This window comes from Myodes glareolus, chromosome 6 (assembly GCF_982192425.1).
Source record: "Myodes glareolus chromosome 6, mMyoGla1.1, whole genome shotgun sequence".
NCBI classification, from domain to species: Eukaryota; Metazoa; Chordata; class Mammalia; order Rodentia; family Cricetidae; genus Myodes; species Myodes glareolus.
In genome coordinates, this window is record NC_142031.1 from 2696437 (window position 1) to 2839093 (window position 142657).

Here is a 142657-nt window from a genome sequence, read left to right on the forward strand (position 1 = left end):
AACCTTCAAGAGACAGTGTGTCTTTTCCCTTAACCCCCTCTGCTATGGGAGAATGCTCTTGTACACGGTAAAGATTTGTCACTTGTATTGGTTTAATAAAATGCTGATTGGGCAATAGCCAGGCAGTATAGGTGGGACAACCAGAGTAGGAGAATTCTGGGAAGAGGAAAGGCAGAGAATCAGACCAGCCATATGCAGAGGAAGCAAGATGAGCATGCCTTACTGGGAAATGGTTCCAAGCCACATGACTAACCATAGATAAGAATTATGGGTTAATTTAAGTTGTAAGAGCTGGTTAATAATGAGCCAGAGCTAATAGGCCAAACAGTCTATAATTATATAAGCCCCTGTGTGTTTCTTTGGGACTGAATGGCTATGGCACTGGGTGGGGACAGAAACTTTGTTTACACCTCTCAGATAAAGAAGTCACAGTAAGTGCTGACTCTGTGGATTCCCTTTGAACCCTGTACTGCTGGGGCTGGTCCCCAAGACAGTGATAATCAATAATTGAGGAAATGCCTTCCTGCTGGAGCCATTTCCTCAACTGAGGCTTCTTTCTTTCTGGTGACTCTAGTGTATGTAAAATTGACATAAAGCCAATCAGTACAATACCCAACTGCTCATCTTTGTCTACAGAGGTGATTTTTCAAGCTTTAATTCTAAAACCATTCATGGTTGGCTGGCTTTATTACTGGGCCTGTGGAGGAGCAGAAATATGGTGTTGGAAGCAGACAGAAGAGGTGGTACACCTCATGGGTGAGCAAATCAGAAAGGAGAAGGAGAGGTCAGGGTAGAGAGATCCTGCCCCAGCCCAAAGGATGCTACTCTCAAGGTCAGGCTGGTTTATTCTCTCTGGAAACTTGCCCCACAGACACCCAGAACATGCCTTACAAATCCAGTGAGCTGGGCACAGCGGTGCTTGCCTTTAATCCCAGCACCTGGGAGCCAGAGCCGCGTGGATCTCTGAGTTCAAGGTCAGCCTGGCCTATACCACGAGCTCTAAACCAGCCAGGGCTGCATAGTGAGATCTTGACTCTAACACAAAAACAGGACTGGAGAGGTAGCTCGGTGGTTAAGAGCTCTTATTGCTCTGTACGAGGCCTTGGCTCAATTCCAAGTACTCACACGGTGGGTGGCTTATTCCTGTTCCAAAGAATTTGGTGCCCTTTCCTGACTTCCATGGGCACCAGGCACACATGTGATGCACAAACATACACATTGGCAAAACACTCACGTCTCAAAGGAGCAAATCTAACAAAAAACAAATGAAATCTGCATACAAAATCCTGAAATAAAAGTGACAAACACTGAATGATCTCTTTACTGTATTAATGAACTCAAGGCAAATTAGCACATAAACCCTAAAACAATAACAATAAAAATATATTATTTTATACTTCTGGCACCTGAAATAAAGACAAATAGAAAAACTATGTTAAAACATTAAAAAGTTGCAAATTTTCATTAAAGGTATTTACAATGTATTTCAGTATCAGATATGACACAATTCTTTTAAATTAGGTTTAATAGAATATCTTTTATGAAAAATAATATAAATAAATATTAAATATCCACAATGTGTCGTATGTGAAGCTTGAGGAGTGTTCCACACTTTGATATTATGAATGGTGGGCTCTTAGCTCCTTCCCTGAATCAAGCACAGTGGTGTGGAGCTTTGAGGCTGCCAAGACCGCCAGTCACCTCTGTGGAAACTCATGATTCTGTAACAGGCAAACACGGGAGCTAAAATGAGGGATTCTTTTTTGTTCTGTTTAATTTTGAGGCAGTGCTTCCCTTGAACTTGTGGTGAGCTTCTGACTCGGGCCTCTCAAGTGCCAGGAGCACAGGCGTGAGCCACCACGCGGGCCAAGAAGGATTTAGTTACAGCAGAGAAGAAGCACCACAGGCGTCTGCCTCCATTGTGGTCTGCACTCTAGACGGCTAGCAGACATGGGCCGGCGTCCGACCTGTGGCACCTGTGCTTGGCTCTAAGTCGTTTCGCGCTCTCTCCACACTAAAGGCCTCTGACAGGATAGGATCCTCCTCTCAACAGATCCTGCTCCACTCTCAGCCAGCACAATAGCTGTTTGCCAAAAGCAGGGGTGAGCTCAAGGGATTAACTACCCAGCATGCTCGCTGCTCAGGCACCTATACATATGGATTTTTACATGGTTGGGAATTTTAAAGAAATATGCCTTAATTTTATAATACTCATTTTCTTAATCCTAGACACTTCAAAGGGAAATGAGGAAAACCTCAGGAAGCAGGCACAGTGTAGCGCCTCAGTGGCCCCCTTCAGCCTGTGGCGGAGACAGGGGCATGAGTTTCAGATGGACTCAGTTCTTCCCACAGATGCTTGTGTGACCGGAGCTCCTGGGAGGAAGGCGGGTGGAGGATGCTGACAGCTGTCCCCTGAGGTCTTGTGAGTGACATCCTGTGAATGATCTGGGAAAGTGGGTTCACTTACATCACAGGGTGTAACACACCTGATGTGGAGGCTCTGGGTAGCAAGGTGTGCGGGCCTTATCTTTGTAGGTTAGCAAAGGTGGAAGGTGCTCTCTTGTGCCGTAAAGAAACTGAGGCTTGCAGGTGGGCTATGGTCAGGTGAGAAGAGGGTAACCAGGGGACATCACCCAAAGTCCATTTAGGACTCTGCAGCAGAGCATCTGAGCCCGCTGAGGGAAGGCATCAAGGTAGGGCTGTCAGTGGGTAATGGGGACAGGTGTGCACAGGAACACTGGGCAAAGTATGTCCTGGAGGGGCTTGTTCTTAGGACAGTTGCCTTCTGCTTGCTTCCCTTTATTGCTTGTTGCTGTATATGGTCTGACAACCTAGCAGGCAGGTCGTGAGAGAGATGACACAGAAGGTTCAGTCTGGCTTGCTGCTGTCTGCTAGGGCCACCAAAGCTGAGCTTAGCCCTGTGCAAAGTCTAACATGTGCAACAGACACTAGTGAGCTCAAAGTTTGGGGTACATCTCAGTAGTAAGGAAAGTGGGTGCTGTACTTGCTGGCTTCCTGAGCAAGAGGTACTTCTGTGCCTGGGCACTGACAAAGGGCCCAGTACCGTGGGGCCTAGCGTGGGACGGGTTCTTTGGTCATATCCATACACTCTGTTCCTGCGACACAAGAGGCCAAGGACAGCAGGCACAGAGTCCTGCATCACTATGTCAACACTCATGGCTTAGAACGGGGAAACTTGCACAGCCCCTGGCAGAGACAGAAGTGGAAACTGTCACCGTCTCATGTACGTCCTGCTGGAGCTCTTACTCAGGCCCCCCTTTGGGGTGGGGATCTTGCTTCCAACCTTGGGTCCTGAGGTGCCCGACTTCGATGCTGCTGGGCCCTTCCCTGTAGTGGAGACAGATGCACAGGACACAGAACCACATGAAAAGAGGAACTCTTTCCTGCAGGTGGACTGCAGACCCACAGTAACTGAGAATGGCCGAGAACACACACTAGGTTAGAAATGCACATGGCAGCGGGACAGGAAGACACAGAATGCATGGCACAGAAGGCCGTCAGTTCAAAGACCCAACTCCAGAAATGTGGCAGCAGCCACAATGAATGTGGTTGAAATGAACCTGACCTGACAAGGAGCCATGGGCCTCTGTCCACTTACTTCTAAGAGGCTGGTTAAAGAGGAGATCTTGCCGTGTGAGCTCTGCCTGAGCCACTATTTCCCACAGAACCAGGAAGGGAACGGGGAGCCTTCCTTGTGCGTAAGTACTGAGCTTATGTGCATAAGGAAGAGCCACACCCCCAGAACCGGCCAAAGGTCTTCTGTTCTCTGGGACGGTGTCTTAATCTGAAATGAATGCCTTAGATGGTGGGCTGAAAGAAGGCAATAGCTTCCTCTGTGAGTGCAGTCTAAATCCTTCAGGGTGCAGCAGCTGTGGGGAGCCTTACCAGCCCCCAGTGAGCTGCCAGGAGGCATCTGCGGGGAGCAGCTGCTCCTTGGAGAATAGGGTTAGCAGGTCAGATGCACATGGGCAGGAAACTCAGGATGCATCTCACCTAAGTTGCTGCAGAACACAGGGCCTCATGTGTGACTTCTGACTCACCTTGCTGCGGGGCTGTGGCCCTGCACAGAACATGTGTCTTGCGCAGGTTCATTGTGCAGCCAGCAGGGCCCATCAGATGAGCCTTCCACGCCTGCAACAAAGAGGAGGCACAGCATATTAGCCTGGTGGCTCCAAGGGACCTGGGGCGCTGCCAGAGTACACAACACACTGTTTAAAATGGGAATGAGGTGCCAACCAGTGAGAGGCCTGGCTCCCTGCCCTTCTTTGGCCTTAGCACCCAAGTCTTACAGGCTGGTTTTGCATTTCACATTCCACCCTGGATGACTGGAACCTGAGTCCTGTGGCTACGAGGACTTATTTTTGCCAGCTGCTAGAAGGCACTAGGCAGCGGCTCTTCCCTTGTTGAGCTGCAGGTGAACATGTAGGTTAGCTAGCAACTCCGTGGCAGCCCAGGAGGTCATGAACGCCAGCCCAGAGTCAGGGGAACCATGAGGTGGTAAATGGGTGTTGTCATACAGAGTTAAGGTGGCACAGACACTCAGAATAGGGAAGGCAAGTGACAGCGAACAGCCACCGACACGGAGAGGGTACTAGTGCATGGCAGATGGTGGGCACAGAGGGCAGAAAGGAGGAAGCTGCTGGCTGGTTCAGTACTGCTCAGGGCAGAGACCAACAGAGCGAGGGCAAGAGAGCGAAGACCGTGGGCAGCTGGAAGGGGGTCAGTAAAGGCAGCGATGATGATGAAAAACGAAGGCTCTCAAATTATAGACGAGCAGGGGAAGACGAGTCTGGACGTGCAGGTGTGAACACGTCTTGTTAGCATGGGGCAGCAGGGCTAAGCACAGCAGTCGCAGCCTGGATGCGGTTCTTAGAACAAGCCCTACTTACAGACTGGGGAGACCTGTGAAATGGAAACAACGCACCCAAGCAGGTCTTCAGTGGGTGTCCAGGCTGCTGGAGCCAAGCCCTGGGCTCCAGAACAGAACCCGATAATAGCAGGGGCTGGACCCACCGACTCCAGCGTTGTCCTAGGGCAGACACATTAATTCTGTGTCCTTGGTCCTTTTTGGTTGGTGAGGCTACAACTTGGGACGGGGGAGGAGGGAGCATGCTGGGATTCCAGGAAGACAAGGTGAGAAAGGTGCACCGGCTGGGTGTGGAAGGGAGACAGCAGACAGCAATGTGTACTGACAGGGTTATGACATGTAATTGGATCAGCTCTGTCCACTGTGGCTTGGCAGCAGTGGTCCTCCCTGTGCTGAGGCCTGCTGAGAGAGAGAGAGGGCCACACATCTTGGCAGGACAGCTAATTCCTGTCTGGGCAGAATGTTCCAGACAGGAGGATACAAGTCAGCTACAAAGCCTCAGGAGACCAGGCAAAAGGACCTTACTGTCCAGAGGTGATCATCCATATGGGCAGGGATGGCCATGGCTCTGTATCTACTCTCATCCATGAGTTTAGCAAAACACTAAAAGCAGACAAGCTGCCACCTAGTCACTAGTGAGCTGGCCTGCCATTCTGAAAGCCGCTTAGAGTTGTGTAACAGGTTCCTTCAAGATTGGAAAAAACCTCATTCTGTGGGAAAGCTACTTAAGCAGGAAGGTAAACAGCTTCAGGAAGCCCCCAAACTGACCAGGCTCACTACACCCCTCCGCCAGTGACTACGTAAGCAGGAAGGTAAACAGCTTCAGGAAGCCCCCAAACTGACCAGGCTCACTACACCCTCCGCCAGTGACTGCAAGTCAAGCTGCAAAGACCCTGAGACCAGCCCAGCTGCCTGGGAGAGGTTTAGACCAGAGTCACCAGGAAAGGACACCCCATCCAGCTCTGCCTGCAGGCTGTGCAGTGTGCTCCAGGTTCCCAGATTCAGGGACCTGTCGCTCACGCTGGGGCGAGCTTTGGTGATACAACAGTCTCTTCCTATAAGCAACCCCTCACTTACTCTCCTCCTAACACCCCAGTACTACTCAGGCTTCACCAAGTTGGACTTTGGTAGTTTCTGTGCTGTTGTGGGCTCCTTCTCTGGGGTGGATAGACGTGTGTTGTGTCTCCCCAGTGAAAGTCTTGTCACACAACACTGGGGATGAAGAAAGGTGACAGGAAAGAACACTGGACTCCATAGCATCTCCTGGGGCAGAAGCACAGCCAGGAGAAGGTCTCCAGAGCTGTCTGGCATGTAGGGCACCACCACCGTACTGTGGCAGATGAGGGTAGACCCGTGGATACCTTGGCCCCTGGACGCATCCCCAAACACCAGAGGCGAAGCACAGGTGTCACCATGCCACCTGCTCAGGGCAGGAGGCGAGCATGGCACTGAGTAGGAAGAGAACCATCAACCTTCATGGGGCATATTATTTTACTCCAAATGGTTACGGGCTACAGACCTGACCATGATGCCAGGGAGGCCTGGATCCACACATGAAAGCCACACCATGAAGTGTAAAACCACGGGTGCTGACTGCCCAGTGACTGAGACTCTGCTGTTAGGACGTCAGGAGGGCACTGTGCCTCCTAACTGTCATCCTGAGAGTGCATTCAGTGTTCCCCTGCTGTCCCACCTTGGTTCAGGCCCCCTTACCTCTTCTCCAGGGGCAAAGTTCTCATGACACAGAGGACAGCGGTTTGCCACCTTCTCTGATTTGGCAGCTGAAATGATTTCGATAAAGACTTGGTTACTTGGATGACCCCTCGGTGAGAGGAAGGGTCCATCCATTCCCACAATGTCTAGATGACACTCACGGTTGCACTCCTTGGTTTGGATGTGCCTGGGAAGCTCCTCTGTGGGGACAGCCTCGCTGCAGCGGTGGCACTTCCCAAACCCATGCCTTTTGTCACACTCTGTCAGCAGGTGCTCCGTCAGGCTGGAGATCTCAACCACCTGCACAAGACAGAGCCAAGTGACTTTGTGGGCCAGAGCAGCTGTTCTGGATCCTCTGGCATTTATTTAACCAACAGTGTCCTTAGTCACACAGTTTGTAGAGACCCTGGGTCCTCCTCATGTCACCTGAGTGCTATGTAAAGGCCATGGTATGGGCTGGGGCTACAGTTGATCTGAGTGTCCGCTGTGGCTCTGGGTTCAAGTTCTGGCTCCCCAGTATTTCTAAGAATGTACATATGAAGAAGGTTCTCCCACTCATCTGACACTTGATCAGAATACCTTCTGCACAGCCATGGAACCACATACTGCTGAAGAGGTCAGCTGCACACCTGGGGCTGTCAGAATTTGTATTGCCGGATAGAGGAATGAGTGTCCAAAGGGTGGGACCTGCCCTCTTACATTCTTCCCTGTGCACCAGAGGAAACGAAACACTTCCCTCTGTCTTCCTTGTTTGAAGAGGCCCAGAGCAGGAGGGAAGCAGACCAGGGCATGAGCCCTAGAAGGACTGGCAGGGGGACAGCCTGAATTAAAGACCTCTGTTGTGGGATATTTGTACACTGTGTGAAGATGGGCTGTGGTTGGTGTAATAAAAAGCTGAATGGCCAATAGCTAGGCAGGAGGCATAGGCAGGACTTCTGGGGAAAGAGTGGAAGGGGAGATAATGGAGGCATGCAGGAGACACCACCGAGACACAGAACGACTCGGACACACAGAATGGGGGAGAGGTTGTGCTTTTGTTTCCACAGGAAATGAAAAGCTACGGATTCCTTCAAAGTTAACAAAGATCAGATCTGACCAGGGGAGACCTCTGAGAATCTTGGCTGCAGATGTGAGGGAGGACGACAGGAAAGACCACAGGACAGATGACATGTATGCTGATCCCTTGACATGGGAACAGCTCTGAGTGGGCGAGACATGATAAGTCCTTCCATGGCATGGATAGAGGTTTGGTTATACAGTGCAGACAGACTGTTTATAAGGTTGGCAGATGCCTGTTACCTGCTCGAACATAGAGCAGAGAATCATCTTTAGCTGACTGTGCTCACTGCACATCCTGTACTTGTGTTAATGCTGATATGTTCGCTACCTTTAAAAGTCTATGTGTTTTCAGAAGAAAAAAAAAAGGATCAGACACCAATGAAGTCAAGTAGCCCAGCTGATCCAGCCTCTCAGAAAGCCTCAGGTACAGTTTCCTCAAAATTCTGCATCCAGAACAATTTCAAAGTTGCTAGCTAAGATGGTCCAGTCTCATAGACTCTTCTAGTCAGGACTTCAGATAAGCCCTGCACTTTCCCATCACACAGAAACTAAACAAAAAATAATATAAATAGCTCTCCTAGGACTTGACCATTATCCCAATTTTATCAGGATCCCCTATAGGTACCATCACCCCCAGACAACAGGAAGCAGTATAGAAAACCTAATACCTGCATTCCCAAGAGGTGGGGTGAATGGTTTTTGGTCTTTTGGAAGGTTAAGAATGTTTATCATCATTTAGGGGAATTGGTTACAAGTTGTTATTGATCATGGTAAGGAAAAAAAATTGAGCAAAAGAGATTATATTCAGGGATCTCATTTTGAAAAGAAAAAGGGGGATATAGGAATGATAGGATAAAAGGGTAAATTATTGAATCTACTTTTAAAGTAAAAAAAAAGCAACTACTAGTCTTAAGCAGTTTACATTGGTAAGGACTTTTGTATACTGATACAAATTTACGGTTATTTTTGTTAGAACATATTATGTATGTTTCTACTCTTGCTTAAGGTATTGTACCTATGCAACTCATTTTAAAATGCAATGTAAAGCTCTAGTCCTTAAAGGCTATTATTATAAATTGTTTAGGATAATTAAGATGTAGGTTAGTCATCTATAACAATCAAATTTGTGGCCATGTTAGGTATGTTTTGAAGGTCAAACAGATATATTTTAGATAGATGGTCTTCAAATACTTCAGAGACCTACAGGATATGGCATTTAAGATGTTTTTAATAGCATAAAACTTTTCGTGATAGTGAGACACATCTGCTCCTGGCAGCACCATTTTATTTCAAAAAATGATGACAAACATTGAAGAACCTCCATATGGAGTTTGCTTTCATTGTGGTAAGCTGGCCATTTGGGCAAGAAACTGACTGCCCTTGCCTTGACTGCTGACAGTACGCTGTGCAAACTGGACAAGCAGGACACAAGAGTGACTGCTAAACTTTGTCAAGACAAGGTAGGACAGTCCTTCAAAATTCCTGCTTCACGGAAATTCTGTCAAATATTCTAAGCCTGTAGGCTGAAGACGTATGCCCCAACATTGTAGAGGAAACTTTGTTGACTGTCCAGGCTGTCAGCTGTTCTGTCATCTCTACAATTTTAGAAATTGCTTGCTCTGCACTTCCTGTTTACTCAGGTAATATTATATCTGTCTCGGGTCTCTGATGGGGTTAAGACAGTTAAAGTTACAGTTTTGTTATCAAATTCAGAAAAGACACTCATATAAGAGATATCAAGCTTATAAAGGTTGAGAGACATATAAACCTAAGTTGTTTATCTAAGAAAACGTTTTAAGGACTAAAAGGATATTTTTAGGATGGCAATATAAATTATGATTAAAAAATGGTTTAGGGCTGGGTGATAGTGGCACATGCCTTTAATTCCAGTACTTGGGGAGGCAGAGGTAGGTGAATCTCTGTGAGTTTGAGGCCAGCCTGGTCTACAGAGTGAGTTCCAGGACAGGCTCCAAAGCTACACAGAGAAACCCTGCCTTGAAAAACCAAAAAAAAAAAAAAAAAAAAAAAAAGAGCTTAGGTATAAGACTTGGATTCATCAAGATAGAATAGAAAATAAAATAATTTTTCCAAATTTGCCAAATAGTTTTACTGTATTAGAGTTAAAATCTTTCCTTTTTATTTATTTAGACAAAAGGGGGAAATGTTGCAGGATATTTGTACACTGTGTGAAGATGTATGGCTGTGATTGGTGTAATAAGAAACTGACCAGCCAATAGCTAGGCAGGAGGTAGAGGCGGGACTTCTGGACAGAGAGAAAGAGGAGGCAATCAAGGAACACAGGAGACACCATTTTAATGCAGAACAATTTGACCACGCTGAACATGAGAGCAGCAGAAGTCATGTGGTAGAATGTAGATTAATAAAAATATGGGTCAATTTAAGTTATAAGAGCTGGTGTGACAAGCCTAAGCCAATGACCAAGCTTTCCTAATCAATAGAAGGCTTCATGTCATTTGTCTGCTGGCGGCCCATTCCAGAGACACAGCCGAGAACAAGACCAACGGCTCTATGCAGACGTAGAAGATGACAACAGAAAGACACCTAGCAAGGAAGGCCAGTGACCAGTAGACAAATGGTGCCCGCCTCAGTCACATGCAGCATATAGCATGTGAGAGCAGAGGTGCCCTCTTTCTCACTGCTGTGAGCTGTAAGGTGGCCGGGACTCTACCTCTGGGCACTAGTTCAGTAGAAAAAGCCTGTCCAACAGAGTTGCCTTGTGGCCACATCCAGAGGACCATGGTTAGACATATGGCCTAGTGCTGCACTATGGTCCCATCAACAGAACCAGGCTAGGCATGTGGCCCAGTGCTGTGGTCATATTGAGACTCCATAATTAACTCGATCATGGCCATTGAAGAGCAGAGATTGCTGTGCTGAACTTGAACCCATAGTTATGGAAATAAAATTATGCAAAACAATACACTGATAGCCTGATACATGGTAAGGGATGGAACTGCAGCCCTCCCGAGATTCCACCCACCATTCCTGACCCTGTCCCTCAGGTGCAGCTCACAGGAAGTGGAAGGTTCACTGAGGATGGCACTCCACTGACACGGCTTTTGTCAGCTGTACCCCAAGCTGCTGTGAAGCTCCGGGAAGCTCACTGGCTTACCACGCTGGGTAGAACTATCCCTGTATTTGCTGGAGTATTACGCGGGTGAACAGATGTTCTGTATATCTCCCTAGGAAAACCCACACAGCAAATCAGAGCCTGAATAGACACAATAGAGCCAAGGAAGAGTGTTGGACAAGCTGCTGCATTGCTTGTTATGGGAAACAAGAGGAATCTGCAACTGCGGCCGAACCATCTAAGGTTGGAGCATGTGCAGCGGAATCTCAGTGCGCATGTTCTTGTGTTGTATAGCTGGAGGTACTGAAAACACACTCAACTGGAGCATATAACATGCCTTCAGGCAGCACACTGGGGACAGGACTGGAAGCAGGCCACAGTACCATCATCTGGCTACTTGCTGGAGATGGAGGGCCAGAAAATGCCCATGAGCCGTAAGTAGCTAATAAACTACCTGGTAAGTAGGACTTAGAGGATCCTAATTAGTGTCCTAGCTGGGGGCAATGGATGTTTCTTTGTGTGTTGCAACACGGGAATGCCAACAGCAAAGCTATTCCCAGCAGTCCCAAACTGAAGCAGTCAGGGTATGAATCAATCATGGTCTATGCAAAGCACAGACATAGCAACAGGCAATCGACACGGGAGAGCACGGGCCCATACAACAGGATTCCACTTACAGGAAGGCCAAGCAACAAATGTGCTGTAAATGTTATCAAAGGGGAACAGGGACAGACTGAGTTGCGGGTGGTGGAGAGTGGATGACACAGTCAGTCACTCTGGGTCACAGCATGGACTTTTCTGCTTTCCTCATGACTTCCCTCTCAAGCTTCAAAGATCGGGGCTACCCATGCTTTGGTCTTTTCTCAAAACCTTGGTGTCTTAGTGCCCAGCACCTGACCTGCCTGCAGTGGTCACCTGTGAGAGGCCATAGCCCATGCCCAGCACCTGACCTGCCTGCAGTGGTCGCATCTTGTCAGCATGAGGCAGTGTTTCCAGTAGTGGAGGTCCAGGCCCTCTTCTGTGAAAGACTCATTCCTCTCCCCACAAAAGATGCAAAGACTACAATGAATTAGAAAAGGCAGAAGTGAAGGCTTCATTCTGGCTACCATGACCACTCAACCCCCAATGCATTAGACTCAGAACTCGCTAGGCCACTCCTGTCCTGAAAGGCCTGGTGCTCCACAGGCAGGCTCTGCCTCTTGAGAAAGACAGCAGGGCTCAGGTCAGGGTTCTTGCCTCGAGCAAGGCCTCACCAAGCAGATGGCATAAAGTCACAGAAGAAGGGGAGGATAGCTCAGGCCCGTGCAGATTGGATCTGCCCCTGGACAGGATATCCAGGGTAACTGTTTGGAGCAAGATGGGACAGGCTACAGCTGGCCTAAGCCAGTATAAATTGGCTTAGGGCAGTTTCCAGGCTTTGGACTCCAGAAGAGGTGAGCCAGGGAGGAGATACACGCTCAGGGTCTCTGCAAGCCCCCATGTAACAGACACAGGTAGTGCCACTCACTTATCCAAATAGTGGTTATCTGGGATTTCCGGAGTGTCAGATGGGGCAGCTTTCCTTCCTTGAAGGTCTGAGGAGATTAAAAAAGCATAATCTAAGTAATGTTTGGTTGAAATGTTTAAAGTTTCAGCAAAAAATAGTAATTTATGTCAGTTTGGTTTCTATAAACCCAGTGGTCAGGTGTCCAAGCACAAAGTAAGCTCCAGTTGGGGGTGCAGAGCCAAGAGAAGCAGCTTTCTTTCCTTTTTTTCAGTGCTAGGAGCCAAATCGAGGCCTTGCACATCCCAGTCAAGCACTGGCACCATGAGCTAGAGCTGCAGCCCCGGGTTTGTGGCCAACGCCTTGTGACACAGCCTGGAGTAGCTACAAACTTGATGCAGTGCTCCGAGTGAGCATGGCCCCCACAGGCTCATGTCTGAACACGTGGTCCCCAGGTGGTGGGACTGTTTGGGACGGATTAGGAGGTGTGGCCTGTTGGAGGAGGTGTGTCACTGGTGGCAAGCTCTGAAGTTTCAAAAGCCCATGCCATTCCCAGCATCTCTCCTCTCTCTGGTGCCTGTGGATCGGATGTGAGCTACTCAGCTACTCAGCTACTGCTGCAGCACCATGTCTGCCTGCAGCCATGCTCCTGCCGTGGTAGTCATGGGCTCACCCTCTGAAACTGCAAGCCCCAAATAGTTTTTCTTTTCTAAGGTGCCTTAGTTATCGACATCTTATCACAACAGAAAAGTAACTAAGGCATTTGCCATCCTCCTGCCTCATCTGCCATTCACCAGGCCTGCTAAAGGAAGTGATTTTGTTTTGTTTTGAGACAGTCTCACTATGCAGCCCTGGTTGACTTGAAACTTGTTTTGTAGCCCAGGCTGGCCTCAAACCCACAAGAAATCCTCTGTTTCAGAGGGCTGTGATTAAAGGTATGCGTCACCATGCTCCACAAAGGAAATGAAGTCAGTGCTGAGGTGTCTTGGCTGGAATTCGCTCACCTTGATTTCTGAGCTTCACACCGTCGTCCTCCTTCTCCTAGGACACACAGACAGCAATGGTCAGAGTGAACTGCAGCTGAGTTAGTCTACCCAGGGCGCACTGTCCTCAAAGTGCATGTCTAGGTTTTGTTTGATATTTCTATCAAAGAATAACAGAATTCATGTTTTTCTATTCATTCATTCATTCAGGACAGTTCTTCCTATCTATCTATCTATCTATCTATCTATCTATCTATCTATCTATCCATCCATCCATCCATCTGTAACAGTCTCATCTATCTGTCTATCTCTATCTATCTATCTATCTATCTATCTATCTATCTATCTATCTATCTATCTATCTATCTATCTATCCATCCATCTGTAAGTCTCATCTATCTGTCTATCTCTCTATCTCTCTATCTATCTATCTATCTATCTATCTATCTATCTATCTATCTATCTATCTATCTGTAACAGTCTCATCTGTCGGTCTATATCTATCTATCTATCTATCTATCTATCTATCTATCTATCTATCTATCTATCTATCTATTTATCTGTAACAGTCTCATCTGTCTGTCTGTCTGTCTATCTATATCTATCTATCTATCTATCTATCTATCTATCTATCTATCCATCTGTAACAGTCTCATCTGTCTGTCTGTCTGTCTATCTATCTATCTATCTGTAACAGTCTCATCTGTCTGTCTGTCTATCTATCTCTATCTATCTATCTATCTATCCATCCATCCATCTGTAACAGTCTCATCTGTCTGTCTGTCTATCTATCTATCTATCTATCCATCTGTAACAGTCTCATCTGTCTGTCTGTCTGTCTATCTATCTATCTATCTATCTATCCATCCATCCATCTGTAACAGTCTCATCTATCTGTCTATCTATATCTATCTATCTATCTATCTATCTATCTATCTATCTATCTATCTATCTATCTATCTATCTATCTATCTGTAACAGTCTCATCTGGCCTCAACACCGCAATCCTCCTGCCTCAGCCTCTTTAGTGCTGTAATTATAGGCACTCAGCTCCACAAAATTATGAATGCATCATCAGCAGTCTTTTCAAGCCAAGCCTGGTGGTGAACACTCGTGATGTTGGTACTTCCTAGGCAGAAGCAAGAGGATCACACATTTGAGGCCAGCCTGTGCTACTGAATGAGTTCTAGGGCAGCCTTAGCTACAACTGTGAGACCCAATGCTAAAAACAAGAACAAAACAACTACAACATTTTCTGCTGCTTTCTTTAAGCCCCTTAGCTCCACCATTCCATAGACACACAAATACCAAGGCCACCAATCTCCTCCATGGGTGACTGTCATTCCTAGGAGCCAAGCGATCATCAGCCACAGGTATGATGGGCAGCAGAGCCCTGGCCATGTCCTAGCTAGCGTTCATCACACTTGTGAACCAGTGGGAAAAACACTCAGCATGACTGCCCATCTCCCATCTCCCCCCCTCCGACCCCCGTGGTGGCTGCTATAGTGCTACAGTGGTAGAGGAGGCATCGCAACCCTGCCAGGGGAAGGAAGCGGCCCAGCTCCGGCCCCCACTGCTTCTCCTTTCCTTACTGTTCCTCTCACTTTGGCCTTTGGTGGGAAGGTCTAGGGACTTCCAGCCCTTCTTGGGCAAATATATTTGTAGATGTGTTTTCTGCTTCCCTCCTTGTTCTTTCCCATTTGTGTGGACAGTAGCATGTGAGGTCTCTGCCCACTCCACAGCATCCTTGGGGTTTGTGTAGTAGCTGTGGCCATGGGCACAAGCAGCTTGGAGGCAGGCTCCAAGTACACCTGGCAAGACTGAGCTTTCATCTGGGACTGTGGCCCTCTGTAACTCCTCTGCCCTCCTACATTTTCAAAAGTACTTTATTTTGTGTGTACGCGTGTATGGGGGCAGCTGCATGCATACCACGGTGCAAAGTGAAGAGATCAGGGGACCACTTTATGGAGTCAGTCCTACCTCATGGCTCTCAGGGAGACTGAACTCAGGTCACCTTGAGAACAGGCAGGAGGCTGCTTCCCTCCAGCCTCAGAGCAGCAGTGGAGGCTAACTACCGGCACGGGCACCAAAGGCCTGGGGCAGGCCCTCTTTTATCTGTGCCCCTGGAGTAGGAGGCCCTTCTGTATTTGTGTTGCTTTCATTGGTTATTAAAGAAACTGCCTTGGTCTAGTTGATAGGATGGAACTCAGGTAGGTGGGGAAGACAGAACAGAATTCTGGGAGGAAGAAGAGCAGAGTCAGGCAGACGCCATGATTCTCCTGCCAGAGACAGATGCTGGTTAGACTCATGCACGTAAGCCACAGTCAAGCGGCGATACACATTAATCGAAATGGGTTAAACTAATAAGTGAGAGTTAGCCAATAAGAGGCTAGCACTAATGGGCCAGGCAGTAATTTAATTAATACAATTTCTGTGTGGTTATTTCCGGTGTAAGCTAGCCAGGCGGGACTGAACAAAAGGGCCCCCGCGCTCCTCACTACATGCCCCCAGCCAACCAGAAAGTAAGCAAGGGCCCCATCTGCATCGCTGTGGTACCCCGCATGCTCAGGTGGAAGGTGGTGGCATTCTGACCTGGGCTCCAGCCTGGGTCTCTCTTAGCGCTGCCAACTGGCCCTGCAGAACCTTCACCTCTTCCTTCTTCTGCTTTTCTGCTTCTTTAGTGGCTGCTCTTTTCTGGGCCTGGTTAAAAAAACATTTTCCCCATTAGAGGGACTTTCTTAGGGGTAGCTTCAGACATTGGGCGACAAACTGAAGCATCTAATTTGGACAGGACTGTAACTCGTATTAAAAGGAAATACTTCGGTGATTTACTAAAGGTTTGTACATCACTGATCCCGCTCTCCCTAGACATGAAACACTGGTCTTACAGGCATGGCACAGACAGGCCAGAGCCTCGCACAGGGCCTGCTTCTTACCAGACTGTGCTTCTCCACATGGGCTCCTAGAAAGAAACTGGCCATTTATTCATGTCTCAGGTAGCATTGTTTTTTTCTCTCTCTCTTTCTTCTCCTAGCCCAGCCTGTCCTGTATTCACAGCAATCCTCTTAGCTCTGCCTCCCAGCGCCAGGACCACAGGCATGAGTCAGCATGGCTGGTCTGTGGTCCAGGTTAGACTGCAGTTCCATCAACCCGTGAGGCACTCACCCTGACTTCAGCCTCCGTCGGCCTGCCGTCTATCTTAGCGATTCCCTCAAAAATGGCTTTGTAGAGCAGGTTCCTGCGTGTGCTGCTGTCTTCTGGGGGAAGGTGCTCCAGGGTGAGGGCTGGGTGCTGTCTGTACATGTCCAGGATGATTCTGACTGCTGTCTCTCGCACCTCATATACCTTGTGCTCCAGCGCGCTCAGCGCAAACTGCAAAGAAAGCAGCCTCAGCTCTGCTACTGATTTTCTAATAACAAAGTTAACTTTTCCCAGCACAAGAGAGACTCAGGTAAACTGCAGAGACTAGGAAAATAAAGACAAGGCAAAGAGGAGACAAGAGCAGAGGGGGGCCACACACCTAGAGTTCTCTTTTACATGCTGGCACAGCACACTGGAGTCTAGCACTGGGCTTTGCTTTCACCACTGGTGCGCTGGGAAGTACTCCTTAATTTACATCCACAAACTTCCTATTGGGAAACACTCCAAATGAAGTGGGTGATGCCTCTGGGACTTTTGTTTATCTGTCTGCCCAGGCTGCTTTCATCGGCAGCTGACATGTGCTGCTGCCTGCAGGCTGTCACTGTGCACAGCGTCTGTGCACAGCTGTGTCTGTGCAGTTTGTTGTTTTGGCATCATGAGCAGGGTGCTGGGATGCAGCTAGTGTTAAGAACACTGGTCTAACATATCCATGTGTTCTGTACCTAGAACCCTAATCGATCAGACCACCAAAAATACTGGTGAGATGGCTCAGCCAGTAAAGGTACTTGCCACCAAGCCTGACTGCCTGAGTCTTGGCCTTGGGAACCAGAGTGGAAAGAGAACATGACTCTTACAAATTATCCTCTGACCTCCACACGCACACTGTGCTTTCTGCTTGCTCTGTCTGTCTGTCTGTCTATCTATCTATGACAGTCTCATCTATGCAGCCCAGGCTGGCCTCAACCTGGTTATCTCCACATGCACACTGTGTCTCAGCACCATGCTTTCCACACCCTGAGCTCACTCACCTTATGTTGGTGGTTCCCAACCCCTAAATGACCATCGGAAAACACAGATATCTACATTATGATTCCTAACAATAGCAAAATTAGTTATGAAGTAGCAACAAAAATAATTGGTTGGGGGTCACAACATGAAGAGCTGTATTAAAGCGTCCCAGCATTAAGAAGGCTGAGACCCTCTGCCTCTGACTTCCGTTTTCACTCCACTGTGGTGCTGTCATACAGTCAATGCCTCCCTAGTGGCTCTGGGCCCTGGGTCTCCCACCTCTCACATTTCTGCAGGGCTCAGCCGAGTCCCACTCTTAGGCTCTACCTAGACCTGGCTGTGCGCTGTCACCATATGGCTCTCACACTGAGTCTGTGTTTCCTCTACTCATACATCAGAGAGTCTGGTCCACCCTGCTGCTGAGTCTCCCGGTCTCTGCACTCAGTCTGCACTGCACAGCCACCCTGGTCCTGCTCATCCAGTCTTGCAGTCACCCCGTACCCCTCTCCCTTTCCTTCGTATCATCGGGGGCGCTGAATGTGATGGCAGCCATCAGTGTCCCACTGGTTTATTTTGTTTCACCTCAGTCTTGGGTCACACACACTAGGGGTGTCTTGTACCATGGACAGCGAGGTTCAGTCATGAAACAATGATCCAGGCCAGAGACCAAGGTAGGCATGGTTTGTTTATAGTCTCTGACGTATTCTTAAGCAAATAGTTTTTTTTTTCCAGGTTTTTTGAGACAGCATATTATGTAGCCCAGGCTGGTCTCAAATTTCTCCTGCCTCTACCTCCTACGTGCTGGGATTGCAGGAGTGTGCAGCCTGGTGCATTCAGTGTTGCAGATTGAACCTGGGGGTCTATGCTTGCCAGGTGAGCATTCAGTCAACTCCCCAAAGAATGGCTCTCATGATTTGCTCCCCACTGTGGATAGTGGCCTGTGCATTCTATGTTCTCATCAAGGGTGAAGCCCCTCGATGCTCCCGCATGCTCACTGGCTCAGTCACTGATTGGATAGCCCTTCCCTAAGCTGTGACACGGGGGCCAATATTCTGCTGCAGGAGGCTGGCTCACCTTCATCACACTGTCCACGGTGAAGCCTGAGTTCCCAGTGCCCAGGTCTCTCAGCAGCCGGGCCAGAAGGTCCACCTGGCTCATTGCCAGATGAGTGGAAGCATTGGGCTTCAGTGGCTGTACCAAGTAGGATGGAATGAGTTGGAGAGATTTCACCTCCTTAAACAAGGCCATTTCCTACAAAAATGTAGCATGATTTGTTAATTATTACAGGTAAAAAGCTAGAGGTAATTTAGTACAACTTAGCATGACTGTCACGTTGAACACCCGAGGGAACAAACAGGGAAGTGAAGGGATGGTGATAAGCCACACGAGAATTAGGAATGGGAGCTGGGGTTTCTTGGAAACAGTTAGGGAGGGGGTAGAACCACAGATCTGAAACACAAGACATCAACATGAGAGTCAGGAGAACGTTGGAAACAAATAAACTGAAAACCTGAAGGATTCTATTCTTGGCATTTCTCAACCTCAATAAAACCATTTTCTGAATGTAAAATGTGGAAAAGATTAGACTTAGAGATAGAATTTTAGCATCAAATGTCAATGATTCTCTACTAATGTGATCACTGGTGGACCAGAGGAAAGTCCTATCTATTGCTTCCATTGTTGGGTGACAGGGTCTCACTACAATGCTTAGGTCTCCTTGAACTTGCTATACCATGCTCAGTATGTAGTCACAATCTCTCTTTGTATTTGGGCCATGAGTGGTGGCTCAGATACAAAGGACAAAGGCACAGTAAATATGGCCTCCAAAGGTCAGGACAACAGGTTCCTGAAATGACAAGTGGGCCTGAGCATGAAGGCTTAGGGACAGGTAACCTGGCAACTTTGAAAGTTTATTTTTATTCATGTGAGTGTGTCTGTGTGTGCACTTGTGCTATGTGTCTTTGTATATGCCACATGAGTGTAGGTGGAGGCCACAAGAGGGCGCTAGATTCTGTGAGCTGGAGCCACAGGGCAGTGTGAGAAACCACGCGTGGGTTCTGGGAAAGTGCAGTAAGCACTCTTCACAGAGCTGCCTCTTCAGCCCTAGTGAGGGAGCCTTAGACCACCCAGAAACTAACAGGAAAAGCCAGGCAGAGAGGCACTCTCCTGGAGCGCTAGCAAAAGGGATGCTGGGGCAGGGGACCTGTAAGTTGAGGGTAGCATGGCTATATGGTAAACTGTCTTAAAAAATATTGAACGTGAGCTGAGTATGGTGGCACACTCTTGCAGTTCTGGTTGTGGAAAGGCTGAGGTAGGAGGAACACCTGTACCCAGGAGGTGGCCTGGGTGACACGGCAGACCCTGTCTCTTCAGGAAAACAAAAACCAAACCGACTTCACACATAGAAAAGAAATGAGGCAATACACATTTTCATTTTTGCTGAGACTCATGAAATCCTCCTGCCTCTGTCTTTCAAGGACTGATGTTACCTTTTTACGGTGACACCCTGCCCAAGCTCTGTGCTACAAGCACATGGCAGCACTTCTGCTTTTTGTTCTTTCTTGTTTTGAGACAGGGTTTCTCTGTGTGTCAGTCCTGGCTGTCCTGGAACTCACTCTGTAGACCAGGCTGGCCTCGAACTCAGAGATCCATGAACCTCTGCCTCCCAAGTGCTGGGATCAAAGGTGTGCGCCACCACCGCCAGCCTGTTCTGCTTATTTTTTTCCATAATTGCTTTCCCTGAAATACGTTTCTTAATAAACCAAGTCTGGGATTCCTCACATTTTGATAAATGACAAGAGCCTTAAGACAGATGTTCTAAGTCACAAAACTTGCATCAAATTTTAAGGAATTCTTAAATTTTCTCCAGTCCAGATATGGAGCTTTAGGATCCCTAAATCTGCTGGGCAGTGCACACCTGTATGACCCCAGGGATTAGGAGGCCAAGCTGGGAGCACCATATCTAGTTCTGGGTTACTCTTGGCTATGCACAGTACTAGGTGGCTACATGAGACCATGTCTCATAATAAGCAAAGCAAAGCAAAACAGCTTCCTGAACTAGATGCACTCATCAGCTAACTTAAAGCCAATACTTTTATAGCACTTCCTAAACTCTTGCCCACGTGTGACGTGTGACTTTCACACCGAGGCTAGAGTAAGTGTGCTCGGTTAAAGGGTGAAGACAGACTCGGATAGGACTGGGTTTCCTTTCCATTTTTGTTAGCAGCCCTCTAGGTGACTGCATCCCGTTCCTCTGATCTCGGCATGTATGTGGGTGTGAGCACACCACAGAGGGAGAGGAGGGCAAAAGACAGTTTGCTGGAGTTCATTCCTTCAACCCTGTGAGTCCATTTCAGGGAGTAAACTCAGGTTGTCAGGCTTGGTGGCAGGCACCTTTTACCCACTGAGCTATTGCCCAATGGCATGTGTGTGCATATCTATGTATACCAGCATGTGTGTAGGTGCATGTGAAGGCCTGAGTTGATTTCAGGAATCTTCGTCCATAGTTAGTCCATCTTATTTGAGGAAGGGTCTCTTAATTGAACCCAGAGACTGCCTACACGGCTAGTCTTGCTAGGCAGCTTGCTCTGTGCTCACCCTGTGTTTATGTGGGTTCAAAGAATCATAACTGTGAATCAGCAACTGTTTTAACTGCTGAATCATCTTCCTAGCTTTACACAATCCTTATTTTTATCTCCGATAAGCTGGGCGTGGAGTCATGCTTGCAATCTGAGCACTTGGAAAGCTAGGGCAGGAAGATCACTGAGTTTCAAGGAGCAAGCCTGGACTACATGGTGAGTTCAAGTCCAGTCTGCATTACAGAATGAGGCTGCCTCAAAACAACAACATAAGCTTGTATAGATAGAGCTCATTCGTCTCAGCTCTGGGGAGCATCACGGCAGCTGCCTGAGGATCCAGCAGCAGAGAACCCCGTAAGGCAGAGTCAGACAGCCACAGGAAGGTGATGGGGAAGTTCAGACCTGAATGAAATTCAGAGCCATGATACGGAGGCGAGCAGAGGAATCTCCGGTTCTGGCGAGTAAAAGGGGAATGGTCCTCTCTACACAGTGCGTTGTCTCCAGTTTGCTCAGCTTGTGCTTGGGAATGTACTGGGTAATTATCATTTTCACCAACTTCAACGAAGCCTGAAAGACCTGAAGAAACGAGGTTAGACAGATCAGCCACTGTGGTGGGAGTTCAGGAGGGAAAGGAGACCAAAATGTGAACCTTATACTACAAACTGCTTCCAAGTACAGCACCCCACACCCAGAGCCCTGCTCACTGTGCCCCCCTCTTGACACTTCTGACCACGTGATGCCAGCTCAGCACTTCTGAGAGACACCCAGCCCCTCCACTTTTCATTTTTGAACACTCAATCTAAAGCCTGTCCAGAGCTACAAAAAGGAACTCAGCTTGTTGGCCCCACAGTCTCATGAGAAGGAGAGCACTCAACACATCTGCTGAGCTCTGTGCGGAAAACAGGGGCTGTGCGGAGCAGAGAAGAGCCCAGGCAAGCATCTGCCATTTTCCTGGAGCCTAGGATGTGCCTCTTACTGGAGAGCCCTCATTCCTGGTCTCACTGAAAGCTAAGTCACAGTTATGTCAATGACCTGGGGACAGCGGGCAGAGGGACTTACTGAGGTCACAATGTCCTTTATGGCTCTTCTGATGAGAAAGACAGATGCTCTGAGCATGTTTTTCAAATCCTCCTTCTGGGTTCCAACAGGCATCTCCATCAGCTTCTGGTACAGCGCCAGCAGGGCATCTTCCCGGCAGGACCACGTCTTAGAATAGGCCCCGGCCACCTGCCAGTCAACAGCAGTCCTGTCTCAGCTCAGGAGGCAGACTGTCCAGCCCTACATGGCCATCCCAACTGCCATCCTGCACTCCAAAACTCTTCTGTAGGAGGAAGCCCTCTGCAGAATTGAGGGGAAATCTGAGCTACACTGGGGGGAATTTAAGACCTGAGACCTCCACATGTGAACAGCAGGATGTACACACACGCACGTACACACACACACACACACACACGTTAAACAAAGCAAAACCCCTGCAGCAATTTTCTCCTTCTCTCCCTATGCTGGTGTGCTCTGTGTCTGCAAGGATCTGCACACTTGCATGCCATACATGTGTATAACTTGGCTTTTCATTTTTACCAATGCTTCGCCTAAGATGTCAATGGCAGAACTGGCTTCTCTCAAGGCCTTCTCTGTCAAGGGCTCTGGTTCCCCTGAGACACCCCGTCTCTGAACATCACTGCTGTCTGTGTCTTTCACTTCGGGCTCGGTGGATGCTTCCCCCAGTTGCTTCCGAGTAATGGGAAGAGGCCGTTCATCATAGGGCAGGGCGTCCACCTGGAGGTGAGCAGAGGCGAACAGAGTGCTGGGGTGGGCGCTCTGCCAGGGTGTCTCGTCCACAGACTGCTGGGCAAGAGCTCTAAAGGAATCAGTCTGCTAAGCACCAGGTTAGAATAATTCCTACAAGTGGGCTGTAATTGGAAAAAACTGATGAAGCCTTCCATTCTGTCAGACTCTCCCAGACATGGAGTATAGCATTACCACCTCAGAAGTCAGCTCAGACTCTAGTCACCTGCTGCCACTCTAGTTCAGCTGACACAGAGGACAGGAGGAAGGGTCATCCCGTTATTTTTCAGACTAGTGTCTGTTGACATACTCTTACTGCATTGCACAGAGCAATAAACATGCTTCTTTGGGGCCCAGTGAGGGAAGCTGTAACAAGTGTCCTCTGTGATGCTCCTTGGTGAGGCAGCTGCCAACCCAGCCTTCAGTCCTTAGCACCTAAATCACCAGGCGCTGCTCTTGGTGCCCACACAGCAAGGAGGATGGACCTTCTGCCCTCACAGCCTCATTCAGTCAGAGACAAAGGCATAGAATTGAAGAGGCAAGGACACAGCAGGGTGAGAGCTGAGGGAGCACACGGTGCTGAGAGCACGGTGCTGAGCGCACACGTGAGTGAATCACTTGTGTGAAACCCTGAGACACATGGAAGGCCAGGCCACAAGGGCATCGGGACCCCTTCTGTAGAGGCCTGGTGGGGCAGTCAGCACAGGGACCTGCTCTGTTCTTGCAGCTGCTGGAGTGTATGACTAAGTTGGTCCAGATGACTGAAGTGAGGGCCCAGGAGCAAAGGTGCTGCTGTGACAGCCCAAGGACAAGGAGCTGGGGAGTCAAGTGATGGGAGGAAATCTGCTGGGGAACTCCTTCAGCCAACAGCCTTTAAGATACTGGCCCACTTTGGGCATGGTCAAATATACTATATATACAGATATAAAACGTGTGTGGTCCCTTGGCTGCTGGATTCGGTTCCTGTTCCCCACTCATGCATAAGACTGCTGATCTGTGAGTCTACCCCCAGATAAAGAGACCTTTATTGTACTCCATTCTGGGCTAGTGTGGGACTGCTTTATTATAATCAACAACAGAAATCAGGTTGCTGATTCTAACAGGCATGGTGACCACAGGTACATGACTGAGGTGTCCTCTGGAAAAGTATGGATAGGGAATTTACCCATTTATTTTGAGACAGGATCTCACTCTATTGTCTTGGATGTCCTAGTCCTTGCTATGTAGTCCAGGCTGACCTGGCAGCAGTCCTGCCTCAGCTCCTTGAGAGCTCCAGGAATGGAATTTACACAGGCTCTCTTATTCCCTGAAGCAATGCTTGACATAGATGAAAAAACTTTGTGAGCCCACAGACGACATGGCAGACCCATGTCAGATGGCCTGACAGGCCAGGTGACAGATGTGCCCCTCATGTGGCCAATGGACTATGCTTGCTTGTGCTCTGCTCTAGCCAGCATCCCAGGTCCCTTCTGGACTCGGGGAGGAGGGCTGGCCCTGGAGGCAGGCACACCTGTGCTTTGGGATTAGTACCCAGTACAACCCAGGTCCTCAGTGATGCTGCTGGTGGCAGTCAAGCTGGCGTGGAGTAACTTACATGGCTTCTAGGGCCTGCGGCAGGTGGGGACTGGTCCACTGCTGAATGTCGAGGAGACGATGCCAAGGGATATGCCAAGGGCTTTTCCTGGAGGGCAGGGCCTGCAAATGTGCCTTCTGTTTCCAGCTCTTCTGTGCGCGGCAGTGAGGATGCTGCCTTCCAGTGCTGGGGACTGCTGGGAGATGCAAGGGGCTGGAGGGGCAAAATGAAGGGCCTCTGCATCTGGAGGAAAGATGGACAAGGGGCCATGACCACTGCAGGTCATCTGAAGGACAAGGGGCCATGACCACTGCAGGTCATCTGAAGGACAAGGGGCCATGACCACTGCAGGTCATCTGAAGGAAGCTGTGCTGACCACACAATGGCCTATTGGTAAGTCCTGGGACCATGGCATCGCCTCAGCTGTCTCTGCCACAGTTACAGCACAGATCACACGCAGTCCCAAACACCCAACAGCCTGAGCATGTGTGCTTGGGCATGATCACAAACATACTTGTGCTAGAAGCACAACAGTAGGCAGGTGGCACTTGGGCAGGACCCTGGGTTCAGAACTGGTCTACGCTGTTCACAGATGGTCAAGTGACTCTTCACAATCCAAACAGGCAGGGCTGACGGATGTCACACTGTGATTCTCACTGATTTATGTTTAACTTGCCAGGAGGGCAGAGGTAGATATAGAGCTGGCATTACCAGCACCAAGTCTGCCCCCACCTGCATTCAGCACCGTGTCCCCTTCCTTGACCTACCATGTAGTCAGCATCTGTCTGATGAACTGTGGGTTAGGAATCTTGCTAGAAGTCTGTCTCCACTCACTTAAGACTACTCCAGGGGGTTTACACCCGAGGGCATGTGGCACAGGTACCACACTCTATACAATATGGCGACCGGGCTGGAGGGGTCCCTGGTAAGTGACAGTGCCTTGATCTTCCAGCCCTGGGCTCCCTCTCCTCATCTTCTATGTGAACTCTGGAAGATCCCATCCCAGCAGAGACCTTCTGACTGCACATGGCAGAGTGCCTGCTTTAGCCCACACATTCACAGCCCAAGCACAGCTCTGGTTAGCCCTTCATTCTCCCCCACTTGCCCCTACCCTGTGGCCCATTCTGACCTCTGGCTCGCCCTGCAGGAGGCCGTGCAGCTCCAGCTGTTCGTACACCTGGGCACGGTAGCGTGCCATCTGCTGCTTCTTCTCCTTGGCCAGGTCATAGTCTTCCTTCTCCACGGCACAGCGCTTCTCCACCTCGAAGCGCCCCAGGCGCTCACCGACCTTCTGTAAGTCAGCGATCGCTTGCTTCAGTTTCTTTGCGTGGTCATAGCGCTCCTTCTTGACAGCATCCCGTTTCTTTTCGTCCAGCCTGCGGATGATCTGTGCAACTTCAGGGTCTTGGTACATGTCAAACGCCAAGTCATCAAGTGGGGAGATATAGTCAGATCTCCTGCAGAGAGAAGACGACCCCTCAGGTCAGGAGAGCCGAGAGCTCGTGCTGCACACACAGGTGAGAAGGTCCCAGCACTGTTCATGGGTCAGGCTGCAGCCATGAGCTATCTGGGGCTCTTGTTTCTGGTGCTTGACCGAGCTGTGTGTCAGGCCAAACCACAGATAAACTCAGCATCCATGACCACATGATTATGCCACTATTCTTAAAATTTACAGCATGGTAGTGATGAACTCCACTCTGCGGTCACCAAGTACAGCCACAGCATTGCCGGGATCACACTGCAGACTCAGGACCAGCTCAGGGTCTCACAGCAGTGAGCCAAACACAAGCTGTGACTCAGCTATTTTACATAGAGGTAAAGTTTAATTATATATTAGTTGTCACAAAGACTTTAGTTGGAAACTTGAATAAGTTCAAATGGGACTTGGGCACACACCACATTTAAAAATCCCCAGGTTCCTTTCTACCACTCCATTACCCGTTTACCCAGGCCCTCTGCGTGGTAGCCTGGTGACTGTGAGGGACAGCTGCAGCGGCTCTGGCCATGCCTTCTGTCCAGTAGTTTTAGGGTTGATATAACATACATGCTGCCCCACACGCCACACGCTTGCAACTCTCAACACTATGCTTGCAACTCTATGTCACTTGGCCACGACGCCCCAGAAGTAATATAAAGGTTTTATTTTTAAAAATCTCACCAGAAAAAAGGAAAAAAAAAGTTCCATGGTGCCATAGTCAGAATTTGTAGGGCAGGAGCACACTCACTCTTATGCAGTACCCCAGCGCCAGGTCAGGTTCTCACACCATGAATCTCAGCACCAACACTCAACTCCACAGAGTCCACACACTGCCCCACACTGCCCCACACTGAAGGTGGAAGCTCTGCTGGAGCGTGCCATTGCTGTGGTGCACCAGCTCTGAGCACAGCCTGAGGGCTGAGGCACGGTGGGCAGCTGCATCACTGTTCTCAGGCACCTATGCTAACACCTGAATACTCAGAACTGAAGCATCTCTGAACGGCAGCAGTGCAGGCATGTAAGATATGCAGTCACCTTAATCTCTGCATGGACATAAGACAACCCAACCAGTGGTTTCCTGCTCTCATCTGACCTAGGCCTCATGGAGACCTCGAATCTCCGGAATGACCGAGGAGTTATGAGCTGTATGTGAAGGAATTGGTGGGGAGGGGTCTTACCCGGCAAAAGTTCCTTCTAGGGCTGGGTCCTCATTGTGGGGACTGTGGCCAAGGTAATGATCAATCAGCTTCTCTCTAGAGGTCTTTGGGGGACAAAACATCTTCTTAGACTCTCAGCAAACAAAAGACAAAACAAACCTTAATTTTACAACTGTTTAATAAAGAGGTGCCAGCAGGACTCAGTGGCTCTAGTTTTTTGGACAGGCAGCTAAAATCCTTGAGGAAAGTTTTGAGGCCTTCTTAATTGATACTTTTTTTTTTGTGATGAGAATTAATGATTCCTCCTCCCACAGAAATTTCCTTTACTTTTTAGGAATTAAACTTCCCATACTTACAATATTGCTTTCATCACCAAAATCTGCAGGGTCTCCAATGATATTTATCGCAACCAAAGCCACCTAAGAAATAGTTAAATCAGCAGAAATCAAGTATGAAGTGTTTGAGATGCCTTAAGCCCTTGAACCAACTCTTGTCTGTGTTGCTATCAGGTAGGAGGGTGTGCGATGACAGTAAGCGTCACTCTGATGTAGAGAACTGTGACGGGCTCAATAGACAATAAGAACTACTCTTCTCAGGCTCAACCAAGTTGCTATAGCTTATAGGTTTCTAAAACAGTAACCGCTAACCTAGACTTTTAGCAGTCTCCCAATAAGAGGTCTCTACCCACATTACCCCAGATGAGGAAAAGAAACACGAAATCAACACACAGCTAACCCAGGTGCTCATTTTCACCTCTCTCCTTCCCACCCATCACTGTGGTCCAAGTTCCTAACCACTTCCTACTGGTGGACACGGTAGGTAAGGTGGTGGAAGGATTAGAAAACGTTAGAAGCGGTCCCTCCAGCTTCCTGACGCCATGCTACAATGGACCTCATGACGGAGCAGCTGAGCATCTCACAACTCATTCACCTGTTTCGACGATGTGACCGTTGGCTTTCTCCTACTCCTCTTGGAGAGGCAGCAAGGGGTACAAATGTGTGTGCAAACAAGATTGTTCTGGACACACCTGATCTCCTTTGTCAGGGTGAGATTGTGTCCTACCAAACATTATACCGCTAAGCTACACAGGCTGTTCCTAGCGCTGAGCTACACAGCCTGTCCTTAGCATTGCGCTGAGTTACACAGGCTGTCCTTTAGCGCTGTGCAGAGTTACACAGGCTGTTCCTAGCGCTTTGGCTGGCTTTGGGAATATATTCCTCATACTGGGTTGCCTTGCCCAGCCTTAGTACAAAGGCAGGTGCTTAGTCCTATTGCAACTCCATATGACACGCTTTGCTGATACCCATGGGAGGCCTTCCCCTTTCGGAACAGAAACAGAGGAGTGAACTGGGGGTGGGGTGGCGGAGGGGAGATGGAAGGAGGGAATGAAGGAGAGGAGGGAGGAGCAACTGAGGTTGGCATGTAAAGTAAATAAGTCGATTAAATTTTAAAAAAGAAAGAAGAAAGAAGAGGCAGCAGTGCCGCTGGAGCAGCTGCAGCAGAGGCGGGCAAGCGGCTTCCCTGGCCTTGGACAGTGCAGACGGGTTATCTGCGTCACGCTGCTAGAGCAGCTGCCAGCCAAAGTCACACACACTGTCCGCAAAGGAAATACGAGGTAGAAACCGTGGAAGCGATTTTACCACAGAAGTGTCAAGCTACTGCACACAACTGAAGCACAAAGCCCAGGAACCCTTCTTGCACTCTCTTTCATCTGAGTCTGGTCCAGTCAGAGGCTCTGATGTGCCCATGACTATATGCCAGAGTTAACATACGGGAGAGTCTGGCTTCGGAGAGCAACAGCCGCTCACACAATTGCTCTCAGGAGTGTGCAGGTACGAGGACACCTGAGCAGTCCGCTCATGGAGGTGTGCGGTGAGGGGGTAGAGGGTGTGGTGTGCTGTGGTGTCACGGCAAAGCCTCTCACACACACAGGCCTTACCTGATTATATATGTTGTACTTGTTGGCATGGTTTTGGTGAAAGATCAGCTTAAGAAACTGCCCCACAGCATCCACGTAGACAGACTTGAGCTCCCGGGCTTTGCAGCCTGTCTTTTCGTTGTCACACAGAGAGACATAGCTGGAAGGAAAGTCACACCTGATGAACAAAGCTGTTCCCACTGAACCCACAGATATGGTAACCCTGCCTGCTAAGCATGAATCCCAGGCATGTGTTGGGAAGATCACAAAGAGCCAAGAGGGGCAACCCACGAAGCCGTCAGGCTCAGGGCACCCCCGTGCACCGAGTCTCATCCTCACCCCAGTCTGCGGAAGCGCTCTGCTTGGTACGGCACCAGGTACTCAGGCAAGCTTTCACTGATGTAGAACTCAACCTTACTGGAGATCATGTACTGGTGAGCGAGGAGCTGCAGTTTCCTTATCCGACACCTCTCCACCATCTGGAGAACAATCTCTTGTGGAAACTGGCAGAATCTGAAAGCAAACACAGCCTTGGGTTTCTGAGAAATGTCTGCAGTTTCCTGTCGGCCTGCTTCCAGGCAGGGGAGCGTGAGGCACGACATTCTGGATGTGGGGTAGCTGAGTGTTTAACTACACACTGCATGAGCACCAAGCAAGACTTGGCTAGAGCACTGCTTCTGTCAGCAAGGAACCTACACAGCCAGGCACAGCCATGACTCAGCAGTGTAGTGTGCTGAAAGGACAGCACTGACACACGCTAGCTGGCAGGCACTGCGGGCACGTGGAACAAAGGGAGCTCTGAAGAACAGGGCAGTCAGAGAAGGCCCTCCCTTCACAGGTCTCAACATTACTGCCTGGTGACCCATGTGTGTGTGCACGCACGCATGTGTGTTGTTATCATTGCTGGCCAGGTTCTTCTTCCACATCCCACTAAGAAAACCCATAAACTCTGTGTGGTTCCTTTGGGTTCTTCAAGAGTAGAGCCATGTCACCCCACCAGGTGGAGCACAGTTAGCCTGGAAGCCACTAACACATCAGCCCTGTGCTCACCTCCCAGTTCTGACTTCTTCAACTCAGGGTAAGTGCTCTCCTACTGAATCACACCCCAAGCCTCCCATCCTTATAAAATACATTGACGGGACAGACTGCTTTTGAATAAAAATAATCTGCTTTGAATAACAATAGCTCAGTGGGTGAAGGTACCTGCTGCCAATCCCTGGGATCGGCACAATGATAAAGAACTGAGTCCTTCACGTTGACCTCTGCAGTGGCATTTCATTTGTATTTTAATAAATAAAGCCTGCCTGAAGATCAGAGAGTAAAACAGCCCTGCTGGTCAGCCTTATGATCAGGCAGTGGCGACACACTCTTAATCCCAGTAGCCAAACTAGTTGTCACAGAAACTGGGTGGTGCATGCCTTTAATTCCAGTCTTAGAGAGGATTATAAAACAGGAGACAGCTCTCACACACAGTCTCTTTCTGAGATTCCTAGAGACAGGATCACCATTTTGAACTGAGGTCAAGGTAAGAGCCAGTGGCTGGCTGCTTTGCTTTTTGGATCTTCAGGTTGAAGCCCAATTTCTCTTTGAGTTTTTATTAATCATGCTTCAGACCTCTGCTCTCCACACACATCGAGAGACGTGCAAGAATATGCACATTAATAAATGTGAAAAGAAATCCTCTGAAAACCGAGACTATGTAGGCTGCAGTCATCAGCTCTGGAGATTTGAAGCCTGGATCCCAAGGCTCTGAGAAAGACATGGCAGGAACATCCCCCATCCCATAACTAGCACCCTGCACCCAGTTCCACCAGCACCCTGAGCAAGCTTTCTGAACCACTTCTGACAGGACCCCTTGTCCATCTTGGTGACACTTGGGGATACTTTCTCTTGATTCCTGAAAAACATCTGACCTCAGGTAAATCAGGAGACTCCTGGGCCAAACCTTGTGTGACTCTATCAGGTGGTTGGGGTACACAACCCTTTCCTTTGGTATCCTCTGGAAGCATTGTACTAAAATGGCTACAGTTAAGAGTTGAAAGGAAAACCACGCTGGGGTGACTGGCATAATCACTGTTACAAAGTAGCCCTGTGTGTCTACTTAAGAACCTGTAAGCTTCATGGACTCACAGGGCAGACACAGCTAATGCTAAGATCTCTGCAGAGGGAAATGCAGAAGGCAGAGAGTGAAGCTTTGCCCTTAGCAGCTGGAGGGAAGCAGGAGCACTGAAATGGGGAGCTCCGGAGAAAAGTGGGTGTGGCTAGGAGCATGAACCGGGACTCCTCAGTGGGGACAGCATACCTGGGAGGAAGTGGACCAGGAAGTTCGACACTGTCAGCTCCAGCAGGTTCTGCTCTATCCCTTTTGCTTGACTTCTCCAGTCTCCCAGAGCTCAGGCATGGAGTGAGGGTCCCGCTTACCTAACACCTACAGCTCCAGCAAGTGCAGCTCTACCCTATCTGTTTGACTTCTCCAGTTCCCGGGAGCTCAGGCATGGAGGGGAGGGGGTCCTGCTTACTGGGTCTCCTCAGACATTCCAAGAGGAAAATGCACTTTAATTTTAGTGATTTTAATTTAGTTTTCACTGAGATACACCATGTACCCGACTAGAAATGCATTTCATGTTTTCAGACCGAGAGGCACCAACCCTACCAGGTATTCAGACCCAGAGATGTGCTCTCAGCCCCACCCCTCAGGCCAGCCTTACTTTGGTGACCTCCAGCCACTGACAGTCGGTGCGTGGATCATTAGTTCCCGAGCACTGAAACCATCTTCATGTCCAGAAGAGCTGACCACTACAAATCCAATCTTGTGGGGCATTCTGCACACATGGGCTGTTCACAAGATCAGGGAAGAGTTCTGAGAAGGGATTCAACTAGGTTAGATGAGGTGTTAGCTCATGTCATACAAGGTAAGTCACAGAGTACTCAAACTTGCCCATCACTCTGAAAAGGTTAGCTTATCTACAAAACATTTTTAATGAATGTTCTAATTCTACTTAACACACCATTTAAGCTATCTTGATTTTCCTGAGAGTCTGACCTGTGCTGCAGCTGAGTTACATCCTCACTAATGATCAGAGTCTGCCTTTGTTGTGTGTGAAAGTTACCTCACTGGGATTTCTGCAGATGTGATCAAATTAAAATGATACCCTATTGGGGAATCCATGTGGCTGGTGCACTTTGAGAAGAGGAAAAGGATCTGGGGTGAGTTCCACTAAGGGACAATGCCCACCTAGCATACAGAAGGCTAGGTGTGGGCTTCATCTCCAGAACCCATCCCCCACAAAACAATCCCTAAAAAATACATGCAAGAAACACATGCAAGAAGTGAAGGCTCAGACACACACAGGGGTAGGGGTGCCACATGCTGAGAGACTGGAGCCACTCAGTTAAGGCTAAGGGTGGTGCTGGAGCTAGAAAAGGCAGAAGGACCCAGACCTCAGAGACGCTTGTCCCTGCTGCCATCTCAGTGCCAGCCCTCTTGCTCTGAAATTCCTAAGCCATCCTACTTGTCACACTCTCATGGTAAAACCAAAGCTTTTGGTAGGGTACAAAGTCTTTCGGTATTATCAAGGAAACGGACAACTAGCAATGATTAGGAAGGGCACCTAATCGTTAGTGTAAATGTGCAGCCCTAAGGAATGCAGGATGCACAAATACACTGCTGCAATTGTGAGCACAGTTGAGTTGGAAGCCTGACTCAGGACATTTAAAAGTGTTATCTGTGAACAAGATGGACCAGGACCATCTGCTGGCTCCCAGATCCTCAGAGGATGTGGAAAACTACCAAGCGATGCTTACCAGGGCACTTGGAGGATGTGAGCTGTCATGTCAGCTTTGCTGACCTGTGTCCTAGCTCACCACCATCACTTGGAGGATGCGAGCTGTCATGTCTGCTCTGCTGACCTGTGCCCTAGCTTACTACTGTCACTTGGAGGACATGTGCTGTCATGTCTGCTTTGCTGCTTGGCACACATGCTCTCCATGCTGGAACACAGCACACAGAGTCAGCGATGAGCTGACGACTCTGCACTCCCCTCCAGCCCTGGTCGGGACCGGTTATACTTCCTAGGCTTGGACAGTCCGAGAATTCCACATCCATGCACAGTGAGGGTTCATGGATGGGAACACACATATGTGTTGCCCAGAGGGAACAGGTGACACTCAATCCCAGGATTATACTGAGGCCACAGCAAAGGAGCTCTGTCCTCAGAGAGACTCCTACCACAAGAGTCCAGGGCTACTGAGGCCACCAGCAGAGGAGGCCCTGCCCAAGTGAAGCTAACCTTGGGCTGGAGCAACAATGTCAGAGAGCAACACATGGGCATGGCTATTTCTCAGTGACCAAACCAATCAAATACTTGCTAAGTAGACAACTGCTGGTGAAATAAATCATCATCAGAAAAAACAACAATCCTCCTAATACAGGAAAAAGAAGTGCATTGGAGGTTTCTTGGAATAAGACGCATCACTGAAATATTCTGTAGGCAGTGCTATCCAAAGTACCCGCAGGAGGCCCGGCTCACGTGAATATGCCTGATGTATAATTCAGAGCTTTTGCTTACTTTCACTGGATCAGTGCCAGTCTGATGCCTACTGGCATGTTTTGTTTTTGGAATGTATGCACTAAAGTACTAAAGCTAGCACAGCAAGTCACCGTTAAAGGTGCTCCACTGAGTTCCCTGTGTCTGACGCAGCAGAGCGGAGGAAACAGACCCAGAACTCAATCAAGAGTGGTTCATATGCATAGCTGGGAGACTTAACATGCGTCTCCTCTGACTGGGAGACTACACTCCTGGGTCACTCAGGTCCTGAGCCTGGAGCTCCTCTCAGGCACTAGACTCCCCTCTAGCACCCACGGAAGCATGTAAGGTCTTAATGCATTCAGCCGCTTCCACTGCCTTGCCTCTCCTGTTCCATGCACGTTCCTGCCAGACAACATTCTTTACGCCCAGCTTCAGTTACCGCTATCCAGGTCTTCATTCCAAAGCCCTCTGTGGCCTCCATCTAGGAATTAAAATGCTGCTTCTGTTCTGACACCTCGTTTCCCCCATTCTTACTTCTTATCTTGAAATTTGTTATTTTTGAGACAGAGTCTCACTATTTAGCTTTGACTAGCCTAGAACTGAGTATGTAGATGACACTGGCCTCAAATTCACAGAGATCCTCTTGCCTTGGCATGCAGAGTTCTGGGATTAAAGGCATGTGCCACTATGCCTCCGCATGCTGTAAATTTTAGAAGGATCCAAACACATAGAGGTATGCCCCTGGCTCTGACTTCTTCAATTCTTTGACCAGCTTCAAGGGCCTGGCCTATGCCGGTTGTGGTAGCACACACTTTTAATCCCGGCACTATGAAGGAGGATCTCTGTGAGTTAGAGGTCAGCATGGTCTGTGTAGGAGTAACGGCTACATAGTGAGACAATTTTAGACAGACAGACAGACAGAGAGAGAGAGAGAGACAGAGACAGAGAGACAGAGACAGAGAGACACACAGAGAGACAGCAGGCAGGCCAGATTTCTACCTTGATAACAGTTTTACTCAGCTGGGGCTGCATCTCTGGTCTTAACTAGCACCTTCTGAAGTGCACCGAGACTTACAAACAGAACGTTAAAGGCAGATACAAGTGTGTCCCCAATAAAACCAGAACAAATAACTGGTACTGAGATTCTGGCAAGAGGGCTGTGGAGCTGTGGGGCTGTGGGGCAGTGAGGGCGAAACACCAGGAACTCAATATGGACATCTACAAAACCATCCACTTTCAGACCCGACACTGCAGGAGGCTTCCACTCCCTACTCCTCCCCTTTGCCCCAATCATCAGGAGCCTTGGCACATGCTCGTGGCTCCACAAAACACACCGCGGAAACTTCTGGTCACCAGACGTAGGTGGTGTCCTAGCTGGACCCAGGGCAACCATAGCCAGCAGTGTCAGGTGACATTTACCCTAGCATTGCTTATAAACTGTAACTAGGCACAAACTCTATATTTTTGGTTGTGACCCTTCCCTTTAAAGCCATCTCTTTAGCCCTAAGTCCAAAACCAACGTAGCAACTTCAAACATTTTGTTACAAAGAAATAAAAAAATGTTTCTAGTTTTCTTTTCAAGAAACGCAAATGTTACAATATTAAGTGTTATTTGGGACCGATTAATCGTAAGCATTGAAAGTGTTTTTAGAGAATCTTTAAGCTTTAAAAACATCTCAAACCAAATCCAACTACGAAACAAACCCTCAAACAACACGGATCAAAGTGTCTGGCTTACCAGGGGCCAGAGCTACAGTCTTCAGCCTCGTGGTAACTGGTCCTGCTCAGTAACGCATCCAGAAGAGGACAAGTCGGGGCTGGAATCGGATTCCCGACACGAAGGCCGAGATGCGCTGCCCAGAGGCCTCAAGCAGGCAGCGGCCACGTCCCTCCACGGCCAGATGTCTTCCGCCTCGGTGCCTGCTGAGGACCGAGGCCGCGCGGGGTCACAGGGCGCCACGGAGACAAGCAGGCGGGATGCTGCCGCGATGCCGGCCTCCGCTCGCTTCGGAGGGGCCTCGCCTCGGTCCGCCCGCCCCCACCCCGGGCCACTGAGGCGAGGGCAGCGGAGGAGCAGCCCGGGCCTCCTCTGCCCAGCGCCCGGGCCGCAGCCACGCTCCCATGGCAACCAGGCCGACCCGCGCTGTACGCCTGCGCGGACGTCCGTAGGCGCCTGCGCGCGCAGCCACGCCTCGCCGGTTCCGGCGGGGGAAAGGTCCTGCAGACGGACGTTTCGGGTCGCGCCTGCCAAGGAGTAGAGAAAAGCGTTCCGGGCGGCGCCTACGCGCCACAGTTCCGGGAGGGGCGAAGAGCGAGGGTCAGTAATCGTCGTCCGGTGCGTGAAGAGTCCGCTGCCAGAATCCTGCCATGTGCGCGGTGCTCCGCCAACCCAAGAGTGTCAAGTTGCGAGCCCTACACAGCGAGTGCAAGTTCGGCGTGGCAGCCCGGAGCTGCCAGGAGCTGCTGCACAAGGGCTGCGTCCGCTTCCAGGTGGGTCGGGGTGGCGGGGCGGGGACCCCGGCTACTAAGTGCACGGTTTCCGTCCCCTTGGATGGCCTTGGACGGGCGCTGGGCTCCTGCAGACAGGTGACACTCTGAGCGGACTGCCTGTGGGGCAGGGCGAGCTACTCTTCCTGTCCTTCAGCTCCCGGTGTCCGGCTCCCGGCTGTGCTTGTACGAAGATGGCACGGAGGTGACTGATGACTATTTCCCGGGGCTCCCCAACGACGCCGAACTCCTGTTGCTCACTGCTGGCCAGACATGGCAGGGCTGTAAGTAGGAAAACTTTGGAGATGGGCGGGACCCACGCGGTTTAAGCCCGGGTCCAGGAGCCCAGGCACGAGCCTAGTAGATCAGGTCAGGGGTGCTGAATGACAAGAGCTTTTGCTGAAGAACTCTATTTCCAGTTTTTTATTTTATTTTATTTTTTAATTTCGTAACTGGAAAAGCAAGGGGAGAGGACTAGGGGAGCCTGGGGAAGGTTTTGCTGTGCTGTGCTGTGCAGGGTAGGCATGGCTCACTCTTGCTCAGGGCCGCTCTCCGACGTGTGAGTGCTGAAATGCTCTCAGGGATCATAATTTTTATTAAAGCTCTTCTAGGTAGGTGTGTGATGACAGCTCACTGTGGCCTTAATCCGAATTTCCCCGGTGGTTAATGGGATTGGATATCATTCTGTGTTCTTATTTGCCACCTGCAGGCACTCCTTGGTGAAGCAGTCTTCCTGTCTTTTGTATTTTTTAATCGGATTTTTTAAGCTGTTGAAATATTTACCCCACCCCCAGCAAATCCTGGTTATGGCTTCGATGTCAGATAGTGTGGTTTTCAAATATCCCCTGTTGGGTTCCCTTTCATTCTCTGTTTTGGAACCAAGCTCCAACCAGCTGAGCTAACCGACCTTGCTTTTTTCATGCTCTGTAGTAGAACAAAAGGTTCAGATCTGGGAGGGAAATGGAGGCCGAGGTTACATGTAGCTGAGGCTGGCCTTAAGTTCACTCTGTAGCTAAGGCTGGCCTAAAGCTTTTGTTTCTCCTGCCTCCACCTACCAACTTCTGGCATTCCAGGCAATGTGTCCCCCACCCAGCTTCAAAATTTTTGACTTTGATGGCATCCAGATTGTCATTTTCTTCGCTGTACATTTTCTTTTCTTTATTATTATTATTAATTAATTTATTTTTTTGTGTTTCTTCATGTTCACTGTGCATTTTCACTGTCCAGGAATGTCTTGGTGAGTCCTGTCTTCCTGAGGTTTCCTCCTGCATTTTCTGCATCTGTTGGTGTGTCCACAAGACCTTATTTCTTCAGCTTGTTAACACAGTGGCTCTCACTGAGTTTTGAGTATGAAGCGGACTTGGAGCCTCACTTGGCTGTGGTCTGTGTTTTTTAGTTGTTGCTGGATTTTGTTTGCTCTTGTTTAGCTAAGCGCCTCAGGAGAATACACTTGGTGTCCAGCACTTGCTGGGAAAGCCCCTGTAGCTAGCCACATGTGGAAAGGGTCCCTGGGAAAGTCGGGAGAGGGATTGCGAGGCCTGGAAGTTGGGTCCTGAGGGAATGAGCCAAGGAGGTGACTTAGTGTGGAGGAAGAGAAAGCATAAGAAGAGCAAGTGCACTATTCTAGGGCACTGCAATCCCATCACTTGACAGGACGTGGCCAGAGGAATGGAATTGGCAGCATCACCCTGTGGAGGATTTGAGTGTCAAGTGCCAGGGCAAGGGTTGGTGACACCAGAGTCTTCATTTCTGGCTGTCTCTGGGCTTAATGGACAGGAGCTTCCTCTTGGGACCAGAGCAACATGAATGTGTTTCTGTTTGTCTCGTGGTGGTGGCAGATGTGAGTGACATCACCCGCTTCCTCAGTGTGTTTAATGAGCCACATGCTGGGGTCATCCGGGCTGCGCGGCAACTGCTGTCAGATGAGCGGGCCCCACTGAGGCAGAAGCTGCTGGCTGACCTTCTGCATCATGTCAACCAGAACATCACTGCTGAGACCCGGGAGCAGGACCCATCCTGGTTTGAAGGTATGTGGACTGGGGTGACCATGTGGCCAGGATGTCTGGGACCGGCAGGGAAGGGCCTCTTTAGAGCAGAGGCTCGAGAGGATCTTTGTCCATTTCAGATCCTCATGCTTCCTAACAAAGGGTGACTGGCCTCTGGAGAGAGTAAAAGGTGTCCATGGGAAGGCATCTGGCCAGGACTCCTGGGTGGAGGCAGTGTCCGGGGCAGCCTTGAAATAACCTTTTTTCTTTTCCTTCCTTCCTTCCTTCCTTCCTTCCTTCCTTCCTTCCTTCCTTCCTCCCTCCCTCCCTCCCTCCCTCCCTCCCTCCCTCCCTTCCTTCCTTCCTTTTAATCATTCTTCCAAAAGCCATGGCAAGATGCATGAAATGTGGACTTTACTGTCTTACCATTTGAGAGAGAGCATGTGTGCATGTGTGCGTGGCTGTGTGTCAGAAGACCACCATGGGTGTAATCCTCAGGAATGCCATTCACCTCCTTTGAGACAGGGTCTCATTGGCTGGAGCCTATCATCTAGGCTGGGCTGACCGGCCAGCACACTTCAGAAATCTCTCCTATATGATTCATATCCTCCCTAGATCACTTAAGGTACCTGGTTCCATGCAAATGCTGGGAAAGTAGTTGTCAGCTGGTCTCTTTAAGGAATAATGACAAGGAAAAATAGTCTATAGGGTTCTGGGAGATGGCTCAGTGGGCAGTGCTTGCTGCTTGAGCTTGGGGACTTGAGTTCATATCCACAGCACCCATGTAAAATCCAGGTGTGGTGGCACGTGTCTAACCTCAGTGTTGGGGGCAGAGTCAGGCAAATCCTTGGGGTTCACTGGTCAGCCAATATACCCCCAACAGTGAGCTCCATGTTTAGTGAGAGACCCTTTCTCAATAAGTAAGGATGAATAGTGACAGAGGAAGACACTCAGTGGTGGCCTCTGCTCTTCATATGTGCGTGCATGGGTGAGTGCACCTGCACAGATGTACATACGTGTGCACATTCATGTACACCACATGCACACATGCACAGACTTAAAATTCTGTAAAACAGGAAACCATCTCCATACTTATTTCAGATACAAGTTTTTAAAAATGATTTCTTTATTCGTTTTGGTTTTGGTTTTGGTTTGTTGAGACAGGGTTTCTCTGTGTAGCCCTGACTGTCCTGGAACTCGCTTGTAGATCAGGCTGGCCTCGAACTCAGAGTTCCATCTGCCTCTGCCTCCCGAGTGCTGGGATTAAAGGTGTGCACCTGCCCGGATGTGAGATTTTTAAATGGCTAAGGTCTGTGGTTGGGTGAATCTACTGTAGAGCAGGCTGGGCTGTAGAGTTAGTGGCACTCCACACATCCAAGCCCCTTCACCCTGTCCTGCCCTTGGCACTGGTGTTTGCTGTCAGAGCCCGTGCTCTGTGGGTCTGCAGCCCAAGCCCTCTCATGCCCGTTTCCAGCTCTATGAACAGAACCCCTCCCCAGCTCCTCCTTCACGTGGTACCTTGTGTGGATGGAATCATACAGTGTTTGTCCTACCGCTCCTCTCATCAGCATGCTGTCCTTTATGTTCGCCTGGGTGACCAGCGTCCTTCCTTTTTAATAGTATCCTATTGTATGGATGAAGCACACTTTTGACCCTCTCCTCTGCTGCTGAGTACTTGGGTTGTTAAGTCCAGATGGAGGTGATCTTGAGTAATTGGAATTTTTTGAGGGTTTGAGGGCCAGCCAAACAGAAACCTCTTAGCAGTGTTTGAGGTGCCTCAAAACCAACTCCCCCAACTGGAGAACACACACTCTGCCGTCAGGTATCTCTGTGACTGATGCAGTCTCTGATACACCTCCCTCTGCCCCTTTCTTGTCTACTTGGCACCTGAGCCGTGCGGGACACAAACCAAGAGGTCATGATCTGCCTGTGGATCCCAGGGTCATCTTTCTTGTAGGTTTGGAGTCTCGATTCAGGAATAAGTCTGGCTACCTGAGATATAGCTGTGAGAGCAGGATCCGGGGCTACCTGAGAGAGGTAAGGCCGTGCTCAGATCACGCTGAGTGAGAATGGTGCAGTTGGTGGGGTTGCCACTCCACTGCTGATGCATGTCTGTAAGGTTGCTTCTGAGGCAGCAGAAGAATTGCATACCTCAGAGGAGCAAGAGCTTCCTGTCTCCTGCATCTGAACTCCTCTGTACTGCAGCCTCTGACCCTGTCATCTAGCTGGTATTAGAACCTTTCTGGGCCATGTCCTTTGGATAGGGTCAGAGGCCTCAGCCTCAGCTCTTTGCCAAGGATGCTGTTACATAGAGCTGCACCAGCTGGCGTCTTGTGCTGTGGGCAGGTCTGTTCTGACGAACTCCATTCCATTATGGAGAAGTTTTCTGTGTCTCCTCCATTGCTCTGATGACACCTCCACGATCGGGTGGTAGTTTCCCCCCAACACTTGTGTTTGTTTTTTCTCTGGGCGCATTGCCGTCCTCTGACCTTGGAAAAGTGGAACACAGGACTAAAGACACCTTTGCTTGAGGTGCTTTGTAGGTAGGCTGTGAGTGATTGTTGGGTCTCAGCTCTGGTCTTCCCTGGGAGGGGTGGCCAGCGACTCCACTGTAGCTGCACCTAGCCTGAACTCCAGGAGGAGGCTGGCCTTGGTGTCCTGATACCCTCTTTGCCTGGCTTCTTTTCATGAAGACACGAATGCCAGTGAGCTGCAGAGTGGAAGAAGGACCCTCTATGGGGGACGGGACTTGCCCATACCGTGGGCACGAGGTGCCCCTCATTTCTCCAGGTGTGCCTCTGTGCCTCTCTGCACTGGGCTCCACGTGACTGCCTTCATTTAGATAGGATGAGCAGCGGATGGGTGGTTTGGGGACAGCAGCTTGTTTTTGGGAACCTTCTTCTCCCTGCTCTCCTTGGGGTAACTCGGGTAACCGCCCAGCAGTTGGCTAGTGGCACAGACCTGGGACTTCTCCATCTGTCTGTCTTTACAGCATCCTCTTCAGCACCTAGAACATGGATCATATGTTAGTGTCTGTCACCAAGATTCCAGTTCACTAACCAGAACTAACCCAGTATCTGCTTGGGTTCCTACCCCTGAGCTTCTTGGTTGAAAGTAGATCCTAAGGCTGTTTTCTTCCTCCCAGCACACCCTCCTCCGAAATCTTCTTATCTGGCGGTGTAGCTTGAACTGAGTGTCTATCGGGAAAGGCTGACAGAGCCCCCTGCTGGTTGAAGCCACCCTCACTTCCTGGCCAGGCCTGGAACCTGACTGCCTTGGCTGTTCTCTTGTCGCCATGGGCACTGCCTGCCTGCCCTGGTCCTCTGGGTTCAGAATCTCCACTGGGCATGCTCTAGAACTTCCTTCTCAGGCTGCTGAGGCTCTGCCTGTACTCACCTACCTGTTAGCCGTCCTCCACACTGGAGTGAGGTCCGCAGGGGCAGTGTGGCGGGCAGTGGGCACAGTGGCACTCCATACCTGACTGCTCTGCCCAGGTTTCTTCTAGGTGGCAGTAACAACCCCAGGCAGACGGGAGGGCTGATAGAATACACAGCTCAAGTTTGCAGGAACAAAGCCAGGTGGGTGCCAGCCAAGGCCTGCGTGGCCAGGCAGCTGGAGCGGCAGGGGTGGGTCCCTCTTCACCCTGCGTGGCCAGGCAGCTGGAGTGGCAGGCATGGGTCTCCCTTCACCCTGCACTTTTTTTGTTTTTAAACCTTTTCCCTTTCCCCTCTCTCTCCCACAGTGGGGTCAGCTTGGCCTTCATTGTCTGTTCATTTGCACGTCAGGCTCCACATTGATTGGCAGGTAGAAAGTGCTGCAGGAGCCCTAACGTGGCTGTGTGCTGTCCCTGTACCCTCCCCCCGCCGTACCTAGCTCAACCTGCTCACTGTCACAGCTGCCAATGTATGGTGTGCAGTGTTCTGTACTTCATGTGGCCTTGGTGACTGTTCCCACATGACCTAGAATCGCTGGTGCCCTGACTGATCCTAGTACCAACCCTCTGGCTGCATGGACGGGGCCCTCTTGTCAGTGCTGCTTGCCTTAGCACAGAGGGAACGCTCCTCCTGCTGACTATGGTGTAACATGAAAAGGCCAGGCCTGCTTGTTGGGGTTTTTGTCCTGCCCTGTTCCCCCAGCTGTTTAGTCCCAAAGTAAAACCACACAAGAGATCTCTATAAGTTATAATGCTGATTGGCCCGTTAGGTCAGGCTTCTTACTGGCTAATTCTCATATCTTGGTTAACCCATTTTTCTGATCTTTATTAGCCATGTGGCTCAGTACCTTTTTCAGTGGGGCAGCTCACATCCTGCTGCTTCAGTGATCTGGGCAGGAGTGGGAGGAATCAACTTCCTCCTCCCCAAAATTCTCCTGATCTCCTCATATCATTTCCACTTCCTGTCTGGTTTTCCTGCCTACACCTCCTGCCTGGCCAATCAGCGTTTTATTTAAAACATGACTGACAGAATACAGACAATTCTCCTGCACTATGGGATCTTAATTCACACCCTCCCACCATGGGATCTTGCTCTGTAGAGCAGGCTGGCCTTTTGGATCCCCCTACTGCAGCTTCCCAAGTGATAGAATTACAGATGTGAACCTCTCTGCTTGTCCTGTTCTTGTTTCGTTCTCCCAGCCTGATGGGAGCATTGTTGATTCCACTTCACGGTCCTGAATGGCCATGATGTGATAGCTGAGCAGTGGTCAGACACTCTGACTATAGAAGTAGGCGTAGGCCGCTCCTGACAGCTGATGCGTGGTGTAGGTTGGTAACTGAAGGCAGGGCACGGGCAGGGCACGGGCAGGCCATGGGCTCAGCGGTGCCTTTGGCTCACTCTCACAGGTGAGTGCTCACACCTCTGCGGTGGATGCAGCGGCTCGAGAAGAGTTTGAGCGGGTCCTCAGCTTCATGTGCCAGAAGCTCAAGTCCGAGAAGTACAATGGCAGCTACTTCGACCGGGGTGCAGAGGCCAGCGACCGGCTCTGTACTCCGGAAGGCTGGTTCTCCTGCCAGGTGAGCTCTGTGCCCTTTATTCTGGGGTCACTGAGAGGACTGCTGAGCACAGCCCTCCTCGGGTGAGAGGCAGGTGGGGCATTCAGCAGCTGGCCTAAGAGTAGGTATTGGCGGCCCTCAAGTTCAAAGTGCGGGAGGAGGCAGGGATGGTGGCGTGCAATTGTTGGGGTGTACAACTGTTAGTATGTGGTCCTGTAGTCGCACACGAACATGTTGGGAATAACAGGTCTGCTTCTAGAGACACCCAGCGAAGGATGATTCTCTAGTAACGGACAGAAATGCCTTCATCTTTTGAAAACTCAGAATATAAGATCAGGGGCAATGGAATTTTGGGGGCAGGTAGAATTCCAAAGACAGCATTTTTAAAAATTAGGTTTATTTTTTCGAATATGGGTGTTTTGCTTGTGTATATGTCTGTGCCCATGTGTGGTTGGTGCCTGTGGAGACCAGAAGAGGGTGTCAAATCCCCTGGAACTGAGGTCACAGATGGATGTGAGCCACATATGGGTGCTGGTAGTCAAACCTTGGTCCTCTTGAAGAACAGGCAGTGCTCTGAACCTCTGAACCGTCTATCCACCCCACAAAGAGAGAATTTTCATTCTCTAATGAACAGCAAACCCTTTTGTTTTTTAAAATGAGGTCTTGATATGTAGTTGAGGCTGACTTAATATTTATTTATTTTTATGTATATGTGTGTAGTGTTTGTGTGTGAGCGTGCACATGCCACAGCATGGGTGTGGTCAGAGGACAGACCTGGCTTTTACGTGGACTTCAGGATCCAAACATGGTTCTCAGGCTTGTATGGAAAGTGTTCTTCCTGCTGAGCCATCTCCCTGGCCTTAACCTCTAAATTCTCCTACCTCTGCCTCTTAGTGCTGGGGATGTCACTGCCTGGTTCAAATGTTGGTTCATGGATTAAATGCCTTGTGGGGCCTGTTCCTTTGCAAGCTTGTTGGCTTGGAGGAGAGCAGTAAGGTACCTCCCTCTGCCTTTCCAACCCTTGCCTCGGTCCCTGCAGGGCCCCTTTGACCTGGACAGCTGTCTTTCCAAGCACTCCATCAACCCCTATGGCAACAGGGAGAGCCGGATTCTCTTCAGCACCTGGAACCTGGATCACATGTGAGTGTCTGTCACCAAGATTCTGGGTCACTAACCAGAGCTAACCCAGCATCTGCTTGGGCAGCTCAGGTCTGGTCCATTACACCTGTGTGCTTCAGGCCCTGGCAAAGGCCCCACATGCGATGCCCCTGTCCTCCCAGCTGTCAGTGCCCAGTGCTAAACTGTCCCTTTGCCCTCCCGCCCCCATCTGTGGGCGCTCTTTGTTTGAACCAGAGGAGTCTGCTTTTGGGCTGTGTTGTGGGAGGTCAGGGCCAGTGGGATGGTATCGCAGCCGGGCAAGCTGCAGCCTCTCCTGACCAGGACAAGGCAGGACATATTTCTGCAGCTGCGGTACTCTTGACTGTAACTAACCTTGACCTTGCTTTCTAAAGGCAAAGTGCTCCAAGTACCCACAAATGGCTACCTGACTCTTGGAGTCAAAACTATGAAATAAAAAGTGAGTTTTATTTGAGGGCCCCTTTATCCCTCTGTACTCAGTGCCCCTGCCCTGTTTCCACGGAAAACCACTGTCCTGAAACGTGCCCCATCAATGCCTGTTGTGCACCTTTGCCAGGAGGCGTGGACTTCCATGCCTGTGCTGCTCTCTGGCTCCACGGTGCTCTGCCCACACAACCTAGTGCACAGCAGACTCCTTCGCCTGTTTGCAGACTAGCTCACATTTGTTCCCTCCTGGGCATTTAGGCCATTACCTACCCCTGGGAGGAACCAGTCTCCCAGCTCCACCCTTGACTGTCTGAGCTGTGGACTGGCTGCATCCACAGCTGGCGAGCAATGCAGATTTGGACCCCATCCAGCATCAAGAGGGCGTCCAGGGGTCTGGTGTGGACTCTCGATGAGAAAGAGTGCCCTGGCTCTGACCTCCGGTCTCCTTGGGAAATTTTCAGTCTTCTCTGGGTGTTCCAGCTCACAGGATTGCGTGTTGCTCCATGTCCTCGCCACCACTCGGTGTCACTGTGCCTCTTTGCATTTCCCTGACTGAGGAGAGCACCCACTCTGAAGGCTGAGGCCTCTTTGCCATTCGTGGCTTTCTTTCATGTTGCTTCCTTTTGCTCATTGTTTACTTTTTGTCCTGGGCACTGATTCTCTCCTGGTTGTCTGTGAAAGACGTTGTTGCTGTAGAAATGCTGGCACATTTCTGATGTCTTCTATAACAGCTGGCTGGGGTGGCCGTGGCGAGCCCTAGGAGACTGGGCCCCTTTCTTAGGTCTGAGGCACTGTTGTCAGGATCCTGAGTGCAGGCCCAGAGTGTGCACAGATCCTGCAATTCCTCCTGCAGGTGCAGGGACCTCTCTTTGCTCCCCATTGCCTGCAGCTGTGTTTGCCCTGTGTTTAACTGCAGGGCATTTTGCTTTTATTTTTATTCCTACTTTGCGCTCCTCTTAGGATTCCTCCTTGTTCTCTAGTTTCTCTCTTTGGTCTTTTAACAAATGCTCAAGGCTACATGTCTCCAGATGCACCTGACTTTAGTATTTTGGGGTCAGTGTGATTGTTCTGACGTGTGAGTCTTTGGCAGGGCTGTTCCCTCATTCTGCTCTGGTACCTGAAGGTTGAGACTCTCTACGCCCACTCTTCTCTTTGCCTCACGCTCCCCCTGACTCGGTTTCTGTTGCCATCAAAGAGGGTGTCTCTAGTTGGCACATTAACTGCCTTTTGTCTTGTCTACAGACTGTCCTGCACAGGTCCCTCCTCCCATTGTCTGGATAAGAGTGGCCGCTCAGCATGAATAAGTGTGATTGGATCTGTCTCATTTGCTATTTGCTGTACCGCTGTTGGCCTGGTCTCTGTGCACCCTGGACCCGCCTGTCACTCTTGCAGGGCTGTTTTGAGTGCCATCTTGCCTGGCCATAAGCCTGCACAGACGCTCATTTTCATCTCCGTCCCTACTTATGCCGTCGACTTCTCTGCTCTCCCTGGTCCTCCTGCATCTCCCTGCTCCTGCTAGGGGCTGGCTAATGAGTGACCTCGTGCTTCTCAAGGAGGGCCTGGGGGTGAACTCCCCGCTAGAATGTCTACCACTGAGCGAGTGCAGGGTTACTGTCTCACACTGGGTCTGGGATCACAGGCATCTAGGGCCCTTCTGCACTCCCTGGAGGGAGGCTGATCACATTGATCCCTGGTGCCTGCTCATGGGAGCTGCTGTCGGTCAGCATTCTGCCTTTTCAGTGAAGACTGTACCTTACCTGAAAGGGATACACACCCAGAGACAGCTCTTTCTCTTTGCTTCTACTGTGACTTGTCCTCCGTTCTAGAGAGTCCTGATTCTCCTCTGCAGTCCCTTGGATTCCCATGGGCATTCTGGGAACTCCTTGCCACCTACCCACCCACTTTATGCTGACTCTGCTTGTCTGCTCTGGCTCAGTGCTGTTGTTTTGGGGTAACTTCCTGCTGTGGAATTAGTTGCACCCCCCCTCCCGCCCGTACATTGAAACTGTCACCCAATGAGACCACATCCGGAGATAAGTTAGGTCCTTTGGGAAACAGTTCAGGCGAATTGGTGTCCTAGGGAGGAGAGTGATTCAACAAGAACAGATACTCTTGTGCGTGGGAGAGCATGTTCATGGTGTCACTGCCATGTGAGGACAAGCTAGCAGGTTGGCCCTGATCAGCCCAGACTGTGCAATGGCTCAGATCTCCAGCTCAGAGCCGAGGAACGAGAGATGCGGGGGAGGTGGTTTGCTTTTCACTCTGCTGTTCTTGGGACTGTGTTTGGATCTGAGTTTCTTTGGTGACCATTTTCCTGTCGTTGGCTTGTCAAAGTGTCTCTGCAGAGTATTCTGCACTTCTTCCCTGTAGGCGTCTCTGTTTCAGTAGCTCTGAAGCAACACGACATTCTTTTACATTGGTCATACACACTTGGGTCACATGCCTATGGGAGACACAGGATTGGGGAGCGTGGTTCTGTGGGCACCTGTGTAAACGGGAGTCACTATGGGCCAAGAAGCACTCCCATGTAGGGCTTGGCTTTGTTGAATGGCCATGTAAGTGGCCTGGCCTTGCATTCTTTCTAGTATGTTAAGCCGTACCCACAATTCAAGTTTTCAAAGTAAGACAACGGCATTGCTTGCACCGAACTCTGCTACACTGACCATGCCCATCCACAGCCCATGTCAGTGTTGGGCCAGTGCCACTGGTCTGTGAGCATGGTGCTGGGCTCCTCTGGTGATTTATCCACAAGCCCCATCCACATTCCACTGTCTCTGTCCTTCTGAGATATTCCCAGCTTAGGTTCCTTAAGAATCTTCAAGATCCTCACACCTGCTAGCAGGTGTCTTAGGGTTTCTACTGCTGTGGTAAAGCACCAGCCAAAAGCAGTGTGGGGAGGAAAGGGTTTATTTCATCTGAAAATGTACAGTTCATCATGACGAGGTCAGGACAGTCACTCAAGGCAGGAACTGATACAGAGCCCGTGGAGGGCTGCTGTTTGCTGGCCTCTTTACCCTGCTTTCTTATACAGTCCAGGACCACTGGCCTAGGGGTGCCACTGCCCACTGTGAGCTGGGCCCTCCCACACCAATCATTAACTAAGAAAATGCTCCACAGCCTTTATAGACACCAGTTTGATGCATTTTTTCAATTGAGGGTCCCTCTTCCTAAATGACTCCAGCTTGTGTCAAGTTGACCAAGATCTAACCAGCACAGCAGGGGTATTTGCTATGGTAGACACTGTGCTATGAGGTCTGTGGCTGATGGGAAGTGCACAGCACCCTGAAGTGCGTGGCACTGACAGCAGATGGGCTGTCTTCCCCTGACTTGGCAGAATAGAGAAGAAGCGCACCGTGGTGCCCACGCTGGCGGAAGCAGTCCAGGATGGGAGGGAGGTGAACTGGGAGTACTTCTACAGCCTGCTCTTCACGGCTGAGAACTTGAAGCTGGTGCACATCGCCTGCCACAAGAAGACCACGCACAAGCTGCAGTGTGACCATAGTAGGATCTACCGGCCCCAGGCAGGATCCAAGAAGAAGCGGCCTGCTCGCAAGCGCCGGTGACACATGCCAGGCCCTCTGAGGTGATGCAGTGGTGATGGGGCTATTACCCTTACATTTTGTCACTCTAGAAGGTTCTGGAAAGTCCTTTAAGAGTCTTTCCGACTGATCTGAGTATCTTCCCAGTTTGCTTGCCCAGCCTCTGACAGCCCAGTGTGCAGAGGACAGTGCTGGACACTGTGTCCCTGAGGCAGGGTCTTTATGCTCACAACTCCAGGGCTAAACCTGGCCACTGTGGTATGGGGCATGGTGTTCGTTTGTGCCTCAGCTTTTATGGCCTCCACTACCACTGCAAGCGGCAGCTCTGACTACATTCCTCTGAAAGAAATGGTGCTTCTGGGGTAAATGTTTGCATTGCATGACGAACATGGAGGATGTTCTCTGCTGAACTGTTTAAGATGGCAAAAGGTGAGAAGCCTTCCAGATGTCTCCTGGTGAGAACAGCTGACTTGCATTATCTTGAGCCATGTGAAATTGCTGTTTTTAATGGATTAGCTCTCTGTCATGAATCTCACGACTCAACACGGATACATGTATGTATCACAACTGGAGGAGGTTTAGGCATATATGTATAGAAATGTGAAGCTGTTAAAGGCATGGATGACTTCCCTGTGCTGAGAATGACCTTGAATCCATCATACTCCTGCCTCATCCCTAGAGCTGGGATCACAGGTGTGCCCTACCACACCTGGCATTGGGTTTGTGGATGTGTCAGTTTGCACAGAGACAGTCTGAGGAAATGCCACACTGTGAAGGCAGTGATCTTGGGGTATTCAGCAAGTGAGATTTGATCCATTTGATCACTCATTTCCTACCCCATCTATTTTATAGTACTTGATTTGTTTTGTTTCGTTCTTTCTTCTGAGATGGGATCTCACTATATAGCTCTGCCTAGCCTGGAACTATTAGATCAGCTTAGCCTCAAACTCAGACTGTTGCCTCTGCCTCCTGAGTGCTGGGATTAAAGGTGTGTATTACTATGCCCAGCCTGAGTTTTGTTTTTAAAAGCAAGTATATTTTATATGTTTTATAATGTTTAGATTTTTTACATTTGCCATACAATCAGAAAAATAAAGATTTTCCAAAATAGACGTGTCAAAAAGTATTGAGAAAGGTGGGGCCAAGGGCGCAATAACAGCAGCCAGTGATGGAACCATTGCCCTGGCTGAGTCTGTCTTCACAGCTATGTGCAGCAGTGTCTCAGGACAGCGGGGTGGAGCTTTCTGAGAACCCTCTGCCTGTCTCACAGTCACGGACGTACACCGTTCACAGTTCACAATGTGTCATCTTCCATGTTTCTGAGGGCTGTCGTTTTCAAGTACCCGGGACGTGTAAAGTCACTGCCCCTGCCAGGATTGGGCTCTCTGAAGTTTGACACTTGCACGTGTATGTGTGTGCCTGAGTGCATGTTAGTGTCCCACATGCATGCAGGTGCTGAGGCCAGCAGGATTGGATACCCGCAAGAGGAATTACAGGGGGTTGTAAGCCATCATGTGTGTGCTGGAACCCAGTCTGGGTCCTCTGCAGGAGCATCGGGTGCTCTTAGCAGCTGACCCCTCTTCAGCCCCAAGATGGACATTTGTGGCCTTCTGTTACCCACACCCCTACCAGTGTGCAGAGCACCCCTCCAGATCTGAGGCTCCGTTTCTGCAGCTGGTGAAATGCAGAAATCCACATTTGTTGCAACTGGACATGAAAAATAAGCTTTGAGAGAAAGTCACAAGGCTGACCTTGATAGGACTTGCTTTGCCTGCTTCTGGGCCTTCAGCTGGTCAGTGATGGAGTGGTGGGTCCAAGTGAGAAGTGTCACAGATAGGAGTTGTCACCCAAACCCCCAGACTCCCAGGATAACATAGGCAGTGAACCCCAGAAAAAAGAAGTGAATCAGAAAAGTCTGCAGTGGCAGATGCATTATGCTGTCAGCACCGTGACTGAAGCAGAGAGACTGCAGCAGCCCAGGACCTATGCGTGTTTAGGGAGTCTCAGCTGCACAGGGTGAATGGCAGAAAGCAAAGGGGTTAGAAGCCAGACTGCTGTGACGTACTGCCAACTGATGTAGGAAAAGAGGTGGGCTTAAATACCTAAGCAAGACAGAGCCATGGAAGCCATCTAGGGAAGAAAGGCCTGTCTTCAGGAAGCTCCTGCGGGAGCAGCAGCTCGGGGTGACCTGTGGGGAACGTGGTGTGGGAGAATTGTCTGTATTCTGTCAATCATGTATTTTAATAAAACGCTGATTGGCCAGGCAGGAAGTATAGGCGGGTCAACCAGACAGGAAGTAGAGGCGGAGTAATGAGAATAGGATAAGGCTAGGGAGGAGAGAGGTTCCTCTGGCACTCCTGCGCAGATCACTGAAGAAGCAACATGTAAGCTGTCACACTGAAAAAGGTACTGAGTCATTATGGCTAACATAGATAAGTATAATGGGTTAATATAAGTTATAAGAGTTAACAAGAAGCCTGACCTAATGAGCCAATCAGTTTATAACCTGATGTAGACTCCATGTTATTTTCCTTGGGACTTGCTGGCTTGTTGGGGTACTGGGCGGGACAAAAACCCCAACAAGCTGACCCACATGCTACAGGAACGGGTGGGAACAGCAGGTCTTCAGGAAGTGTCCAGGTCCTGACTGGGCTGTTAGGACTCCACAGGGAGGGGACAGTTCCTGGAAACACATTTATTTCTTCCGGACCCTGCACTCGCAACCCATGAATCTGCTGGCTGCAGGCAGTGTGCTCTTGCTGTGTGTGCTGGGAGGCCAGTCCCAACAGACTGCGACAGTGGGAAGACAGGACACGCTTGTGTCACAGGGCCCACCTACAGACGCCGGACTGTGAAAGTGTAGTAAGTCACTCTTGTACCAGCTGGCTGGCTCAGGCTCTTAAACACCTGGTGTATCTCCCCAAGTAGATTCTAATAACTGCTTTAATGTGTCTGAATTCTTAAGACATGGCATATTTGTGGAGGTCAGGGGACAACCTGTGGAGGTCAGTTCTGTTCACCATGTGAATTCTGGGGACTGAACTTAGATCTTTAAGTTTGGCAGCAAGCACCCTTACGTGCTGAGACAGCTTGGTGGCCCTATTTAGGTTTTGTCCATTTATTCTTGAGTTGTTTGCTTTTGCTGCTGTGGACCCTCTGCCTGATGCTCCATCCTACCCAACACCCTGTTTGTATTTTCACAGAGGATACCTGTGTTCTCATGACAGGGCAAGGGACTTAGCTCTGTGACTATCACATCTCAACAGACTCTCCCAGATCCCACAGGAAAGGGTTCCGTTAGCTTCTCAGGGCTGGATGACTGCAGTTGAGTCGGGGCCAGTGAGGATGGGAAAAGTGGTACCTGCTGAAGCCTGCTGCAGGCTCACACTTAGTCCTGGTGCTTCTTTCTACCCAGGGTCCACCAGCAGGATAGGCTGGAAGTAAAGGAAGCAAACATCCTTCCCCATTTTGCTGGTCATGGCATGCCTGTCTCTTTGGTAAGCATGTCATGATCAAGGATGCTCACAGAAGTCTGCTCATGGGAACCACAGAGCTGTTCCGAGGAACTCTGGTGTCTTTTCCAGGGGCCGAGCAATCAAGGCTGTACGTTATTATCCCTGGTTATCAGAAGATGACCACAAATAACAGTTTTAAATTGTTGTCCATCAGTCATTATGTCACACAGCTGAGTAGGTGAAGGTCCCAGCTCTCAGTAGAAGCCAAGAATGACAGTGGGGAAGATTAGCTGTTGGGGATGGGGAAGGTCCGTCTGAACAGGAGCAGAACCGAAAACTCCTTACAGGCCTGGAACACTTGTTTTTTGCATAGGACCCACATTCAGTTCCCAGTACCCACAGGGCTAGCCTTAGTCCCAGCAGAGCAGAGAAGGGGCCATCAATACCAAGCCTGGGCCTTGCATTTCCTTCTAGCTGATGGGCCTGAAGGGTGGTCCCAGCTTTGGTCACTATTCATATCCTCCCATGGCTCTCAAATATTTGAGATGACAGTTTTGGAGACAGAATATTTCCTTAAAAGTATTTTCAAAATATAGTTTATTTCCTTCTTATATGCACTTTGCAAAACTATAAGGTAAACTATTAGATTCACTCAGAAACAGGAGGTCCTTCCAGAAGAGACTGAATTCCTCTCCAGTAATCAGTTTGGCACAGAAAGTAAGCTTTTTTTACCAAAACCAAAGCCCTGAGGGATTTTTCCGACTTCCCAGCCCCTGCTGACCAGCACTAGCACAGTACGTCTATGGGGGGAGGAAAGGACATCAGCACGGCAGTGGCGGCGGCAGCCTGTGGCGGCGAGAAACCCTCCCGCAGGGGCCGGGTGTCGGCACTGGTGATGCTCGTGTCAATTCTGTGTTCTCTTGGAGACGCCATACAGAAATCTTCAGACCTGCTGCGCCGTCCGCTGAACATGACGGGAGGACCCACGCTACATCTCGGCGTCGTCCTCATCCTCATCCTCTTTGGCTCTGAAATGCATTTTTCTGAACTCTCGTCTGCTCATGGAAGGACAAGATGAAGAGGCTGGTGGCAGATCCTGGGAGGGAAGAAACCATGCCTTCAGTCTTGAGTGACACTGCCTGGCACCAGACAAACCTGACCAGGGTCTGCTCCGGGCCCTGCAGAGCTGGCCTGCTTCAGACGTGGGAAGTCTGTCCAGGCTCTGGGCCCTTGGTAAGAGGGATGCTATCCTACAGACTAGGGGCAGCGACAGAAACGTGATACACCCAGGGGGCTGGAGCCAGGTGCCCTGCCTTCCAGTCTGTAAGCCCGAGAGTGGGGTGCTGCAGGGGAGGAGCACCAATTACACAGAGCTCATTTTCTCTTTCTCAGTTATGTTTGCCTCTGTGTTGTGGCATTACGGACACACAGGAACCTGGGAGCACATGATGGTAGCTGCAGTTTGCTGCCCGCACCGCAGGAGAGGCAGGAGGTAACACTTACCTGCATAAGCTCAACATTCCCGAAGAAGCGACTCACAGGCATGGGCTGGTTGCTGTCATCATCTAGAAAGACGCTGCTGTCCATCTGGAGCACAGGTGCCCGCACCTCCTCTGTCCTGGGCACTGGCTCGGCCTGTCTGGCAGAACTGCCATCAGGTTCCTGGGCTGCAGCCGCCCTGCCGGGTTCTGGTGTGGGCAGGCCACCTTCAGTCTTTGCTGACGGTTCCTCACTCACAGGCTGGCAGCAGCCCTGGGGAGGCTCTCTACTCTCTGGTGCAGAGACAGCTGTCTTAGTGCTGGCCTCTGCAAACTCATTGTCACAAGAGGCCTCAGGGGCCACTTTTGGCAAAGAAGAAATGTCACTTTTAGGGTCAGCTTTCTGTAGTTCTGCCTTTACAAGGTGACCTTTGTCATACTTGAACTTTTTGGAAGTGCGTCTGTCTGTAGTCTTGTGTGATGAGGAAGCCTGCCAGGAAAGAAAAATGTAAGAGAAAACCAGACCTGTCTGGCAAAGGCACTGGGTTCAGTCCCAGAGCCCCCTCCTTCCTCTGCCACCAGTCACCATCTGTCCTGCTGCTAAGGGGCAGAACAGACTGGAGGCCGAGGGAGACTCCACAGCACCACTCAGACAAGCTTTCCCAGGGCTGTTTTCTAAAGTACATGCTTGCCTGCTTTAAAGTCATAATAGGGACATGCAAGATGGTTTAGAGAATAAGGGTGCCTGCTGCCAAAATCACATCCTAGAACCCACATGGCAGCAGGAGAATCTCCTACTGCACACTGTCCTCTGGCCTCCACATATGCACCGCGGCATGTGTGCCTTGCCCCCAAATAAATATTCTAAAATATGTAAAAGAAACCAGTTTCCCTCTCCCCACTCAGAGCAAGCTCCCAGCTCTTTTGTCTGGACACTGCACACCAGCAGACACGCAGGCTGGCTGCAGCAAAGTGTCAGCATGCTGTCCTGTGTAGTGCTGCATCAGACGCAGAGGCCGGGCCCAGCCCCAGCTGTGGCAGTGTGGGGGTCAGATCCCTTGCTGGGGCAGCTGCACTGTGATGTGTCCCTCCTTGCTCTGCTCTAGGGGTGAAGCGGTGAGACTCACATGGCTGCACAGGCCACCTTCAAAGCGGCACTATGCAGGAAGCTGTCTTACTCTGGATTGCTAGCATTCCGTCCATGTAAGAGCATAGTGCACAAAAGCAAACTCAGCTGCATTGCAACATGCACCTCTCTGACTGCTGTGACGGCATGTCACATGACCTCTGAAATGTCTCCCAGTCTACACACAGCAGCAATGGCTCATATTTCACACAGCACATCTCGGGGTGACAACTGTAGAAGGGATGGAGTCAAGGCCTTGGTGTTCTTGGTAACGAAGCTCACCAGACATGCTGTCTTGGCAGATGTGGAGCTGGCAATGCCCTCGGCGGAGGTCAAGCTGGCTGAAGAGTAGCTTCGGGCCTGAAGGCGCGCTGAGGATCGCACTCCACCTGTGAGCTAGACAAGAGTGAAGCTCAGAGAGCAGGCTATGGCAGAACGCCAGCCAAGCTGCGGCTTCTCAGCTCGGAACCTGGGCATTTCTGCCCCATTCCCTCACCTACAGGCAAAGGCTGCTTCGGCCTAAGCTGGTTCAGCCCAACTGTCTAGGTTTAGACACAGGGTCCAGGGTCAGAGAGATGGCTCAGTGGGAAAGGGGGCTTGCCACCAGGACAGCAGACCCGAGTTCAATCCTAAGGGCCCAAGTAGTGGAAGGAAAGAACCGACTTCTGGAAGTTGTCTTCTGGCCTCCACCCGTGCTGTGGCACATGTGGTACAGCGCGCGCGCGCACACACACACACACACACACACACATTTAAAACAAAAGATACAAGGCTGGCTGTCCACTTGTCCACTGTGGGGGCTCAGGACCATCAATCTCCTTGTCTTGTATGTTTCCAAGAACCACCACTGTAGTAAGTGGACATGAACTCATACCCGTGTGCCTCAAATAAGTGTGCACATCCGTGTCAAAGCCCCTGGCAAAATTAAGATGAGACAGAAACACCAGCCCTGTACTCATCTCTATCCACCCCCTTCATCAGTCCCCATCCTATGGAGCAGAGCACATAGCTCCTGGCTTATGTTATTGTTTTTTTTTTTTTTATTCTGGGGTGGCATCCAGGGCCTACTGTGTGCTTGGCAGAATCTGTACCTTGTGCTATGGCTCCAGCCAGGAGCTTGAACCCCTGAACCTGCCTCTGTTTCCCAAGTGTTGGGGTTACAGATGTGAGCTGCTACATTTGGTTTATGTGGGACAGGGATCAAGTCTGTTTCATGCATGCTTAGCTAGGTAAGCATTCTCCCAGCTGTGCCACATCCCTAACTCCACCCCTTGAAAACATTTTTTTGAGAAAGGTTCATCCAATTACTCTGACAGGTCTTGAACGCAAGCTCCATCCGTCTGCCCTAGCTGTTTGAGTGCTGGGGTCACAGCCTCTGCCACCACACACAACTGTCTCTTACATCAGCTTATTGCTGCAGTTGGCCTAGAACTCCCTAGGCTGGCCTTAAACCCACACACCAGCATGCATGTGAGGGACAACCAGGAAGAAAACAAGCAGAAAAAGTACTCGAAGAAATAATGGCTGAAAACGTCCTCTGTTTACTGAAAACAGTAATCTATACATTGAGGAATCTTAACAAACCCAACTCCAAGTTGACAGGCCACCTCTGTGACACAAGGAGAGGAGGATAAACCACGGACAGGACCACCCTGTAACAGTTCTAATCTCGGAAGAACTGGTTAAGAAGCCAGCCCTGTACTCAGCAGAAACAGTGGGAGCCACAGTGAGTGCACTTGGTACACTCAAAACAAAATGCTAGCTAAGAAAATCTGCATCAGGAAACCTGTCCTGTAAAACGAAGACACGGATAAAGAAATTCTCCGATGCCAACTGAGGACGGCTGCTTTAGACGCAGGCTGAAGCTAATGACCCCGACAGGGCTCAACCCCACCCCCCACCCCGCCCCAAGGGAAGCCCGTGTACAGGACACTTTAGACACACTTCTCTCAGAAGGCAAATGAGGCAACCTGGTCATGACATGTAAGCAATAACAAAGGGGCGGGTATGAGGAAGCCTTGCTGGCCCAAGCAAGTGGCTCCTGTGGAAGATGGGAAAGTCACGACTGCAGGGCTGGACTGTCAATAGATGGCTAATAAAATATCACAAAACGTGGAGAGCGAACCAGGCGAGTGAGGCCGCTCTGGATCTCACTGGCACCCAGGCAGCGCAGCTCTGCAAACCCCCACACGAGAAAGTTAGAAGCACAGCAGCGAAAAACTGCTAAATTCAAACCTCAACGCCTGCGCATGCAAGGGGGGGGGGCAGCAGCTGACACGGCACAGTTGCCGATCAGCGACTCTACAGGCAGCCGCCTACACAGTTCAGCCAATGTCAGCGGGATTCTGGCCACCCGGAGACGGAAGACACATTTCAGGCTAAAGGACACGGTCCCCGCCGTGTCAGGTCAGAGCCCTTCTGCAGGGGGTGATGAGGCCCAGTCACTCTCCCACTGTCACACTGCTGGTCCTCTGCCCCAACAACGTGACGCTGGGGTCTGGCTGAGGCCGGCTGCCCCGTGCGGGCCCGAGTCTGGGCAGCGTAGCGGGGAGAGGACGCCAGGGCAGGGAGCCGCACTGTCAGGGGCCCCGCTGGGTCCCAGCCGCAGCCCTGAGCCCTGCAGCCCTGAGCCCGGAGGAGACCGTGCAGGAGCCGCATTCCCGGGGCGGGCCTGGAGGGGGATCCGAGGCGGCCGGGCCGAGCACCCTCCGCCGGCCGAGCCAAGCGAGGCGCCCGCCCCTCCTCGACTCCCCAAACGGCGGCGCGCATCCTGCCCGCCCGGCCGCTCACCTTCCTGCTCCTCATGAGTGAGCGCCCCCCGAGCCTAACGTTCCTCCGCCGTCTCAATCGCGCGCCCGCCGCCGCCGCCGCCGCCGCCGCCACGTCTGACGTCACCGCCACGCGGCCAATCCCGGAGCGGCGTCTCCGGATCACGTGCCCTAAACAAACTCGGTTCTCCTCGACCGCGGGTCGAAGGTGCTTCCGGGAACTGGAGCCGAGGGCGGAGCGGCTGGAGCCGGGCGACAGCGGGCCCGCCACCGGGAGAAGGGGTCGCTTCCGTGCATGTGCATGTGCGTGCCCGCCACGTCGGGACGCCATGTTTGAAAAAGGCACATCTTTTGAGTCCGCCACGGCTGCCACCTTTGAGAAGGGCACTTCTCATGAAAAGGGACATCACCCGAGGCCTCCGTCGCCGTTGCGTTTGCGAGGGCCAGCTGCCTCGCTGGAGGGCCTCCCTCCCCTCTCTGCTCTCAGCCTCTTCCCACCCTGCGGGGGCCACCATCAGCTCGGGGTCCCATTTATCCTGAGTGAATGTTATGCCCACATCCGTGAAGTCTCCCATAAACCAGCAAGGAGACCGCGTCCCGTATATAAAAGCAAAGAACCTTTATTTTATACTTTATACAAGTTTGTAAACTCGGTCTCTCCCTGTGTCCAACATATTGGAATAATCGGAGCGCTCCGAGCTCAGTTAGAATTGGGTTTTTATAGTAGTAAAGGTGGGGGTGAGGGGTTTCTAAGGTTTAGGACACCCCATTGGCTGACATTTGTTTTGAGTTTGTGTTGGCAGGTGATCCTATCTACAACGGTTGGAATGCTAGGCATTTCCTTTGGATGGTCTGTTTTGGGGTGGTGCTTGAGTAATCTCAGTTTGTGGTTCTTCCTGCAACCAGGTATTGCCTCCTCCGGGTAAACTACTGAGACTCAGGCGTCCCTTGAACTTATCATGGCTGGGTGCTACACTGGCAGGTGATAATGGTTGGAAGTTAAGAACTGTGGGTGGTCTGTTCCTATTAAGCTTGCCATGGTTGGCTGAGTCCTACAGTGAGGCCTCAGACAGGTGGCCCAGGCCTAGCTCTGCCAGCTGCGGGTCCTGGCTTCATTGTGGGCCTCAGCAAGAGCCTAGCGGTTAGAAGCATTTGCAGTAACAGTTTTTGAGTTTGACTCCAAGATCCACTAGGTATCCTGTGACCAGATTGACTCATTCTCTCTCAAAATAAATAATGTAAAAAATAACAAAGATCTTGAAATACAAATGAAATCTCTGGTCTCAGCCTCTGGTCTTGCTGGGTGGCTGGGACTGAGTGTAATGGTTTAAGTAAAATGCTGAAGGTTCATCGAGGGGCACAGCGACAGAAACGCTGCAGGTCCCCGAGTGATGACAGTGGGCAGCGGGACCCGAGACCATGCTGCAGGTCCCTGAGTAGCAGCAGGCAGCAGGACCCGAGATCACTCACGGTGGACCACAAAGGCAGCCAGATCCAGGCAGGGAGCTGATGGGGAGACTATCAACTAATCACATCTAGTTAGGGTATGGCTACCTGTAGCCCAGGTAGCAAAACTGGTAGGACACAGGCGCACTCTCTCTCTCTGTGCGGTGCCCACCAGACCGATTGGATTTTGGACCTCCCACTCTTGTAGCATGAGTTTTCCCTTTTCAACTATTAAAAAAAATAACTGTTATTCTTGAACTGGTCTGGTTATTTATCATACCGACCTAATTCGTCAACAGGGAGCCACATGCTGGGTGAGAGACTGAGACAGATAGGCAGCCATGCAGAGTGAGGTTGGATATTTTAGTGGGTTATGGAGAGGAAGGACGAAGGGGAGAAGGGAGAAGAGCAGAGAGAAATGGGGGAGATTTGGTCATAGTTTTCTCCAAACTGCTTCCTACTGTTTATTGGCCAAAGTATTTTTGGGGTTCATGGAGACCTTTTAGGGACTTGTTCCATCAAATCACTTAGCCTGGAAGGAATCCACAGGTTCTCATCTTCTATGGAAACAAAAGCAGAACCTCTTTTCCAAAGTAACATATCCTTAGACTCAAATTTTGAAGTCAAGATAACTTTAAAATATATGTTAGTTTAGCTTAGCAGCTCCCAGAAACAAATGTCTCTCTGCAGTCAAAAAATTCAAAGAAAACACATTAGTATACATAATCTAGATTCTCTGTGTAGTTTTCATCTTTTTTTTTAAAATTTATTTATTTAGTATGTATACAGTGTTCTACCTGTATGCCAGAAGAGGGCACTAGATCTCAATATAGATGGTTGTGAGCCACCATGTGGTTGCTAGGAATTGAACTTATGACCTCTGGAAGAGCAGCCAGTGCTGCTTAACCTCTGAGCCATTTCTCCAGCCCTGTAGTTTTCATCTTTGTGTGGCTTATTTTTCTTTACTTCTTTAATCTATGATTGTCTGTACTCTTTTATATTACTTTTACTCTCTCTTTAAAGACTTTACTTCTTTTTTTTATAACTGTCTATACTCTTTTTCCTCTTTCTTCCAAGCCTACATACAGTTTTAAACACATTGTGTCTTGTTTAGAGGTTTTTTTATGTCTGAATCTGTCCTATTGTGCATCTGTAATACTTTTCTGACAAGAGGCATTTAAAAATAGTAAGCAATGTGGTTGCCACAGCCCTGGATGTCAGCTCCACCTCTCTTGGCCTTTCAATATGGCAGAGGTACATTAACTGCCAGTTCTGGGACTGCTGGGTGGGAGCCGTGCTTACCACCTCAACTCTTGGAAGCACCATGCAGCACACAAATCTTTTCTGTCTTAGTAAAAGCTAAATCTGCCATGCAGCATGCTGTGTGGCCTAAAAATGTCTCCGTGTATGGTGGCAGGAATCCACCATGCTTTCCTGCCTGTGCACACCTAGCAGACCTGATCCAGCTGCTTTCCCAGGCCAGGGTGCTAAGTGGCAGGCATGCTTTCAGCTACTTTCCTCCTCACCCCAAGCAGGCATATAAATACCCAGACCTGAAGTGTGTGGGTGGCCATGTGGGTTAGCACCAAACGTATGGGCGCTGTTTTGTAGGTGGAGACTGCTTGTTCGTTTCCCAGCTGCCCAAATCCAAATAATCACACAGAAACTATATTAATTACAACACTGTCTGGCCAATATCATAGGTGTATTTCTAGCTAGCTCTTATATCTTAAATTATTCCATTTCTATTAATCTGTGTGTTGTCATGAGGCTGTGGTTTAATGGGCAAAGTTCCGGCATCTGTCTCCTTTGGTAGCTACATGGTGTCTCCCTGACTCTTATCTACTCTCTATATCTCTTTCAGCCTGGCTATATTCTGCCCTGTAATAGGTCAAAATAGCTTTATTTATTAACCAATAAAGGCATCACATATACAGAAGGCCATTCCACATCAGATTTCCCTTTGTCCTTCAGAGTGCTCAGGCATAGAAGGCAGGCCCTGGATCTATTGGGCTTTGGAGTTGGTTTCAGTAAACATAAAAACGTGCTGCTCTGTCTAATATGACTACAGGTTTGATTTTTATAGATGACTGACTGCTGCATTTCTTAATCATACATTGCATTTTAAATGAGCTGCATAAGCATAATATACCAAACAAGTGTTGAAAATACATTCAGTATAACAAAAATAACTTTTAAATTTGTATCAATAAATCCAAATTCATACCAACGTCAAATATTTGAGATTGGTAATTTTTTAAAGGTAGACTCAACAATCCACCGTTTTATCTTATAATTTCTGTATTATATCCCCCCTTTCACCTTAGAAAAAGATCATTGAATCTAATCTCCTTTGTTTAGATTTTTCCCTGACCATGACCAACAACAACTTGTAACCATTCCCCTAAATGATGACAAACACCCATAACTCATATAATGACCAAAAACCATCCACCCCAGCTCTTGAGAATGTGGGCATTGTGTTCTCTAGACTGTTTTCTGTTGTCTTGGAATGATAGCATCTTTGGGGGACACTGAGAAAATTGGAATAATGGTCAAAGTCTGGAAAAACCTAGCCATAACATTTATTGTTCAGTCTCTGTGCAATTAGAAAGTGCAAGGTTTATCTGTTGTCCTGGCTGGAGTAGTCTATGAGGCTCTGCACAAGTCATTTGATTTTTTTGTCTATGTTTGAGCAGGCTAAAGGCATCTGTCAACTTTATATGTCTGCTTGGAATGCATAACCAAACTGTAATATAAATTTCTATTCATGCCATATGAAATGATGGCATGTAATAATGTCACAAGGACTCTGTAGCCAAGCAAATTTATTATCTCTCATCTTGCAGGTGAGTTTTTCCTGTCCTTCCATCCAACTCCCATATTCCCACACAGAGACTGTAGAGTAAAAGGGTCGACCAAAGAACTCTGCCCTGGCCCTGAAACCAGAGTTAGTGAAAGAAAGACATGCTGGGCCAGAAACCAAAGTTAGTGAAAGAAAGACACCCTGGCCCAGAAACCAGAGTTAGTGAAAGAAAGACTTTAGACCTGATCCCAGAACCTAAGAAGCACACTCCTGAAACCAGAGTCAACAAAACACACTTTGGCCCTGGAACCAGAGCCAGTGAAAGAAATATGCCTTGACCCTAAAACTAGAACCAAAAAGCCAAAAACGGTCAATGAAAGAAACACAGTTTGGTCCTGAAACTAGTCCTAACTCTACTCCTGACCAACTGAACATGAAACCAACCAATCCCTGAGCAGGAAAACCAACCTATCCCTGAACAGGAAAGCAACCAATTTCTGTGTAGAAAATCTATCATCCTGACCTTGAACCCAGAGCCAGTGAAAGAAACACACCCTGAATCTGAAACCTGAGCCAATGAAAGAACACTTTAGTCCTGAACCCAGACTCAAAGAAACATGCCCTGATTCTGAAGCTAGAGCCAAAGAAACACACTTTGGCCCTGTAACCAGCGAAAGAACTATGCTTTAGTAGTGTGGAACAGAAGAAGAACCTTTGCTGAGATGTTCCCTTTGGGGGGCTGAGCAGAAAAACCTGGAGAAACAGGTATATCTGCTGGGAAACTCCCTTAGGAATAGAACAAAAAAGGCAACTTTTTGCTGGCGTCAGAAGAGAGTGCTACATTTCTGCAGGGGCTTCCCCTTTAGCAGAATGAGGCAGAAGAAGTAACATCTTAGGCCGGAGCTGAGTAGAGCAGAAGAAATGAATAGCTTTGCTAGAACGTTCCCTTAGGGAACAGAGCTGAGCTCAGCTACACTGGGTCTCTCTAGGAGAGTAGCAAGATTGCTACATCCTGCAGGCAGACAATCCCCCACTGCACCTCAGCTTCAGGAATAACCTGACTTCCAGACAAGTCAGGATACTTTTCCCTTCATAGCTGTCCTATTGCGGCTCCAGGTACAGCCTGACTTCCCAGCAAGTCAGAAGACCTTTCCCTTCAGAGCTGTAACACTTACAGAGACTTCTTATTAATTATGAAAGCTTGGTTTAGGCTTGTTTTTTTTTTACCTAGCTATTATAATATAAATTAACCCATATTTTTTTATTAATCTGTTTTTTTACCGTATGGTTTTTACCTCAATCCCATTTTGTGTGTCTGACTAGTTCAGCGTCTGGATGGCCTCTACTCATGACTCCACCCTTCTTCTTCCCAGCATCCTCTGTACCTGGAAATTTCCCTAGCTATTGACCATTCAGCTTTTTATTAAACCAATCACAGTGACATATCTTCACACAGTGAAAAGTAATATTCCACAATATTATCTAATTTTCGAGTTGTTCCCATGTAGAAGAATCAGCTTACACATCACCGTCCTGTACTCTAACTTAGTTTCCTCCCCCATGTCTGTAGCTAAGATGTCTCCCATGGTTAAATCTTTTCTTTGTTAACCTGGAAGGAATCATCAGACTTTTGATTCCTGTGGAAACAAAAGCATAACTCCTCCCCAAAATAATACACTTTTGACTTCCATTTTAAAGTTAAGGTATTCCTAACGTATATAGGTTGGTTTAATTCAGCAATCGCTTCCACAATCCTATGTCTCTCAGCAGCTGTTGTCTGTTCATTAGCATTTAAAAACTTCAAAATTAACAAAGCACCGTTTAAGGTCCAAACTCCCTGTGTTGTATTTTCCATCCTTATATGCCTTAGTCTTTTTTTTTTATTACTTTACTTCTCTATTTAAAGACTTTGCTATTTTTAAGCTATCTTTTTATGATTGTCTATATTCTTTTCTTTTTTTTTTAAAGCCTATGCACATTGTTAAGCACATTCTATCCTGTTTAGAGTTTTTTCCTCATTGGAACCTGTGGAATATTCCTTTACACTGTGTGAATATATGCCACTGTGATTGGTTTAATAAAGAAGCTGACTGGCCCATATCCAGACAGAGTAAGGTGGGTGGAAGAACCAAACTAAGAGGACACTAGGAAGAAGGTGGCGGTCCAAGGGTCATGAGGAGAGAAGCAAAATGAATTTGCCAGGCTGAAAGAAGGTACTGCCACCTGGCAGAGGGTAGACAAAAAATATGGATTACGCCAGCCTGCCTGCAGGCTGTGCCCCACCCCCACCACACACTAAACTCTGTCTCTCCAAGACCCACTCTGCTTCCCAACCCCATGCACCTGAACATCCTCCCCATGGCCAGCCCTCCCCCTCAACCCCAGCAGACTACACAGACACAGGTGCTGACCACAGTAGCTGGAAGAACCTGCACAGGCATCAGCCACACCAGTGGGAAGAAAAGATAAGTAAAGATGAGTGACATCCAACAACCGAAAGAGCAAGGTGGCACCACCAGAACCCAGTGGTCCTGCAACAGGAAGGCCTGAACATACCCATGCAACTGAAGCACAAGAAAATGAATTTAAAAATTACTTTATGAAAATAATAGAGGCTCTTAAAGAAGAAATAAAAAATTCCCTTAAAGAAATCGAGGAAAAGACAAGCAAAAATTTGGAAGAAACCAATAACTCCCTTAAAGAAAGCAAAGAAAGACAAGCAAAAAAAACAAACAAACAAAAAACAGGTGAAGAAAAGAGTTTAAGACCTCAAAACTGAAATAGAAACAATCAAGAAAACACAAATTGAGGGAATTCTGGAAATGGAAAATCCAGGGAAGTGAACAGGAACTACAGATGCAAACATCACCAACAAAATACAAGAGATGGAACAGAGAATCTCAGGCATTGAAGATATGATAGAGGAAATAGCTTCATCAAAGAAAATGTTAAATCCAATAAATTACTAACACAAAACACCCAGAAAATCTGGGACACCATGAAAGGACCAACCCTAAGAATAACAGGGATAGAAGAAGGATTCCAGATCAAAAGCACAGAACACATATTCAATAAAATAATAGAAAACATTCCCAAACTGAAGAAGGACATGTCCATAAAGGTAGAAGAAGCTTGAAGAACATCAAACAGGCTGGACAAAAAAAATCCCCTTGCCACATAATAATAAAAACACTAAACACACAGAATAAAGGAAGAATTTTAAGAGCTGCAAAGGAAAAAGGCCAAGTAATGTATAAAGGCAGACCTATCAGAATTACACCTGACTTCTCAATGGAGACTCTAAAAGCCAGAAGGTTCTGGACAGACATTTTACAGACACTAAGGGACCACGGATGCCATCCCAGACTACCAAACCCAGCAAATCACCGTAGATAGAGAAACAAAATATTTCATGACAAAACCAGATTTAAACAACACCTATCTACAAATCCAGTTCTACAGAAATTGCTAGAAGGAAAATTCCAAAGCAAGGAAGTCAGTTTCATCCATGAAAACATAGATAAAAGATAATCTCACAGCAGCAAAACTCAAAGAAGGGAAATCCACACACTACCACCACTACCACCAAAACCAAAAATTAGTAAGAATTAACAATCACTGGTCAGTAACAACTCAATATCAAGGAATTCAATCCATCAATAAAAAACACAGGCTAACAGAATGGATATGAAAACAGGATCCATCCTTTTGCTGCATACAAGAAACACACCTCAACTTCAAAGATAAACATTACCTCAGAGTAGAGGTTTGGGAAAAGATTTTCCCATCAAACGAACATAAGAAGAAAGCTGGTATAGCTAGTCTAATATCTAACAAAATATATTTCAAACTAAAATTAATCAAAAGAGATGGAGAAGGATATTTAATATTCATTAAAGGAAAAAATCCATCAAAATGAAGTCTCAATTCTTAACATCTATGCCCCCAATACAAGGGCACCCACATTTGTCAAAGAAACATTACTAAAGCTTAAGTCACACATCAAACCTCACACATTAACAGTGGGATAATGTAGGATGTCCTTCTGTATGCTGCAGATATGTGTTGCTTTTATTGGTTGATGAATAAAACTGCTTTGGCCAATGACAGGGCAGAATATAGCTATATAGGAAAGTCAAACTAAATACAGGGAGAAAGAAGGTAGGGTCAAGAAAGACAGCAGTAGCCGCCAGAGAAGTAAGATGCCTGAGAAATACCTGTAAGCCATGGGGTCGAGAGAAATGCCAGCAATTGCTGAGGAGTAAAATGCCATTACTTACTTTTCATTACCGTAACCATGGACCATGTGGTGATACACAGATTAATAGATATAGGTTAATTTAAATGTAAGAGCTAGTTAGTAATAAGCCTGAACCATTGGACAAAATTAATATTAAGTCTCTAAGTGATTATTTTATAAGTGGTTGTGGAACTGAGTTGGGTGCAAAAAAAGCCTCTGACTGCAGTGGGAGACTTCAACACCCACTCTCACCAGTGGACAGGTCTGCCAGACATAAACTTAACAGAGAAACAAGGGAACCAACAAATGTTATGCTTCAAATGAACTAACAGACATCTACAGAACATTTTACCCAAACACATATTAATACACCTTCTTCTTAGCACCTCATGAACCTTCTCTAAAATTGACCACATACTTGGTCATAAAGCAACTCTCAACAGTAGCAAAAGATTGGAATAACCCCTTGTATCTTACTGAACCATAAGGGGTTAGAGTTCAACAGCAACACAAACTACAGAAAGCCTACAAACTCAAGGAAGCTGAACAACTCTCAACTGAATGAATCACCACTGGGTTAAGGAAGAAATAAAGAAATTAAAGACTTCCTACAATTCAATGAAAATGGATCCACAACTTACCCAAACCTGTGGGACCCAATGAAAGCAATGCTAAGAGGAAAGTTCATATCACTAAGTGCCTACATAAAGGATTTGGAGAAATCTCACATGAGCGACTTAACAACACACCTGAAAGCTCTAGAACAAAAAGAAGCATACTCACCCAGGAGGAGTAGATGCAGGAAGTTATCAAACTAAGGGCTGGAATCAATAAAACTGACATAGAGAGAACAGTAGAAAGAATCAGTGAAACAAAGTTGGTTCTTTAGGTAAATCAACAAGATAGACAAACCCTTATCCAAACCAACCAAAAGGCAGGGAGAGAATATTCAAAATAACAAAATCAGAAATGAAAAGGGGGGCATAACAACAGACACTGAGAAAATACAGAGACTCATTAGGTCATACTCCACAAAATTGGAAAACCTAAACTTTTTATATGAGTGGAGCATGACAGTACATGCCTGTTATCTCAGCACTTGGGAGGTGATGGTAGGAGGATCAGGACTTCATCCCCAGACACATAGAGTGCAGGGTTTTCCAGGGCTACAGGAAACTGTCTCAATGCAATAAATCAAAAAGAATTATTTGAATTTTGTTCTGATGCAGATTTTTTTTTTCAAGACAAGGTTTCTCTGTGGCTTTGGAGCCTGTCCTGGAACTAGCTCTGTAGACCTGGCTGGCCTTGAACTCACAAAGATCCACCTGTCTCTGCCTCCCGAGTGCTGGAATTAAAGACGTGCACCACCAATGCCCGACTCTGATGCAGATCATAATAGGAAAGTACTTCCACCTATGGCCTGGCCTCCAGAGTACCCCGAGGAGAGAAGCCTTGTTTGTCTTGGGCCCTAGACTATATTTTGAAAACTATTTTCTTCAAATATATCTCAGTTTGAGAATCTCAGAAAATATTGTGTGGGTGGTTGGGCAGAGGGAGGGAGAGGTGCCCGCAGACCACAAAGCTTGGGAAGGGAAAGGCCTGGGGGACACCTTTGCTCCACCTGGGAAGGGAAAGGTCTGTGGGAACACCTTTGCTCCGTCACTTCATAGACTTACACAGGCCATTTAACCTATCAGAGGTAGTTTCTACTTACAAAATGAGAACGACTACCTCGTTCTCCTAAGCATTCAGCTGTATTCTACAAGTAGAGTGCTTCAAACAGTGCCTGGGGCACAATAAACATGTAACAGCATGCTTCTGTCTTTGTGAATTTCCACATCTGAAAAATGGGGAGGAAAATACTCCTAGCTGGTCAGGGGCTGGATTTTCTCGAGGGCTGTGGAGGGAGCTGTCTCTTTATAATTTCTAATGTACCAAGTTCTAGGCATGTCGCTGTGGGGGGCGGCCAGAAAGGACATGGCTGTCTGCTCCCTAAGAGTCCATGGTGGAGTTCAAACATGTAAGTCAACAGAAACAGTCCAACAGAATCGGAGCTGAGGTGCCCAGAGGATGTTCTTCAGGAGCCTGGGGTGCTAGGGACACTTCTGAAGGTGGCAGAGTTGTTCAAAAGTAGGGTTACAACACACCATTTATGCCACCATTTCTATACTGCATCCCCTCTTTTCCCTTCAGAAAGAGGTCCCTGAATCCAATCTTCATTTTCAGTCTTTTTTTTTCTGACCATGACCAATAACAAATTGTAATTAACTGCCCTAAATGATGACAAACATCCATAACCCATTGGATGACTAAAACCCACCCACCTCACTTCTTGGGAATGCGGGCATCATGTTCTCTAGACTTCTCCCTGGTTCTGGGGATGATGGAATCTTTAGGGGACCCTCAGAAGATTGGGATACTGGTAAAGTCCTGGAGAGCTAACTGTATCATTTGTTGTTTGGTCTCTTTGTAATGGGAAAGTGCAGGGCTTATCTGAAGTCCTGGTGAGAGCAGTCTGAGAGACTGGACCATCTCAACTAGCAGCTTTGAAGTTGTTCTGGATGTAGAATTTTGAGAAAAGCGTAACAGACATTCTGAGAGGCTGGATCACTTGAACTTCTTGTCTTTATTGGTATCTGGTTCTTTTTTTTCTGAAAACATATAAACTTTTAAAGGTAACATATATCTCTGCATTAACCTAAGTATGAAATGTGCAGTTTGCCCAAGTGAGTTAAAGATTATTTTTTGTTCTATGTTTGAGCAGGTAAAAGGCACCTGTTAACTTTATAGTTTGTCTGGATTGTATAACCAAACCATAATAAAAATCTTTCTCCATATCATAAGAAATAATGTCCTTCTCAATGCGACACATTGCCCAACTTCCATTCTGAAGCCCAGTCATCTCTAGAGTATCTAGGGTGGTTAAGGATGAAGCCCAGTTATCTCAAGAGTATCTAGGCTGGTTTAATTCATCGATCCTTTCCACAATCCAGTGTCTCTCAGTAGCTTCAGGTCTCTCTTCATTAGCATTCAAAAATTCAAAGTCAACCGTTGTGAATCTTAGTTTAAGATGTGCCATTTGTTTATGCTGTGGGAAATGTGTTTAATGATGCAAAGATGGGTTGCATTCTTTTATGTTCACTTGTTTAACTCTGTGAAGCTGTGTTACTTTGCCTGCCTAAAACACCTGATTGTTCTAATAAAGAGCTGATTGGTCAATAGCAAGGCAGGAGAAAGGATAGGTGGGGCTGCCAGCCAGAATAAATAGGAAGAGAAATCCAGAGAAGGGTAAGGAGCAAGAAAAGAAGAGGATTCCAGGGACCAGCCACCCAGCCACCCAAGTCATTCAGCCACCCAGCCACCCAGCCACCCACCCAGCCAGCCACCCAGCCATACAGCCAGCTACCCAGCCACTGAGCCACCCACACAGCCACCCAGCCACCCAGCCACCCAGCCACCCAGCCACACAGCCACCCAGCCACCCAGTCACACAGTCACACAGCCACCCAGCCACCCAGCCACACAGCCACCCAGTCACACAGCCACACAGCCAGTCACAGAGTAAGAAGGAAAGAAAGATATATAGAATAAGAAAGGTAAAAAGCCCAGAGGCAAAGCATAGTTAAAGAGAAATGGGATATGTTAACTTAGAAAAGCTGGCTAGAAACAAGCCCGGCTAAGGCTGGGCATTCTTAAGTAAGAATAAGACTCCATGTATTTCTTTGGGAGCTGGGAGGTGGGCCTTCAAAGAGCAAAAAAAACCAATTACAGTCAACAAAACACCATACAGGATCCAGATGCCCTGTGTATTTCCCATCCTTATGTGGATTTTTAAAAAAATATTATTTTATTCTCTCTTCAAGACTTTATTAATTTTAAACCATTTTTTCTATGATGGTCTATACCCTTTTCTTTCTTCAGCATCTGAGCACATTTTTAGATATACTGTAAATTTTTAAAGAGCTTTTCTGTGTCTGGAGCTGGCTTTACTAAGCATCTGCAGTGTTCTCTGGTCATGTGAGACAAATCTTAAACTTCTCATCAGCAGCTGTGTGGCTCAGCTTAGCGCATGGCGCTGGTGGCTGGCTCTCGCCCGCAGGCAGCAAGCCTGTAGCTGTACCTTTGGCTGCCACCAAACACCAGGCCACCTGAGAGACTGCAGGACTGGGAAGCTACATCCAGCTCCTTTTCAAGAACCTTTCTTAACATTCTCAGGCCCTGTGTTTGGATAGTCAAGTCCGCACATCAGACACCATATGTAGTGGGTCTTTCTCTGTACCCCCAGTTCCCAAGCACGACATGGAGACTTATTATTAATGATGAAAGCTTAGCCTTTTCTTAGGCTTGTCCCACTAGCTCTTATAACTTGAATGAACTCATTTATTTTAACCTGTGGTCGGCTGCGTGGTTTGTTACCTCATTTCTCCACAATGTACATGCTGCTTTCTCCATGTCTGGCTGGTGACCTCGCCTTTCTTCCTCTCTTAGTCCTCTCTGTCCCCAGAAGTCCCACCTAACAGCTTCCTGCCTAGCTATTGGCCATTCAGCTCTTTGTTAAACCAATCACAGTGCCACATCTTCACACAGTGTAAAGGGATATTCTGCAACATCCTTGCTAGTACACCCCTTAGCAACAAAACTCCTCCTTTCAGAATTCATAAAGGAAGGCTCCAGAAAGTCACCTGGGTCCCTTGAGTTGCTTAACCCGAGGAGCTTGCAGATCTCTTTGTAGTGTATCTGACCCACACGGTTTCTTTTTTATTCATTAGTTTGCATATCATCCATTTATTATGAAAGGGAGGTATGGTGATGATTTACGTGGTGAAATATGTCGGAACTTCAGCGTAAAGGGAAGCTTCATGTCCAAGAATATCACCCGCTCTAAATGAGAAATAACTCTTGTCAGCTAGAACCACACTGGTGCCTCCGTGCTCTGGTGGGATTGGCTCTGACTTTCACACTGTTTGGCAGAATATCTCTACCCGTTCCTTAGCATCTCACCCCACAGCTGTTACTGTTTCCTGGAGGACCTTACTTGGGGATTTTTCTAGAAGCATAGTGCTACCTGGTTGGTTAGTTTCAGCCACACGCCTTTTAACCTGCTTCAAAGCTGTAGAAGAATCTTTCTCAGTGCGTGTCCTGCTAGGATGCTCTCTCTTTCTAGAGATGGTAGCCCCTCTAGTGAGCAGGGCGTGGTGGTTAGAGCTCTCCTTCTAGGCTTTTCCAGAAAAGTGAACGGCCCCGACTTTGCTCTTGAATAAAGTTTCTTGCAACTTTCCATTTGATTATAGAGCCAGGACCTGGAAACCCCTGGTCCAGACAGTGACCCCACATAATAGACATCCCTCAAAGATTGAGGGTGTTGTGGGCTACTGTTTGGAGCTATGTGTTCATCCACAGGCTGTGGTGGCAGGAGAATTCTCCTTCCTTCTGTTCCAAAGCGTGGCTACTTCATTTCTCTGCATTACCAAGCTCTTGCTGTGGGTCTGGACGGGGGGATGTTACAGCATTGACAAGTGAGTCCCGCTCATGCCTTTTACAGCCTTTGGACCAGCGGGGGATGCAGGAGCTACTGAAACACAACACAAAGAGTTCCGAACATTTTCAAGACAACAAGAACCATGCGGGGGAGGGGAGAGGAGCTTCATGGCATGGTGGGTGCCAGACTGTGGCGACCCTTGGTCACGTCCTTCTTTTTGCACCCTTTCTGGGCCAACAGGAGAGAACAGATAGGATTCTTCAGAAACAATTGAGATCTGGTAGTGCCCCAGACTGGTCAGGCGACTCTCTCTGTGAGGTGGCACGTGCTGAAATGGATGGAGATGCTTTTCTGAACTTCTCCCCTCCTTTCCGATTCCCGTGTTGGTGTGTTGGGATACAGAAGCTCCTGGGAAACAAGAGCAAGGACCAACTATTCCCCAAGCTCTGTAATCCTTTTGTCTACTTCGTATGTTTATTTGGGGATCAGGTATATCTACTGACCTCCCAGGATGAGGGAGCAGGGGGCTGTTGAGGACATGGGTCCAGCACAGCGGCTGGCATGCGCTGGTTGAGCCCCAGTAACACTCACAACCCCGTGTAGATGGAACGATGCCCCAGTTCCTTTCCTTTTCTTTTCCACCTGCTCCATGGAGTCTAGCCTCAGACTTGTCCTCATGCTTCAGCCTCCTGAGTGTTGGCAGAAAAACATCTGTGGGGTGGGTGGCAGTGGCACGCAAGGAGCAGGAGGATGGCAGGCTCTGGGGAAACTTGGTATGCTAGTACATGACCCACATTCACTGGTTAAATACTGCGTCTCTGTTGCTCAGTATTTGCCTTTGACAAACTCTGTAGACCCGAGGAGAATTTTGAGCTGATTAGGAATCGGTCAGGAGCCTCGCTCACCGGGACACCCAAACCAGAGCGCATTTAATTTCTGCTGAAAAATGGAAGCCCCTGTCTTCTACTTTCTGACTGTGTTTAGGAAAAGGTCGTAGTGGCTGGTGAGATGGCTCAGAGGGGAGAGGCAGCTGCCACTGAGCCTCAGGACCTGAGCTCCATCCCCAGAACCAACATAATGAAAGGAAAGAACCAACTCTTCCAAGCTGTCCTGTGACCTCTACATGTGCAGGCGTGCATGCACATACACATGAATGAACACAAAATAAGTGCAAAAAAAATTGTGTGAAAGGCATAATATAAACAAATCCCCAGAGAGAGTTACAGCCCATTTGAAACACATTCTCTTGTCCTGATGAATATTTTCCCATGACCCTGCTTATTTTCTACTTTGCCAGCAGCAGTGAGCTACAGCAGGGTTGCCACCTGCACTGGATCCAGCATGCACTGACCACACACACTAGCTAAGAAGCGAGGAGACAGAAGGAGAGTGAGCAGGATCAAGGACCTCATCGGCAAGGAATAGGAGCAGATGTAGAACCAACTTGGTTAGGACAGACCTGTGGTAGACAGCACTGCCTTGGGCTCTGGGCTGCAGGAAATGTCACTGAAGATGGAGGGGGCTGAAGGGAGGGGGGATGAGCTTGGGTCTGCATGGAAGTTCTGTGCCTGCTCCTTTCAGAGCTCACTGGGGTAAACGTTTGTGCCATTTAGGCAGCTTTACTTTGTAGATTAATCAATAGCTGTGACATTAAAATATTTGAGTACAGTAAGCCATTTTCCGCCTCCGATAGCCCACCATCCGCTGGGATCCGGATCCAGCTGTGGATCGTCAGTCACATTTGTTCTTTCTTAAACTTTTTTATTATTTTTATTGAACTATATATTTTTTTTTGCTCCCCTCCCTCCCTCTCCCCTTTCCTTTTGCCCTCTCCCATGATCACCGTGCTCCCAATTTACTCAGGAGATCTTGTCTTTTTCTACTTCCCATGTAGATTAGATTCATGTATGTCTCTTTGGGTCCTCTTTGTTGTCTAGGTTCTCTGGGATTGTGAATTGTAGGCTGGGTTTTCTTTGCTTTATGTCTAAAAGCCACTTATGAGTAAGTACATATGATATTTGTCTTTCTGGGTCTGGGTTACCTCTCTCAATATGATATTTTCTAGATCCATTCATTTGCCCACAAATTTCAAGATGTCATTATTTTTTTCTGCTGTGTAGTACTCTGTTGTGTAAATATACCACATTTTTCTTATCCATTCTTTGGTTGAGAGGCATTTAGGTTGTTTCCAGATTCTGACTATGACAAAGAAAGCTGCTATGAACATAGTTGAGCACATGTTGTTGTGGCATGATTGAGCATCCTTTGGGTATATACCCAAAAGTGGTATTACTGGGTCTTGAGGAAGGTTGTTTCCTAATTTTCTGAGAAATCGCCACACTGACATCTGAAGGGGTTGTACCAGCTTGCATTTCCACCAGAAATGCAGAAGTGTTCCCTTTACCCCACAACCTCTCCAGCATAAGTTGTCATCAGTGTTTTTGATCTTGGCCATTCCTACAGGTGTAAGTTGGAATCTCAGAGTTGTTTTGATTTGCATTTCTCTGATGACTAAGGATGTTGGACATTTCCTTAAGTGTTTTTCAGCCATTTTAGATTCCTCTGTTGAGAGTTCTCTATTTAGGTCTGTACCCCATTTTTTAAATTGAATTTGTTATTTTGATGACTGATTTCTTGAGTTCTTTGTATATTTCGGGGTTCAACTCTTTGTCCGATGTGGGATTGGTGAAGATCTTTTCCCATTCTGCAAGTTGCCGTTTTATCTTGTTGACCATTTTGCTTTACAGAAGCTTTTCAGTTTCAGGAGGTCCCATTTATTAGTTGTTTCTCTCAGTGTCTGTGCTGCTGGGGTTGTATTTAGGAAGTGGTCTCCAGTGCCGGTCATATTGGTTCTTGGGCTGTAACTGTATAATTCATGCTGAGGGCAGGTTGGTATCAGTCGCCAGAGCCGATGGCTCCTCAGCCTGCTCATGACCTCTCCCAAAGGTCACAGTCTCAGCCAGACTCTGCTCTGCTGCTTGCAGGGATCCAGAGGTTCCATGTCTGCACCCCACACACTGGCAATCCCACTCATTCTCAGTCTCCCGTCTCTTCCTTTTTGGGGGTTCTGCCTCTTTCTATCCATCAGTCACGTGTGTTTGAGAAATCAAATCGTTTTTTCTTGCAGTTGATGACAGCTTTAGGTCATTTTGGTCACTCATTGGATACAAAAGGGATCTGGGAACTTCCTCATGGAACCAGCCAGGTCAACCAGAAATACTCCCCAATGGCTTCCCACACTCCCAAACTGTCGATGCCATCTGATTGGTTCATCTGACAAACTTCCTTTAGCCCTGAAGTGGGTTTCAGCATGGCAAGGAATGGCATAGACCGCACAGAATGCACAGGCATGGAGCCCCTGTACTTGGCTTGGAAAGGGTGTCTACTTGGAGAGTCCTAGCGTTCACATCCGGGCGTCAGAGAAACACCATGGTGCTGCGGGCTTTGGCAATGGCCTGTGTCAGCTTGCCCCAGCAATGCCCGGGGCATCCTTCATTCAAGTGTTAGTAAAACTGCAAACCCTAAAGTGTTCACATCATGAACCCTGACATCTCTGGACACAAAGGCTGAGCCGCTCCCTGCCGTCTGCCAGGTCTGTGTCCATGGCACGGTCACAACATCCTTTGAATAAGAGGTGTGGTGTTTGTAGAACTTTGAAATGGTTGCTTTCAGTTAAGTAAAAACAAACTCCATTTTTGAGAACCTTTGGGCAGGTAGGAAGAAACACAGATGCAAAGCTCTATTTTGAGGGTCCCTCACCTTTTAGGGGGCACTAGCGACGGTGGGGAACTCCTGTGATCTCATTAAATGGGAACCGGGGCTCAGACTGCAAGGCAGAGAGGGTGAAGCAGCCTTGAAGCAGCCATTCCAGCCATCCCCCCACCCCGCTCGAATGCTCCAGCCTCTCTTTGCCCTTTTGACTCATTTGGCTAAACATCAGCCGCACAGTAGGGCCAGCAGCTGGAGAAGAGGGCTTTGCCCGTGGATGTGATGATCATTAACTGGTTGTTTCCTTTCCCTCTTCTGTGTCTGGGTAATGACATTGCTGAATACAGGGAGAAAAAGCAAGTTCCAGGGGACCTGTCAGGGCCAGAGGCATTTCCTTTATCAAACCGAGGGCACAAGCCACGTGTGGTGGCTCTCAATGGTGATCCCAGGGCCTGGGAGGCTGAGATGGGAGGATTGCCATCAGTCTGAAATTGACTTGAGCTATAAAAGGAGTTCCTGGCCACACTAAGCTAAAACCTCAGCTGTGGGTGCGGGGGTGGGGTGGGGGCTGCTCGTGAGATGGGTTCACAGTTCAGAGCACTCCTGCTCTTGTGGAGGGTAGGAGGTCAGTTCCCAGCACCCACATCATATGTTTTTTTTTTTTTTTTTTTTTGGCCAGTTCTAGGTCTGATGCCCACTTGGAGTACCCACACGTGCGTGTGCGTGCACACACACACACACACACACACACACACACACACACACACACATGCACGCACACATATACAAATCCTTAAAAGAGAGAGCGAAACCCTGTCTCAAAACAAACAACTCAGGCATCCATCCATTCATCACCAGGAAGGACACCCAGAAGAGGCTCACAGTGAGGGTTCTGTTTGTCTTTTGATGGTGATGACTGACTTCAAGCTGGTGTTAAATTCCGAGTCCATAAAGTGCACACACCCTGAGCTAAATCTCACTGGCTTTTAAGTCACGTGGTTTCTTCTGACCACAGAGACCAGGGGATGGTGGCTTCTGAGGTGGCAGGGAGGGCATCAGGAGGCACAATGAAGGATGGGCACAGAAGGTCTGAGTGCCAGTCCCAAAGAGCGGGTAAAGCTGGGAGGCCATCTTCCCACGCAAATCGTTTTGCTCTGGGGGACCGGATGAATGTGGACAGCATCATCGTCTTCAGGAACAAGAATCTGTCCATTTCCATACTGTGAGTCTGTCCTCCATGATGTGTTCAGAGGTTCCCCTGCAAGAGCACGTACAATGAGCCCACAGGTCAGTAGGAGGTGCTCCAGGGTTCCCGATGAGGCCAGAGGGCTCTCTGCTTCTCCTTGTGGATCTGCGCGGTGTCTCTGTTCACTGCGGCTCCTCTGCACAGAGAAGACCCAGGTACCTTGCAGGGTGTTTGTCTGCTGAAGTCCCCGTGGCAGCAATCCAGCCTGCTGCTTCCTAAAAGCAAGCGCAGTTCCAGGTCAGTGCATCTTGGGCAGCTAAGTGCTGGATAAATGACCCTGTGTGTTCCTATGGGCAGCAGTGCCAGGACAGCCTGCTGCTGGTCCCCAGTGGCTAACTATGAACTAATGTCGTAGACATAAACTTGCCTCTCAGGTCGGGCTCTGCCGAGGATGCTGGGTCCCTGGCTGTCTCCCAGTGGTCTTATGAAACATTTTCACCTATTCTCTTGGAGTGTAAGCACCCCGGGCCTCACAGGCTCCTCCTTTGCAGAGTTTGGGTGTGAAGGAGGAATAGGAGGCAGCGTCCATCTCCTTATCCAGTCTTCACAGCGTCCCTCGGCTTGGGTCGTCCGCTCCTGTGTGTAGGTTGCAGCTAAGAAGGTTTGTGTCTTGCCTGGGATTTTATGGCGACCATCTGGAATTCTCGGACATTCTTGGACTAACTCAGCTGACCTGAATTTAGAAGCAAAAAGGTGGGGATAATTGAACCGCTGATTTGCTATTTCTAGGAGTATACAATTAAGTATCCCCAGGGGACAGGATGGGACCAGATGTTGGGGAAATGGATTTTTTCTCTCTAATCTCTATCTCTCTCACACATACAGGAGCAAAAGTCCAGGCTTCCTGCAAAAGTAAGACACAGAAAATGGCACACAAAATGACTTCTGAAACCAATCAAAATACCAAGTCTCCAAGATCAACTCCAGGCTCCACATTCCCAAAGGGACTTGTAGAAACCTCACAGCTGTTACCGTCTTGGAGAGCATTTCTTATGAGGAAAGGGCATAGAGTAAGACTAGCCAATGACATGTTGGAGTGAGGATGAGGGTGGGGCTTCAGGAAAAAAGATCAGAACATCCTGTGTTGTCTCCTAGGGGTCAGTCTTCTGGACAGATGTGTAATGAGACGGTTAGGGGTGAAACTGAATCTCATGTCTGGAGTTCTTATTAAGGCTCAGTTGCACAAGGAGACCCGGTGGCTGTCAGAGCCTCTCTGTTTTAATTGGTATTCAGTGCCCTTCTGGGTTGACCAGCCTTACAATCAGTGCGTCTCTTACCACCCTAAATAATGCCATTAACCTACTCAGGGTGACCCAACATCCCAGACAAAGAGTGCAGATCCTATTAGGACATCTCAGAGGTTACGCTCCTGCGGGAGCCGAGGACAAAGTCTAGATATCATTGGGATAACGATGGTGTTCTCCCTACGTTGTCCTGGAGAGCACAGCACACACCAATTGGGGGAATGAGGAGATGAAAGAACATAGCTCTGGTGGGTCTCTAATTCCCCTCTCAGCGGCTGCCTGGTGCTTTCTTCTCTTTCTCTCTCTTTTTGTGACTTCTGTTGAAATTCCCCCGGAACTAACGTCTCTTGCACGCCTCTGATGACAAAGAAAGGTTCTGTAGAACATTTCCCTCCGAGGGAAACAGGCACCCCACCTCTCTCTCAGTGAGAGAGACATGCTCTTCTGGATACTTTTTTTTTTTAAATTTACTGAAAATCCTTTTGACTCTTTTGCTAAGGGGAAGCAACCTTCCAACAGAGAGGCACACAGATAATGTCCTTTTAATATTGGTGCGGAGCCTAAATCAGGCTGGCGACAGCCCAGGGGACATCACACTTGCTAATGGACTCCGCCCTCCCTTTTGAGAGGAAGCCTGTCTCTCCTTCCCTACGGTCAAATGGAGCCTCAGTCAGGCTCCCCTCTCCCTCAGCCCTACTGTGACCTCAGAAACATCACCAGTGCTGGGTGGGCAGATGAGCAACCTTTCCTGTTAAGAGGTGTGTTGTCTGAGGTTTTCTGTTGGGGACGAACAGGCGGCTTGCTCTATGCAACAGAGGTGACCACGTCCAGCTGCTGCTATTGCCAGCCTGAGGCAGCTCAGGGGAGCCCTTTCCAGGTGGGAGTGTTGCTGCTCTGTACATGGCAGCCCTTGTGCTTGTGGTTTTTGTGGGTAGCCACAGGCTGGGAATCACAGAGGAAGATGCTTTCTGACTTGAGAATCTGGGGTTGGATGAAAGGAATGTCCTAGCAATGGTGCTTTGCAGCTGAGGTCTCAGCAGGAGGGACACCTGACACAGAGACAGCAGGGTTCCTACCAGGCTCCCCTGGTCCATAATTTCCAGCTGTTCCACCTGGGATTTTATTCTTAAGATACTTCAAATGTGGTGTGTGTGTGTGGTGTGTTGTGGTGTATGTGTGGTGCGTGTGTATGTGGGGTGTGGTGTGTGTGTTGTGTTGTGGTATGTGCACACTGATGGTGAGGTATGGGTACAGTATCAGATGCAGGCTGTGGCTGGAGATACAGAGGAGAGGATAAACTACCGGATTCTGGGGTCTCCCAAGAGAACAGGGAAGCAGGGCAGTCTGCTTAGAAGCTGCATGATGCCCCAGCCTTGCGGCCTTAGTTGCTCCACTTCTGACCACAGGGCCCGGGGAGTCTGGGACTGCAGCAACTGCGGTTTAAAGAAGCAGGTCCTCAGTGAAGCTGTGGACATCCTGTGGCTTGGCTCCTTCTTGATGGTGACAGGGATGGCTGTGTCTATGTGTGTGGAGAGCATCTGGTTAGTTCAAAGTCCCACTGTGTGTCACTGTCACAAACACCTATGGTATGCACAGAGATGGTCTTATGTGACACCATGGGGCACATGGAAGGGGTGTAACTTACCCAAGATCACAAGCAAACAGTTCCTAAGGTCAGAAGTGGCTTTGAACCCACTGGAGGTGTCTCTGGTCACCAACACCAGGGGGCAGGCTGAGACAGGAGAACAGATTCTCAGGAAGTGGCTGAGATGCAACCTCTCAGGATGCCGTTGAGGAACCGGTCAGGGAGAGAGAACAGTTCCTTTCCCACTGGCTTCCAGAATCTTCTGTGAAGAATGGAAATGGTAGCAGAAAAACCCATAGGAAATGTGTCTTGGGCTTTGGAGTTCTCCAGAGAGAAAGCGTCAAACATGCGTCAGCAGGAAAAGGCAGAGCAGTTGCCTGCAGGGTGGGCACCCCACCCTTCAGAAACCGCCTTCACTTGTGTCCATGTCAGCTTGGGATGCCGTGGGTCCTGGATGCCCTGGGGCCATGGTGGTGCTGGGGCTCTGCCTGGAAGAAATAGTCTCAGGTCTCTTGACTCTCTCAACCTTCCCCTTCACTAGCAGTAGGGCTTGCTCCTTGCCCTTCACCGGCCACGTGGGAGAAGCCCAACCCCTCTACTAAACTCTCTAGAAACCCACCCACCTATTATACTGGGCTCCAGGCCCCCAGGAGACCCAGAAAGATTCAGGACCCTAGCCCAGCTCCTCTGCTATCCCCTCCTCCTGAACTCCCATTCCCATGGACGCTTTCCAGGGTACACCTTTTATCCCTTGAGATCTATTAAATCATGGGGAGGCACTCAAGAGTGTGCTGGTCTACTTAAAGAAGCAGGCTCAGACTTGTATGAGCGTTGGCTGAGCCTTGGGCGGGTTGTGGTGTTTGTCTGTACGTACCCTCTTCAGGGATAGTCCTTCCTATCGGCCTCCCTATCTTCTTTCCCAGCACGCCTTTTCTCTGTCTCCTACCTTCAATCTTTCCCCCTCAGCCTCTCAGCCCCAGCCCCCATCAGAGCAGTAACCCATGTCCCCCAAGTCTGTAGGAGGACTGCCTTCCACCAGCCTGGATCTTGATACCTGCCTGAGGAGCCTGGAAGGAGCTTTTGGGTTCTCAGAGCCTCTGGAGAGTTGTCCTGAGAAACCCACTCTTACATAACGAGGGCTGTTACCACACACGCTCTGGCGCAGGGGATCCAGCCGTGCTTCGGTGCCCAGCTGGGTAACTTTATCCCAGCCCTTCACTTGACCAGACACAAAAACAGGTGGGATTAAGGTTGACCTAGGATACAACCAGCAGTTTGGGCACAATGGGCACCAGTTTATAGGAGAAGGGTAAGCTGGCAAAGCTGGCTTCTCTTAAGACTGGAGCCTGTGTTGGTCAGGGAAGGGAGTGTGTGTGATTCTGAGCTGTCACTCATGTTGTGGGGACCAAAGAGGACAGGCATTACCCATGAATGTTACAGGACAGCCAGCCATGAATCTCGTGAGCAAAACCAACACAGAGAGTAGAATGGGTGTCTCTGACCCTGTCTTTGCCTAGGTTGGCTTCTGCCATGGATCAGGGCAGCCTGCTGGACTCAACTGCCAGTGCAAATACAGAGGTGGCCTAACTGTCCCGTGCCTAGTGAGCATATGCTACCAAGGATTTCTGGGAGATCCCAGTCCATAGAATAGAGGTGCAGTGTGACACATGCCTACACCATACTGTGAGATGTCACTTGAAGTCACTTAGGCCAGGCCTGATGTCTGCAGCCTCAGCACCACAGCCCCATGCAGAATTCTGTTATATACATTAGAGTATCCAACGAGTGGCCCCAGGGGAATATTGTGTTAACGTGACTCCCACACTCTCCTTGGATGGCGGGTGATCTACATGAACACCGCCACCCACAGAGGGCTCATGATACCATTGTCACCAGGCTGGCTGCTCTCCAGTGTCATCTGAAGTCCTCTCAGAGCTGTCTGTGGGCCCCAGGTCGAAAGGAACAAGGCTGCTTTGCTGTAGGAGGTGATGTCTGCTTTCTGTGAGATGTGGGATTCTCCTGTGAATGTGAGATTTCCATGCTGGCCTCTCTAGTTCTTCCTCTCTGGCTGTAACTACGGCTGCTCTTAGCAGCTTTAGGTTGAGTTTTCATGCTCACCTCAGATCATCGATGCACCTCTCTGGAGCCTCAGCAGGACTCAGTTGCTAGGCCCCCAAGCTCGCCGCTGTCATCTCCCCCATCTGTTAGTGGCATGAATGGGATCTATTCTGAGGAATGCATCGGTGAGCTGGGGGATTAGGGAGACCATGAAGGGCTACCCCTTGTCTGAAATCTTTACTGTCTTCTGTCTGACTCCCAACTACACTCTTTGGGGATTGTCTGCTGACTTCTGGTCTGTAGACTCCTAGACAGAGTTAGCTGTGGTCATCAAACCATGTCAGTGGTGATGAAGTCACCTTAACCTTATCATCCCTGGGAAAACTTCCTTGATACCCATCATGCCCAGGAAGGTGTTGTCCTCGGGGACTTCAAGGCTATGCTTGGTTCCCCTCTAGAGACTAATGGATCCCCCCAGAGTCCTAACGCTCCCCCCCAGAAAGAAAAGATCCTGCAAGGGTTACTGGATTCCCACCCCACTTTAATCCTAGCTCTGACCCTTAGCTCTTCTGCCAGGCACCTGATTACCTCATGCTGGCTTGCTCCCCACAGCTTCCCTGAGGCCCTACTTTGCTCTGAGTTGGTAATAGGCCTCCCTTGAGCCATCAATACTCCCAAGAAGGGAGATAATAAGTAGATATGTGTCTTTCCCACCACACTCTTAGAGTCCTGTTTCTTCTACCCCTTACCCAACATGCCTGGGCTGGGCCCTGACCCTGGTTAGAGAATATGCCTCTGCCCCGTTTGGTACTAAACAGATCCTCCAGAACATCCATACATCTTGGTCTCTCACAAGCCAGAGGACAAGGGTATCACTTCTCATCTGGTCAGCACCATCTCAGCCAGGCTGGGAGATGCATATCCTGGATCCTGTCCCTGAGGCGTCTGGGAGTTCTGGTGAGACAGATTTGGAGCTTCAGGGTGGAAGTGATTCCCTGGGGTCAATGGTGGGCTGTGATAGCATCAAATTCATTGTCCTTCATCAAACTCTCCTTTGTGTTCACACCAAGGGGACCACTTGGGGACTAGATACCCATTCTCAGCTCCCAGAACACACTCAGAACCTTTAGGTTACAGAGCCACCGACCTTCTCACCTATCCCCCTTCTAGATCCCCTCAACTCCAACATTTGTAAGTCCCTGATTTCTTGATGGAGTCCCTTCCCTTAAACCTGTGCACAGACTATGTTCCTTGGACCTCTGTAGGGACTGCTGCCTACTGGCACAGGGGCAGAGCTCTCTATGGGGTTCCTGCTGCTCATAAAAGAGGAGCGTGTCCCTTCCCACATCCTGCATCTCACTGCTACCACGGCAGGATGTTCATTGTGTGCAGTCATGAGGTCCAGTTCTCCCGAGAGGAAGGAGGACTCGGCTGGGTGTGGCGGTATCTTCTGTCCACTCCTGATGTTTCCGTCCAGGTGGAAGTGGTCTCTTCGTGGATCATAGCTTCTTGTCCTGGGTGGACTTATGCCCATGGTATACTTGACTCATCAGTTATAACAGAATCTAAGAATCCGTGAATTGGAAGGATTGTATTTCTTTCCCTGCTCCCCCTGAGACAGAGCTAGATGAAGTGGTGAGCCATCCCGGAGTCTCTCATTAGGAGGGCTTCACTAGGTCTGCTCGGGGTTAAAAGCCTGCTTGGATCTCTCCCAAAGCTGTATATCCAGACCTCAGCTCATTCATTGCCAATTCCATTGACTCATGGGTCTTATTCCTCATCTAGTTCATAACTTGAGTTGGAAGAAAGGTGGTATTATTTGGATCTCCTCAAAGCTCTTGACAAAGTCAGGTTAAAGACAACATTTTAAAGGGTCATTGTTCCCTCCCTGCCTTGGTGTCTCTGTAATTCTCAATGAAACCCTGGCTCTGGCAGTAGCAAGCCTGAGTTGGACTCTGAGTTCTGTCTTACACCTGTTATATGGCCTGGGCACAAGTGCCTCCACAGCCCTATGTCCCTACGGTGAAGCAGTGAATGTGCTCTACATCACTGAATCAGAGAGGATGCTCACTGAATGTGCAGGTGCTCTGCCAACATCCAACCAAAGGACCCCCTTTCCCATCTCAGCACCTTTGCATGGGATGTGCCCTGGCAGCAGGTGCCACATGCTCACCCTCAGCCTTGAAACCCTTGTCCAGTCACTAACAAAGGATCAGGGAAGAACTGAGATCCCTCATAGTCTATAAGCCTTCTTTGACATCTAGAGAGAGATGGGCACCCAGGCTCAAAGTGGGTAGAAGCAGCTTGGAAGATGTCCCAGGTGCAGCAGCTTGAAGGATGTCCCAGGTGCAGCAGCTTGGAGGACGTCCCAGGTGCAGCAGCTTGGAGGACGTCCCAGGTGCAGCAGCTTGGAGGACGTCCCAGGTGCAGCAGCTTGGAGGACGTCCCAGGTGCAGCAGCTTGGAGGATGTCCCAGGTGCAGCAGCTTGGAGGACGTCCCAGGTGCAGCAGCAGTCTATCCTGCTACTCTCAGCAGCTCCCCAGGGACCGCAATGTGTGGAAAACCACAGGTGTCCATACTGAGTCAGAGGGTGGCAAGGTTCTCATGGTGAGGATGTTTAGAGACAATGGTTCAATCATTTTCATATATTTCCATTTTTCGTGTATGTACAGATCTCCCGGTAAGTTTGAGTTAAGTGTCCTCTACAAGGATTCTAAAAGCAGTGTGTGAGGAATTAATACACTGTTACTGCTCGCTCTTGGCGGCTGATCACATGGTAGCAGACTGGAGAGATTGGATACAATGTGGAACTTGCTCTAGACACAGATCTGACTGAAAAATTTAAGCTCAGTGCCGCAACTCAGCAGCGGTGTGAACTTGACCACGTTACTTAATCCCTTTGAGTGTCAGCTTCCGTATCGACTGTGAGGCTCATGTGCAATAGGGCTCTTTGAATTCTAGGTGAAAATGTGAAACAACCCAAATTGGTTCAAGCTAAAGAAAGAATTGATGCACACCTGCAAGCCCTAGGGTCCAGCCTCCATCTCCGCTAGCCTTCAGTGATGCTTTAGGAGCTCAGGCCTTGTATCCCACATTTCAGCCACTCTAGGCTGGTCTGCCATCCTTGTGCTCTGATTGGGTACCAGGCCCTGTCACAAGTCAATCTTCACTGCCAGGGAATTGCTAGAGCCTAATTGGTCAGACCTGCCAGGGAGCTGAGGGCAGAGTCAGTTCCACCCTAATGAAATCTCCACTGCCTTTAGGAGGTGGGTGCTTCCCTGGGGTGCCCACACCCAATCTCACAGACCACCACACCTGCTCGCATCTAGAGACAATGTGTGAGTGCCTGTAGCAGCGTTTGCCAATACAGTGAGGCATCACTGGGTGGGTCTTCCTTCCCTAACGTTGAGAGCTATCTGCTCTTTGGGACTAACCAGGACTAAGCAGTCACAGATGGCAGGGATGTGGAGGAGAGGTGAGGAGGGGTGATGACATGCAGAAGGAGGCTCTTGCTGGTAACAGAGCTCGTGTTCTCAGTAAGAGGGGCTCAGAGGACTCTCCTCCTATGCAGGCTGTGCACATCTGTGCTGTGAAGAGCCCAGAGAAAACATCTGGATGCTGTCACTGCAAACTTTGGGGGCGGGGAGCTGGCACTCAACCTCCTTCACTGGGATAAGTGCATGTGTTTCTACCCGGGGGGTGGGGGGGGACAGAAAGTCAACTCTTGAAGTTGCTTTCTGAGACCCACATAGCACATTTCCTGAGAACCCCCAAGCTGCTTCCATTGGAATTCTCTCCTAAAACACTTGCTACAAACATCTCAGCATGTGGAGTGATGACAGGGTGTGGCCAGACAGCCGAGAGGACGAGCCCTGAATCAAGGGCTGCTGGTGGCTCCTCACACTCGGCTCCCCAAGGAGGTAGAGGGCTGTTCTGGGTGGATATGGAGGACTCAGTGAATAAGGACCTCCTTATTCACCCAGCAAGGTCCCCCCTCATTTCCCTCCCACCTCTGGACCCCTATATAGACATTCACCAGCTACAAAGGGCTCAACCTCTACAGTGCTATTTGTGGCTTTCACGACTCATGTGGGTCTCCTACTTGGCACGGAGGAAGCCTTTGTGTACCAGGAAGGCCAGCAGAGGAGGCTGGTTCCTCCTGCCATTTAATCCCAGCCCACGGCGTCAGCTGCCTTTGCAGGGACAATTTCTTTCCTTTTCCAAATAGGGACTCAAAGTCATCCATGTCTCTAGCTGCTGCCACTCCTTAGGAGCTGTGGTGCAGGGCAGCGGATGCTCGTCCCTGTCCTAGGAAACCATTCTCTGGGAGCAGGCAGCATGGGAGTGAGGGTTGGGTTTACCTTGAGACACACACTCTTTTTGATTTCTTTACCTGGTGACAGAGGCAGATTGGCACAGTGGCTGGCCCCAAGGGACCCCAGGAGGTAAAGGATGGGTGAGCAGTGGCGGACTGGGTGCTGCTCACGTTATAGAGGTGCTTTGTTTTGGATGGGCAGATGTAACTCCCGGAGGATGCTTTCCACCCAAGTCACCTTCATGCACTGCAGCAGGCTGCCCTGGAGGAAGATGAAGAGTCCTGATCACCCTGCACCCCTTGCAATTGGCTCCCTCATCCCTCCCTTTCCACACATTGCCCCCCATATCTACTTAGCCTTTGACCCTTCCTTGTTTCTGGGCCCTCACCCCTGCACTGTTGTAAGGAGGCCACTTGCTCTTTTCCGGCTGCTCAGCCCCGAAATAATCACACAGAAACTGTATTATTTAAATCACTGCCTGGCCCATTAGCTCTAGTTTCTTGTCAGCTAGCTCTTGCATATTAATTTAACCCATTTCCAGTAATCTGTGCATCACCATGAGGTCGTGGCCTACCAGCAAAGTTTCAGCGTGTCTGTCTCTGGCAGAGGCTCCATGGTTTCTCTCTGACTCTGCCCTTCTTTCTCCCAGCAGTCAGTTTAGTTTTCCCTGCCTACCTAAGTTCTGCCCTATCAACAGACCAAGGCAGTTTCTTTATTCACCAATGGTATTCACAACATACAGAGGGGACTCCCACACCACTGCACACTGCTTAGCTAGGTGAACTCTGCATAACCGAGACCACGAGATCGCCCTGTTGTTATCACCAGTGCCCCACCTGCCAGGTGCTCACTGGTTGTCACTGACTGGCCCAGCAGTGAAGGTTTGGGGGTGACACACTGCTCCGGTGACCTTGGAGAGGTCAGTCAGACCCGCCTCTTCTTTAAGGAAGGTGGCAGCTCATTGCAGAGAGTTTCTTCAAACTGTCTTGAGGGTCTGGGGAGATGGTTTAACCATCAAGTGCTTGTTTTGAAACTATAAGGACCTGGGTTTGAGCTTCAGGACCTGTAGGAAAAAGCCAGCTTTAGGGATGTGTGTCTTTAATTCCAACCCTGGGGAGTGGGGGACAGGAGGATGCCAGAAGCTCACTGGCCAGCCAGTCTAGTCTACTTGACGAGTACCAGAACAGTGTGGGACCTGTCTTAGAAAACAAGGTGGACAGACAGTACCTGAGAAGCACTACCTGACATTGACCTATTGTCTTTACATGTATATATACACACACGTGCATACACACACACACACACACACACACACATGTGCACACACACAGAGGTAGAGAGAGACAGAGATAAAGAGAGACACACAGAAAAACAGAGAGACACACACAGAAAATGCACGTATACAAAAACAAAAACTGAAACAAAATCAACAAAAACTTGCATTGAGTCTATCAATAGATAAGCCAAGGCCCCTGGGTGAGAGGACTGGTCTGGAGCGGGGCAATAACGTCCTGTTGAAGTTCTTCTTCTGGGTCATGACCTCATGGGTACACTCACTTGCCTGCAAAATATAAAATGGAGTTTCACAGCTCCAACAAGTGGGTCTTTTTTTATGAGTGAAGTGGGGATTGCCATGAGGTTTAAATGAGATGGTTCATCTTTTATATGGGTTCTGGGGATTTGAACTCAGGCCTTCATCGTTACTCAAGAGTCTTATCTACTAAATCTCCTAGCTCCCGAATCCCCTTCTTACCTTCATGTGCCATGCAGAGAAATGCAGTTGCTTGGCTAGTCTCTGTGGGTACAGACTGTCTCCCGTCCACTGTTTGCAGGTCTAGAAGGTTGCCAGTGGCTAGGAGCAAGTCTGTGTTTCGCATCACAAAGGCGTGGGTGTCTGTAAACGTGTATGGAATGGTATTCAGAGAATAGTGAGGTTTCTCTTCTTATCGTGGGTTGTTACAATGTTACCATGGACTGGTAATGAAATAAAGTGTTACTGATGATTCTGGAGGCCACTAAGTCCCAGGTTTGAGGCAGGGTCTTGCTATGTAGCCTCAGGTGACCCCAAACTCAGAATCCTTCTGACCCGGCCTCCCTCCCAAGTGCTGGGATGACAGGCATGTGCCCCTTACTAAGTGTTCTGGTTAGTTTAATTTTGTTCTGTTTTTGTCAATTTGACATAAGCCAGGGTGACCTGGGAAGAGAGAGTTTCAGTTGAGGAAATGCCTCCATCAGGTTGTCCTATGGGCAAGTCGGTAAGGGGACCACTGTTGGCCACTTTGTTTTCATCTACCTATGACGTCCATCGCTCTACCCGGCTGCAGACATGGCGTTGGGGCATGACTCTTCCCATCTCCTCCATGCTGCGAAGTTTGATAGGAATGTACCTCAAGGCTTCAGTGCTAGGCCCTCACACCCTTTACCTCTAGCCCTGGCTGTGCCCTGCCTGAGCACTGAGAGAGACAACATCTCCTCTCTGTACATGCTTTCATTCCATGGTCAATAAAATAAGGTGATGGTCCTGCTCCCCTCCATCAGGCCTTTTCAAAGGAAAATTGTGGAAAATCCTGATGGAGGAGGGTCATCTGTCTATGTGTTACTTTCATTGGTTAATAAAGAGACTTCCTTGGCCTTTTTGATAGGCCAGCCCTTAGGTGGGTGGAGTAGACAGAACAGAATTGTGGGAGAAAGAAAACAGAGGCAGGCAGAAGCCATGGCTCTCCTCTTCAAGATGGAGGTGGGTTAGAATCTTCCTGGTAAGCCACGACCTTGTGGTAATATACAGATTATTAGAAATGGGTTAATTAATATGAGAGAGTTAGCTAATAAGGAGCTGAAGACAATGGGCCAGGCAGTGTTTAAATAAACAGTTTTCCTGTAATTATTTTGGGTAAAGCTAGCCAGGCGGCTAGGAGCCGGGTGGGACAAAAAGCAGCCCACCGTTCCTTCAACAAAATCCATGAAGCCGTGATGATATCATGAGGCCCAATGATAGTCAGTCAGGAGACAGAACCACCAAAGGCCCGGTCTTACCTAGGCCATGACTCCAGGTCTCTCATTGACATCTTCCTCCTGCCTTTTCTTAGGACCACACCCTGGGGACAGGTAAGGATCCCAGTCTCATGCCAGGTGCCCCTCTGTACATACAGAGACCCATTCCATTCCTGGACACTGTATGTTGTGGGTCAGTGGGCAGACCACTGGATGAGGAGCAGCCTTGGGTCTGTGGTCAAGACTGAGGGACGAGTATGTCAGGCCTAGCTTGTCCTGGGGAAGGACTTACAATGTTGGTCACTGGAGCGCAGGCATCTTTGCATGTTTTGGCTCCATTAGTGTCTAGAAACCCAGTTACACAATGTGAGACTCTGGGACTGGGGGCTTGTAGCTGCCGGCTGAGGTAGAGTCTTGGAGGGACAGGGAAGGGAGAATTCTGCTCATTGGGAGGTGAAGGAGTCCCCATCCCAGCGAGCACATGGCCTGGATCATTTGGGGACATCCTGGGTCCCTGAATGCCAAGCTTCTCTGGTGATGGTCGCATTGCTAGTGTAACATGCTTGTAGAGTCAGAGAGATTAAGGGTAAGCTTGAAGTTCTAAGAGATACCCTGACAGATGTGCCCAGCCAGGACGGGCTTTCCTAGCTTTCCCTGGTTGGCACCCAGGGGAGGAGAAGGATGATGGGCAGGAGGACTGTGCTCTGTGTGTTTGGAGGAGCTTAGTTGCCACAGGTTCTGGCATGCGGCTCCTGTGTTTGGAGGCTCTTGGGCTCCACAGGTTGTGCCGGTTGTCACTTTAGTGATTCCTCTGCCTCTGTGCTCTTCCGTACCGCCATACTGAGGTTCCCTCTGGACCTCAGGGTTCACAGTCCTAAGCCAAGTTCATAGCTTTCTCCAGTCTTTGCTGCTAGCGTGTCCCACCTATGTTTGAGGATCCTCTGCCCTTTCATGTGCTCCCTCCCCAGGACACACCAGGACGAACACCTGCAAACCCCTGTCCCTCTTGGTCCCTTACCTAAGAGCCTCTGAGTCTGCCTTTCTACCAGCTTCCCTGCCCTAGGTGACCCTCAGTGTCTGCGCATCTACTGAGCAAAGTGACTCGCACACGCCTCTCCACAGACAGATGACAGATGTCTTGCTTGGCTAAGACCATCTGGTGTCCTCTCTTAAGCCCTAACAGTTTGTGTACCCAGCAGGTGCTTAATGTGTGTGGAGAATCCTCCCTCCTGCCTAGGCCTGTCTCCAAAGCACCTGTCCCTCTGGGCCGTTGCAGCGTCTTGCTGGGGTCTTTCCCTTTTTCCAGACCTTGGGTTTCCTCAGGGCAGGGCAGAGGCTCATGATTAGTGTTTTCTGTCACTCAGGTAGGGTTCATTCTGTTGCACAGAATGATGGGGTGAACTGGAGTGTTCTGGGGTTCAGTTCTTTCTCCTTGAGGGGGGCTGGGAGGGAATCTCCATGTCCCGTTTCTTCATAGCCATTGTTGGAATCTGGGAGCCTGATTGGCATTGCTGGCTCAAACAGTCCCTTCCTCAGTTCACACCCATTGTCTTCATCCTTAACAGTCTCCTCTGCCTGTGGGGCTGTGTTTGCTCAAACCGTCCCTTCCTCAGCTCACACCCATTGTCTTCATCCTTAACTGTCTCCTCTGCCTGTGGGGCTGTGTTTGCCTCTGAGCTGGAGAATGCTTCCTCTTGGTGGTGTTCTGAGGACAGCACTCAGAACCTTCTGTGATAACGTACGTACGTACGGAACACACCTCCTGCTCCTACAGCCCTGAGAGAGCCATGGTGGCAGCCAGAGGCACCACTTCCATGGCTCCTTCCCAGGACCAGCTGTTGTCCTTGTGAAGTCAGGAGACTTGTCGACACAGAGTAGACAAATCACAAGCCTGAGGCCATAGAACTGGAGGTGAGGGAGGGGCCTTGAAGGTAGGCCTGGCAGGGGAACTCAGGAAGGGATGTGGAATACTTAATTAGCAAAAGTTGGGGGAGAGGCTACTCACCCCTCCATGCTGTTTCTGTTGCAGCAGTGACCCGTGGCTCTAGCCATCACAAAGTGTTCATTTACAGACTGGAGGTCAGGGCTGGTTCCATGGTTACCTCCAGAGATCCCACAGCTTTCCTTTTCTCAGTCTCTACAGGCCACTCACTCCCTGGCTCATGGGTCTGCCACGATCTTCCTTAGAACAAAGCTTTTTTGTTTTTTTTTAAGACAGGGTTTCATGTATTCCAGACTGACCCTCAACTCACTACATGGTTGAGGATGTCCCTGGATTCCCGATCTTCCTGCCCCCACCTCCATAAACCACACACTTGGTTTATGAGCTGCTGGGAACCAAATCCTGGGTTTTGTGCTCTACCGACTGAGCTACATGCCCAGCCTAGGCACCTTTAAACTTTTTATTTATATTAGCTTAAAATATTTTAAAATTTATTCTTGCCAGGTGGTGGTGGTGCATGCCTTTAATCCCAACACTTGGGAGGCAGAGGCAGGCAGATTTCTGTGAGTTCAAGGCCAGCCTGGTCTACAGAGTGAGTTCCAGGAGAGGTCCCAAAGCTACACAGAGAAACCCTGTTTCAAAAAAACCAAAAAAATTATCCTTTGACAAAATTTCACACGTGTAAAATACATTTTGGTCATATTCACCCATGACCCTCTCTTATTCCCATACCATTCCCTCTGCACCCATTCTTCCCAAGAAGTGTTCCTCTTGCCTTCGTGCCTTTTCCTATGACCTTCTAAGTTTAGTTAGGTTTGCTTGCTGGGCACGGGTGTGACGTCACTTACAGGAACATGGTCAACTTACCAGTGAATAACTTTCTCTCCTTCAGCAACTTTTAGCTGCCGATGGCACCTCATGATCTCCCTCCCATCCATGCTGGCATTTTAATTTGATTTGTACAGGTCCCGTGCATGTGACCATGGCTGTTGGAAGTTCATGAGTGTAATGCCCATGTCATGTGTAGCATGAATAAGAAAACCTAGGGACAGATATTGGGGTTCAGCCTGAACTCAGACAAGCCAAACAACCAACCATTAGAGAGACCTTTTACCTCTACCAAATTTTCAGATCGAAAGGGCGAGATCCTGTCTTCATGAATCCTCAAACTCCACACTCCACTGAGTTCCTGTCTCCTCCCGCCTTATATTCCTCTCTCTACCTAGGCATATCACTCCTGTCTCTACCTCCCTAGTGCTGGGATTAAAGGTGTGGGATCCCACGTGCTGGGATCACCTTTATGTGAATTCTGTTTGTCTTTTAGACTGGATCAGTTTCATGTAGCCCAGGGTGTCCTTGAACTCACAAAGATCTACTACCTCTGTCTCCTGAGTCCTGGTATTAAAGGTGTGCCACCACTCCTTGGCCTGTATGACTGCTTTGCCTTTATTTATTAAAACACAAATAATGTACTACTATAGTTATTCCCAGAAGACAATCTTTCCCTGCACTTTTTTCCATCCTCTGAATCTTTTATTCTTTCTGTCCCTCTTCCATCGGTGCTCCTTGTACCTTGGAGTGGGTGATGCAGATGTCCTGTGTAGGGCTGAACACTCTGCACACGTTTTTCTAGTTCCTGCATTCACCACCATTACTAAAGGAAGCTCCTTCCCAACCAAGGTTGAGAGCAACATTAACCCATGGGTATAAGCATAACTATTTAGAAGGCGTTTTGACATCATGTCCATTTAGCAAAGCATAGTAGCAGGTTTCATTTTAGGGCCCAAGATCTCCCAAGTCATGTTTTTGATCAGTTTTCAGTGCCAGGCAGGAGTTCGTTCCCTCGTGTGGAGCAGGCCTCAAGTCTAATGAGAGAGTAATTGTTTTTGCCTGAAAGTTAAGTCATGCCACTACTGCAGCGGTGTGCAAGGCTTGCCTGGCAGGTTGGTGTGTTGTGGTACATGGAGTCCCTACTGGATGAGACCATTGGTGACTTTTCTTCCCTAGTGGCCTTTGTAGCACACTTCTCAGTATGAAAGTTAGTCAAAAGGAAGCAAGATTCTAGATCAGCTCCAGCTTGGTTTCATTATGTCTTGCAAGCAGAGTGCATGATGTCTTCAGCTTATAAGATCTACCATCTAGTTCTGGTGGGCCAACAAAAGCAATGGGAACAACCTGTGTTTTTGGGATGACATGGCTCTGGGGACTCACTGACTATGGTAGTTTGAATGTAATTGGACCCCATAATCTCATAGAAAGTGGCACTATTAGGAGGTGTGGTTTCGTTGAAGTGGGTACGACCTTGTTGTGCTGCAGATTTATATGTGTTGTTGCTTTGAGATTGCCAAAGGAGTCAGCCTTGGTTCGGAGGGCGGGGTCACATTCAACTGGCAGGAGTGGACCATAGAGTTTTCTGGCAGAATCAGAGAGATGCCAGAGGACAAAGAAAGGAAACAGGAGGTGCAAGATGGAAGAGAGGTAAAAAGACATGAGACAAGGCATAGATTAATATAAATGGGTTAATTTAAGTTATAAGAGCTAGTGGGACAAGCCTAAGCTCTAGGTTAACTTTCATAATTAATAATAAGTCTCCATGGCATTGTAGGAAATGTGTCACTGTGGGGGCGGGTTTTGAAGTCTCTTTTGCTCAAGCTTCCCTCAGTGTGATGGCAGTCAACTTCCTGTTGCCTGCAAAATGTAGGTCTCTCAGCTATTCCTCCGGCACCACATCTGCCTGCAAGCCACCATGCTCCACTCCATGATGATTCTAGGCTGAACTTCTGAACTGTAAGAGGCTCAGTTGTGGTTGTGGTGATGGGGTCTTGTCACAGCAATAGAAACCCTAACTAAGACACTGACCAACAATCCCTCAGGAGGTATTGCATACTCCCCATCTCCTTCTTGTATGATTACTTTGTGATTGCAATGCTTCCCCATTCTGTAATCTAGGCTAATCTTTCTATGAGGATTTTTTAGAGAAATATATCCAACCGGTTATATGTATGTATGCATCTAGCTACCTTGCATGTCCCTGGCATTGATGGGAATTTACTGTAGGACTTTCTGTGAATACACAAACCTCCAGATGTTCATGTTCCTTCCATGAAATAGTGCACTGTTCGCATTTAACCTATAAGCACTGTACCATAGACGTTAGTCGTATTTATTAATTTATTTTGCAGTACTGGGGTTCAAACACAGAACCTCGGGCTTGCTACACAAGAGCTCTTCCGTAAAGCCACATTCCAAGCTCTCCCATAGATCTACCAGTCCCCTTTCCCACACTCATAGGATCCAGTGATTAGGACAGGGCGTGTCTGGAGGCCTTCACTCATCTCTCCATAATGTCAATAAGAGATCCAATGTAAATGTTATGTAAATCTAATGCAAATGTCTTGTAAATCTAATGTAAATACTATGTAAATCCAATGTAAATGCTATGTAATCCAATGTAGAGTCTCTGTAAATAGTCGTTATCCTGTATTGTTTTGGGAATAATGACAAGAGAAAAAGTCCCTGTACAGACGTTAATTTTCTTCTTTTTAATTTTTTTGATTGATGCAGGGTTTTTGTACATATTCATGAAGTACGATGTGATGTTTTGATTCACAGCTACACTGGGTAGCGATCGACTCAGGTAATTAGCATATCTATCGCCTAAACATTTATCATTTTTATGGCGAGTGGATTCAAATTCATCTCTTCTAACTATTTTGAGAAACGCAACCCATTCCTGTTAATTACATCCAGCCTGCCCTGCTGTCAAATGCCCGTGCTCATTCCCATGTCCAATACCAGTGCTGGGAGCTTCCCCACCTCTGCCCTCCTGCCCAACTCTCTTTGTCTCTGCTCACCACCTTTCTCCCAATTTCCGTGAGAACAATTGTTTTAGATTATACTTGTGAGTGGATACAAGTTCTTTCTATAGTTTATAAACTTTTAGGATTTATTTTATGTATATGGATATTTTTCCTGCATGTATGTCTGTGCACCATGTGCATCCCTGGTGCCCATGGGGGCTGTCAGATTCCCTCGAACTAGAGTTACAGATGGTTGTGAGCTGCCAAATGGGTGCAAGGAACTGAACTTAAATGCGGAGTCATTTCTCTAGTCCTTGTTCTTTTTTGTTTTGAAATCTGAAGTTGTTTGAATTCATGGATATAAATCCCTGGGTCTGGAGGGTCAGCTGCAAACTGACATCAGTATCAATCTGTCTGCTTCTATCTCTTATTTGAAAATAAGTTGTGTCTTATTATGTGTGTTTAAGATGTGTTTAAAGTGTGGGCATGGATACCTTGTAGAGGTTGGAGGATAACTTTTTGGAGTCAATTTCATTCTTCTATCCTGGGTACCTAGGATAAAACTCAGGTTGTCAGTCTTATGTGGGAAGTGCTTTTATCCACTTTATTTCAGTCCCCCCTGCATCCATCCATCTACTTACCCACCTTATCTATCTATCTATCTATCTATCTATCTATCTATCTATCTATCTATCCATATATCCCTCATCTATCTATCTATCTATCTATCTATCTATCTATCCATTATCTATCTATTCATTATCTATCTATCCATCTATCCATTATCTATCTATCTAACATCTATTATCCATCTATTCATTATCTATCTATCTATCCATCATCTATCCCCTATCAATCTATCTATCTATCTATCTATCTATCTATCTATCTATCTATCTATCTATCTATCTATCATCTCTACCTCTTATCTATCCAACATCTTCTACATATGTTACTGTTTTATCATTGTGAAGAGACATTATGACCAACATATAGGAGGAAATATCTAATGGAGGACTTGCTTACTGTAGTAGGAGGCTGCTAATTAGTTCCTGGCCACTTAGCTCCAAAATAATCACACAGAAACTATATTATTTAAATCACTGCTTGGCCCATTAGCTCCAGCTTCTTATTGGCTAACTCTTACATCTTAATTTAACCCATCTCCATTAATCTGTGCATCATCATGAAGCCGTGACCTACCAGCAAAGTTTCAGCGTGTCTGTTTTTGGAGGCCGCTCCACGGCTTCTCTCTGACTCCACCTCCTTTCTCTCAGCATTCAGCTTAGTTTTCCCCTAGCTCTGTTCCCTTATAGCTCTGCTATAGACCCAAAGCAGTTCCTTTATTTATCAATGGTAATCACAGCATACAGAGGGAAATCCCACCTCATCTTACAGCTTCACAGTGTGGAAGCCCATAGGCAGGTACGGTGTTGGAAAAGCAGGTGAGACCTATATCTTCATTTGCAGGCAGGAGAGAGAGAGGGAGAGACTGGGCTTAGTGTGCGCTGGGAGCCTTTGAAACCTCAAAGCCCACCTCCAGGAACACACCTCCTCCTTCCCAAACAGTTCTGCTAACTGGGACCAAGCATCCAAATGTACCAGCCTATGGGGACCATTCTTATTCAAACCACCACAGCATGTATACATGTGTGTGTGCTTATATGTGTGTATTCATCAATCATCTAACATATATCTTATCTATCATTAATAAATCTTATATTATTTATCTTATCTATAATATATGCATGTATGTATTTATCATCTAAGTCATTTATTTACCCATCTATTTATTAATATTGGTTCATCTATCATCTAACTATATGTCATTGATCTCATATATCTATTATCTATGTATCTGTCTGTGAATCATGTATGTATGTATGTATGTACGTATGCATCATATATCTGTCTGTATATATCTGCATACACACCTATCTACCTAAGATTTATTCTGAGACTTGACTTTCATGATTATATAGGCAAGAAGTCCTGTGATCTGTTTTCTGCAACTTGAAGAGCCAGGAAATGCATGTGTAGTTCAGGGTGAAGGCCTGGCAACTGTAAAGCCACTGGTGTTAGAGCCTGAGTCCGAAGGCCCACAAACCAACCGGTCTGATGTGTAAGGGTAAGAGAAGGGTGCTCCAGAGAGACCACCACTGTCTTCCCTCTGCCCTTTGTTCTTCAGACCCAATCTCATTGGATGGTGGCCATCTATGTGAAGTCTTTGCTTCGTCTGTCTCCCCATTCAAATGCTTGTCTCCCCTGGTAGCATCTTCACAGACATGCCCATGGTTCTCCCAGCTTCCGGGGCATCTCCTGGCTCAATAAAACAGCATGAAACTAACAATTACACTGATCATCTCAAGGAAATACTTCTACCAAGTCCTCCTTGCTCCAACTTCCAGTGACTAGGACAGGAATATGTTTTTTTTTAGGGGGGCTTAATTCATCTGGTGCAGCATCAGGAGCCCTGTTTAAGGGGTATCTGTCAGTGTTTGGAGACACAAGAGGAGTGGGGGTTAGCAAAGAAAGGCTTGCCTGGGCCAAGGGCCTCCACCTGCCCTGCGTCTGAGGGCACATTATTCAGTGCTGTTGATGGGGGAGATTAAAATTGCATCTGGCTGTGAACGCTCCTGCCCCCAACACCTGCCTGTGACAGAAGCAACCGCTGTGCAGAGCTTCATTAAAAATGAAAACACGATGCTGATTTCCACCAAACGTAAATGACTTAAGCCAGTGTACGTGAATAAATATTTCACACGACAGCTTACAAGTTCCCACGACAATGTCTGGGGTTTGGCCAGGGGCTTCAGGGAGAGCTGCTGTTGTCTCAGCTGGGGCTTAAAGGAAGTCCACCCCAGCGTCCCCGATGTGTCCACTGGGTTCTTAGGCCCGGCCTCAGGTCACCTTTGATGCAGTGACTGGTAAAGTGGGAGGCTATCGGAGGATCGCCGTGAGTGAGATGCCAGCCACTGAACAGCTGTGAGCGGCTTTGCTTTCTTCAGGGAGGGAAGTTAAAACTGTACCGGTTTGGGAGCTCACTTTTGCCCCACTCCTCTGGCAGTTTGTACAGAAGTGGGTGGGGCCATGTCTGCCAGGTGGTGCCTTGGCATCAGGGCCTCCTTGTGGTGTGTCTGGAGCACTTGCCACGGTTCCAGGACACCCACCGTTGCTCTGTGCCCCTTCTCTAGCCTAGAAACTACAAGGGACTCACCTTCAGGGATGCACACAGGAATGTGTGATGAGGTGCGAGGCTCCAGCCGTCCAGAAGTGTGGCCAGTGAGGCCACTTCACACCTGCCTCCACTCTTTCTTTGTGACAGAGGCGTCACGTACATGGTTGTCACTGGAAAAGGCGTTTTCATCTCTAACACAGAGGAGAAGGCTATGGATGGCATGGTGACCTCCATGTCCCACTGAAGGTCCATTTCCAGCACCAGAGAATGATATGATTGAAAATCCTTGAAATTCATGTCAGTTAAAATAAGGTTGTTAGAGTAAGCCCTAAATCGTCTGTGCGCGCGCACACACACACACACACACACACACACACACTCGTAGAAGCACCCATACATGTACACAAAGGCACACACAAACACATACACACAAACACAGACACATACATACACACATAGTGGCGTAGATACATACACACATGGAGACACGAGCACACACGTATAGACTCACTCCGGTGGTCACTCCATGCTGGTGGACTCGAGGTGGCTCTGTTCCTGGAGCTCTCACATGGTCCTCTGTCCCCAGCTTCTGCTGGAAGAAGATACACCTCTGGGTTCCTTCCACTTCATCTGACGGACAGAAGTAGATACCTCCATCGGCCGACTCCCCTGAGCCCTCCCTGATCTCTGGGGTCTGTCTGGGCCTCTGAGCAGCGGCACTGGCAGCCAACAGAGGACCAGCCCTGCCTCTCCTTCTGGGGTAATGTGTGGTGATAATTTTGTTTGTGCAATTACAAACAAAGATTGCCTGAAGATCAGAATATGAAGATTAAACACTAGTTAGGCACAGAGGCCAGGCAGTAGTAGTGCACACCTTTAATCCTAGCATAGATCTCTGAAAGTTCAAGGCCGTCCCAGGCTACCTGAGACCAACCTACTCTAAAGGAGAAACAGAGCCAGGTGGTGGTGGCGCACACCTTAATCCCAGTACTTGGGAGGTCACACACCTTTGCTCCCAGCAGTAGAAAGGTAGAGACAGGAAGGAATGTGGGCGGGTAGAGAGAGGAATATAAGGCAGGAGGAGACAGGAGCTCAGGATTCGGTCTGAGAACTTGTAGAGACAGGACACCCCATTCGGTCTGAGGATTTTGTAGAGGTGAGAACGAGTGGCTGTCCGCTCTGCTCCTCTGATCCTTCAGCTTTTACCTCCTAATATCTGGTTTTTTATTATTAAGACTGATTGGAACTCGTGTTACACCAATGACCCATGTTCTAGGCCAGGCACCCCCGTATGACCTCTCTTCCCAGGCTGGCCTCCTTACGTTGGTGTTCCTCTCTGTGGGGCATCTCTCTGCCCTGGGACACAGGTCACAACTAGCTCTAACCATGTCAACCTGTGGCAGCTGTAGCTGGGGAGTAGGTTCTGGAAGTTGCCTGAGGGGACCTCCTGTGCATATCCAGCTTCTATAGCCCGATGGTAGAAGATCTGAGACTCAAACAGGAAGTTAGCCTCCTTCAGAGAGTCTGCTCTTATGGGCTTCTGACAGAGTTTCTACCCGCAAGGTTGGCTCGGAGGCTGAGACGGGAAAGCAGAAGAGCAGGGCATCACCTTCTTTGCTTTCTCTGACATTGGGAGACCCCATCCTGTTCACTGGATAAGACCTTCTCTCCCATAGCTTTCTCCTCAGCGCCATGTTTGGATCTGAGCTGCACTGCGTTCGGGTTAGATGATGCTGTCGTACCCAGCAAACCCGCAGCTAAATTCCAGGATTCTCGAATCTACCATCAAAACTTCGGTGTGGGTGGGCTGGCCTCCCATCTCATCTGAGACAGGTTCTGGTCATTGTTTTCCTCTGCATAAGACAGGATAGCTGTCTTCAGTTTCCAAGATTCTGCCTCTCATCTCCCGTAGAAGCTCTGGAATTATAGACACCCATGCTATGCCTTTGGCTTTTGCATGGGTTCTGGGGATTTAAACTCAGGTCCTTGTTCTTGTGTGGTGAGCACTTTACCCGCCGAGCCATGTCCCCTGCCCCTCATGTTTCTTTGCGTGTTGTCTTGGTTATGGTTTCTATTGCTGTAAAGAGAACCATGACCATAGCAGCTCTTATAAAGGAAAACATTTCATTGTGGTGGCTCGCTTACAGTCCAGAGGTTCAGTCCGTCAAAGCCACGGTGGGAAGCAGGGCAGCCCGCAGGCAGACAAGGTGGTGGAGAAGGAGAGGAGAGTACTTACCTCTTGACCCGGAAGGAACGGGAAGTGGTCTGAGACACTGAGCACTCATATAAGTCTTGAGCTTATATGAGACCTCAGAGCCCACCCCCACAGTGACACACTTCCTCCAGCAAGGCCACACCTACTCCAAATAGTGCCACTCCCTATGAGTTTATGGGGCAATTATACTCAAACTACCATACATGTCTAGAAATTTTCACTGGGTGTCAGACTTTGATTTAGGAAAGGGTTATTTTTAGTTTCTGATAAAAACAAAACAAAGCAAAACACCCCACTAAATTCCTAAGTTCTGTCCTGGGATGTAGTTAAATTTTTTGAACACACTTTATCCTTTCAGATTTGGCCTTTAGCTTTTGTTAGGTGGGATCAAATCGGTGTCTGGCCAGAGATAATCACTCCTAACAGTGAGGTGAACAGCTCTACCCAATCAATCCCTCAGGAATCCGGAGGACTTTCAGGTGCCCTGAGGGAACATTAACACTTTCACGCCATGGTGAGTGCAGGCACCATGCACTGATTCATCAGATACTTTGGGCTCCTCTTCCCAGCTCTTGGTCCTTCCCTGGATTCACTAATCGCTGCCTTTCTGCACAGTCAGAAGAACCTTGTAGACGCTCGGCTCTCACGGCCTCCATGGACAGTGAGCTTTGTCTCCTCCACTTAGGGGTCTGATGCACTCTCGGTCCCCTGATGCTGTCATCTGTGGTGACGCTGGGACTTGCTCCTTATGCTTGCCATTGCTGAAGAATCGCTACTGTGGCTGTCTGTCTGGCACGGCTTGACAATCACGACTTCATGTGTTTGTTCATTGTTTCTACCGGGAGGGAACATCCAGTCTCTGTTACTGTACTTGGTGAGACACGCTCGTGCCTTAATTGCTGAGGAAATGGCATGAACACTTAGTGAACGCTCACTCTGCCAGACACACTGCTGAGAACTTGGTTTTTCCTATCTGTCACATCTTCCCTGTGATTTGATAAGGTGGGCATCGCTGCCGCTCCCTCCTGCACATGGAACAGCTGATTCTTGCCCAGGCCACTCAGTTCCTAAGTGGCCACTACCTGGGTCACACTGCTAAACTGTCCAGCTGGAGTGCCGGCCACAGACCACACCACAGAGCATCTGGAGGCTTTGTGTCAGGCCCCTCCAGAGCAGCCAGGGCTGGGTGGAGCCTTTCCTCCCGACCTTTGTCTGGTCAAGCATTTCCCCCCTCACTTTGTTGTGTGCTCATCTTCTGGCTTGGATATTTCCGGGTCTGGGTACAACGCAGCCCATGGAAGTCCAGCTGCCATTGAGGTCCTTCTCATTTTACATGTGGGGACATCAAAGGTTGCATGGTTCGTCTTGTTAGAAATGACACTGGTGGCTCATTTCCAAAGGTGCCTGGATCAAACTTCAGCTCACCGCTGCCACACACCCAGCTAGATGCTTAGAGTAGGAGCCAAGGCTCTATGTTTTTCTAAAAGGTCACGAGTCTGAGAAGGCTTAAAACAAGCAGAATGTAAAATGTAAAGATGAGGAAAAGACAGACGTTACACGGCAGAGGAAAAGATCCCTCTGGACGATGTGCAAGGCTGACCCCTCTCCATACTCAGCCCAAGAGGAAATGGTGGAAGGGCTGTAAGTGATGGTTTGTAAAGATTGCTCTCGGGGGTGCGGGGAGGGGGGTAAAGAGGTGGCTCAGAGGTTAAGAACATGTACAGAGGACCCAGGTACAGGTTCCAGCACCTGCGTGATGGCTCGCAACTGTCTGGAACTCCAGCTGTAGAGGATCTGATATCTCTTTCTGGCTTCCGAGAGCAGCTGTCCCACCCACAGAGAATCAAGGATAGAGATAAATTCTAGAAATTTATTCTTTGCTTCAATCAGCACCTGTCCTTCTAGGCCGATGTCCTGACTTTTTGAGATTCTAAAATAAACTGCCTACATTTCTCTGAGTGTCCAGTGCTCTCAGGACATGAGGGTTTGCCACTCACATGATGATGGAGAAGTAATCCAGTCACAGAGCCAAGTCTGCCTCCTCTGAGAACTTCTGGAAGCTTCCCTGAGCTCTGCCCTCTCTAGGGCAGCCTGCCTGCCTCTCTTTCATCCTCTGACTTCCCTGGTAGTGGGTGTTGACTGGCTTATCTGCTGCCCCTTCAGAGGCTCTCAGCACGCCAGGCAAGGGACTTTACTTGTGTTTTGTTCTTTGCTCTAAGAGTGGAAGGTGTCATTAGATGAGGATAAAGAAGGAGTCTGAGACTTGTATGGGACAAGCTGTCCTCACAGAGCTGCATCACCTCTGGAAACACTGGTTCTGAGACAGGGTGGGCTGCAGGCACATGTGACCAGGGCTCTGCCTCCTAACTTTGTCTCTGCCTCCTCCTGCCCCCGTACAGTCTCCCTCCTGAGTTAAGTTCACTCACTCATTCACCCACAGTGGGAAGGAGATGGACAGTCCTCATTCTGTTTCTGATTGGCTAATAAAGTTTATGTGCCCATTCCTAGACCTATAATAGACAACCAGAGAATTTGCATGCCGATTGACTGATGTATCATCAGCAAGAAAGAGGGTGGACTGTGATTGGCTAATGAAGATCCTTCTAGAGTAAGATAACAATCTGTAGGGAACGGGGAAGTAAGAGATGCATGCTGGGTAATGAGAGATACATGTTGGATATTGAGAGATGCATGCTTGGTATTGAGAAATGCATGCTGGGTATTGAGAGATGCATGTTGGGTATTGAGAGATGCGTGTTGGGTTCTGGTGAGATGAGTGGGGCTGGGAGTGAGGTGAGGAGGGGGAGTGGACAGAGGCCTGGTTTCATTAGCAGCTTATCGAGGGCCCAGGGGAAATGCTACATCCTGGGTCACCTACCTTCCCCTCAGGAAAGACTTATATGGGGTCCAACAACAAACCTTTCTAAGAGCCCCATGGAGTTAATTACCTCAGCTCTGTATCAAGGTTATGGATCACATCTACCTGGGGGTCTCTCAAGTTCCTCTTGGGAAGGAACTGTGGTCACCCACTGAGAAACCAGGAAACAGAGTGCAGAGAAGCTAACAAACTTGTCCAAGTCCAACTGCTGGCCAGCAGTAGAGCTGGGGCCAGTGCCCATGCCCCCTTTCCCTGACCCAGACACAGGCCCTTCTTCCTCCCATGGTCTCTGCTTTCCCCCTTCCCTCCTTCCTCCCCCTTCCTACCTCTCATTCTCTCATTCTTCTTACCCCCTTCTTCCTTCCTCCCCTTCTTCCCTCTCATCCTCTTTCCCCTACTCCATTCCTGCTCTTTCCTTCTGCTCTTCCCCTTTCCCCTCCATATCAACTCCTTCCTGCTTTCCCTCCCTGTCCTCTTTCCCTGTTGTCCCTCTTCCAGCTCCCTCCTCTCTCCTTCCACCCATCTCTCTCCTACCCATTCTTCCTCTCTCCCCTTTACCTTCCTCCTTTCCCTCCACCATCCCTTCTCTATTCCCCCTCCATCCTGCCTTCAGTTTCCCTTCTCTTTCTAGCTCCTCCCTTGTTTGCTTCCTCTCCACCTCCCTTTTCTTTCCCTCTCTTCCTTCCTCCCTCCCTCTCTCCCTCCCTCCCTCCCTCCCTCCCTCCCTCCCTCACTCCCTCCCTCCCTCATCTCTTCCCCCATCCCGCTCCTTCCTACCCCCACTCCCTCCTTCTCTTTCCATCCCTTCCCATCCCTCCCTCCCTTTTCTTCCCCTCCCTCCCTCCTCCATCTCTCCCCCCTCCTGTTCCTTCCTCCCCCACCCCCTCCTTCTCTTCTCATCCCTTCCATCGCTCCCTCCTTGCCCCTGGAGCCAGCAGCAGCTGCTGTGTTTGCAGTCATGCCTCTCAAATCACCCGCCAATGCTTGGAAAAATGCAAATAAAAGCAAGATTATGATATTTTTCGTAAATAAGCAATGTAGCAACTCAAATCTGGTTTGGGCCGTCAGCCGAATCCACCGGAGAGATATCGGTGTTGAAATATTTGCGTACATTCTCGTGGAACATTTACTGTGGAAAGCTGGGCTCCAGGAAAAGGCTTTCCTATAAATTATTCATGATGGAATCCAAATGAACCGCCAAAGCCCTCCCACCCAGGGGCTGCCATTTTTTGCCTTTCTTTTTTTATTACCTCTGAAGCACTAGTCTTAGTGAGCATGTAATGCTGTCCACCAGTGGGCGGCATAATTAGCTGGAGAGGTGGATTGTCCGACTTGGCGGTGCTGACCCCATGCTGACCCCTTCAAGGAACCTTGGTTTCTCTAAGAGGATTTTTCTCTGCTGGTGGATGTGATAATGTCCTTCATTGCCCAGGAGCCCAGTGGTCACAGGGTAGCTGGGTGGTGCAAGGCCCTTTACAAGCTGCCAGTCCCCCAGGTGCTGCCCACAGAGACCCAGAGACTGTTAGTGTTGAATTGTGTCCCCACCCTATTATATGTGTGGATTGGGGTCCAGAGAGCACCCACTAATTTCCAAATTCTTGTGTCTGGAAACCTTGGTTTATATATTATGTCTAATGCATAGATAGCGATAGAAACAGAACTTGCTATGGGAAGTGTGGTGTTGCTGGGAGATGGATCAGATTGTTCAGTGCTTGCTGTTGAGCGTAAGGACCTGAATTCCAATCCCCGGCACCCAGGTAGCCTTAGTGCAAGGGGAATCAGAGACAGGGAGAGTCCTCAGAGCTCATCAGCCGCCACTCTAACCAGCTAGTGAGTACCAGGTTCAGTGCCAGACCCTGTCTCAAAAGACAAGGTGGAAAGCCATAAAGGAAGACACTGATGTCACCCCTGGCTTTCACACGCAGGTAGGAGGGTACTGAGCTGGAGACCAGCTGAGGATGTACACTGAAATTCTGTTACAGACAAGCAAACACCAAACAGGCTAGAGAGATGGTTCAGTGGTTGCGAGTTTTTGCTATTCTTGCAGAGGACTGGAGTTCAGTTTCTAGCACCCATATCAGGTAGCTCACAATTACCTCTAACTCCAGATTAAGGGGGTTCTGATAGCCTTTTCTGGCCTCTGTGGACTCAAGCACACATATGGGTGCACACTCCTGTGTTTGCACACACACATGGATAAATGATAAAAATTAAAAAAAAACCAAATACTTTAGGTGAAAAAAACAGGTTAGGAGATTAAAACACAAACACACAGACATGGGGAGAATATGCCTCCTGTGAGCCAGGAGCGTCTCAGGAGGAGCTGGCCCTGCTGCCCGCTCTGGGTCCTTTCATTTCCTGTGCCATGGGGGCAGTGTGTCTGTGTGATTTAAATCATTTAGCCAGTGGCCCTGTCATATCCAGGAAGGTAACTCAGAGGAGGAAATGGCAGGGATTCCCAGAGTCTAGGGCCTGGTGTCTGGCTGGAGGAATAAGAAGTTTGGCTTCCTAAACAGCCCCAGGATCTTTCTTGAAACCAGAGCTCGGGGAGAGGGAGGCTTAGGCGGGAACTCTGCCAGCATCCTCATCCTTCCCCCTGGAAGAGTAAAGCTCCGTGTAAATATCTGCAGGATTAATTTTACAACTCACAGACGGATTGCAGGAATGAGAAGTGGGTCCCACTTGCTCAGGACAACACCTCAGCGCTATTCCCGACACTAGTCTTTTGTGCTTGGCGTTCACGATGGGCCGTGTTCATCCTACTGTGACCTCTCAAGGACACCGAGGCAGAGGACTGGCTCTGAGGGGCAAGGCGGCACGGACTACTTTACCTAGTGACCCAGAACCTCCATGCTGCAGCCTTTGGGGACAGATGGGGTTTTGCTTATCTAGACAGCTCAGGGCCAGGGAGCAGTTACAGCTGGGGGTACAGGGGCAAGGGATACACTGCCTAAAATTACAGCTAGTTTGGTAGCTTGGGGTTTACTTTCTCTTTCCATGGTCATTCTCATGGAGAGCAGCTCTGGCTTCAGTTATGATCAATGTGCCCATGGTTTTCCACAACCCCTTGGCCTAGTGGAGCAGGAATCCACTTCTGAGCTCCTGCCTTGACTCTTCCTTCTGTTCTTCCACACCCCTGCTCCCAGAGTCTGGTCTGGCCAAGGCTTTGGGGCTCTGCCCAGGCCTTGCAGGATAGCCAGGCTTTGGAGCATATCCATGGCTTTGCGGTCTTACTTGGACTTTGGGGTCTGTCCAGTAGTGTGTTTGACCTTAGCTCATCTGGTTGCTTTGACTCTAGCCTAGACCCTGAGTGCTGTGTGGCAGTGGTGTTTGCCCTGGTCTCAGGCCCAGCTCTCTCCTGTTTCTTGTGGCCAGGACACTGACCTGTGAACACCCTTCAAGGGTCTGCCTTTGGCTTCACACTGCTTTTGTGGCAGTCTTTTAGATAGCCACAGAGGTCACTGACTGAGCGAGCTTTGCAACTGATGATGCATCGTGTAAAATGACCCTTTGTTCTAGACTCACATCTGCAGAGCGGAGCCTTTTTCTTTCCTGGGAAGAGCAGCCTGTGGGCATTCCAGAGGCCTCACCTGTGGCGTTGGTGGAGGCGGGGTTATGTGGTGCCACTGTCGTGCCAAGCTTCCTGTGCACCTGCTGACTCCTCCTCTCTGCGACCCATCCTGCTCCTGCACTCCCACATTGGAGCATCCTTTGCTGCAATTTAGGGCGGAGTGAGCCCTGGCAGCTGCAGGGACTCACTGGCTGCTTGCCCTTCATTTGAAAAGCAATGGAAAGGGAGTCTTGTGAATCCCAACCCCTGCCTACCACAACCTCCAGGCTGTGATAGATACCTGTGGTTCCGGGCTTTGGCACAGGGGGTAGTGTCCGCAGTTCTGACCCCGGCACAGTAGTAAGCATGCAGGATGGAGGATGGTATGAAGACAGGAGAAGGTGTGGACAGGTGCCTCCTGAAAACCAATCAAGGTTGGAAGGATGGCAGTGGCCTTGTGGGGGAGGCACGCCTCTGCCACTCGGTGGAGTGTTCCAACACGTTCATTCCTGGAATGCGTCCTCACCATCTGTCTCCCGAGCTGGCAGAGAGGAGTTACAATTTGCAATTGTAAATTGTCTTTTTTCCCCCTCTTTCACACCACGTGAAGCAGCTCTGGTGGCTTGAAGGGGCCGTCAAGGTTTGCAGTGTACCTGGCTTGTTTTCCACATGACAGGAAACACCCCTTTCTTGAGAGTCCTGGGGCAGGTGCGTGTGTGGGGAGGTGGTAAGGGATGCAAGTACAGGCATTACTTTGGAGGATGATGGCCACAATACACAGGCCAGGCTCACTGAGGGATCAGTTGCCCTGTCTGATGGGACATTGACAGTGGGGGCTGTGGATGTGGGAGGAGACTTCTGCTGCCTTCGGTCAGTTTTCCTGTGAACCCAAGGCTGTGCTAAATAATATTGTAAATTAAGAAAAGGACCCGAGGAAGAACATGATCAAAATATATTTTATGATAAAGGAAAAAAGCCATAAAATAAAATTCAAGGACGATAGAGAGCTCGGTGGGTAAGTGCCTGCTGGACAAGACCGCCTGAGCTGGACCCTCAGACCTTACATGGTGAAAAGCTGGTTCCTGTGGCAGGTTTGCAGTCTCAGTGGTGGGGAAGTGGAAGCAGGAGGATCCCTGGGGCTTGCTGCCTAGCATGTGGCCCAGTGGGTGAGCTCCAGGATGATGAAGAAAGAGATCTTGTCTCAAGAGAACAACCAAAGAAGACACCTGAGGTTAACCTTCGGGTCTCACACGCTCATATGCATAAAAAACAGGTGTCAAAGGAAGAGTGGGGGCATTTCTGTGGGTGGGCTGGGGTCAGAGACAATCCCAGCATGCCTGTGGGAGAGGCCGTGGTTCGGGCAGGAGGTGAGTACAGACCGGAAAGCACCAAGGCATGGGCTAAGTGCGTTCGGGGTGGTTGGACCACACACGATGCCACAACTTCAGGTTGCCCGATGGGTCTTCCCAGCAATGGTGCTTTCAGACTGCAGAAGGCTTATCAGAGCCATTCTCTGGGGTAAGCGGAGGCACAGCTGCGCCCTGCCCTCTTCTCTCCCCATCGTGTGACCGGAGAGAAGGGATCTCATAAGGACATCAGGAGAGGCACTGCCCTGAACTGCAGCTGGGCGGAGAGCCATCCCTGCTCGGGAACACCCATTTGGGCTTTGAAGCTCAGCTGAAGTACTATTGTGCCATATTGCTGAGCTGCCGTATGCTCTGGCTTTATCGGAACGGTTGGCGTCATCTCCGTCAACACAAGTAGGTGCTTTCGTTTGTGTAGATGATGTGAGATGTTTTTCCTTGCAACTCAGAAAATTGCCACAGCACTAATTAAAAACAAAAAAACCCAAACACACTGAACAAAAACAAAACCACGAGCAGAACGGCTCTTTTCCGTCTCTCCAAAGAGCTTCTCAGTGCTGAATCCTCATGAAGACGAAGCTTCTCTGCTAGGTTAACGCAGCCTCGACCCCTGTGTGATGCCGAGGAGGCAGGTGTTCAGGCACACCCATTAGGTTAGCCTCTGAGGATGTGAGGGACTGTCACAGACATCGGGCTAGCTGATGTGGGGAGACCCATCTTAATTATGGGCAGGACCATTCCCTGGGTGAGGAAGCCTTGGCTATGTCACTGGAGTGGGCAAGCTGGGTTCATCACTGTTCATGTGATGTGGCTAGAGCTTCAGGTTCCTGCACACTTGACGTCCCAGCAACGATGAGCTGTAAGCAGAACTGTGAGCCACACAGCCCTTTTCTCCTTTACGGTGCTTTTGTCAGTGATGGAAGCGAACCTAGAACACTCTGAGGAACAGAACGACACCACTCTGGCAGGATCAGCTTAGAAGGCTGTTTGCCAGCTTGCAATATTTCAAGGACAAGCAACCCAGCCTTGCAATGTCAAAGGGCTGCATTTCCTCGGCCTCCTGTCTCACTCTTTCACCAAGTCTGATGTGGCTGCTCCACTTCCCTCCAGCATTGCTGTGCTCCAACTGCTGACAAGGTGCTAGAAGGGAGAACTCACATTCTTTTGGGGACATGGCTAACTGTGGCTCTTGTCACACTGTGTTCCTCGGAGTCTCTAGATGTGGCCACAAATAGCTGCAAGGGATGCAGGAACAGAAAGTACCCATCTGTTTAAATATGACCCAACTAACAGTTATGATGTTAGGAGGTGAATACCCACTGTCTCAGGATTGTTTGGGTGCTACAAAATGCCATAAGCCAGATGACTTCTGGGCAGCAGACAAGATTTTTTCATTGACTAGAGGCTATCAGCTCAAAGTCAGGGTGCTTGTGGATTGATTCACTGTGTGGTGAGGACCAAACTTGTCTGATTGCAGCCCCACGTAGGAGGCATAAACTCTCTTGTTTCACTTTTTGTGATGGAGAAAGTCTCACAATGAGATCTCAGTCTCTCTTCATTTCTATCTTTACCTTGGATGTGAGTAGAGGGAACAGACTCGGAAGGAGTACCAGAGACAAGAGGAGGAAGCTGCCTGGACATCAAGAGAGAATGCTGGTGGTTGACTACGTGCTGTGGGGAGTATTAGTGGTCTTTAGAAAAACAGTCACAGTTGATGCTGAGAAGGAAACCCAGCATGCCTGCCATGGAAGGAGAAGTGGATGGTGGGCTCATCTGGGCACATAGATTGGGCAGCAGGGTATAAGAGCGGGTTGAGCAAGGCCCTCCAAGAATGGAGAGTGTCAACAAATGAATGCTTCCACCAGCAGCCAAGGAAGCCATGCAGAGGAACAAGGAAAGGTGAGTCAAAGTCAAACCCAACAGCATCTTTTCTTCCTTAACCTCATCAGTTCTGTGGGAAATCCTTCCTGGACCAAGGCCTAGAACACACCATAGGAGGCAGTATCATCCAGAAAAAACAAGCTGCTTCCACCTGACTTAAAACCTTCGGGGTCAGCCATGGTGTGCACATCTACATTGCTCTGAAGGCTGAGCTCAGTGACCTTTCCTTGTAGTAGCATTTCATTTGTATTTTAATAAATAAAGCTTGCCTGAAGACCAGAGAGTAAAACAGTCCCACTGGTCAGCCTTACAGACCAGGCAGCAATGACAAACACCTTTATCCCAGTAACCACAATGTCACACACCTTTAATCCAGTAGCCACACTAGCTTGTCATAGAAACCAGGCAGTAGTGGTGCATGTTCTTAATCCCAGAACTAGAGAGGATTATATGATGGGAAGAGACAGCACCCAGTCTCAGTTTCATTCTGAGATTCCTGGAGGCAGGATCATCATTTCTGACTGAGGTAGAGGTAAGAGCCAGTGGCTGGCTGCTTTGCTTTTCTGGTCTTCAGGTTGAATCCCAATATCTTTTTCTGAGTTTTTATTAATCATGCTTCATTTGGTGCCCAACTTGGGGAGACTAGATTCAGAGTTCTTGTTTTGTAAAGAAAAAAGGGCAAGTGCTGTGGGATAATGCTCTCGTACCTTGTAAAGATTTGTCACTTGTATTGGTTTAATAAAAATGCTGACTAGACCATAGCCAGGCAGGAAGTATAGGTGGGGTGACCAGACTAGGAGAATTCTGGGAAGAGGAAAGGCTCAGTCTGCAGTTACCAGCCAGACACAGAGGAAGCAAGATGAGAATGCCACACTGAGAAAAGGTACCAAGCCACATGGCTAAACATAGATGAGAATTATGGGTTAATTTAAGTTGTAAGAGCTAGTTAGTAATACGCCTGAGCTAATAGGCTAAACAGTATGTAATTAATATAAGCCTCTGTGTGTTTCTTTGGGACTGAACAGCTGTGGGACCCAGTGGGACAGAAACTTCTGGCTACATTTCCTCTCCATGGGCACTGTTACCTCCCAGTAGGATCTGGTGGAGCCACTCAGGGAGAATGGTCCAGGACACAGGATAAAGCAGGTGATGATACAAGTGATGGGCAAGAACTTCCAGTGAGTCACCTCCCTCCCCAGCTGAGGCTGATCTGATTTCCACTCTATTTTTATCACCCTAGACCTTTCCCTGTTTTAACTCTAGTGGCAGCTAGGGCATGGGTGGGTTTCACTCACCAGCTGGAGATGTGTTTCCTCCAAACTTAGGAGAAAGCCCATCTTCTCAGAGACTCGGAAATGTCATTTCCCCTGTAAGCCAAATGTTTTAGATTATCCTCATTTAATTTGACTAATTTAGGAAGAGAGGAGTGATAATTTGTCAGTGTTGCATAGTCTTTTGGAGAGACATTAATATTCTGATTCCAAGAGGGGTGTATGAATTCCTCAGCCACAGATAACACCATTATATTCTAAATTCTTTCCCTGAATTAGTACAGATGGCTAAAAATACTCTCCCTTTAATTAATCTTCCTAACAATAGTTTTGTGAATACAAATAGATCATTAGCCCCATCCGAGAAGGGGTGGGAGGTGAAGGAGAATCAGGTTGGCTTTTATTACAGTCCTGGAAAGTGCTGGATCTCAGGGGTGCTTAGGGTCACAAGTCCAGGGGTAGAAACTGAACCTTACCACTTCATTCCAGTTATTGTTGCTTTAGTCTTGCTGAGGCTTTCAATTGGACTGTCTTTCCCAAGTAAGGCTAAGAGAACTGGCTTTTGTCTAAGGAGCCTGGGCTGTGTTGGAGGTCCCAATACCATTTCTACATCTGCTTAGAAACCCCTTGTCCTTTTAGCAACAACCAGATGCAAGTGAATATCTGTTAATTCCAGACAGGGCATTAGAGACAGACTAAAGAAATTATCCTACTCAAGTCTAGCTTAGTGAATCAGTGAGAGATTTTTTTGGGGGGGGTGGAGGGCTGGATAGGTTACTTATGGGAACATAGGTGATTCAAAATCATCCTTATCATTGGAAAACCCACCCCAATAAGAGTGATGACTCAGGAAAGCTGCACCCCTGGAGCTCCCTTCATGACTTGCAGCTAAGAAGGTAGGAGACTCTCTTCTTAGCAGTTACTCCTTCCTTGTAGGTTTTGGTTACTTATTTGTTTCACTTACTTTCTGAGTCTTAGGATCCTCCCTCCCACCTCTTTTGGAGTATGGTGGGACCTTTCTTAGACCCACTGTGCTTGGTCCCCGATCCTAAGATGCCATACCCTCAACAGCTAACAAAGTCATCCCTAGGCAGTACTTTCAAGTGAGTTCTCATGATAAAAAGATTAAAGCATGAACTCACGGGTGCAGGCAAAGCAAAAGCAAGCTTTATTAATGAGAATTATAGTTAGCATGCCTTTAATCCCTGATGGAGGAGGGTTAACTGTCTATGTGTTACTTTCATTGGTTAATAAAGAAACTGCCTTGGCTTTTGATAGGACAGCAGCTTAGATAGGTGGAGTAGACAGAACAGAATGCTGGGAGGAAGAAGGCAGTGAGGCAGTTGCCATGACTCTCCTCTCCGAGACAGCTGCAGGTTAGAATCCTCCTGGTAAGCCACCACCTTGTGGTGCTACACAGATTAATAGAAATGGGTTAGATCAACATGTAAGAGTTAGCTAATAAGAGGCTACAGATAATGGGCCAAGCAGTGTTTAAAAGAATACAGTTTCCGTGTAATTATTTCAGGGGTAAAGCTAGCTGGAAGGTGGGCGGCAGGAAGTGGCCCACCGCTCCTTCTACAAATCCCAGCACCCCTTTTCTACCATGTAGGTCCCAGGGATTAAACTCAGGTCATCAGGATACCTTTACTTAGGGAGGCATCTTGCTGACCCTAAGTTCCCTGTTTGGAAAGAAATTTCATCTTGTGCAGCTGTCCTTTACCACAGCTCATCACCCAGTGTGGCTGGATTCTTTGTAAGAAATCTCACAGAGCAACTGGTCTACATAGACATGTATCACTATGGCAACTACCTCAGTGATTCACCTTTAAAAGAAGAAAGGTTTGTATTGGCTCACAATTTCAGAGGCTCAGTTCATGAATAGTTGGCCTGTTGCTGTAGGTCTATGGTGAGACGTAGCATAGTGAGGAGTGTGTTGGAGCAAACTGCTCCCCTCATAGTGTGTGAGAAGTGAAACAGAGAGAGAGGAAGGACCCAGGGTCTCAGCATCTCCTTCAGGAGCATGACTCCAATGATCTAACTCCTCCCATTAGATTCCACCTCCCAAAGCTTTCAGCTCATCCCACAAGCACCACAAATTGGCAAAGAAGCCTTCAGCACATGTCATCAAGGGGTATTCAAAACACAAACTGTAGCAATAGACATTCTGTAACATGCCCACAGTAAGCTGGTCCTTCACATATCAATGGGGAATTAAGAAAAAAATGTCCCATAGATATGCCCATAGACCAACCTGATAGAGGTGATTCCTCAGTTCTCTCTTCCCAGGTTTGTATAGGTTTGTGTCAAGTTGAAAAAAAAAACTATGATATCATATTAACATAAGAAATGGAGCGTGGCTCTCCAGAACCCATATAAATTCTGGATAGGCCTGGCAGCCATTGATAATCCAAGTACTCAGGATGAGGAGATGGGATCCTGGAAGCAATCCAACTATCTTGACCAGCTCAATGGGTGAGCTCTGGATTCAAGCGAGAGATTTTTATCTCTATATCTAAGGTGGAGAGCAATTGAAGAAGACAGCTAACATCAACCTCCGGTCTCCATACACTTTAATATAAATGTCCTCCATGTACCCCCCCATGAACATGAACACACACTTGCACACACCCCGAATAAGGCACAAGGTTATCAAAGAGACAGGTTGAGATGTAGTTATCAGACCGTTTACAAACATGTTTGAGGAATGCAAACCTACAGGCTTTTTGATCAATGCATGAAAGGCCAGCAGTAGTTCTAATGAAACCCAGAATTCTGAAGGAGCCAGGAGTGAAATATACTGCATATTCCCAGTCTCTTTTGTGACACAAAGATGCCTAGGATTTGTCTGTCACAGAGCCCTGAGTTCCGTGAGGCTGTTCCATGAAGGTGATGGCTGTTTTCATGATGGAAGGAGGTGCCATGTACTGTCTACAGACAAATGAAGGATAACATGTGATTTATTACCATTCAAATTCCCAGACCTCTGTCTAAGGACTCTGCCTTGGGTCCCTCACTATTGTCTGCCCATGGTGAACAGGAGGTGAGAGGAGAGGTGGGGAGGTAAACCTGTGTCTTAGTTACTTTTCTATTGCTGAGATAAGACATCATGAACAAAGGCAACTTATAGAAGAAAGAGTTTATTGGAGGCTCATGGTTTCAGAGGATGAGTTCATGACCATCATGGCGAGGAACATGACAGCAGACGGGCATGGCGCTGAGGCCTTACATCTTGGGACAGCAATAATATGGCAGAGAGAGACATTAGGAAATAGTGTTGACCTTGAAAACCTTAACGTTTTCCCCTAGCAACATACCTCCTCCAAAGAGGCCACACCCCCTAATCCTTCCCAAGCAGTTCCACCAACTGGGGACCAAGTGTTCAAACATGTGATCCTATGGGTGGCATTCTCATTCAGATCACCATAACCTCTCTGAGAGGATACATATTGCCACCCATACTCTATTGGCAGGACATAGAGACATGATGACCCTGCCTGCAAGAGGTGGGGGAGGAGATCCCTGCATCAGTGACTGACTGCACCATGGGAGGACATGCAAGTTCAAACTGCTCTAGTGACCTCCCTGCAGCCAGGACAGAAGGACTCACATCCCTTCTGATCTGTGCCCACCTTTCCTGTGTGGCCACAGGAAATACTTGTTACAATACCAAGGCTTCTGTTTCACTATGCCCACATGAGTAGGGATGGCACTCGAAGTGTCAATCCATACGAATGTCCTTTTTTTCTCTGACACTGCGGATTGTACAGTGTCAAGACTTATGCACCCATGGGAGCAGCCCCATTTGGAAACAGGGCTGTTATGGTTTGAATCTGAGATGTCCCCATCAAGACCCTGGTGAAGTTGCTGGTGTGAGGTATTATGGAAACTTAGAAAAGGGAAACTTGATTGGAGGAAGGAGGTCTCTGTGTGGGTTCTGGAAGGCATGCTGCTGAGGAGGGGCTCAGCCCTTGTGGGTCAGGTGAATTGGAGATGGTATGTGGATAGGCAAACTATTGGAACAAATGTATATGCACACATAGGAACTTTATCTGAGGGTCAAAGTTTAACTCTCCATTTTATTCTTTCTCTGTTGGTTGCGCTTCCTTCTCTGTTCTTTCTCTGATCTGTTATTTTTCCCAGCTGTTCTCCTTCTCTTTCTTTCCTGATGTTTTCTGTCTGCATCTTTTCTTCTATCTCTTTTCCTTCTCTAATTTTTCTTATTCCTTTTATATCTCCTCATACAAAGATTTCTATGCAAGAAGAGATTATTTCATGACCACAAGTTACATATTTTCCAAAAACAAATTAAAATCTTTACAAAAATGGCATTAGGCCCACAGTACATATTTTCCCTAGACGCCCACAGTAGTGCAACATTTACCTTTGTATTAATTTTCCCAACAAAACATCTTCACCCCAAAGCAAATGTTGCTTTATAGTTAATTAGCAAAGTTTTAGGCAAGTCAAGCACATTTCTGCAGTTCCTTTGTATTGGCAGGCAGCTTTTTGCAGTTTCAATGTGGCAGATTCCTACAAAACTTTGTTTAAATGGTCTAGCTAACTACCTATTCTTCTTTACACACAATAGGGTCTTTTTCCTTTCACAACTTTGTTTTCTCAAGGTGCATACCAGGGCCTATAATTAATTCTGTAAGCTAAATGACAAGTCCCTGTAAGCTAGGGACTTGGGCCTAACCTTGGGTGTAGGGAAATAATTGTTCCCTTTGATCATCTACCTGTTTTTCACAGGCAGAATTCACGGGTCTATAATTCATGAAACTTCCTTGTTCTTATTTCCCATGTTCTGAAAATCTCATGTCTAACCAAGGGGAAGGTAGCTTTTAGCCTATATCTGTCCTTTTTTGTATCTCTTATTGGAACAACTGGCAGAATATCCTAAATCATGTCCCTAATCATCTTTACTAACTGTCCTAACCATCTGTATCTTTTAGACTAACTCAAAAAGCTCCGTTAAATCATTGATTCAACTAAGCATCATTGCTCCTAAAAAATCATCTTTATTATTATCTATATGTAAACTTCCCAGTGGGGAGTAGAATTTTCCCAAGAAACAATCACACTGTTCTAAGTACAGTGGGGTCCCTTCATACAGTAATCACACCGTGCCAAAGACAGCAGGAACACAGCAGTGGCAAACAGGAAAAAGCACAGTAGAAGCAAGAGGCACTCTGCAAACAATCCTCCCGGGCTTTGCCTCTCCGGCATGCACCCAGAGTAGCTGTGTTATCCTCTGAGCTGTGTTCTGTAAGCTCTATTGCTGACATGGCCACCGGCAGTGTGCATCCCTGGAGCTCCGATTTCTGGCTGTCTGTGACACGAATGTCAGCCTTTTGTCATGGCTCCTGCTGTCACAGTTCTGCTTCTGCTCACAGGAGCAAGTGGACAGTGGACTGGTGCGGGGCAATTGTCTATATTCTGTCAATTATGTTTTAAATAAATGCTGATTGGCCAGTAGCCAGGCAGGAAGTTTAGGCAGGACAATCAGACAGGAAGTAAAGGCAGGTCAATGAAAACAGGAGAATTCTGGGAAGGAAGAAGCCCATTCCTCCCCAGTCCTGTCTCAACCACAAAGGAAGGAAGATGTGACCTGCCCCACGGAAAAAGGTACTGAGCCATGTGGATAATCCAGATAAGAATAATGGGCTATTGTAAGTTATAAGAGTTAATAAGAAGCCTGAGGTAATGGGCTAATCAGTTTATGATTAATGTAGACCTCTGTGTGATTTCTTTAGAGCTAAATGACTGTGGGACCTAGTGGGAGGACAGAAACTGGGCAGGACAGAAAACCTCAGATAACAGTGGACACTTTGAAATTACAAGATAAATAATCCTTCCCTTAAGTTATTCTCATGAGCTTGGGCACAGACCAACAAAAAGCAAGCAATACAGGGATCTTTGCAGAATAAAGTCATGATGAGGTCGCTGGAGGGGTTATTAATACAGCATGCCCAGTATCTGCATAAGAAGAGAAAATTCTGGCTTTAGAGAGGCATGTGAGAGGGTCATGTGGCAACAGCCTGGAACTGAAAAGGTACAGATACAACTGAGGAATGTTGAGGGTTTCCAGAAGCTTCTGGAAGCTGGGAGAAACTGTGGTGTACTGTAGCTGCTGGAGGTCCCCGACTCAGTGACCTGGAGGGACGTTGCCCCTGCTGGTGCACTGAGCTCTCTGTGCTCCCAGGACTCCCCAGGGTGGCTCATCTGGTAATATCTCCAAAGTACCTGTGACTTCAAGTCCCACTGAGACCCATAGTTTAGACATCTAGTTCCTCGACTTATGAGAAAGTCAACTCCTCTTTCACACTATGCTATGGGATAATCCTTTTGTATGCTGTGAATGAGTGTTGCTATCATTGGTTGGTAACAAAGCTGATTTGGCCGATAGCAAGGCAGAAGAAGGCTAGGCAGAAAGAGTGGCAGGGTCAGAAAGAGAGGTGTGAGCAAGTCGCCAGGGGAACAAGATGTGCTAGAGAGCAGGTAGAGACACAAAACCACATGGAAAATGTAGATCAACAGTGATGGGTTAATTTTAGTTGTTAGAGCTAATTAGCAACAAGCCTGAGATATAGGTCAAACTTTCTGTAATTAATATAAGATTTTGTGTGTTTCTTTGGGACCCAGAGGTTGGGACTAAAGAAAAGCTCTGAGTCCATTTACAATGCTACTCAATTTGTGGTTCAGTTAGAGCAACTCCCAGGAGCTAATACATTGGTGGTAACCTAGCAGGGTTCCTTGCAGATGTGTTTCACATGCATGGTGTGGGAGGTCCTTCTGTTTATGTGTTGCTTTCATTGGTTAATCAATAGAGAAACTGCTTGGCCTGATAGGGCAGAACTTAGGTAGGCAGAGAAGACAGAACTGAATTCTGGGAGGAAGAAAGCAGAGTCAGAGAGCTGCCAGGTCAGACATGCTGAATCTTTCCTGGTAAGTCATGATCTCATGGTGATATACAGATTATTAGAAATGGGTTAAATCAAGACATGAGAGTTAGCCAATAAGAGGCTAGAGATAATGAGCCAGGCAATGATTTAATTAATACAATTTCTGTGTGGTTATTTCGGGTGTAAGCTAGCTGGGTGGCTGGGACGGAAAGCAGGCCCTCTCTCCATCAACACATGCACCTACTTCTCAAGCAAACATGTCAATCATGCACCCACTATGAGTCCTGAAATGTGCTGCAGTCAGGATTACAGAGCGGATGTGACTGCAGTCCTCTTCTTGTGGAGATGATGGCTCAAGGTCCATATATATGCTAACTCCACAGGTAACACAAAAGTGTTGCCATACTTACCACAGGTGAGATGCCATTCCACAGGTGAGGAATCCTGGGAACAGTGTCCTCTGAATGTGTCCTCTGCCTGGACACATCCTGGCAGAGGGACTGACTGAGGAGATCGGGCTGGGTGGTCCAGGTAGCACAGAAGATGAGGCAGTTCCTCCAGGTGACTGAGTCTGGGGCCTGGGCTGGAGGTGAGACAGTGAGGCAAGGTATGCACTGAGCTGCTCTCTGCGGCTGGGTACAGAGTTCTAGAAGTCAACTAGGGAGGAGATGGGAGGTCCTCGGGCTTAGGAAGGACCACTTTGGGAGTATATATACACCTAGGTGAGTCGTGGTAAGGTAAAATGCCCCCAGAACAGAGGGTGTTGTAGTGTCTTCTTATGTCTTAGCTCTGTGACAGGGTTCTGAGGGAACACAGGAAATCTGAATTGTTGACAGACATGTCAGTCTTGACCATTTGGGTTGCCTTAAGACCCAGTTCCTCTGTTTTAGACAAGGCACACATGTACACCCTGGATGGATACATCACCAGCTACCATGGTTACTTTGCCTGAGGACCTGGTTTCAGTTTAGGGAGATGGATTAGGAATTGGTTTCCCAGAAGCAGGAGAGATCAATGGCTCAGGGTGAGGAAGGAGAGAAAGAAGCCAGTAACTAACTTAGACTTCTTAGAAAGTGGGTGACTGGGCCCAGTTTTGCTGCAGACCCCTGAAGAATCTTGATCAAGACACTTTGAAACTGCTCTCTGAAGAAGAGATGAGTGTGATTATCTATCAGCTCCCAGGCATTATCATCTGAGCGTTAACCCTACCCTGGGAATGTTCTACAGCATTGCAGCAGACACTGGAACAGAAGGCAGAGTTTTAAGACCCCAGTGAAAGCAAGAACCATCCTTGCCCTTGGAACTGTCCGCGAGCACAGTGCTGAAATCTCTGGCCTGTGGTCTGCCTGTGGTACACTCCTTGACTGACTTTAAACACACATGTGTTCCGTATTACCCAGTCCTCAGAGACTCATCAAGGCTGCACCCAAAGGCATAAGCTACAGAGACTTGAGAATCTGCTAATTTTTCTGCTTTCTCTGGTCCTGAGAGGTGGGAACTGAAACCTGGCATTTCTCTCCTCCACTTGCTCTGGGTTTCTCACAGCCTTCATGCGTTGCACTTCTGACACCAGGGCCTGGCCTTGAGGTAGTCAGATGACACAGAGAACACCAAGAAGGTGGAGCATAACCTCCCAGGCATCATCAGCTCAAGCTCTGCTAATTCAGGGTCACCAATTAGGGGCGTCTTGGCCTCTAGAGAGGAAGGACACTTTCTTTTTCCTGCTGGAGGGTTTGATAGATATGGTCTAAACACCTTAGGGACACTCACATAAATGTCTCCTTCTCTAGACTCAGGGTTCCAATCTTTCTTTGCCAGTTTCCCACCTGAGCCTAGGAGACCCGTTAATGTGATATTCAGTCCCCTTTGCCGTCCTCCACCCAAATATAACTGCAGGTGTGATGAGCAGTACCCACCTGCTCTTTGGTCATAGGCGATGAGGTCACTTCAGATGCTTCCATGGAGACATTCTGGCTTTGAATGTGGCTGTGGCAGTCACTGTCTGACTTGAGTGTGTCGTCTTCCACCCTCGAGTCCAAGCAGCTAGAAAACACAGCACAGTCTCTCATTCTAACCTATCTGCTTGCTTCCACACACACTGCTGGTGGCTACTCCAAAACCCAGCTCTTCACACCCATGCCTCCTAATACACTATCTGCTCTGGAAGAAGAATCCCCGTCACCTAAGTCATGCTAACACTTCACTTGTTAACCTGAGTGACGTAACTTAAGTAACATCAGTGAATACATCATGATGAGGTCATTGTCAACACTTGACCAGATCTACCCTGAAGATTCTAGGCCAAAGATTTAGTGCAAAATATTCTGAGGTGTGTGCGTGTGTGTGCCAAGTATAGCAAAAGTTCTTTCCTCAGGACTCCATTGTACTCTATCCTGTAGCCCACTCTGGAATTCCACAGGAGCAGAGCCTCCCTTTAGAACCTGAGTCCAGCTAATGCCATGGCTCACTGATACTGAGGAACAGAGGCAGGGATGACAGGCATGGGGCAAAGCAGAAAAATTCACTGAGGTGCCGGCAGCTGTCTAGCTGAGTTTCCACTCTAGGGAAGATCTTGTGAACAACCCCCCGCCCCCGCCACTATCCTGCCTCTGACGGCAGTGAGGCTGAGACTTTCACCCACCAATTCCTACCTTTGTATTTTCAGGTCACCTCCAAGGTAATCTCTTCTTCACCGCTGGGCTGTGCCAATAGGAGGTAGAGTAGTCTCCATCCATTACAAGAAAGCTCCAGGCCCTCCGTGAGCTGGGCAGAGCAAGAGAGGTTGAGATCTGTCCACCGCCGTGGAGCTGAAGTCAGGCAGGAAGAGGAGCTGTCCTGCAGGATGAGTGTCTGGATCCCAAAAGCCGTCCGAATGCTCCCCACCTTCTTAGAAGGCTGGAGCTTTCTCTACTGCACTCCAAGACTCCTTTCATTGCTAATTCCCCCACCCAGTCCCTATTTCCTATGAGTTTGCATTCTTAGGGACACTTAGCATCTGTATCCAGGTTGCGGAGGGTAGCACCCAAGCTGGACACCTGTTGGTAACCTGTTGTTGGTTCCTATTTGTGTCAGAAAAACACTGGCCAACCATTGTACAGTGCATGAAGAAAGTCTCACATTGAGCCCTGATTTTGTATTTTGGCTGAGTAGTCAGCTGGAACCCCAGGGAATGTCAGGCCAGGATGTTGTAATCTCCGACTGGGATAAATAGCCTCTGTCCCAGTTTTCTCAGTTTGGGCTCCCGGAGACGAGTGTCAGCTGTTTCATCAAAAACAAAGCACTCCCCTGGGTGACAGTAAGCAGTCCACCTATGAAGGGTATCTATCGCCTTCCCCTCCACTTCTGAGAAGTCTGCCCTAGTTTTCTCTTTGCAAGCATCGTCCTTGAGTTATACATCTCCCAGCCAGGGAAGAGATGGAATCTCGCCCTTCGTGAACGGAGGGATGAGGAGCACCTGCCAGGAGCTGAAGATAGCTCTCTGAAAAATGAACTATTGGTGTGACCTTGCTGATGGCGGATCCTCCTCACCGATGGGCAGAGAAGTCTGGGTGTGGTGGAACGCGTCGACTGAGGGGATACTGGTGAGTGGGGAACCTTGAGCTGGGGATCCTAACTCTGTGCCGTGTGCAAGGGTGGTAATTCTGACACCAGTGAGGGAACGTGGCTGGGTGGAGAGTGTGGGGGTGCAGGTCAGCCCAGGGTTGAAATTGATAATTTGTATGTGTGTGTGTGTGAGGGTTTTGTGTGTGCACATGTGTGTGCATTTCTATGTAGTGTGTCGGTGACCTGTGAGCATGTGGAGGCCAGAGGTTGACCTCCGATGTTATCAATCGTATTATATTTTACTTTACGTGCATGAGCATCTTGCCTGCTTGCATACCTGTGTACCTTGTGTATACCTGCTCCATGTGAAGGCCAGAAGAGGTGTTAGATCTCTGGAACTGGAGCTATAGATGGTTGTGAGCTGCCATGTGGGATTCTGGGAATTGAACCTGGGTCTCTAGAAGTACAATCAATGCTCTTAATTCATCTCTCTAAATCCCCACCATCTTAATTATTTATTATCTGAGAAAAGGTGTGCTGGCCCGGAACTTCAAAATAGGCTAATCTGGCTGGCCAGTGAGCTCAGGGACCTAGCTGTCTCCCTCCTCCTCCCTGGCTTCCAGCACTGTGATTTCCTTGCCTGACAAGCACACAGGCTGCACATCACACAGACACACATAGACACACAGACACACAGACACACACACACACACACACACACACACACAGACACACACACACACACACATCACCTGGCACCTTCAGGCAGCAGCAAGGGATGAAAGGGTGGCTTCAGACGTGGGCAGCTCCAGGAGCGGCCTTCTCCTTTGATCTGTCTGTTTAAAAAATTCTGTCTCCGCAGTAGCCTCCCTTCAGGCCTTTTCAGTTCTGCAGGATTCCCAAATTCTCCTTTAAATAAAGATCAAAAGGGAGCCAGCTGCTGGCCTCTGCTTCTCCTTCCTGCCGGTCATTAGTCTGTCGGGATTTGAGTTGAAAGTCCAGGCGAAGGACCCCTGAGGATAAAGAATACTAGGCCAGGGATTGTAAACCCATCAGAAAACCTGGTCATCAGCTACAGAGTCTGACTCCAACCTACCTTTCTCGAAGTTTCTAGAGAACAGGTGCAGTCGCAACCATGGGCCAACACAGGGATGACCCGGACAGCCTTGCAAACCCCTGCACGGTAGGTGACTGTGATGATGACTCTGTTTTGTAGGCTGGGAGCTGAGACTCAGAAGTGAGGAAACCTGTCTAAGATCACACAGCAAGTAAGGCTCTGGTCTGGGCCTTGGACTCCAGAAGTCTGGATCCTGACTCATGTATGAAGCCACTCTGCTACTTTGTCTAGGGACTCGCTGCTCTGTGCATGGTCCAGAATATTCCCTTTTCAGCCTGTCACAGGCTCCTGTGCTCAGTGCTGCCTGGGAATTTTGGATTCTCAACACATTTCAGAGACAATGGCACCTGTTTTGTCTGGGGTACCAGGACATGGAAATGAGCTGGGGACCCGGTCACTCATTGTGACTGGACTTGGTATATGGAAATGAGCAGTCTATAGATATTTGGGGACCTTGTCACCCATTGTGACTGTACTCGGGACCCAGAGATGGAGTAACCCATATGTAGCTGAATACTTGGTCATCCATTATGACTGTACTCGGGACCCAGAGATGGAGTAACCCATAGGTAGCTGGATACTTGGTCATCCATTATGACTGTACTCGGGACCCAGAGATGGAGTAACCCATAGGTAGCTGGATACTTGGTCATCCATTATGACTGTACTCGGGACCCAGAGATGGAGTAACCCATAGGTAGCTTGGCACTTGGTCACCCACTGTGACTGTACTTGGGGCACAGAAATGGAGCTGCCCATAGTTAGCTGGTCACCTGGTCACCCACTGTTACTATACTCAAACACAAAAAGAAATACCTGGTAATTTTCGTAGTTAGTAGCAGGTTAAAAACAGAACTGAAGAGCATTTTCCCCTTGACCTTAAGGGAAGGACAAAGATAGCTGAACTTGGCTGCCTGGAAACCACTGTCTCTGATTCCTCCAGAACAAGGGGAGCGGGGACCCCAGCCTGGGTGTGCCATGAGCAGGTGGAGGTGGGGAGTCGGAGGAGGTAGATGGGCGGGTGTCATGAGAGCAGATAGGGGGTGGGGGGTCATATGGCATGAATCTTGAAGTTGGTTGACATTTGCCTTGGGAAAGGGAAGTCTAAGCAGAGAGCCGCATGTGTCACGCCGGCGGGGGTCTTGGACCACAGGGTGCAGCTACTGGAGGCACTGTGTTGTTCTCATTGCCTCAGAAGCAGGCTGCCAGACATCCTCTGGGTGGCTTGTCCACCTCCCCTCAGGGTAGCACAGAGGCCTGAGGACATCACACACTCACACACACACACACACACACACACACACACACACACACACACACACACTTTTCATGTGCACACACACATGCATGCATTTGTATATTTACGCACAACACCTTCACATACACACACAGGAGCACACACCTTCCCCAGATTTACTCTCCAGGGGTGGAAGAATCTAGGGCTGTTCTTTAAGGCATCCTTGCTTATGCACTGACTGCATTCACACCAGGGAGCTGAAAGGGGCTGGAAACTAGACACCTTTTGTAGCTGTGACTGGACAGAAGAGCACATTGAGGAGTGTCAGTCACAAGTACTGGCAGTGACAGGGACAGTGTGGTTTTGAGGAGTGAGAGGGGTGCTGTGGCCGTGTGTTCTGCACATCTGGTCTACCGATGTTTGTGCAATTATTCCTCCACCAACGTTTACTGAGCGCCTGCTAATCCCACACTCTGCTGTCTAGATGGAATCAGTGGGAAAATGCAATATATCTGTGCTGGTGTGGCTGACAAGTGGGAGAGAGATAACGTGTGTGTATGTGTGTGTGTGTGTGTGTATGTGTGTGTTGTGGATTATGCTCATTGTTAATAAAAAACCGACTGGCTGATAGCGGGGCAAGAAGAGATTGGGCGAGACAGCTTGACACAGAGAGAATGATGGGAGGAGGAAGGGCGGAGTCTGGAGACACCAGCCAGCCGCTGAGTAAGCAGGATGTGTAGAAAATGAGGTAATAAGCCATGAGCCACTTGGCAAAGCCCAAAACTAGGAATATGGTTTAATTTAAATTTAAGAGTTAGCTAGTAACAAGTCTGAGTTATTGATTGAGCATTTATAACCAGTACAAGCCTCAGTGTGTTTCTTTGAGAGCAGCAGCAGGCTAGGAAAACTCTGCCTGTGTGTGTGTGTGTGTGTGTGTGTGTGTGTGCGCGCGCGTGCGCGTGTGTGTGTGTGTGCACGCTCCCACCCTCTTTCATTAAATGAGTAGAGGATCTCAGGTATTCTGGCAATAATTCACCTTGTTGTTTTGACACATGGACCCTCACTGACCTGAAAAGCACCAAGTACACTAGGTTCAGCTGGCTGGTGAGTCTTAGGAATTTGTCCCGTGTCACGGCAATGTAGAAGAGTCTGGAATGAGCAGAGCCTGTGTCATCACAGCCAAGCCCGTTTTTTTTTCTGGAGGATCTCCTTGATTCTGCCTTCTGCTCCTGCACCTTCTCAAGAAGGGCTGTTTCCTGCCTTCAGCCTCAGAGCGTTGACCTCCTGCATCTGGCCAGAGGCCTCTTGCTTTGCAGGTGGCTTTCCTGATGTATCTGTTAACTTCTACTGTGTTACAAGCAGCCTGAATGCATAGTTGTTGTATGCCTGCAAAACACAGCATTGGCTATCTGAGCCCAGCTGGCTCCTGCTGACTCACACACCCACTGCCTGTCCATGGACTGGCTAGTGGCTGCATGCTCTAGCTTGGGCAGACTGTCAAGGGAGGGAAGGGAAGTATGACTGGATGTTGACCAACCCTTCATGCTTTTCCTACACACCACCCTTGTCTTTCCAAAGGTTTGCTTGGCCTGGGCACTCATGGTCTTAGAGGTTGCAAAAGTCAGGAGTTAGAAGGGCTGGGCTTGGAATATGTCTCACTGGGAGAATGCTTGTTTAGCATGCCTGAAGCCCCAGGTTCAAACCTCAGCATTGCATAAACCAGCCGTGGTGGCACACAGCAGTAACACCAGCCCTTGTGTGGCAGAGGCAGGAAGATCAGTTTGATGTTATTATATTTCACCTAGTGATTTCAAAAACTTGCCCCCTCACCCCCATCTAAAACAGAGTAGAAAAGTCCCAAGAGAAAGGTAGAGGTCAGCCTCCCCGTTTTGAGAACGTGGTCTTCAGTGAGGGCTTCCCTGAGAGGCTGGTCTTATTGGCAAGCTTTCAGAGTGTGTGATACCGTGTTGATTAAGTTCACACGTATCTTGAGAATCCTTAGGGTCGGAATCCACAGCACCGCTGTGGGACCTATGTGGAATGAACGGCAGGCCGCTTCCCACCGCCTGCCGGGCTAGCTTTACCCAAAATGATTACACAGAAACTGTATTCATTTTAAACACTGCTTGGCCCATTAGTTTCAGCCTCTTATTGGCTAACTCTCAAATCTTGATTAACCCATTTCTAATAATCTGTGTAGCACCACGAGGTGGTGGCTTACCAGGAAGGATCTTAACCTGCATCCATCTTGGAGAGGAGAGCTATAGAGTCTGCCTCATTGCCTTCTTCTTCCCAGCATTCTGTTCTGTCTACTCCACCCACTTATGTTCTGACCTATCAGGTCAAGCAGTTTCTTTATTAATTAGCCAATGAAAGCAACAGAAATACAGAAGACTCTCCTCCATCATTTCCCCTTTTTCTATTTAAACAAAAAAGAAAGGGTTTAACTTTAACATAGTAAAATTACATATAGCAAAACAGGTATCAAGCAAGAATTACAGTTACAATATTTATATCTATTTTATCTTTTATCATAACTAAGGAAAACTATAACTATGACTAACCATTCTTCAACTCCATCAAAGACTCCAGAAGGATATAATATTACCTAAGCAAATAAGAAATAAACAACTTCTAAATTCTAGAAATGACAGAGACATCTCACTGCCTGGATAGTCACCCAAAGTTCCTCTGTACCATTGGGGCATCCATCTTCAGCCTTCAGACCCATAGTATCCAACAGACTTTTCCATGAAGCAGGAAAATTCAAAGACAGTTCAGTCGCTTTTTGCTGTGTCCTGCAGAATGTCTTGTAGACTCTTTCATGAAGCAGGAACCCCAAAGGATCATCTTACCTTTAGGCAAGTTCAGCAGTCATCTCTCTGTGGGTCCTGCATGTCCAGTGAAACAATCCAGGCAAGAGCAGTTTCTTGCCCTAATGGCTAACCAACTCCATAAGGAGCCTCTTTGATGCCCATCTTCCTCTTGAAGTAGATTGGTGCTGCCAGGAGCAGGCATGTCTCATTGTCATTATAAACCATAAGTTATTAAAACATTTAAAATGCCATATTCTGTAGTCTTTGAAAGATATGAAGAATGCCTATCTAACTGAAATATATCTCTATATATCTAGAAAATCTAACTAACATGACTACAAGCTTGACTATTATTGATGATTATCCATTAACAACCTATATTTTCTAATTATACATTACATTTTTAAATAACTATACAATCACAATGCCTTAATCAAGATCAGAAATACATATACATATAACAAAATTGACCTTAAAATCCATACCAATGCAAATTATTCATATCTATATCATATCCCCCTTTAAATGTAAAAGAACATTTATAAACAATATTTGGGAACACGGGTGCAGTTTTTTCTCTCCAAACTGTTTCCTGCTGTATGGGGGCGCTGTTAATCAGGTCTTTGATGGTGTAAAAGTGTGAAGTAATTTTTTGAGGGTGTTCACAGCAACTTTTCAGGAGGGCATGGTCTATCATACCATATTGGGATAGAAGCAATCCACAGGGTCTCATCCACTGTGAAAATAAAAGAAGACACTCTTTTCCAAAGCATCATATTTTTAGACCCAAATTCTGAAGTCATAATACCCTTATATCCATTCTGGCTTAGCTTGGCAGCCCATATAATGAAATGTCTCTCTGTACTTAGCTCCTTCACAGTTAAAAATTTTAAAGAAAACACAATAAAATACAAAATCCAGACCCTCTGTGAATTTTCCATTTTTACATGGCTTATTTTTATTTATTTATTTATTTTAATCTATAACTATCTGTACTCTGTCTCTTTAAAGACTTTACCCTTTTTTTTAAGGCATTAACTTTATTCTCTATATTCCTTTTCTTTTCTCTCCCAAGCCTATGTACAGTCATCCAACACTGTGACCCATTTAGAGGTCTTTTATGTCTGAATCTGTCCTATTGTGAATCTGTAATTCTTTACTGTCCAGGAGCAGTTCTTAAAATGCTAAGCACTTCTTAAAATCTTATTTGCGCCACATAGGGGTAATACGGTACCGCCTGTTTCCTGCTCGGTCTAAACCTTAACTGCGCTGCTATTATGATAATTACGATAGTTCCTGCCTGAGTACAGCACAGTTCAGCATGGTGGATCAGAGCCGGAGCTGCTCCTGCCTCAGCCTTTTGGTGCCCCTGAGCCAAACACAGTTCCAGGCACACAGCAGTCCGCATTGTCATCAAGCAAGCCATAGCACTTTACTCCAAATGCTCCATTCAAAAGCTCTGTCTCCTGCAGGAGCCAGACAGAGATTGGGATGGCGGCACAGCCCAGGAAGCTGCATTTTTAAACCGCCCAGCTTTTTTCCTGCTACGGCTGCTGAGTCAGGGAAATTTCTTTGCGGCAAGTCACCCACAAACATCAAAAAGCTGTGTTAAACTCTCTCTCTCTCTCTCCTTTTTAAGCCCTCTCAGGATTTTAAGTGGATTTAGTCCATCACGTTGGGCGCCACTCTGTAGAATGAACGGTGGGCCGCTTTCTGCCACCTGCCCGGCTAGCTTTACCCAAAATAATTACACGGCAACTGTATTCATTTTAAACACTGCTTGGCCCATTAGTTTCAGCCTCTTATTGGCTAACTCTCACATCTTGATTAACCCATTTCTAATAATCTGTGTAGCACCACGAGGTGGTGGCTTACCAGGAAGGATCTTAACCTGCATCCATCTTGGAGAGGAGAGCTATAGAGTTTGCCTCATTGCTTTCTTACTCCCAGCATTCTGTTTTGTCTACTCCACCTACCTATGTTCTGACCTATCAGGCCAAGCAGTTTCTTTATTAATTAGCCAATGAAAGCCACAGAAATACAGAAGACTCTCCTCCACCAGACCTGGGCCTCATCCAGCTCATCCAGCAAGGGAGTGAAGTTGCTCCCAGTCCCTGGCAGCGAACATAAGTCTTACCAGTCATGGTGACAGCAGCTATTCCTTCAGCCCTCCTGCCCTCAGGCGCTGGGAATCTCCTCTGCTTTGGGACTATGCCTTTATTTTGGATTGTACGAGACAAATTGAACCTGTTCACTGTACAGAAGTCTTGGTGGCCAGCTGTCTATTCTGAGAAACAAAGGTATCTGGATGAAGACCAGAGACAAAGACCCATGTGAGCCACCGGATCTCTCATGCTTGGCTGGGAGGTGGGGACATTTTTTGATCAGCTGCCTTGCAGGCTGTTAGTGTGCAAGCCAGCTTTTGTTAGAGTTTGGAATCCAAGTTCGTGTCCCATTAATTTGATGCAATGAAGACCCTATACTCTGAATGCCACCAGGAAAGCACTTGTTCAGGAAGGTAGAGGACACACACGAGGCAGAAATGCATGACCCGTGTCTTCAGCCAGGATCACAGCTGTCCTGCCGACTGACAGAAGCCTTGACCGGCATGCCCCACTCATCTGGTTCTGCTAACTCATGGCTCCCTTCCAGAACCAACCTTCTTCGCTGTTGCTCCTTCCTCAGAACTTCTAGGATACCCACCGTCTGCAGGGCAAAGGGGGCCATTCTGCTAGTGAATCAAGGTCTTGCAGCCCACAGCCTGGAGTCTCAGAGGGAATGACTTTCTGGGCCACTGGCTTGGGAAAGCACAGCTTTGTCTAAGTTGATCTCTAAACACTGGATTTTACAGTCTGATGCTGTCTTGGGCCACTCCATGATCCACCTGGGATAACTGAGGCTCAGAGAGGACCAGCAGGTTGTTCAAGTCTGTTTTGGCTCGTGTTAAAGGTCACTGATTCTTCCCCCTGGGTAGTTCTGCAAAGCCCAAGCGCAAAGGCAGCACCCCAGCCACTCAGATCAGAAGCCTACAGCGTCCTTTCTCTCCTGGACCTCACCCCAGGGACTCAGTCACAGGGAACCAGAACAGCACACACCACCAGGAAAGCAGGCTGAGGCTGAGGCAGTCCTTACTCACAGGCGGGTCCTATTGAACCCAGAGCCAGAGGAGCCCACCCGACCTGCTCATAGTCTGACACATCCAGAAGAGACCTCCAGGCCTGTGTCTATGGCATACCCCGTTCCTTCCTGTTCTGCGAGGGAGATTCCCCTTTTCATGGTGGCCATGAAGCGAGTTTTAGGTTCCTGCTCACAGGCTGTGCCTGCCCTTCAGCTCCTAGTCACCTAAAACAGAAAATATTGGAGTCACAAAACCCTATTAGGAGAGAGGACAAGGTATATCATGAGCTTCTCTATTAACATGATCAAAATATATTATAGACATGTCCGAAAATGCCAAAACCACTATTATGTATAATTAATATGCACTAATAAAAACAAGCAAAAATAGATTCAAGTTGAGCCCACTGGAGAGACACTTCTTAGCCGCTGAAAGCAATGTGAGCTCGCAATGTTGGAGAATTCATCAAGGGCTTCCTTTTATTGTTTACAAGAAATCAGCTTCTTTAAATAACTTGATTGTGGCTTTTACAAGTGCAAACCCATTTCCAGGATATTATTTCTATTCATCAGATTTTTTCATAAGATAATTTTCCCTTTGTTAATAGAATGATTGTTGTTCAGTGTTTGTTGGTGTTTTATTAGGAAAAATCAAGATGCAGCATTGGACGCCACAAAAACAAAACAAAACAAAACAGCCCAGGGGTTGGTGATACATCCCAGAGTTTCAGACTTGGAAGGCCGTGGAAGTGGGGGTTTAGAGCTTTAGAAAAAACCTTGTCTGAAAAACTAAAACATACATGCACACACACACACACACACACACACACACACACACACACACACACCCCTTAAATCTAGCCCTCCCTATGACATCAGCAAAAACAATGGAACTGGTTGGAGCGATGGCTTAGTGGTTAAAAGCAAGGACTGCTCTTGCAGAGAACCTGAGTCTGGTTCCCAGCACCCATGTCAGATGGCTCACAACTCCAGGGGATCTGACATCCTCTTCTGCTTCCAAGGGCACCAGCATGTTTGTGAATACACCTGCACCACACACTCACACACACGGAGAGAGACAGAGATAGAGATAGAGAGAATTAAAAATGACAGTGAAACAGAATAATCTTTTGAGTCCCTACTGGCAGGCACAGATATGATTGAGTTACTCCCTAGGTCCCTAGGACTGGACAGAAACACCGCGGTGAGGAACCTGGCCACACCCAGCACTGGCAGGCACAGATATGATTGAGTTACTCCCTAGGTCCCTAGGACTGGACAGAAACACCGCAGTGAGGAGCCTGGCCACACCCAGCACTGGCAGGCGCAGATATGACTGAGTTACTCCCTAGGTCCCTAGGACTGGACAGAAACACCGCGGTGAGGAGCCTGGCCACACCCGGCACAGCTCCGAGGAGCCCCATCGTTTTCTTCACTGTTTCCTCTGGCGCCTTCCAGGTGTGCCAGACAGTCGATGCCAAGGCAGGAAAGCTTCTCCCAGGGAGTCAGGCTGAGGTCTGGGCCACCAAGCACTCCCCTCCCAGGACAGTAAGTTCTGCCTTTTCAGTGTTCATTCCCCTCCCCCAACTGTTGGTCACTTCAGAGCCTTAGGGAATGTCTATAAAGTTACCCTGCCTAACTCGGCCCCTCCCTAACACCAGGAGGAGGTGTGAACTCTGAGCAAAGGTCTCCTACCTCTGCTTGCTCTGAACCTCCTTGGGGGAGACTCTAGAGGAAACACCACAGGAACACCTAGGCAGAGCCCGCCTCTCTCAGAAACTCTGCCTTGTTTTCTTGTAGGTAATGGGCTGCTTGCACAGGGCTCCTAGAAACTGCCACCTCAGGGCAGCGTGGGGACCACTCTTCCCAAGCCCTATCTATCTCCTAGGTAGGCCCAGCCTGAGCTTTCTCACCACTGTGGCAAAATACCATTGTAAGGAGCAAAGTCAGTTTGGCTCACAGTTTCAGAGGTTTGGTCCCTGCTGGACACCAGCCCTCAGATGCCACTCTCCTTCCCCTTCCGTACCCTCTGGGCCCCAGCCTGTGGATGGTACTACCCACATCTATGACAGGTCGTTCCCTACTCAGGTGACCCTATCAGAGCTGCAACTCACCAACCTCCTGGAATGTTCTAAGCCCAGTTAACTTGACCACAGGGACAGGCGATCACAGTGTCCTGTGGTCATGCGGTACTTCAAAATGCTGAGTGATCTGAAATAGCTGGGAGTTCCCATGGAAACAGACCTATGCCCCATGCTGCCCTGCTGACAGATGGAGGCGGAGCTGGGTGTGCAGACACCAGGGCTGCCTTTTGTTTTCTTGCAGGATGGTAGGGAAACTGAGGCCACAACTCTGAGGGCACAGGCTGGTAGGCATCTGACTGACAGAAGCCACTGTGCTCCTCTCAGAGGCTGCATCCTGTAGCTGGCTGCCAAGTGGCCTTCCTGCTTGATGTATTTCCCTCCTAAGATGAATAAATGCGACGTTATGGGAATTTAGCAACAGGATAAGCCACAGATGGAAAATCAAACACTTAGAAAAATCATTTGATGTTTTTATTTACTCCATACGAGACGCTACCAGCTTGGGCTGCAATTGGAGTTGTTACATAATTTATGGCCACAAAACTGATCCCTAACGCACCATACTCACAGGCTTTGCAGGTCCCTGAGGCACCCAATTCATATTCAGTTCTAGTTGGGCAGGATGAATGGCAGAAGGGTGCAGGGAGGGGAGCCACCTTCTGGAGAGAGCTGAGTCGAACTGGTAGGGAGGGGAGGTAGACAGAGGCACACAGAGGCAAAGTGCTCTGCCATGGACGGGCTGACGTCTATGTTGACACTGGTGTTGTGTTATGCAGCCAGTGGAAAAATAAGCCCCATTGGCAAGGAAGAGAGACCTCCTGCCTCACGCCTGCTTGATGGCGCTCACAACACAATTGTGACAATCTGGCTGTAGAGAAGTTTGTTCACATATCCTGACCACACTCATTATTAAATCCTTCTTGAGGAAAGATTGGCCAACATCCAAGGGCAGATGCAAAGGAGCTCATCGCTAGGATTAAGACTGGTGCTCCTAAGTGGGGATTATCCTGGGACAGGTGGCCTTAGCTTAGGTGCAGATGGGCACCTTATTGCCAGTCCTCCTTCCCTACCCCCTCTTTCCTCCCTCTAGCCCTCCCTCTCTCCCTCCCTCCCTCTCCTACACCCTCCCTCCCTCCCAGATTCCCTTCTCTCTCTCCTAGATTCCATCCCCTCCCTCCCTTCCTTCCTCCCACCCTCTGTCCCAGCTCCCTTTCCTCCCTCCCTCCTAGTCTTCCTCCTTCATTTCTCCTACCTCTCTGTCTCTCTCCCTTCTCCATTTCCTCCTGTGTAACATCTCAGCTTCAGCCCAGGCTCAGGTACACACGCTTCGAATGGTTTACCTTGTAAGACAAGTGTCATTGGTCTTCATTTTGCAGATGACAAACAGAAAGCTCTGCCTCTGAGGATCATGGCTGTGTGTTCGACATGGTCCAGTGACCCTGATCCACAACCCCCACTTGAGTCTCTCCTGCCTTTCTGACTCTTGGTATGGGTTGAATCGTGTCCCCCGAAGTCAGCATGAACTTCTTTAGAGATTGAGTTATGGGATCAGTCAAGGCATCAGTTGGAATGAGGTCATGGGGGAGTGGGCTGGGACCCGAATCCAATGTCTGATGTCTTTGGAAAAGGAAAATAAACACATGCGCCCAGTGAAGGTAGAGATACAAATTGAGTGACCAGGGGTGTCCAACAATACCAGAAATTAGGGGTGGTGTGGAATGAACCATCCCTCGTAGGCTTCAGGGGAACCAGCTTCAGACATCTATTCCTGCAGGCCTCTGACTAGACCAGGCTGTCCTAGGACGTCTGTCTTGGGGATCCAGTCTCTCTGTGGTTCCTACCCAGCTCTGACCCCTGAGAAAGTCACATGACTTGAACTGGACAGGAGGGGCTAGTTCTTGAAAGATTCGTGGAGGATCTGAAATGGGCCACCTCACCAGAGAGAAGGGACAGCCAAGTTCTGACTGAGTAGTGGCCTCCAGGTTGTGGGTGGGAGGGAGAGCAGGGTTGGCCTTGTGTGACGATACACGGATCTCACAAAGTGGGAGCGTCCGTTCATGGACGAGGACAGCCGAGAACAGTTTTTCTTAGTATTCCTTTGGGGAGGCTCTTGTGTGGGGCTGTTTAGATCCCTGAATGGTGTCTGGTACCAAAAAGATAAACATTAAAATATCTGTTCCAAAATGACATGGAGCTCACAGATACAACACAATGAAGCAGAGATTTCCTGAGTGTTCCTAGTTGCAAAGTTAGATCAAGTTGGAGTCTGCATTTAACTTGTTTGTTGGGTCACCTAACACATATGAGCCACTTGGGTGGCTCAAAGGCACCACACACCCCGCTTTGCCTGAGACACTGAGTCCCCTTTACGTCCCCTCCTGCCACATCTCTGACTCTCTGCTCAGTGTTCAGGGACAACGTTTTTGGATATTCCTAATCTTACATGCCTGACCTCCTCCAGGACAGGGATATCAGTGGCCACAAAGATGGACAAGTGGCCAGACCTGAGGAACCAATGCTGACGTGTAGCTGGGCTTCTGCCATACAGGACAGTCCCTGGGAACAGGACACTCCCTGGGAACGACAGTGGGGTGGCACAAGGGACAGTGACTTTCCTGTGCCCCTTGTCAGCCCTTGGAGTGACTTCCTCTTTTGGAGGTCAGTGATGGGTCCTGGAATTGCTTTTCTGAATGGCCACAACCTGGGAGGTCTAAGATCCTAACCTTGCACTCACTCGCTCTGGAGTTGTGATGGGTGCTCTGGGAGAGGAACCCCTTGCCACTTCTAGATGCTGCAGGCTTCTACTGACTAAAGCTTCTTGGATTCCAGTTGCCTCATTGTGGTCTCTGCATCCAGGGTCATATGGCCGTCTCTTCTCTGTCATTTGTCTTATGAAGACACCATCATTGGGCTTAGGGACATGGTGACCATCCAGCATGTCTTCATGGTTTCCTTAATGAATCTCTTTGCTAATCCATCTCCACACCAGCCCCCATTTACAGGCTCTAGGAGTTGGGACTTGGGTAGAACTTTTGGGGGCCACCTTTCAGCCCCCTGTCAGTGAGGTCTATGTTTTGACAGAAGCCTCTTGGGCCTCTGTCCATGACGCAGAAGCTCATCCTGTCCCACCACATAATGTTCGGGGGGAAGGGGGCTTGCCGTGGAGCCAGGTCTGCTGGTTGTTCTGCCAAGGACACGAGCTAGGGTCATCTGAAAATAAGAACTTTAGTTGAGAAAATACCTCCATCAGATTGGCCTGTGGGCATGTATGTGGGACATTTTCTTGATTAGTGATTGATATAGCAAGGTCCAGCCCATGTGGGAGATGCCACCCATGAGCGGGTGGTCCTGAATTGTATATATAAAAAAATCAGGTTGAAGAAGCCATGAGAAGAAAACTAGTAAGCAGTATTCCTCAGGGCCTCTGCTTCAGTTCCTGCCTCCAGGTTTCCGACTCCTCTCCGCGATGGACCACTGTAAGCCATAAGCTGAAGTAAGTCGCTTTTGGTTGTGGAGTTTGTCGCAGCTGCGGAAAGCACACTAGGACTCCCAGGAACTGCATTTTTCAAAAGTTTCTCTGGCAAATTTGCCCATGTGGAAGCCTGAGGGCAGTGACCTCTAGGATCAGGGTCTGGAGGCAAGCAAAAAAACACACCAATGGCACGTCTCTCTCTCCTTCTCTCGCTCTCTCTTTTCTCTCATTTTCCTTGAGTCTTGCTCTGGAGCCTGGTCCTGATGCTGAGATTTCAGGTTTGTACCATTTGGCCAAGAAGACATTTTCAGTGTATGATCATGTCTTACTGAAGGCGTCTTGCTGTGGCTGTGTGACCACTGGAGGGGACAGGATAGAATCAACCTCAGAGTCTGAAAGTAGTGCTCTTGTGAGAAACTTCCAGAACTGGAAGCAAAATACACAGAACCATGCAGACAGTCTGGGGCAGAAGCATGCCTGGAGACAGAAAGATGCTCAGCCAGGATCCTCGGAGTGTCAGGCAGCTGACTCCAGCAGCCCACAGCAGCTTCTGCCTCTCCCGTGATCTCTGAGACACACTCCCTGAGGACACGCCCAGGCTCAGTGGACACTAACGAAGCTTCCATGTAGGAAGGCTTAGGAATGCACGTGTGTGTTTATTTTGCTTAACATTTGTTTGTGTGTGTAGCACAGCCATGGCCAATATGGATCTGTGTCTAATTAAGGTCGGATGAGCTCCTCCAACCAGGATAAAATAAAAACTGTGATAAGAAGGCTCCCTGTGGGTTTAATTGGCTGCATTTTTTCTTTCTTAGTGGTCCATAAAACAGCAGAACATTTTTCTGTCAATAAGGCCCTAAACTCAAGAAATATTCTAGAAAAAACAGAGGGCTCTGCCCATGTTGTGTTCATTTACTTTTCTTTCTTGTGGCAGCTTTAGGCGGTGACAGGTGAGAAGGGAGAGGCTTAACCAGGGCCTCCATGGGGTAGGGTTGGAGTGCACCTTAGGGTGGGGTCATCAGGGGAGGTCGAGCCTTAGGAGGGAGGCTGGGGACCGGGCCTGAACCTGAAGAGGAATTGCTGCTCTGGGGAGAGGATGCTTGGTTGCAAAGCGTCCTGTTAGGTTTAGCTGTCAACACAGTCCAGTTGGGGGATCGCCCAGATCAAACTGAGGAGTAGTCTTGATTATTGACTAATGAGGGAGGGTCCAGCCACCGAGGGTAACCCCACTCCTAGGCAGGTGGACATGGTCTGCGTAGGACAACGAGCTGGGTGGGATCCACAGCCTTGGAGTGCTCCAGTCAGTAGTGTTCCTACATGATTTCTGCTTGGAGGTCCCCTAGTGACCGACTATGGCTTGGGTGTGTGAGCTGAAATTTGGTCATGGTGTCTACCACAGCAACAGAAAAGCAGGTTAGAACATGGGGCTCTGGGAGCAACTGGGGCACTGGGGCACTGGGGCTTTGGAACACTGGGGTGTTTGGGTGCTGGGACAAGGGAGCTCTGAAGCTCTGGGGGGCACTGGGGCACTGGAGCACTGGGGCTCTGGGGCACTGGAGCACTGGGGCACTGGAGCACTGGGGACACTGGAGCACTGGGGCACTGGAGCACTGGGGACACTGGAGCAGTGGGGCACTGGGGCACTGGAGCACTGGGGCACTGGAGCACTGGAGCACTGGAGCACTGGGGCACTGGAGCACTAGGACACTGGAGCACTGAGGCTCTGGGGCACTGAGACTCTGGGGCACTGGAGCTCTGGAGCACTGGGGCTCTGGGGCACTGGAGCACTGGGGCACTGGAGCACTGGGGGCACTGGAGCACTAGGGGCACTGGAGCACTGGGTCACTGGAGCTCTGGGATGCTGTTTGAGCTCCTGCTGCACATAGGCTACTCGGGGTTGTTCATCTGGGTACATACTGAGAACTCTCCCTCAGTATGCCTGAGGGCAACCTGGCCTCTGGGGCTACCAGAAGGACTAGGAGATATGGCTGCACAAACTATGGCTAGCCACAAGTCAGTTCAGAGCCTCAGGCCCTTTGACCCTGAGAGGGCAGCTGAGAGACTCCCAGATCCTCAGGTGTCCAGGAGAGTGTGTTCTGCCATGTTTCACAGCCCGCAGTCTGGCTGAGATGCAGGGCCCTACAGAGGGAGTGGAGAGGGTCTGTGGGCAGATAAAAGGGCTGAAGGCTGCAGGGGAGGGATGGAGGACTGGCAGCCACTGTTTCTGGCAGAGCAGTCCTACTTTGACCCCGATCCCAGACCAGAGGCTCAGGAAACAAGGTGGTGCTGTATGGAACACCGACTGACATGGGACCCATCCATTTGCCCATGCTGTCACCCTCCTGCACCTGAACATTGTCCAGAACCAGGCTCAGAGCCCAGCCTTTGGGTAGGAGTTGCAGGGAGGGCCTCACAGACAGAGTCTGCCTCAGTTGACTTTCCTGCTTAAGCCCAATTCCTCCAGAATGAAACCTTTGCTCCAGGGAGCCCTGCTGTGTGTGACTAGACTGTTGGGAATCCCTTGTGCCCCTTGGACTCACCTCTTCCCCACCAGCCCTCTTCCCATGCCCAGACTATGGCCCCCATCTTTCACTTGGCTGGCCCACAAAGTTTTCCTTTCCTGGTCTACAGAGACCTACATTCAGAAGTCAGTAGTCCTTTGAAGATACCCCGGTAGTACCTGAAGTATTCACATCTTCTTTCTATATAGAAAGATGGTCTAGTGGTCCTCTGAACACACCAGGGACTTCTCTATGGAGTCTGCTCAGTAGGTGCACGTGGGTTTCTTCCTGCCTGGGTTGCTAGGCTGAGGGTAAGGGTCTGTGGTTTGACCCTGGCCTATAGTTACAGGGGCAGCTTAGGTCACCTGTAGATTCTCTCAGAACCTTTGCTCCAGAGAAATAAGAGAGTCACCAGGCTTTTTTTCCCTCGGGCATGGGTACTGTCTACAGGACAGCAAGGGACAACTTGCAACAGGCATGGGACAATCCCTTGTTTGCGACCTGAGTCCCCACTGTGGCTATCATGTGTCCCGCTGACTTGGCACAGCAATTTCCAATTGTTGACAACTTTCTTCCTTCATTCGGGACATAAAACAGCCAAGACAGGCAGAGTAACTTCAAAGTCTCATGACTACCACATGGCAGCCTGGGGATTTGAACCCACATTGCTGCCAATGCTGGGCTGGATCCTGGTTCTTTGGTTTGGGCTCAGGTGTCTGTCCTAGGGACAGTACTGGCCCGGAGTGATATTGATGTGTCTCTGAAGGTTCATCCACAGACCTGACCTACTGCAGGACAGGTACACACAGATAGACACCCTCATGTTGTGTTAGGCTGCCAGGCAGGTGTCTTAGGAGAATGGATTTACAGCCTGCCAGGGGCAGAGATGGGGGTGCATCTCCCCTGAAACACACCTGTTAAATATTTGAGTAAAGCATGAATAATTCATGTTCCAGAGTCATACTGTTACTGATGAACAAGGCCAAGGACTTGTAAGTGGTAGGCATTTAACTAGGCTTTGCCTCACAGCTGTGGTAGCTGCACATTTCAGTGGGACCTGAGGAGTTTGAGTGTGCAATGAAGGGGAGAAAGCTGGAAGGGAGAGTGGGGTCTCACCTTCTTGGCCACTGTCTGGGAGGTGTTAGGGATGCTGGGTGAGGGAGCTAGACATCTGGGCTGAGGGACTCAAGATGGAAGCTGTAGGTACAAGACCCTGTCTCCCGCTAACTCCACATCCCAAAGAGCAGTGCGCAGAGGTGAGACCCTCAGGTCAGTGCTGACATCACAGGTCACTATCTGAAGCTGCTATTTAAAGGCTGCTGGAGGGTGGAGCAGCACTGGGCCCTGCAGACACAGCTCCTGCAGACTTCCCAGCGTTTGAGGGAGTCCCTAAGAAGGGCTCTCTCTGGTCCCATCTGGGATCTGTTCACGAGACACCAGCTGTATCTCACAGTTCCCCAAAGGTGTGACTCCAGAAGGGGCTGAGCCCAGGTCCTGGCTCAGGTTCTCACATGAAGTGGTCATCCATCGGGCTGGCAAGTGGGGTGAAGCTGGAGCTGTGAGTGGCCATGGGAGCAGTAGTGACAGCAGCAGGTGACAGAGGTGTGTGGCAGAGGGGCAGTGCAGCTGCCAGAAGTTTGAGGGCTGCAGAGCCCATTCCATAGCCCTCTGTGACTGTCAACTGCTCCTGGCTTCAGCTCCCTGCTTGATGGACCTCTGCCTGGGGATGACCACCGGGTGGTGGTCGTGTGTGTGTGTGTGTGTGTGTGTGTGTGTGTGTGTGTAGGGTGTGTGTATGGGGATGAGAGAGCAGAGACTAAGGACATCATAATTCATGACTCAGTCTTGGAAGTAACATCATGACTGTCATATCCTAATGCTCACACAGACTAGCTCCATTGCAGTAGGTGTGCAGGGTGTGCAAATATGTGAGCAGTAGGAAGTGGGATGACTGAAGGCAATCCTGTTGGAGGATGGCCACCTCCATGTCCACCCCAAACTGCTGTTATTGCCAGTCCCTGTGACCGCTATGTACAGGGAGGGTTGGCAGTCCCCACAGTGGGCTCCGGTGTGAAGGTCAGGCATGGCAGAGGAGGAGCTAGCAGACATTTCCTTGTTCTCTGCATCCTAGCCTCTAATTTCCATCCTGTCACAACTCTGTGGTCTCAATCACTTGCAACTGACCCCTTCGCTGATGAGAGTTATAGCTTTTTGGTGGGTTTAGGATGTTGGGGTTCCCCAGTCCTGGCTGGGTAGCAGCTGCATTAGAGCTACTGGCAGTGAGATGTCCAAGACTATTGGCCTTTACAGCTATTGCCCCCACTGTCACCATTGCTGAGTTTGCTGTCTCTTCTCTCTGCTCTTGGATCCTGCTGTTGTAGCCTTTACGGGCTCTGCTGCTACTCATGGGCCCAGCTCTGCAATGTCACAGCCATCAGCTGTTCCCACCGCTAACGTGATAAAAATGCAGCAAAAGACGACATCTTCGTGCCAGCAGAGAGTTAGCCAAAGAGCCTGCTATGTAGGTAAGAAAGAGTGTTTGTCCTTATGGCAGCCAACCTTCATGCAAATGAAGGCTTACATTTACACCACTCACAGCGGACATTCACGCAAATAAAGGGTTGCATTTACATCAACCACCTTAGATTTTTCTACAAATGAAGGCTTGTGTTCACCCTAGTGAAGGCATTGTCCTCTTTGTCTCAGTCCCAGCAGTCCCTCTCCTGGGCCATCAGGGAAAGTGCTCCCACGGTGGCCTGGGTGGGAACGGTTGCGAGAGTCTGGTGTACACAGTTGGCAACAGCCAAAGGCTACACCTGTGGAGCCAGAGCTGTGCTAAGGTAGCAAGTAGCTGCAATTGTTGTGGAACTGTTGGGCAAGAGCTTCCTCAAGGTGTCTGTAGAGCATCCAATATGGTGGAGTTAGCACTAGGCTTTGTCTGGCCAGGTACTTGACAGATGGTCCTTTGTTGAAGGCAGCCAGGGGTGAGATCCGAGAAGGGGGTGCCCAACAGTTACCAATTCTGGAGTCAGATGACCTCATTGCTCAACTATTTGCTTATTTGCATGAAAGTAAGCATGAGAAGCAAAGGTTATAATGAGAACTTAGAATTCACACTGGTACTTGATAGTGCTATACCAATACTTAACCCCTGTCTGGTGCCTCAGGGAGAGGTGGACCCCTAATCTGTGACTGGAGGGTGCAGATGAGAAGCACCCTGTGTCCCCAGTCTTGCCTGCCCAGTTCTCATTCAACCTGCCTATCCTTCTGTCCAAAGTGTGGCTCTCAGGCTTCACCTGGAAGTGGAGACTCTTTCTAAAGGCAAAGGGTGTCCAAGAAATGAGAGGAACCCAAACTCTTCTGGAGATGGCCCAGAAAAGGATGAGTGTGCAGTCATCAGGGCCAGTGGAAGCATCCTGGACACAGAGGTCTGCAGGGGAGGTGCTGGGAAATGGGACTCTCTCCTCCAGAGCAGGCTGCAGCTCCAACGTGGACCTTCCTAATAACATGTTGACCTGACAGGGCTGGCTAACCCAATGTCTCATCTTCTGAAAGGTAGAAGCTTTGCTATTTTGTGTGCCAGTGGTGCCTATGTGTGTACAGGTGAACACGGTATAGGCTGAGGGCCAATGCCAAGTGGCTTCCTTTGCACACTCTCCATTTTATATTTTTGAACTGAGATTATTTATTTTTATTTTGTATGTATGAGTATTTTGTCTGAGTGTCTGTATGTGTACGTAAGAGCATATCTGGAGGATCCAGAGGAGGGCCTTGTGTTCCTTGGAATAGATGTTACTGACTATTATGATTCACCAAGTGCGTGCTGGGAACTGAATCTAATCTCTCTCTCTCTCTCTCTCTCTCTCTCTCTCTCTCTGTTTTTTGAAAGAGAAGCAAGGGCTCTTGATTCCTGAGTTATCTCTCCAGTCTCTTCCCTTGTATTTTTAGACAGGATCTATGATTATCAGTTTATATGCTAACTTGATACAGGTTAGAGTTGTTTGGGAAGAGAGAATATCAATTGAGAATATATCTCTCTAAGATTTCCCATGGGTAAGACTGCGAGACATTTTCTTGGTTAATGATTGATGTAGGAGAACCCCGTCTATTGTGCGTGGTGCCACTTATGGGCAGGTTGTCTTGGAGTGTATAAGGAAACAGTCTGAGGAAGCCATGGGGGAGCAAGGCAGTAAGAAGCATTCTTCCATACTCACTCATAAGTGGCTTTTAGACAGAAAGCAAAGAAAAACCACCCTACAAATCACAACCCCAAAGAACCTAGACAACAAAGAGGACCCTAAGAGAGACATATAGGGTTCTACATAGGAAGAAGAAAAAGACAAGATCTTCTGAGTAAATTGGGAGTGTGTGGTCCATAGGAGAGGGCAGAAGGGGAGAGGGAGGAAGGTATGGGAGCAGAGAAAAATATATACCTCAATAAAAACAATTAAAACAGACGTGTTCTACCATGTTCCTGCCTCCAGGTTCCCACCGTGAGCTCCTGCCCTGGCTTCACTGGATGATGGATTACACCTGTAATCTGAAATAAACACCTTCTTCCCCAAAGTTGGTTTTGGTCATGGTGTTTTATGACCGCAATAGAAACCTTACTAAGGGTCTCTCACTGAGCTCGAGTTCATTGATTTTGACAGACTAGGGGGCTATTAAACCATGACGATCCTGTTTTCGCTTTCCCAGGGCCAGGATGTCAGGCGTGCATCACCATGCCTTATTTTTTATGTTATTTTTTTTTTCTCATGGGTGCTGGAGATCTGAACTCAGGTTCACTAGAACACTTGCTATACAATCGTGATCTACTGACTGAATCACTTCCCATGGCCCTGCACTTCCTTTATTAAATTAGCAGAAAATTATTAGTGTAGTCTCTATAATAGAAGATTGACGGGGAAGAGAGAGAAGCCTCTGCTTCAATCTAATCCAAGTGTTTGAGACTCTAATTACATTGAAATGAGCACCACCAACTCTGTAAAGAGAGTTAATTTATGCACTGTCAGAGTCTCACATCAGAGCTGTCTAACTGGAGGGTACTCGGTGACGCCCTGTGGGTGAAGTCGATGGCACAGGTGGCACCTGCCTTTCCATGGCTGCTAAGGGTGGGCGGCATTTCCATCCCTGAGTCCTCTTGGCCTCCTCCTCTGTGTAGCATTTGAGGGATGAGCTTGTATATGAACGTCACTTCAAAAGCTCATCTTTTGAAGTGACGTTCACGTTATTCATGGCAGGGAACGGCTGCCTTTTTGAGGCTTCTTTTGGGGGTGTGGGGACATCGGCTATGGCAGGAAAACAAGGAGGAAGGCGAGAAAAGACAAAAGCTTTATGAAACTCTCAATAACGGAAGATGTAGCCACTAGACGTGTGAGTGCACCTGCTGCTGCACTTCTGTAAACACAAACAACACGAAGTGGAATGGGGGTGCACACATCAGAGCTGCGGATGGGGACGGACATAGAGTCCGGTCAGCACGGGCGAATGAGCTCAACACAGAGAGCTTCCCCGTTCCTCGCGACGGGCACAGGACCCACCTTTTCCTGTGCACACACCCAAGTTCCAGAAACAGATGATATGTTCAACAAGCTCCAATAAATTCTTAGGGATCAGCAAATTAAGTGCATCGTCTAAGCACAAAAGGTGAGATGGCCTGGGAGCTAGGAGTGCTTGCTGCTCTTGCAGAGGACTTGGGTTGGATTTCTAGCACCCACCAGCATCTGTAACTCCAGCTTCAGGGGATCTGATGCCCTCTGCTGGCCTCTTTAGGCAGTAGGCACACATGTGGTCATGTAGCCTAACATGTAAACACACAAAATAAAAATAAATCTTAACCCCCAAGGTCCAAATGAAGAGCAGAAGGAGGGAGAACATGAAAAAGGAAGT

General features: G+C 48.7%; 3 protein-coding genes across 6 annotated transcripts; 1 reads left to right on the plus strand and 2 right to left on the minus strand.

Moving 5' to 3' along the window:
- Positions 1-1308: 1308 nt before the first annotated feature.
- Cep104 (centrosomal protein 104) lies at positions 1309-35507 on the minus strand. 4 transcript variants are annotated; one of them, XM_048416262.3, is made up of 21 exons: positions 35122-35507; positions 31563-31689; positions 29194-29367; positions 28876-29014; positions 27293-27355; positions 26958-27040; positions 25432-25759; positions 24324-24545; positions 22523-22720; positions 22004-22171; positions 21347-21520; positions 18441-18617; positions 16383-16589; positions 15810-15917; positions 13239-13275; positions 12259-12325; positions 11702-11810; positions 6763-6901; positions 6602-6669; positions 4062-4152; positions 1309-3348 (listed from the first exon to the last, which is right to left on the minus strand). In XM_048416262.3, the coding sequence occupies exons 2-21, from the start codon at positions 31673-31675 to the stop codon at positions 3233-3235; spliced, it is 2781 nt and encodes a 926-aa protein (XP_048272219.1). In that variant the 5' UTR covers positions 31676-31689; positions 35122-35507; the 3' UTR covers positions 1309-3232. The 4 variants fall into 4 exon arrangements, 3 of the variants coding, with proteins under 3 accessions (XP_048272219.1, XP_048272224.1, XP_048272212.1); XM_048416267.3 differs by having other exon boundaries at positions 24324-24515; positions 31563-31714; XM_048416255.3 differs by having other exon boundaries at positions 31563-31714; positions 35122-35506.
- An 88-nt stretch (positions 35508-35595) lies between these two features.
- Positions 35596-49057, plus strand: Dffb (DNA fragmentation factor subunit beta). Its single transcript, XM_048416233.3, has 7 exons — positions 35596-35873; positions 36028-36154; positions 37709-37897; positions 39813-39892; positions 42696-42866; positions 43885-43985; positions 47743-49057. The coding sequence occupies exons 1-7, from the start codon at positions 35751-35753 to the stop codon at positions 47969-47971; spliced, it is 1020 nt and encodes a 339-aa protein (XP_048272190.2). The 5' UTR covers positions 35596-35750; the 3' UTR covers positions 47972-49057.
- Positions 49058-51982: 2925 nt separating this feature from the next.
- Positions 51983-56915, minus strand: C6H1orf174 (chromosome 6 C1orf174 homolog). Its single transcript, XM_048416221.3, has 4 exons — positions 56797-56915; positions 54289-54402; positions 52906-53370; positions 51983-52498 (listed from the first exon to the last, which is right to left on the minus strand). Exons 1-4 carry the CDS (start codon positions 56809-56811, stop codon positions 52391-52393), a joined length of 702 nt encoding a protein of 233 aa, XP_048272178.3. The 5' UTR covers positions 56812-56915; the 3' UTR covers positions 51983-52390.
- Positions 56916-142657: the final 85742 nt, after the last annotated feature.

What these genes read in the sequence shown, in the direction of transcription:
- Cep104 (XM_048416262.3), bottom strand. Translation starts at nt 31,675, where the DNA reads ATGCCCCACAAGATTGGATTTGTAGTGGTCAGCTCTTCTGGACATGAA. An exon ending in TTGGTGATGAAAGCAATATT is followed by an intron (nt 27,041 to 27,292) that starts GTAAGTATGGGA and finishes TGTCCCCCAAAG; the next exon opens with ACCTCTAGAGAGAAGCTGAT. An exon ending in TGGCTCTGAATTTCATTCAG is followed by an intron (nt 18,618 to 21,346) that starts GTCTGAACTTCC and finishes ACATTTTTGTAG; the next exon opens with GAAATGGCCTTGTTTAAGGA.
- Dffb (XM_048416233.3), top strand. Translation starts at nt 35,751, where the DNA reads ATGTGCGCGGTGCTCCGCCAACCCAAGAGTGTCAAGTTGCGAGCCCTA. An exon ending in TGGCCAGACATGGCAGGGCT is followed by an intron (nt 36,155 to 37,708) that starts GTAAGTAGGAAA and finishes TGGTGGTGGCAG; the next exon opens with ATGTGAGTGACATCACCCGC. An exon ending in ACCTGGAACCTGGATCACAT is followed by an intron (nt 43,986 to 47,742) that starts GTGAGTGTCTGT and finishes CTGACTTGGCAG; the next exon opens with AATAGAGAAGAAGCGCACCG.
- C6H1orf174 (XM_048416221.3), bottom strand. An exon ending in CTGCCAAGACAGCATGTCTG is followed by an intron (nt 53,371 to 54,288) that starts GTGAGCTTCGTT and finishes CTTTCCTGGCAG; the next exon opens with GCTTCCTCATCACACAAGAC. An exon ending in GGAATGTTGAGCTTATGCAG is followed by an intron (nt 52,499 to 52,905) that starts GTAAGTGTTACC and finishes CTTCCCTCCCAG; the next exon opens with GATCTGCCACCAGCCTCTTC.